Source organism: Semicossyphus pulcher, unplaced genomic scaffold (assembly GCF_022749685.1).
Source record: "Semicossyphus pulcher isolate SPU_LCO1_2020_fin unplaced genomic scaffold, fSemPul1.0.p SCAF_25, whole genome shotgun sequence".
Taxonomy (NCBI): Eukaryota; Metazoa; Chordata; class Actinopteri; order Labriformes; family Labridae; genus Semicossyphus; species Semicossyphus pulcher.
Genome location: NW_027211699.1, coordinates 487,534 through 630,825, shown reverse-complemented (window position 1 = coordinate 630,825; position 143,292 = coordinate 487,534). Strand labels below are relative to the sequence as shown.

Sequence of the window (143,292 nt, the reverse complement as noted above, 5' to 3'; positions counted from 1 at the left end):
TTCATATTTAAACAACAGAATACTAATGTTTTAACTTAGGAAGAGTTCACAAAAGTATTTGGTGGAATAATTCTGTTTTTTAAATGACAGCTTTCGTGCATCTTGGCATGCTGTCCAACACTCTTTCACATGGCTGCTGGGTGACGTTTGGCCACTCCTAGAGCAACAATTCAAGCAGCTCGGCTTTGTTCGATGGCTTGTGACCGTACATCTTCCTCTTGATCATATTCAGGAGGTTTTCACTGGGGTTGGATTGGGCTGGCCGTGACATGTAGAGAGAGATGCTGATTTAAGGAACATTTGGAGTTGTCTCTTTTTACCAGAGCTGTGTATTTAATATTCGGCATAAAGTACTTTTAATTTTGGTACACTTTGCCCCTAATACTTTTTAGTAAGTGCTTTTACTTAAAACATGACTTTTAATCGAGAAAAAAAACATCTATTATGTTGTATTGCTACATTTACTTAAAACATCTGAGTGCTTCTTCTTCCCCTGGTAATGTGACCCCAGCACTGTTCATTTGTGTGGTTAACTGACTTTACCAAGAGCAGAGTCACAAGCTAACACACCCTGGCACTGCACCAGGTATTTGTTCATGTTCAGCCGCAGCAGCAGTGAATGCCTCAGTCATGCTGGCAGGCAGGGAAACCCACCCAGGGAACTGTGGCTCTGTGTGTTTTCTCCCAGTCAACTCCCTCCACTGAGTGCAACAGAACCCGCTGCAGCGCCAGCTTTGATCAGCCCACTTCAAACAGCCACACTGACTGGTTCTGCTGCTCCAAAAGCCAGCGCTCGGTCCCTGCGGCCCCTCCACCTCAAGGGGAGCAAAACCCTCTCAGCATCCGTCTGCAGCCCATCCGAGCGTAAGGGGATACAGCGAGAGAGGCCGTCTTTCACCTCCATCCATCACCCCCCACCTGCACCTCACTCACACACACTCGACAGATCCCATCATTTATGGATGACTTTATTTATAAACAAGATCCAATGCGCTCTCTTTCTAGCTGCTGCTGCTTTTGTGGAAGCGAAATTGCTCTTGAAGTGGTGCCATGTCTCGGCAGTGGCCTCCCTGGGGGGTTGCAGAGTGGCTTCAGAGATGGATAGCGCAGAGATAGGGGCTGTGTTTGGATGGTTTCACACGGAGGAAGTGGAGTCGATGGAGCAGAGGATGTCCTTTTCCACTCACAAGTTTTTCTTTCATATGCCTGTGTAGCTGAATATTCTCACTTCGTCTTTCATATCAGACAGACAGCTCTGGATGGAGGAGCTGCTGTCGGTGTTATTACAAGTTTTAATGAAAATCCTCGAGCGGGAGTACAAGTTTCCAAAGGAGAGTATGAGATTGAAAGATGTGTAGGAGTGGAGATAAAGGATGTGATCTGTGCTGTTTTACAGGGAAAAAAGGAATACAAAGACATGGATGTGAATACTGTGTGAGCGCTCGTGTGGTGATGGTAGTCTTTGAGGAGAGCGGGGAGCTTTTCAGAGAGGGCTTCATTGTGGCGTGACAATCATATCCTTGGTCAAAGAATTAGAGTGGATTTCCAACACTGGCAGGAAACATTTGGGCTGTTGGAAATGGGACCATAAAACAAAAACTATTCGAAGCAGCTTGAGGGTTTTCTTTTAATTATTAGCATCCTTGCCAAATGGAGGCGCTGTTAATAAGCTGCAGGCTCAGAGAACGAATGTCTTTACAGTTTTCAACAAACATTTTCACACCATTAGTTTTAAAATCAGTTTAACTGTGTGCAGGAAACTTTTCCACTTTATTTCTTTCCACTGCTTGCTAAGAATGGCATGCTGGCAATGTCGACCAGGTTAACTTAAGCTGTTTTCCCGCTGGTCAAAAAAAACGCCAACACCCGCTAACAACTGGCTTTTTTTCTTAAAGGGAAATGTTACAATCGGCATTCAGACCCGGGTCAAATGACTCTGCACTAGACACAGGTAATTATTGCCTCGGCTCCGATCGGCATTGATGGGAGCACTAATCTCCTACCCCTCTTTGGCGCGATGCTATGCTCTGTCGGTAACTTCTGCGACTCCTCGTCATCTCAGCTACAAATTCAACCCGTCTCCGTCCGAGCAGCACTCAGACATATTTCCAAATTTGTCTGCGCCGAGTTTGATAAACAGACTGAATGAGCAATGGACCTAACCACCATAACATCTTCACTGTTTACTAACCCTGTTTCGGGCGCATTTGAGATGTCAGATTGTGACGCAGCAGAAAAGAGACTGAAAGCAGGATACTCCACTGGCAATGGGAAAAGAGACAACCGGCATCTTTATCTTCCCGGGTCTGATAGACCCACGTCAACGCGCTATTTTTGGTGGGAATTGGTGTGTGTCAGATATGTGTACTTGCCATTGTTAACCAGTCAAGCTAGCAGTATTTTTGGACAGATGGCTCAATCAAAGCAAACATGGTGCTTCTTTTGTAGCCGCCATTTTTCATTTAAATTTATTAGGGCTATACTGTCAAAAATGGTGGCCCAGACTTCCTCCTGACTCTCGGACTGACAGACCCTGGAGAGGCCAATCTGATCAGCTTTTAAGGAATGAAGCTGGTTAGTCTAATTGGGCCCATTCCTTCAAAAACACCACGCTGAAATCTGCTTTTACGTGTTCAAGTTGAGCAACCAGACGATGGCAAACAACTGAGGCAGAGAAACTCGCAGCTGGAGTCCAACACTGATTGGTTTGAGCCATGAGAGAGGTTATGCAAAGGACAAATGATCTTCAACAACTCATGAACAAGAACTTTTTTTAACTGTTTAGTTTTGTAGATCTTGTCCAAACAATCTGAGACTCACTGGTTCTGGTGTGAGAGATGCAGAAACACATAAAAAGGGGTTCTGCACAGCCAGCAGTCGTCTGCAGCTATGTGACTTCCTCACACAAACAAACGTCGGGAAGTGTTTGTGTCGTAACATCTAAACACACCAACATCTCTTTGGAGTCGAGAGTGTCACTGAGGGCTGCAGACTTGCCTCCCCAAATCTAAAGTTGTGTCTCAAACAGTTCGAGGGGAAACACCAAAGTCGAGACATGATTGGTGTTTTTTTTTAAACACGACAGGGAATAAATAGATCAACAGAGGAAAGGAGCGACAAAAGGAGCGTTGTGATGTTTAAAGGCAAAGCGCAGCGTGAACCAGAGCCGTAGACAGACACAGAGATCACACAACAGGAGATGAAATGCGTCGCTGTTGCTCTGGTGGAATTCCAGTCTGTGTGTGTGATTATAAAAGAGAAGCTGGGGGTGAGGAGGCTCTGAAAGCGGACACACTGCATCTCCATCCCCCTGGGGCGGGCATGAGACAGACAGTAATGCTGCTCTGTACACTGCCTGTGCTGTCAGCACCGCGGCTGGCCCCGGCTTTTTACCCTGTGATTGGGCGACAGACACAGGCATTAACTCCTCGGCAGTGAAGCTCAGAGCAGATCACTGGAAGGTGCTCAACGCCCTTCAAAGGCTGCACTTCCTCCAGAGGGAGAGCGCAGGGGGCTTTGATCAATATCCCCCGTGTGAACGCTGCAGACATGGAAGGTTAATGGGCATTTAACCCAGTGTCACCTCCGCTGTCCCAGCTGTGTGCTAATGCCTTTGAAAACTTGACACAGCCATCTCTATGGCAGATCAACAGCTTTGTCTGTGTGTGCATGTATGTGTGTGCTAGAAACACTTGTATAGCCTATAGGTTAAAGTGCGTGGACAAACAATGAAGTACAAGGTTCCTTCATCAAAGGCTTTTTAAATGATTTTTCCCACACATTGATTCCCTGCCTTATGTCAGGCTGTGGAAGGTGGCCTGTTGAGTATATCAAAGCTGTAAATGCTCTGTGTCAGTTGCTTTTATATATTGCACAAAATCTGGCCAACATTTCAGGTGAGGGTCATGTGATTTCCTCCAATATGTCAGCATAGTGGGAGCTTAGGTCTATGACGTTACATTACAAAGTAAATACCAACAAGTTATCCACGGCATGCTGTTAAGTAGAACCCTTCACATTGGCAGGGGCGGATCCAGAGGGGTGGCCAGGGCCCCCCTTGAAATCTGATTGGCCACCCCAGGTGCTACCCCAAAATCCTAAAAAAGAATTGGCTATTTACCTTGTCAGAGGCCAGAATTATGTTAAAATCAACTATTTGGACTTCTAGTAGCTTTCTTTGCATTTCAATCCTTAAAGTCCTTGAAGAATTAAGCTTACATCATTTATATGTTGTCACTCTATTGTGTTAAACCCTGCACCCACCCCTGCATAAGTCAGTGCCCCAGTTGGGCCACCCCAGTCAAAAAACTCTGGATCGGACCCTGCACATTGGAAGCGTTATAATTCCCTCGGAGAAATAATAAATAAATAAAAAACATTTGGATCCAAACAAGTGATAGGTTGACATTTTGAAGAATGTGAAATGGAAGTAAAATCTAATGCATTTGACATTGCTGTTCGACCACATTTGTTACTTTGCAAACCAGCAACCAGAGGAGGTTACTGCACCCAGCAAAGAAATAGCCTGGCTAATAACCCACCCACAACCATCCTGATTAAACAATGTGTGGTACAAAAACTTTAAAGGTGCTGGTGAGTAGCTTTAGTAACATTTGGACAAAGCCAAGCTAGCTGTTTCCCGCTGTATCCCATCTTTGTGTAAGCTAAGCTAACTGTACACTAGCTCTTATTCTAGACAAGAAGCCAATATGCTTATATCCCCAAATACTAATGCTATAATAATGCTAACCTTTACTGCGATGGGTATTAGAATTTAAGGCCTTAAAGGCCTGCTACCTGATTATCATAAAATAGATACATTAGGAACAAATCTCTGCCTGGACAGGTGTTAAGATCATATCTGAAACTCTAAAACTGTTACTAGTCAGTAAAGATGTTAAGTCAGAGCAAGACCTCATAACCAACTGGTGTCATAACTCTTGAAGCGCCATTTTAAAAGTGAAAGTAGTTTTATTCCAGGTAGATTTTTTCCATCTGCAGTGTGAGTTCAAAATGCCCGTCATGAGACTCGGGTCAGTGGGTCCATATGCATTAGACTGCATTGGATTCGGTATGCGGGCCTGTAGAACAAAGCCTTTTATCAAGTGTATATACACATAATAAAACACACGCTGTCTCGTACAGCAGAGAGGTACACTGGGTCATAGTAATGCCAGCCCCTTTCAAAGGGAGTCTTGGTCGCAGTCTGTTTATGTTTGAGTAAGAACCCTGATTTAGGAGAAACCATAAGTTCACAACACAGACCTGACCATCTATAATGAAAAGTCTCCTCAACCTCTTAAAGGATGGAGCGTCAGCCCTCTTCTTCTCCTGTGTTAGTCACCTCTCACCATCAATGCAACAGAGTCATTAGCCTCCACGATCCCCTCGCTCTCCTGCTCTCTTCCTCCTTGCTTCCTTTCAGGGCCTCACAATGAGACCATTTGCATCCCTCCAGGTTGCTACGATACTCGGCCACCCCGACTTGAAATGTTTTGCCTTTGCTTTGAAGGTGGATTTGAAGAGGAAAACAGCTGCATGAGGAGAAAAGACGCAGTGTATTCAATGCTGAATGTGTTGTAATTCTAAGGTTGCGGCTAACTCCGTCACACTAACTGTTTTTGTTTATTTGGAGACATTTTAGAGTGTGTATGCTTCCTTGTATCCTTCCCTTGTTTGTGTGCTTGGCTGTTTTCAGATTGTCTATATGGCCTAACGAGGCTGTTAGTCGCTGTCGACTCCTTGCCATATGTGCATGTACACATCAGAGAGCCTCGAGGCACTATTCTCTCACTCATAATGGTTTGCTTTTCAGCTACGTCTCAAATGAGCATGTAACAAACAGAGAGAGACAATTCCTGCTGTGATAGTACAGATTAATGCGCTGAAGACTGGAAGGCTTTGTTAGAGGCGGATGCATAATCAAAGCTCACAGGTTCCTGAGGAATCTTCTGGGTCACAATTTGTCTTAGTTAATATCACTCACCATATTCAAATGGCGGCCATTTTCCTCTTAAGTCACGCTCAGGATGGGAAGATCAAATGCTGTTATAATGTTGTACTCATTATAAAAGGAACACACTCGGAGGGACAACATTGAATAGCCCATTGGCTACTAACAGGCAACAGCTACTAGCTACTAACAGGCAAAGATGTGTTGATATATCAGAATTAATTTATACGTTTTCTCTTGTGTCATTAAACACTATCGACCAATAATGGTTAGCTAGGAAGTGGTTGTATGCTAACGTTAGCTGTTGACTAAAAGTAGCTAAATATGTCGTTTTACTTTGAAATATGGCCACATGTCCCTTCAGATTTTCACCACCCATTGTCCTTTCAGTTGCCTATCAATTGGGAAGCAGTGAACTGAAAACTATTCCCTACATTTATGTAACTTGCAGCAGTACACAGTAGTGCAACATTATAACCAGATTTGAGCTTTCCTTCTGGGAGCGCAGTCAGAGGAAAAAGGCTGCTTTGTGAATAAATTAAATTGTTTGTTCTCATTAAACTCTTACAGAAGAGGGTTTGAAAGAGCAGATACAGAGCTGTCATATTTCAGACAGATTACCCCTACGGAGAAGTCGAAATGTCAGGGGACAGAAGGCATAAATGAAGTCATACCACAAACCCTCAAGTCTTATTACTGTACATTAGCGCTTGACTAACTTCCTGTCCGCCTTAACATCCTCTGGGATATTTCTGGCTTTTGATGCAGCTTGACTGACGGCTGTTGAGGACCACTTTCCTCCTACTTCTGTCACCTCTGTTCGCCTGAGCCTCCTGCGCGACGCTGCAGAGTGGCTTAGCGCTAATTAGCCCTGTGGTAATAAAGAAAGAAATCCACTTTTCAACGTGAGAGATAGCCGGTGCTAAATCAGGCTAATGCTAATGCTCGACGAGGAGGTTTTGAGTGGGGTGTTTTATGTTATCCCTGCTTTGGCACGGTGTGGCGGGGTGCTGTTCCTTGCCAGACGTGATGGTTTTTCGAGGTTCCTGCCAGGCTGTGCTCCCATCCATCTCGTACTGCCTCTGTCTGAAATTCAATTGACCTTTTGTTCCACCTCACAGTGAATGGGCATAGGCCACCTCCACCGATGGCCAACTCAGAGCTCTCATACCTCTTTATTTGATCTGTCCTGCCGAGTCCAGTGCTTTCATTACCTACCCAAACACCCACTGCCCACCCTCCTCTCTCTACTCCACAGCTACAGCCTCTTTTATCTCTGCTCATGTCGCTTTGCTGGAAGGGAGGGCCGGTGCGTTTTAAGGGGTGGAGGTGATATATTTTACAATCAGGAGAAAACCTTCTTTCTTGCTTCTCCCCCTCCTCATGCTCACGGTCGTTACTGTGATTGGTTTTTATTTGTGCCTGCTCTGCTTGTTTTAAATGTAGCACGTTTTCTCTTCTCCCTCAGAGGACTTTTGCTTTCTGACTTTGCAGAAGTGCTGAGGTAGCATCCCTGTCGCTCGGGGCAGGAGAGCTCAGAATTGCTGCTCTGTGACAAGGCCCGTTGTGACCATGACCTGCCAATCATTTTGATCTTTGGGATAGACAAATTGATCCCAGCGGCCTCATCCCAGCCTCTAATTACATCTTAAGTCAAACAAGCAGCATTGTCACCTTTCCTCCACCCAACATCTCCTCTCCTTCATCTGGATTCTGCTTTAATTCCCTAGTTGCCTCTCTCCATATCACATGCCTCTGCACCTTGCCCTTACCCCTGCGTCAAAGTCATTAAATCTTTTCTGTCCCCTCTCCTCCCCTACATGCTCTCTCTCTCTCTCTCTTCTTCAGCTCTAACTTCAGTACAGGTCTGCTGCGCTGTGATACATACTAAAGACCAACTTCAGCAGCTACAGCACCTCATGTGTGACCACTACCAATCAGAGCTCGCTGTCGTACAAAGTGTGCTTTGCTGACTGCTGGACTTGGCATCCGTGTGATTGGTCTTTTTAGGAGTGTGTTTGTGTGTTAGTCCTGCTTTCTCTGCAGTACAAACACAGTAGCAATCTCAAATGAAGAGGGGACTATAGAATCCTGTAAGGTGTAGACTAAGATACATACAGTATATATATTACACTGAAATATGATTACAGTGTAGTTTTTTAAATGATTTAAAGATTTTGCAAATGTCCCCAAGGCTTTTGCGGTGTTTAATGGCACCACCTTGTAAAATGTCCAACCACCAGAGGTGCAGGAAGCTTTGTTTTGTTGATGCTCATGCACAAAGCGCTCAGAAACAGTGCCAAACTATGCAGCAATTTTGCAATGGTTATTCTGGTTGAAACTGCAACTCATGTGTTTATACACAGAAGCCCAGAATCACTTTTTCCCATAACCAAACATCAGAAAAAAATGTCTGCTGTTGATAGAATGAAGAAAGAGTTTGTATGATCAACGGTGGCAGTAAGAAAATCATCAATCTTTAACGTGCACCTCGTGATGCTGTGACCGGCAGCCTGTCGCATTGCTCTCAGTGGGGAGGGGGCAGGTCACCATAGGACAACCAGCTGAATGACGGGGGCTTCAGGCCGCGTGCAGCTATTGTCATAGTCTCATTCCATCACTAACAAAGAGAACATAGTGATGCTAAAACAGGTTGTAGTGCCTTTGTGCACACTCCATTTAACTCACCAGACAAAGGCGTGCAGAGTTTTAACAGGCTGACCACCTATTGTGTCGGAGCTGTTTTAAAGCACGATAACAGCAACCATTAGGATAATCCATAATTTATCATATTCAGTTTGTGTGACCTTAAGGGATTATATACAAATGTGTGTAATATCCATCTACTATTACTGATTCAGATTTATGCACAATTCTCACAATGGTAAATGGAAATTGTGGTGGTTATTCACCAGAACAGTGAGTTTTCTTAACACCAAATTTATGCAGCCAGAGTGCTGTTGATATCAAATGAAGGCGTTCAGGTCTGTACCAGCTCCTAGGGGTGGCAGGAGGGCGGGTGCCCACAGCCGCAACCACATTTCCGAGAAAACCCAGATATTTTTTACAAGCTCTCCTAATGAGAGCTGTGAGAGAGCAGGACCCGTGTAACGGAGCGACTTGCGAAAGTACGGAGGCACCACTCTGACTTCAAATTTGATCAAGGTACGGAAATTAAACGGCGGAGGAGAAGCATGCAAGTGCATGTGAGACTCATACAGTAAGAAAAAAACAGAAGATTTTAAAAGAGGGACCATTTACCAGAGAGACAGGAAGAGGGATGAGTCGAGAGAATTAAGGGGTTCAACCTTTAGTTTGGCCTTTGTGCTGGCATTCGCCGTTGTTTCAAGATGATAATGGATAGTGTGCACAAGTCGTCCGGTCCTCAACCCACTATAATTCACCTCTGAGTGTATGTGTGTGTGTGTCTCCGAGTAACCCCTCGACATTCCTCGTGAAGCACTCTGATAAAGGGAGGCCACAGCTGCGTGGAAGCCCAAGGGACAAAGACACTCAAATATGCGCACACAACTGTTAGCATCAACACTCATTTGCATTTGCAGGGTGTATTTAAGCAGGAGCATGTCCAAGTTCATGTCACAGCCCCTGCTTTAATGGGAGACCCATGTATTATTGACCTTTAGATCACCTTCCAGGGATGTGCAGCATGTTTCTAACTGACAGATAAGCCATATGGTTGGGATGAGGAGCCTCGTGGGGTTAAAAGCAAGTACACGGAGGAATTCCTCAGAAGACAGTGTGACCTTACGCCATATGTTATTGTGTGTCCACAGGTTCCTCTTATTACGACAACGTGAGGCCGCTGGCGTATCCTGACTCAGATGCGGTGCTCATCTGTTTCGACATCAGCCGCCCGGAGACCTTGGATAGTGTCATAAAGAAGGTCAGTGTTTCTTATTTCATCTCCTCCTCTCCACACTTTGGATCAGCAGTTAAAATCTGCTGTGACACCGGAGAACTAACCGGAAAGAATTCAGTTTTTCCCGATCAGCATCCACTTAGATTTCTGTGCCAGCAGCTTGCATTTCCAAGGCTCAACAATAGAGCAAATCAGCACAGAGGTTAGAGCCCCCAGTTCCTTTATCTCATCAAAATGTCCACGGATACTTGACCCAGGTCCCTCTGAGGAATGGAAGGTCAGAGTGAAGAATGAAAGGAGAGGCTTTGCAGCCGCGTGGGTGCAAGAGGAATATCAGATACGCAAATTAGCCTCAGCAGCCGTATCAAAGAGGGGCTGCTGCAGAGCCTGTTCAGAGTGCTAGAACTGCCTTTCTGTAGGAATTTAAATTGGAAATCTAAGTTTTATGCAGAACAGTTGGTCAGATGGTGGCACTTAAGGTTGCCTGTGGTTCAGATGTTGTAACCCTTGAGATAGGGGTGGCGGTTAAAGTATACTTCTCCAGGCGGGGTTGTGTTCAGGGACGTGTTTTTGTAGCTGGTGGCGAAACCTATTGTATATGCAGACACACCCGACTTAAAGGGTTTGTTTGCGTGTGTGTGTGTCATGTAAAACAGGCCAGTGCCATTTAGTGGTGTCTCATCTTGAAGCCATGTGTGAGTGTTTGTCTTTGATGTGCGCTCCTTGTGGGCTGTACACAGTTCCCACGGCCAGCCTGTTGACGTGTTTAGTGGTCTGAGGGGAGCCGCTAAAACGCTCCTGCAGACTTTGTAGATCTAACCCGAGACACCTTTTTTTAACCCACAAATATCCCACAAGCCCCAGCGCTCTCTGTCAACAGGGGCAGCAGAGCTGCCGTCAAGCCTTTGGTTTTCCCATGAATCCCTTGGCAGGGGGTTGCCATGACCTCTGACCCTGAGCTGTCGCCCGAGTAATCTCCAAAACTCAGGGGGCACATGGAAAACCTGTTGCACAATCACCATCCCAAATTAGACTCTTGACCTCTGGAAACAAGCAGGTCACCGATGTTTGTGGGTGACAGCTGGGGGAGGAGAGAGGGTTAAACAATCAAAGCTTTTGATTGGATGTTATTGGAAGAATAGGGACGGGTTTGAAAGGTCAAAGGTCGATTTCAGCACCTTGACATTCTGCACACGGCATGTGGAATATTTCAGCGCCGTCGGCTGCTGTTGTGTATTTGTGTCGCGGGGAGGAGAGACTGTTGGTTCAGCTGACTTTCAGAAGTGACATTTAATCTCAGGGTGATTTTGGAAGGAAGACTGCGCAACCTTTTCTGTGCAGAACCCGAAATAGATTTGTCAGGGGGGGTTGGGAGATGAAAGTATAACACACATCCGCCGCACAAACCTGAACCAAGCTGGTAGGAATAAAGTTGTCATATTTTCACATGGATTGAATAAATCTTTTATTTAACTCTAAAGCAATAAACAGTGCATGAGATCAGGATTAAAGAACGTGCCTTTGTTAACACGGCTTTGATGTAGAGCTAAAACGATTAGCTGATGAAATAATTGGTCTGCAACTATTTTTATTCAAGTCATTTTTCAAGTAAAAACACAAAATACTGTCTTGTACCAGTGTGTAAATTGTGAGGATTAACATAATTGGTTTTCTTTGACTTACTGTTCGTGGGTTTTGTGGTGTTTGTCAGACAAAACAAGAAACAGGAAGCAATGGCACCATTATGATACATAATTATGTGCATATTTCCAACTAGGTTTGACCAGAAAATTATCTTAAAACTGATTAATAATATGCAAGACGTTTGAATTTCTCTTGGATGTATTTGATCTAGAGCATCATCTTCCCTCACGCTCATATATCCAGTGTCAGAGAAGCCAAAGGTCGTCAGTGTTTCTCAGCAGCTCAGCAGCTCAGCAGTCAGAACAGGAAGCTCCGCTCTCATGTCTAACACAATCAGTGATGTATTCCTGTCCGATCATGTCTCAACAGTGGCAAGGTGAGACGCAGGAGTTCTGTCCCAACGCCAAAGTGGTTCTGGTCGGCTGTAAGCTGGACATGAGGACGGACGTCAACACCCTGAGGGAACTGTCCAAGCAGCGCCTCATTCCTGTCACCCACGAGCAGGTGAGAACAAGCACATGATGGATGTGTGAGGAGAACAAATAATAAGAGAATGTATCCAGGGAAGGAAACAACAACTGACGTGAGAAAGAAATTTGAAAGCCAGCGATTGTACGACATTTTTCCATCTTGGATCAGCAGTGGCATTGCCTCTCTTGGAAGTCCCACAGGAAGTGAGTGTGAGAGGAAGCTCATGCAACCCAATCAAGCACAGCAGAATAAGAGCTGTGTGAATGCCCCCGGGGACATGTTGCTGGGGTTGGCATTTTGACCGAAATTTGCTGACATGCGATGTAAGGTTTCTTATGACGAGAGTTAGTGGACTTAATGTCTAGGGACACATTTTTTCCCCTGGAATGAAATATTCATGCAGATTTAGGGATTTTCAAAATGCGGGGTGTATAGAAAAACGGACATTGATAAATGAGCGAGCCCTTTTATCGCATTCTGCCATGACCTCCAAGCCGCGGGGAGGGGGGAGAAGAGGGAGGGGGATAATAAACCGTTCTGTAAATCTGTGAATTTTAATCAGCTTTCAGCGTGTTCGTTTTGTGCTCTCTCGTGTCGGCCGTACAAAAAGTGGAGGGGCTTTTTCCCCACCACACAAAAGCCCTGAGAACAAAGGAGCCTTTTTTTCCATTGCTGTCTGAGAGCTCGTCAGAGGCTAAAAGCGTGTAGCCCCCAAAACAAGAGCGACTGAAAAAAAAAAGGCAGTTCATGTAAATAAGACACATAAACAAAAGATGGAGTGGGAAAGCACAGAGCTAAAATAGCTGGGGGACCATTTGTGGCCGGGCCTGCATTCAGCTTTTGTTTTGCTCTTTTTCAGCCTCTATTTTCATCTGGGGCAACTTCTGTTTGAGCCGCTAACATGCCCAGAAAATGTAACACAGCCCGAGCTAAGCCGTGCACCACACACATTTAGGTGGTCTAATCGAATAGCCTGTGTTGTTATCCTGTTGCTGATCTTAAATTGAATTCCAGCACAGCTGAGGAGTCGCCGGCGAGAGTGACCACTGGGTGAACTCCAGACGTTTCCGCACTAATCTGCCTGAGATCCGATCGAGCTTTTCTGCTTGTCACTACAATCTCTACCTCGCCCCCCCCCTCCTCCTACTCTCACCTCCACCGCTAACCTCCCAATCTAAATCTGCTGTTCCACCTAATGAGGACTTCATTGCTTCTTATACGTGGCTCAGTGCACAGCCGCGATAGAAATCAAACAACGTCCACTGGGAATGAAAAGCTCTCTGTGTTTGAGAGCATGCGATCAGAGGGTCATGGGAAATGCAGTCCTGTCTCATCCGTTACAACCTTTGCATGCGTCGGTCCTGCACAAATGTGGACCCGATCATGAAACAAGAGCCTGCAGAGCGTTCTGTAGCAAAGAGGGAGGCAGAGGGACTCTAAAATTAAATTTGTCTCTGATTTGATCTGAAGCAAACAATTTACGGTCTTAATTAACCACGTGTATTGTATCATTCCTCGGGGGAAGCTGCAGTGCTGGAGGACTCCTGTTGCAGTTTAGTCTCTCCTCTCTAAACGGCTGCATAGACCGTGTCAACACCGACTCTCTCACCTCGCACTGAGGAGTCAGAGCATCTGCATTATTCATGCCTCAGATGGAGGAGCTTCATTTGTCTCCAGATTTGTTTAGACCACGGAAGCTCGGAATCTGCGGCCTCTTTCTGGGGCATTTAGACGTAAAACTGTTCAGATGTAATGCCTGCTTATGTCCAGGTACATTGAAACATGGCATGCATATTTAAAAGTTCGATTTCCTTTATGAAGCTCTCACAGAGAACCTTGAAATGAAGCAAACTCATGTTTAGCACAACTGCTAAAATCCTGAGGAAACAAGACAGAAGAGATTGTTTTGTTAGAAAAGCAGCACAAACAAAACCATTGAAAATCATTCAGAGGACAAAAATCAGAAATGTTTCTGCAGCTGTCAAAAATGTTGACAAGATCATGTCATAAAATTTCCTTTTTCCACTTCAAGCACATTCTTCTTTCTGCTTTGAAAAACACTGAAAAGTCTGACTGCTTACCGTCTTTTTCTTTCCCCGTTTGCATTGCAGGGCAGCACGATAGCTCGACAGATGGGGGCGGTGGCCTACGTCGAATGCACCTCCAAGGTTTCAGAGAACAGCGTCCGGGACGTGTTCCATGTCACCACGCTGGCGTCGGTGCGGCGGCCGCACAAGCCGCAGCTAAAGCGCAGCAGCTCCCGCAGAGGCCTGAAGCGAGTGTCGCAGCTTCCCCTGCCTCCGCTGCCGGGCCGGACTGAACAAATGGACGAGGCCCCAGCCATGAGGAAGGACCGGGCCAAGAGCTGCGTGCTCATGTAGAGACCCCAGAGACTACAAATATATATATATATATATATATATATATATATATATATATATATATATATATATATATATATATATATATATATATATATATATATATATATATATATATATATATATATATATATATATATATATATATATATATATATGTAAATACATAAACACAGAAATATATAACAGAGGAGGTCTATTTATTGTTTTTTTTTCTTGTATTTTGGTTTTTGCACTGCAGAGGAGTGAGGAAGAAACAAAACACTGCGCTGTGGAAAGAAATGCTTTGGATTTTTTTTCAGTTTTTGTTGCGTGTGCATACTTCCCAAGCTGTTTACATGTTTGTGTTGTTTTGAAAATGATGACAAATTGGACTAACCTTTGGATACGAGGAAGCCTGAGAGTGGAAGTGCCGCCTCGTCCCGGGTATTTAAGAGGAATTAATTTCCCTGAAGAGGAAGGCACCACGACGAGGCGACGGCACGTTGAAGCAGGACATCTGAAGCTTGTTGTTGTCAAAGACAGAGTTGCTCAGCAAACATGATGACTAATTGCCTGGCTGTGCTGTCTAAAGTTGCTTCCTGTTGCCATATGAGAGAGGAAAACCTGTATGTACAGTAATGCTGAAAAGGGATTCTAGTGATTAGATGAATGACGGCTCAAACAAAACATTCAGAGCTGGGACGAGATTTAGAAACACATTGTGAAGGTGCGTTTGAGCATTACTACCACAAGTGCATTTTGTTAGAAGTCACAACATATCTGATTTAGTTTTTCTCATTTAACACTATTTTTATCATCAGCTACAAATTTGTCATTTTGATTCACTGAAGTTTCTGCTGTTGTTGCTATTTTAAAGATGTTTCTTTGTGGAAAATAAAGTGGTACAATGTTAGGGCTTTTTGGTTGTAATTTCACTGGAGTCTGAAATAAAGCAGCAGCTTGACTGTAGAGGGAAGAAGTAGAAGTTTCAATCCATTTTTTTTCATTAAATAGCACCAAAGAAAAACTAAAAACAACTAGAACCTATTTTAACCAAATCAATAATCTCATATTTTCTCTACAACTTCCATCCATCATCTCCGCCAGCGTCTTAAAGTGTAAATAACTTTCCATTTCCTGTTTTGATGTCCTCTCTGTGTTCTCGTGTTGCCCTGCAGACTGAGCAATGAGTCAGTCTGTAAAGGTAATGTGCAAACTGTGCAGACCCTCTGCACTGCAGAGACGTAATGTAGTGTTTTTAAATGACTGACTCCAAACTGCTGCAGGAGCTTCAAGTCTATTCAGTATGACATACGACATGACATGTCCGCTCTTTCATCCGCAGAGAACAATTTGACCGTCTAGTTGATGCTGCAACTCCAGACTTTTCAAAGTATTTTTTTTTCCTGAGCCGTTTCTGTAAAAACGTCTGCCAGTTTCTTTCAGGCAGCAGGACTTTGAGTCTGCAGTGTTTTTTGCAGTTGGCAAGTTGATGAACCCTGACAGTGTTTAGAAGGAGGTGAGAGCGGACAGGCCCATCTACTGTAAGTCCAAACACTCTGACAGCGACTGAAAGCTTTACCTTTTATATCTGTCAGCATTGTCTGCCAACTTAACTGATGTGACATCCCCGCTAGACAATAAAGCATTGACGAGATGAAATCAGATGATGGATGAAATGTCAGAGAATCTGGGATCTAAGAAGAGGGAAACAAGCTACGACAAGTGAGAAAGAAAGGATGCTTCTGAAAGGTTTCCAGCTTATTCCTTTGCTAAGGACAAAATCTGTGGATTGGATTAACAGCTGTTATCATGGATTCACAATGGAGTCATGGCAAAAGGCGGAGTCAAGGTGTAGTACAACTTCTCTAGCTACTCCTGCGGTATAATCTGCTGCTTATAAAGTGTGTATAATCCAAATGTTAGCCTGTGGACGAGGAGACGTCTTTGTCTGTGTCCTCCCTTCAGCAGCTAGATATGACACTGTTGCAGCGGTCCTGATGCGTTTAAGTGACTTAAAAAAGTAGGAACTTTAACAGTCCATGTTTGACCAACGTGTTGCTGACTGCACGCCAAGGCAATTAAAGTCAACACTTGAACGAGAAAAATATCTCAGAATGCAAGAGAGGCAGGTTGCGCAGACTTTTATGTCCTGCGTGAAGCCTGACTGCGTGACAGGAGCCCTTTTTACACTGCCAGTTCAAGGCGGGATTATTGTGCCTCTATCGTTACGTCTTCTGTGTAGAACGCATGGAGGTCGAATGGTGGGGCCCCAACAACCTGCTGTGGAAGGGTCAGTCAATGTTAAGACAGGAAAAACATTAACTACACAGAAGTCAGTTTTTTTTTCCCACAACAAACAAAGTTTGCTTCACCCGACCTCAAACAGTCAAGGTTACTTGCATTCTTGCCAGTCGCTTTGCAAACAGATGACCGGATTCATAGTAATCTGTTACTCGTTCGAAACCTTTGTACAAAGTATCGGTGGAAAAACTCTGATAGCCGACACTTTGCTAGCTTTGGCTAACATTCCACTCCCTGCTAGCACCTCACAACTGTTTGTTTGCTATTGTCACAAAGAAATTAACCAGTAAGAGAAGATTTTTTTGGGTGAATTGGTTTTGGTATCATATTTTTTCATTCACCAATACGCCATTTTAGGCAGTATCGGAGGCCAGTATCTGAACAACTCAAGAGAGGGATTAATATGAGAGACATTTATCATTGCAAACAATTAACCTGCTGTGAAGAGCTGAGACAGCATTTAAGCCAAAAAGGAGATGAGCACTGACAAAAGATTTTCAGCAGCGTATTCCTTAGAGCAGAAAAAAGGAGGTGATGTTTAAATGGACTCAGGAGTCCGATAGGAGCAGTAAGAAGGAGCTGCTCAGGGCAGGAAGTGAGCAGTGGAAATGAGGCCAACACCCACAGCAGGGGCACGAGACCTGCTGTGCCCCTACAGTTCGGGCTGACACTTAAAGAGGATTAGGCTTGTGTTGCCAGTGCGTGTTTGTGTGTTTAACACAGGGGGCATCGGGCAGCATCATTTCCATTGCACTGGCCTGCATTTCCCTGTCAGCCTACATGTCTGTCAAACAAATCGTTCATGTAGACGCTGATACAGACATGTACAACTCGCCAAGATGAAGACAAAATCAGCAGCTGCCTTGTTCGTAAAATTAGACCGACTTCAGAGTTTATCTCACACACAGGCAGGTTTATTACAGCAGGATGTCGAGCCTCGATTTCAGCAATCTGATCAGCCATTTGCCCTTTACCGCTGAGACGCCGGGAGGATTAGAAGTACCTCTGTGGGTTCACGCTCTGATTCGGCATTCTTGAGTTTCCTCCTCCATTCTCTGTTAGTGTCTCTGACAAGCACAGTCATCTTATCCCTGATGTCATCCACACAGGAAGTACAGGATTGCAGACGTTCTTGGCTAATTAGTACAATTTGCAGACAAGCTTGTGTGCTCAGAAACGGCAGAGAAAGAGAGAGACGGAGCGATTGACAGAAACAGAGAGACATCACTTGTGCGTGCCTGCTGACAAAAGCCTACAGAGCAGAGCCACAAATTGCATACAGTCATGAGAGGGTTTGTAATGAGAAGCAGTGTGTGACCGAGCTGAACTCACACACACAGGAAGTGGTTGGCATTCCACATTCATAGAGCAGGAATTGACCATCGGTGGACTGCACAAGCAAATGCCTTCAACAGCATATTAATCTGATGACCTTTCCCCCATTAGCCCCAAAGATTTCCAACTTTATTGTTTCCCGTTTCCCAGCAGATGATCTCCACAAACTAAAGACCAACCTGGGCCCCTCCCCGGGGTGGTTTAGCAGTGAAAACGCAGACTGTGGAGATTAATTATCCCACGCTTTAGTGCTTTCTGTACTAAAGTGCTGCTAATTAAAATCTGTGAGCGTGTGCTTTCATTCTATGTGTGTATGTCTTTATCTGTATCTGTCTGTGTTTACTTTTGGGAAAGCGTCTTATTACAGAGAGGAGATATTTTTATGTCTTTGACCATCAGTCAGAGTTATTGATGTTTCAGAAGGTGGTGTTTCTTCCATCTCGTGTTTTCTGGTGGAAGTAAACACACCATTTCCCTCAGGGATTACAGGCTGTGTGAGAGCTGCCTGTTCGACTGAGCCGTTCGAATGGAGCTCTGCTAAGAAAGATGGAGTGGTTCGGTAACGATACTCCGTATCCAGTGCTTGAGTTTTAAATTGGAGTCCACAGACTGATAAAATCTTGGAGGCTGTCCATGGAATAAAAACAGCTTTATCTATGATTGTGAAGGACATATGGAGAGTTTGCCCAGAGTTACATGGCTGTGGCTGCTTTAGATGAGCTGTTGCTAGCACATGGCTCAAGGGAAAACAAGTTGTCTGGTTGCTCTACTACTTTGACAGACTGAAACATTTCAACAACTAGTTATGGATCACAGTTTGTACAGACATACATGGTAATCAGAAGGAATATAAATGACTAAAGATTATCTGAACCTTCCTCAAGCGCCACTAAAATGTTGACGCTTTTTGAACAAACATTTGTGGTGAAATGTTTCAACAGCTTTAAAAATTCCCTTGAAATTACATACTCAAATCCATTTCCCCGTTAGAATAAACTGTAATCACTGTGGTGATCTTCTCACTTTTCATAAAAAATTAACATCAGGTCAAGATTTCTGTTTGTCCAATACTTTGGTTTATGACCAGATTCAGCCACAGCTGTACTTTTGAATTTCTAATTAGCAAAAGGTACTATGCTAACATGTTCAATAATGAACATGGTACATACAAAGGATTGTAAGGGTTGTCACTGTGGAAAAAATATTAGCTTGCTTATGTTTGTTGTTAGCCTCACAGGGTTGCTAGCACAGCTAAGGACTCTACCTAAACATTACGTAAGATACTATTTTTGCTTCAATAACTGAATCTAGTCCAAGCCAATTTCTAACACTACGCTCCAGACAACTGGGAACTCCAGAACTTCCCAGTAGAGATTTCCGACTACCAAAGGTGAAGTTGGGGTAGATGAATCTGCACTCTCGACTTTGAATGGCGTTCCACAGCAATTTTTCTAGTCGGAGGTCGGAAAAATGCTGGGTTCCAGACTTCATAGTTCGGAAGTCAGAAATTTCTAATGGGAAGTTCTCGGGTTCCCAGTTGTCTTGAACGCAGCATAAGTGTGATGAGATGCGTAATCCCTGCAGTGCGTTCTGGGTCTACCCTGGGGTCCATCTGTACGAAACATCAACCATCCAGTTTCTTTCAAACATATAGCGATTTCAGAAGGTTCCACATGAGCTACAGCCTTGGTTGTTAAATAATCAAACCCATATTGAAAAAGTTGCGACACCAATCTGCCTAACAGAAGGAGGGTCAGAGGTATCTCCTAAAGCAAAGGAAACATGAGCTCCCCCTTGTTCCAGGGCAGAGTCTGATGGATTGCCTGTTTCAGTCCATATGATGGAGACGGCGCACCAACCAGCTGTTGCAGCTAATTCTGTGGTGAATAACTGCAGCGGTAAGTTGCAGTTGAAATACTCTGTCACCTTGCAGACAGATGTTCTATATTGTGGGACAATCCGGCAGATTGTATTGTCACTCAAATTTGAGGACCATAGAGTTCATCAATCTGCTACACCGTCTGCTGCATAACATCCTGATGGGAACAGATCAGCTTTTATGACTGCTGTGTTTATCATGCGCTTTATCTTCTGACAATTACAAATGAATACATAAATGCTCTATAATTTTAATAATATTCGGTAGGTATAGATGTTCTGACCATAATCACTCACAATTAGATTCATGGTTTATTTTAGTAGGTCAGTAAATCCCAACATCACCCACACGAGCCTCTCAGCCTCTTTGGGTGGAATTCTCATATTTGCTGCAGGGCGTCTCCCATTTACATAGTCGCACATTAGGGAGATACCCTTTTAGTTGTTCTCTGTTTAGCTGCAGCCTTTGGGGGGCTTTAGTGCTTTAATAAAGGTCACGTCACTGTCAACCGCAGACAGACGAGAGAGCATTATCTATTCACTGCTGACAATGCGGTCGGACAATTTTACCTCTTCCTGTTAGAGTTTGACCCGATGGAGGAACCTCTTTTAAAATAAGTGTTAGAATTCATATCTTAAAATATGTCAGGGAGCTGAAGGTGAATGTCACTTGGGTTAAAAAAAGTTCATTTTTAGTAGAAATCTCACAGGATGTCCTTTGAGACAAAAAGATTTAAGTGTAATACATGCATTTGTTGTAGTCTCCTGTGTGGTAAATACAGCCAGAGCATTAAAGTTGAGTTGATAGCTGCAGTGATGCTTGCTTTCATTTCCATAGTATCAGTAGAATAAGCGAGAGCTGGATCTTTACTGCAGAGAGAGGAGTAGACAGGTGTGTAGCAGTGTGACTGTATTGACTTTAAAATAATCACCCAAATCGTCTGTTTGAATCTGTTGCACTGCAGAGCTTTGTTGTGGTTCATTCTTTCTCTTCCTTTCCTGGTAACTAGTTCAGATCAATAACAGTTTTGTCATCTCTGCCACAAAGCTGGCCAATAAAATGCCAGGGAAGCTTAAATACATTGTATATAGTCAAGCTACAACAAAGATGGAAGAGCATCCATACCTTTGTTTCTAATGTCTAAATGTCTTGAAGTGATCCAGGTGAATCACACGCACTGCAGACTTGAACCTACAATACATGAGAAACAATAAAAACCATGAAACAACCTAAAAAACATGTCCGCTACTTTCTACAAGCTCTCTTAGCTTCTTTAGTCTAATAAAAAAACAAATCCAATTACCACTAAAATACAATCTCATTATTTGGGACACGTTAGCTCATTAGCAAGCTAAAGAATTAGCCAGAGGCACAGACTGTACAGCTTTGGTATCATAGCGTTTGCCAACCCCCTTGTTCCTCTCCAGCTCCGCCCTCTCGTCCAAATATGGTCACTTCTGACTCCACAAAAACAACATGCTGACGGCCAAGATGCCGACGGCCAAGATGCCAACGGCGGCTTCAAAAAGAAAGTCAACATACCAATGGGTGACATCACGGGTGAGATCTGCGTCTGTTGTTCTTATACATTAAATTAACATGGTAAGACGTAGACTTTGTAATGCAATGATAAACTTACTTCCTCTGGTGTGAGCAGGTTTTATTGGTACTGACTAGGGATGCAGTGATTAACAAGTTTCAGTATTAGCCACGCTTTAAAACGTCACGCTTATGTAACTGTAAAGGCTCCGCTACACCAGGTGTTTTTGCCGCTTTCCCACTGGTCACTGTAACATCTTCACTGGTTACTAACCCTGTTTCAGGCGCATTTGTGACGTCAGACGGTGACGCAGCAGAAAAGAGACAGACAGGAGTATACTTGACTGGCAACGGGCATCTATTAGCAGGTCTGTCCGGGTCTGAAAAACCTGCGTCAATGCGCTAATTTCGGTGGGAAAGGGGTAAAAGTGACACCTGTGGTGCAACAGCTTAAACGTGCTTATCAAGAGGCTACACTACATCAGCTTCACTATGGCAGAGGGGCTTTGTATCCACCAATTGAGTGAAGTCGGTTTCAGGTACACCAAGAAGGACCTGGGAGTTATTCAAGATGACAGATTTCTGTCTGCAACCTGATGCAGCGCTTAACGTCCAACATGATAAGTTAGTGATATTACGTTACGTGTTACAATGAAACATGGAGTTGGTAGGGAATTAAATATAAACGTGTTACAATCAATGGCGTAGCGGTGAAAGTTGGGTTTACAGTGCAATGTAAACAAACATACCTACTGCATTATAAGGCTGACCTAAAAGCAGTACCAACCACTACAAGAGACAAACATAACACTCAGCAATGCAGGTAAAATAAAATTACCATATTTTTCTCAAAACAGTTTCAGATTTCAGGCTCAAGAAACTGTAATTGCCATAATTGGAGCCTTTAAACAAAGCTAACTGTGTTGCTTTGTATAATGCGCTCGCTCAGCTTGGTATTGAATATGTGTAATTGCTGGCATGTAATACCATGTACCGTGTTCATGAGGGCAGCACTTGAGATAATTATAATCTTGCACCACCTTTGGATATGAGAATAAGCAACCCCGAGTGCTCGAACATAATGTCAGCAAGGAAACAAGCTCATCATCCAGAGTCTCTGGGGAGACAGAGTCTCAGCCTCTCGAAAGGCTCAGTCGAGGTGATTATAGCGTAATAAACCCAGAGTCCACTGGTGTGTCGTACAACATGATTGTCAGGCTGAAATCCTCCTCCTGCACACACAATTTCTGATCTTGGACGATTACGCACGTTGAAGAAGCGGTCAGGTGCTGTGTTGGATATTTTTAAGACTATTTATCATCTAACTATTGCTATTTTGAGAACAGAAAACAGAAAAGAAATACACACATTATGAAGCGTGTTTTTTAACCCGACAGGATGAATTGTAACGTGATCGTAGCAGAATGTGATCTGACCCTGATCCCCGGACGAGTTTCCACAGAGACACTGACGTCAACGGCTCACCGTGGAGGTGATGCATCAGAATGTTAATGAGCTTGCTGATGTCCGAGACATGCTGCCAGTTACCTGGCGGAGGTGAGTCACTCAGAAGGACTCGGAGAACAAACACGGCTGCAAAACAGAAAGTACAGCGTGTTTGGAGGAAAAAGCAGACGAGGGAGACAGAGAACCGGAGGGAGTGAGGGAGGGAGACATGGGTGGTTTATTGGTACGGAAAAAGCCACCGAGCCGTTCTTAATCAGACCTGTGTAGCCCTGAGCACACACACAACATAACGCACGGGGAGGGAGTGTGTTAAGCTTGCTGCCCACCTCTTCTCCCCTTGTCCGTCTTTATCTGGCCCTGTGTTATGAAAGGTCGCTCATGTTGTCCTGACCTGCAACTCAGGACACATGTGCTGCTACCAAAACTCCTCAGACTTGGGTAAACTTTTAAGCCGCGATGCATCGAGGCTCTGAGAGCGGCTTTAGATATGCCCACAGTACACAAAAACTTGCTTCTGAATATTCTACTGAACTTTGCATTGGCTCTGCAAGCACAGCTGTGTATTATTCTGTGTAGTTCATAAGAAGGGGGGTTGGCTTGGCTGGCGTCCAGCTCCCAGCGAAGCCATCATTGCCAGTTTTGTATGGCATATCACCAAGTTGGCAGCGAGCGTGTTCAGACTCAGAGCAAGAAACTGCTGCTTGCATGTTGCCTCTGCAGGGAAATGCAGACGAGCAAAGCGAGGGAGAGATTGACACCTCAACACCATGACCACAAATTCATGCATGTTATTTATGCATGTTATCGTTCTACCGGCACGCACAAAGACAAACCTGCAATTTTAGCTTCTGCTCCGCTTTGTTATGAACAATAATTGCGTCTATTAGTCTGTTTGTTTCTGATAAGACCTCATTAATATAAAAAAAACATATTGTTTGGAAATAATGAGCTAATTAATAAAGCTAATTAGCATGTTTCCTTCCAGCGCATAAGTTTACCGCTGATTTTAATAAACCTGGAGGACATTTCACTGTGTTTATATATGCTTATGGAGCGATATAGTCAGTTTGTTTTGCACTGCGTGCGTATGTGTGCGTCTACGCCTTCGCTTGTGTGTGTTTATTTTCGCTCTGTGGCAATGCATACATTTCTTTCTGGGCAAAGAGGAGCAGATGAACAAACAGCGAGTGAAGGAGGGTTCGGCCTGCAGGCTTTTGTGCGTCTGTGTGTTTGTGTGTGTGAGTGAGACAAAAGCTTACTTACGCCCCGCGTTGGTCCACCTTCTGAGTTGTGTTTTTTGGGTGGACATAACTCCCGTTGATGGCTGAGTCGTGTCAGCAAGATGTGTAGCCTCGCTCCTGCGCGACACACAAATCACCGCCTCTCCCAGTGTGTGACTTCACACCACACACACACACACGTCACTCTGAAACAGCACAGACAGCAGCAAAGAAACGTCTTACAAAGTATTTCCTCATCCAAACTTTTGCACACTTCTTCTGTAGCGAAGAAAATAAATATTCACAGACGTACACAACTTCCTGTAGGTTCTTTTCTAACTCTCTGGGGGAGTGCTGCCGCTCTCCGAGGACAAATAACGGCCCTTTACTCCTTATTAGGTACTTTCAATCATATATTCATAATGCATTCCCCACTCTTATAGACAGATGTATTTTTAGCTCAGTGCTTTGATATTCCCTCCAACCACAGAGGCTATACACTCCTTTCTCCAATTATGTCCCTGTAACATGAAAGCTTCATCTCGTGGCTTTTCTGATGAAATTTTCAGACCTGTTAGGAACCAACCGAGCTGGTAACGCAGAGGCATCCAACACCAGAGTGTCATCCTGGCTTACAAATGAGTCCTAGACCCTCGGGGCAGGCCTGCAGCCTGGGTCAGGCTCTGGCACGCTGGAGGAAAGTTAGCACCCGGCAGAGTCAGAGGACGACGATGGATGCTCCGAGCTGCGGCCACGCAAGCGTGAGCGCGTTTCACACTGGGGGGAGATTTCCTGCGGCAAAAACAAGCACGCGTTTAGGTCCGTTTGCTGACGCTGGCAGCCGTGAGGATGTGTTAGCTTGTTAGTTGTGCAGGTACACAGCTCACAAGCGGCTGGCGAAACGAAATACTCATGATTTTTTAAATTGGTGGTTTATTTCCCATGCTGCACTGCTCTTCTTCTGTGTTCACCTTTCTTGTACAGGCTGAGGCTTGTTTAAACTTATTAAAAATTAACGGCAAACTCGTCTTCACGTTGTTTTCACTGTAATCTTTACAACTACATATGTTTCCTTGATGCACGCTGCTTCACTAGGACACAACAGTAATGTCTTCAGCGCCTCCAGCTCTCCTCAGTGTCTCCCTGTTCGAGAGCGCTCTCTTACATCGACACAGAAAGTCCCCGCCAAGGAAAACGGCACTATTTAAAAAAGGATCCCCTGTTTAAACAGCATGTAAAATTAAGCAGATCAGAACTGTATACATCCTGCGCTTGCATTCACAAAGGCCCTCTCTCTTCTCCTCCATCAGCCTCCCATCCTTTCTCTCCTTTCTTATTCTATTCTCCTGTAATTCAGTCTTTATCTCCCGCCTGCTGATTACTTCTCCTGCTAAGACAATGACACAGGCGCCTCTCTGAAAGGCCAGCTATGAGGCGAGATGTGTTAACCGTGCCATCGCCAAGGAAATTAGCCTGTTTGTGATTTAATTTCAGATTTTCAGACTTAATTACCGCTGGGCGTGTGTGCTGCGGGGAGTAGATGTTTGTGTGTGGCCAAGCACTTGTGCACATATGTGGAAAACAAGAACATGAGGTAGAATGTAAAGCACACGCGTAGGCAAAGCGATAACGATGGCACTTTAAGATGAAGGCAGTTATTTGAGACAGCTTGACTTCAGTTTGTCTCCTGGAAACAAGGAATGGTTTGGTTTGTGGTATAAACATGTTGTTTACAAAGTGACGCTTTGAAATATGAAGCTTAGAGGAAGTGAAAAATTAAAAGAAAGAAAGAAAGCAGAGATTCAACGTTGGGGTTTACCAACTCATTTTGGGTGCCCAGTTAAGTACAAGCTTAAAGCTGCGTGACGTCAAAAGTTGTAAATCCATCCTTCCTGTAATTAAGCTTTGGCTTCTGCAACACCCAGAATAGTGTGAAACCTTTTCTTGCTCTCTACAATCTACACGTTACCCAGTATTGTGTACGTCCTGATCCGTCGAGGCATGGACTCCACCAGACCTCTGAAGGTGTGCTGAGGTATCTGACACCAAGACGTGAGCAGCAGATCCTTTAAGTCCTCCATGGCCTCCGTGGATCGGACTTGTTTGTCCAGCACATCCCACAGATGCTCGATTGGATTGAGATTTTGGGAATTTGGAGGCCAAGTCAACACCTTGAACTTGTTGTCTTCTGCACTGAGGCAGGGCGCATTATCCTGCTGAAAAAGGCCACTAGTATTAGGGAACACAGCTTCCATGAAGGGATGTACTTGGTCTGTAACAATGTTTAGGTAGGTGGTACGAGGTACAAGGTTTTCCAGGATCCTCAGGTAAGCGACACACTTGCACCCGGCCATCCACATGATGTAAAAGAAAACGTGATTCATCAGACCAGACCACCTTCTTCCATTGCTCTGTTGTCCACTTCTGATGCTCATGTGCCCATTGTAGGTGCTTTCGGCTTTCCTTCCTTGGACCACAGACCGGGAACACCCCTCAAGAGCTGCAGGTTTGGAGATGCTCTGACCCAGTAGCCATCACAATTTACATCCTAACACTTGCGCATTTTCCTGCTCACATCAACACATCAAGTTTGAGGACAAAATGTCCACTTAAAATCTTCCTCCAGGGGTCAGTGGTGCTTCAACCTTTGTAAAATGGCTTTTCAGCCTGCTTGTAAGTTGCTCAGGGAAAACCTAAAAGGATAGACTATGGTCACGATATGGAAGACAATTAAAACGTTAGTTAAGGTTAATAGTTGTAACAAGTTTAGAAAATGGCAAACGTTAACTGCAGGTTTGACACTGGATGCAAAACCTAATTTCCTGCATAAAACTGCCCCGACCTCAGCACCTTGCACCTCCACCTCGCTGCATGAGGGGCACATTACTTCTTGCTGACACGTAATTCCTAGAGATACTGACCTGATCATTTGAGGCCAAACAACATCTTCAAGAGCTGGTGTTCTCTGATTGGTTCTGAAAGTCTATTGCTTCGAACTGGATTTGAAACATAAATCTTAGTATACAATTTAAGTTTTCAGCGTCTCCTAAGAGATGAACACATCTTTTAACACAAACGCTGTGCCTCTCTGTTATTCACAGCGTCTACGCTAATTATTTACAGAGGTGAGGGATGGACATGGCGCTGAGCGCAGGGGTGTCCTTCTGCCATCTGCTCAAGGGCTCAATAGCGCACACACACACACAGACACACACACAAACATGAATGAGGACTGGGTCACTGAATTTCACAGAGGAGGTCACGGCAGCAGCAGAGGACTCAGAGGATCTCAGTGACACTGACGATTGTTTTGAGTGACAGTGAGTGTTTTGCAGCACACTGCATCAGGCCGATGTCGTTCTGTTGCCAGACAAAGTAATACTTTGTATTACTCATCCATCTATCTCCTGTGTAAGAAGGGCTAAATCCTGTAAACTAAATTACTGACATTTTTCCCAAACAATCTTCTGATGTTGGTCTTAAAGAAAGAAAGAGCCACACACATCACACACAAACCTTCAAATTCACTTTTCATAGAGAGAAAGATGACAAAGCAGCAACGATACAAGTGAGCGCACAGCTCAACATCAATATCTGCTATTGATTTTCCTTTTGTCTCGTCACAAAACACGAGCAATTTCACAACAATAGACCGTCCTATTCAGTCCTCCGTTCGCTCTCCTGTTCTTATCTCTGCTCATTCTCCTATTCAGGCTTTTATCGCCCAGGCTGAACGTAATGACATAATAGCTGTAGCTGTATTTTTGCAGGCTGCAGATGAGGGTCAGCTGCAGTCAGAGGTGGGGAAGGGAGGGGGGGAGTTATGTCATCTTGGTAATTTCATCTTCCTGGGTCACAGCTCTCCAGAGTCAGGGGTCATTCAGGGTCAAGGAGGAAAGGCCAATGAAGAGAACTAAGAGAAGACAGAGAGAGCATGGAGGGAATCATGCATCCCTGTTCATGTAGTTCTCTCTCTAAACACATGCAGTGTCTGCATTAAAGAACATCATGCATATATATATATATATATATGAGTGGCCTCAATGTGCATGTGCCAGTTTCTAAAGAAACATGTGGTATCTTGCAGGAGCGTTGGGGTTTAACAGACTTTTTAAAAGGTCCAGACTAACTTGACTTTTAAATTTACATTTGCACTTGAGCTGTGCATTCCTCTTCACAAATGAGGCCAGCTTTGGTGTTTAGACAACACTATCATAAAGGTAACATTATGTATATGGGCTGCAGCAGTCGTACTATGGGTCCAGAAGCCTCTGCAGGACTTCCAAGTGTACACTTGAAAGACACAAGATGAGGACGCTCTTGGCTCGGGGTGTGACGAGTGTTTGGTCGGCACTGGTGGGTGTTTGATTGGTATTCTAATAGCAGAGCGGCTGAACAGCGGACGGCCACCCTTGGAGACACGAGAGGTGTGAGAATAAAATCAAATTAGCTGAAAAACAAAGAAGCATCCGCTGAAAAGCAGCCACGTCTCTGGTGGCCGGCAAACACACAAAGCACCTCCCACCGGCTCTCCTGAGGGGTCGGCCTCGCCCCCCTTTACAAACAAGCCAGAAGCGAGGACTTCAAAGCAGCCACACACAAACACCACACACAGGGTCCGTCTGATACATCTCCGGTCATGTGACTCAGGGCCAGGTGCACTCAGACTGGGGTCCTTGGCAAAGCGACGGGGTTGCTGCTCCTGTCAGTTTTGATCGGCAGCCAATCAGGGGCCGGCCCTCCTTTGAGATGGCCGTTTTGGAGGATCAGACCACCTCCAAGATTGGCTGAGCACCTGCTGCTCTCCAATATGCCCACCCGCTCCCCACAGCGTCACAACAGGCCTCTCATTCACACTCCCCCAAGCCCCCCACCCTCCCTCTCTATCTCCCCCTGCCAGGTGGGACCGAACACATGCCCGCTGTCTCATAAACACGGAGACGTGCCAGCGTTGCCCGGTTAGCTGTGTGGAGCCCTGAGAGACATCCAGCTATCACACAGGCTCATGGAGGAGCCAAACAGTTCAGGGAGGAACCAGACAGGCAATAACAGAACAAATCTCACAAACACAGACGCACAAAAGCAGCACACACACATTCAGAACAAATCAGACAACAGAAAGAACAAAGCGACAAAAAAGAAGCAAGAAAGAGAAATGGCAGCCAGTCGTCTATAAAGGAAAGGTCTAATAAAAGATTTTCAGCATGAATAAACACAATATAGCGAATCTTCACACTGTATTTATAGAAGGGAAGATGGAAAGGGAGGCCAAATACGAAATTGCCTTTTCCCTCTGTTCGTTTATTTCCTGCAAAGAGGCAATGATGACCAATATGGCTGACCATCAAACCACAGCGCCTTCCTGCAAATAGCCGTGTAATGTAGGCAGGAGCGGCATTAGGAGCTGCAGCCGAGCTCCGGGCCGGCTGACGGAGCCACAGCGGCTCCCAGATGATGACAGACACACGGGGGAAATCAAGCCAATCACTCTTCACCCTCACACATCCTAATGCTTCCTCTCTTCCCTTTACATCGAACTCCTGCTATTTTCTTTTCTCTTCCCGCCCGTGTCGCTCTCTCAGCCTCCTCCGCCATTGATCTATTAACCCGTCCCTCTCAGCAGAGGAACCGGGGCAATCTCCGTCTGGCAAAACCAATTCAGCAGACAGTGTAATGCTCTCCACTTGAGCTAAGCTCCAACTGGAGCTCTTCAACTGGAAATCACATTTTCACAGCTTGCTAACACTGAATTAATGCCAATTATAACGGCTGTTTGAGATGAAGACGCAGTAAAAACAGACGCTATATCTTAAGCCAAAAGAGCATTTCTCTGATATGTTGGTGTCTCTTCTTCTCTTTACCACTCTCACCTTTTTCTGTCTGTCCTCTCATCCAATAGAAGTGGTGCTTATAATAAAGGAAATCAAGGCAACATGCAGCATCCTGTGAAGAATGGGAGTTTAAACAGCAGGAGAACGGTGAGGGAGACCGAGGAAAGGAGAGACAAAGTGCTCTTGTCTCTAGAAGAGAAAGAGGGAGAATAACTCGAGAGAAAGTGATAGCTCTTGGGAGGGAAGTTAATAGAGATAAAGTACTCTGCTGGAAGAAAGTCCCCTCAAATCTATACAGCTGAAGCTGCTCAGCTGCCACCAAGAGACGGGAATCTGAACTGTTATTTTGCCAGAGTTGACAGACTTGAAGAGTTTTTGAAAACGCCACATGGCGAGTGTTTGGAGACACGAACACACTGACTCACACAGACAAACAAAGAATGTTTAAGACAATAAAACCATCAAATAAAAATCTGAGAGTTTTTGAAACTATTAAAAACTTTGCAGAAAGTATAAACGTCCTCACTCTATGGAGCATCTGTGCAGAACGCTAAACAAAGCACTGAAACTGCTTGATAGCCTGCGATACATCCATGCTATCAGATAAAGAAGTACGGAAGTCCAAAGCTGCCAATTAGATAATATTTAAGTTTCTTTTTTAAGTGTGCAGATAATGTTGGATGAAAACTGGTATTGGGATTAATTTTTGCATCGTAACTGATTTGCATTGAAAATTAAATGCAATGAATTTAATTATAATTTCCAACCGGCACTTATCAGACAAAGTCATTCACACAGAGGGCGCGGCTGTCAATGTTGTTTTTTCTGTGCAAATTTTAAGCTACTTCTCGCTCAGTTCAAAATGTCAAATTTGCCAATTTGCCATTGAGTTTGCAGCAACTCAGACATTATAATATTATACATGTTTTTTTTTTACATTACAAAGGAAACTGAACAACACTGTGCCCTTTAATAGGGATGGGTCATGATTTTCAATTATTTGAATAGTTGAAGAGTTCATGTGAATATTATCTCATATTAAAAATAGATTTTCTCCATTGTCTTTACCTGCGTCTGGTTGTAAAGCGGTACTACCGCCAGACAGTGGCTGTGGCCACCATTAAATAACAAGAGAAGAAGAAAGCATTAGCGCCAGGTGCCGGTAAAACGTGTGCAGCTGTCAAAGAGTTCTGTGTAAAAGAAACGAAAACGAGGACAAGTGCAAACTTTGCCAGGTAAAACTAACATACGATAAGTCTAAACAACTATGCACAGTATGACAGGCTGACTCTCACCGTAAGACACATGATCCATGTCTGTGTATTATATAGGGAAGATGCACAGTTTAACGCGTGTTTAATAGGGGTTGTTGCGGTACACACTTGGACATAAACATAAAACCAACAGAGTTGTGAAAAAGTAAATCAGTCCGCTCTCTCTCCTTACGTCGACACGGTTTGCGTGCGGGGGTGGGGGGATCACCGAGTAATAGTCGAATAGTTCCCAGTGAATATCGAATTGTATTTTTGCTTGAAATGCCCATCCCTACAGTGAAAGAGGAGGGGAAAAAAACGAAAAAGCAAAAATTCAATTAGATTTACGCCAAACCAATTATGTTTCCTGGTGCCACTTATCCGCCGTATCACAATACATTTCCTAACTAGGAGTTTAAGTTTGTCAAATAAGTTGAAGTCAGATATACTCAGGGACAAAGTTTTGGAAGGTAAACTGAGTATGAAAAGTCCTGGATCTTTGGAAAACTTTCATCGACATTACATGGTTTAAATTCAATATTCAAATTATTTTCTGTATAAAGCTTAAAGCAATGACTACCAGATTAGAATCGGAATCTATTTTTACTAAATCAAATTCGTAAACCCTGAAATTTCGATTAAACAAGCCAGTTTGATATTTTAGAAACACACTTTTTAAAGGTTTAAATCGTATCATTTTCAGGCTGTCTAGACTAAAAAAAGTTGTCTGTCAGCTCGGTTATATCTCTCCTGTCCTTTCAAAAGCCATTCATGTTCAAGGCCCTCTTCTTGCGGGGTGATGAGTATCTGAAATTAGAGCTGAAATATCACACATTGTGCAGTCGGAGTATCACAAGAGGAGCGTAATTCCCCGTGATGATCACACCTGTCATCAACACCATCTGGAGCTCCGACATCCTGCTCTGAAATCCCGCACTTTCTTTAATCCCTCTCCCTGCTAGCATCTCCGTGTGTCCACAACCCTTACCTCCACCGCTTGTGTGTGCTTTTGATAAATCATTTATCAGCCGAGTCAAGCAGGTCATGCATCATAGCCCTCTCTGATGATGGAGACGGTGCATATTTCGCCTGCAAAATATCCAGCAGTGTGCTCGCTGAATGGCAATTGGGCCGATGTGGAGTTGCTATGGTTGCTATTAATGAAATGCTTGGTTAAAAAAAGCGATGTGCTAATAGTGCGCGACAGAGTTACATTAATTGTTCTGCCCCAAAGACAGACATTAAAAAAAAGCAGTTTTGTTTGCACACATTAGCAGAGCATTAGAGAATGCAGGCCGCGGTGTGTGATGGCTCATCTCTGGAGGCCGTGCTGCGGATGTACACAGCTCATTAAAATGTGCAGCGATAATGGGAACAAGCTTGATTATCTAGGTAATGACATGTTGTCTCATAAAGGGAGCTACAGAACAGGGATTATCTCGTGTAGAACACTGAGTAGCCAAAATATTTCAGTTTCACTGTCAGATCAGAAGTGCTGCACTGCGGGCAGATGAGCAGTAATAAGTAGCTATGTAAACAAAGCCAGCGATAGAGTGGGGTTAAAGTGTCAGTTCACATAAATGGCTACAAAAATATGTAACAAAAGTATGTCTCAGATTCCAGTGTCTGAGATTTCTGTTATTAATCCAAAATAATGGAGACGAATGGAATTCTATTTAGGATGCTCAAAACATGACAAGTCTAGAGCCATTATATCCTCTCTGGCTGTGACGCTAACATTAGCATGCTACATGTTTCGCAGGTAAAATGATTATATTTGTAACCATCTTAGTTCATGTTAGCATGCTAATCATTGCTTATTAGAACTAAACTATTACACTGTTTCTGTTTCTCTCCTACTTCTTGGCAGGTAGCTGCATACCAGGGGAAGGTAAACACAGTTGTGTCAGTGCACTTGCATAGCTAGCTAATTCAGCTAGCTAGATGGCAGAAAGGAGAGCGTTTACTTATTTTTAATTTTGGGACGAAAGGGACAAGAACAACATGACGGTGAAATGTAAGTTGTGCCAGGAGGATAAGTGCTCAAAGCATCTGAAGCTAAACACAGCTTCGCAACACTGGTGACTAAGAGCCTGTGTTGTATTGTTCATTCATTGAAACAGTTGTGCCTAATACTGTATGCCAGCTCGCTGTCAGATTGTTAGCAGAATAAAGAGCTGTAAAGGTAAGATTGCGTCTGTCATTACAGTTGCGCTAGCATGCTAACCGCCGGTCACCTTTGCGCTAGCATTCTAACCGCCGGTTTTTAGGCTGCAGAGTTACAGATAATGGGCCGTAAACGAGGCCATGCAACGACGGAAGAGTAAAAAGTAGACAAACAGTAGGCGCACCGCCCTGACAGTATAACCGACATGCGTAACGAGTTGCAAAGGGGGTTTTAATTTTTGTAAAGGGGAAGTACTCTAACAAGTTACTTTTCTCAGTAGGTAATGCAGTAACAAGTTACTTTATAATGGCAGCAACCGTAATGAGTTTTAAAAGAGACATTAACCAACACAGATCAGCAAAGTTACAACAATTTATCGTACACTAAATTTCATGTTATCCATTCACAACTTGCAATGAATGGACCATGAATTATATTACAATCAATCAGACAGGTGCTGGGACATCTTGGCTAAAAACAGCCCTCCAAAAACACTTCCCAGAGTTACTCTTAATAATCCTTGTACCAGAGAAAAAGTCCCAGCTAAAATTGCTGACTCTGAATTGTATTATTTTTGTGATTTGGGTGTGCTCCATAAAAACAGAATCATTGTGTTGTATCTCACACAACCCTCGGCTAATTGTTAAGTCTTGCTCTGGCCTGCCCACGCATGGCGCAGTAACAGGTTTCTGCAGCCGGTTCCTGTTGGATGAAGCACAATGCACATCTATTGACTGAGGGGCTGCAGCGGGCCAGTGGCTGTCTGCCCAGGAGCAGAGGGGTGTGTGTGTGTGTGTGTGTGTGTGTGTGTGTGTGTGTGCACCCATTTGCTCTCTCCCTCACACAGAACCTCTATTGTGATGTTTCCGGCAATCTGCAGCAACATTTGACTGGGGGCTTCTGCCAGCTCCCCGTCTGGCTCTCTCTCAGGGCTTTAAGAAGAAAGACAGGTGAAAAATCGCATCCTGAATAATTATTTTTCCTATAAAGAGTTTGAATCAAAAGAGGTTTTTCTAAGGAGGGCAGGATGTTAAAATGTAATGATTATTCTTTCCCTGTTTGCTCTGCTTACAAGCCGTCTACTTTTAAGACTTTAATAACTGGTCATTTCCGATGTGATTATAGATGCCACCTTATCTGACAGTCACCAAATGTCTTTTAAATGTCAGATTATTCTGGTATCTTTTAAGGTGTTGCATCTGAAGCAGAAGTATAAGGTCTGATCATCATCATCACATCGGCAGTGAGATAGAGCTGTTGACATTTGGGATGTTTCAGCCGTCAGACAGTTTTTGTTTGGAGAGCACGGAGCTGTGCGATCGAGTGTCACCCTCCCCTGTCCTCACAGTGGGTCACCCAACTCCTGCTCTACATGGAGCTCTCCTCACCTGTCAGTCATCCGCCTCCCGGCTGAGTGACAGCTCTGTCAGCGAGTGGGGAGAAGAGGGGAGACTGAGCGAGTCCAGTCACATCTGTTGTTTTACAGGCAGCCTGCGTTCAGCCCCAGGGATCTCATTATAACCCGGCCTGTCGAGAGGATCGCTCATGAAGCACTCAGCCACACAATACGTACACACAAACAAGAGAAAAACATATGTTGCTCATGTTCGCTCAATACAGGCACGTGAGTTTAATCAACCTGCAGGCACATATAGATCTAAAGAGGATGATAATGCAAAGAAAAAACAGTCACTTCAGTGCAGCACACGCCATACACCACAATGAGTGACACCTCTCAGTATTCACCCCTTGTATTCTGCCGTGCAGCTGTCGATCTGGGATTAAACTTTGCCTGCAAACAGACACCAAAGGTGAGCAAATGCAGCCTTCAAAGTCAAAGGCAGCAGCCACGATGATGCGAGGTGCTGCACGATTCAGACTGCCCGCTGGCTCGGCGTCAGCTCTTGATGAGACAAAGTCGGCTGATTTGCGTCACATTGCTGATTCTCGCTGGCATGACGGGCACAGCTCTACATGCAAATCACCGGTGTCTGTTTCCCTGTGTGTGAGGGATGGGGGAGAATGAGCAAAGAGTGGGGAGAGCAGGAAGGGGGGGGAAGGAGTGTGAGGGATAGCATGGATAAAAAACAGCGTGCATGCTGGGATTTGTATGTTGATGCAAGCCATTGTGTCACTCTGGCTCTCTACGAAGGCAGGTTGCCCATTTACTCCCCACTGTTAATTACATCCTTGTTCTCACAGACGCACAAACATAAACACATGCGCACATATTGCATGCAAATACACTGCCCTATCAGCAGCTGAGCCCTTCATTTCTTCGTTCTTTTCCATTTAACAGAATAAGACACAATTATGGGACATTTCTGGATTACAATTTTGGTAGATTTTTGCTTTGTTTTTAGATTTTCTCTCACAACTAAACCTGCGTGATTGTGCTCCTGTCTTACTTTACTGAGATCCCAGATCTTGGCAATCAGTTTGGTGACTTCATCCTTACTGTTACTTTGAAGAAGAAGGGAACGGTGAACCTTGTAAGCTACCACTAAATTGCTGTTATGTTGAAACCTAGAAAATAATCTCTATTATTTATCTTATGTAGCGAGCAAACTCCCTGCACATACAATCCCTCTGTCCTTTGACTTAAGACTCATCTTTACCCTGCCCCTCCCTCTCAATGTCCATTAAATAATTGAACGCACTCGTCGCTTTTAGTGAACACCACTGACCCATGCTCCCATGTGTCTGTTTTATCGAGACACCGTGCTCACGCTGGGAAAGTATGTCAGGGTTTTTTAAAGCGTATGAGATTTTCCAGTCTAGCCGGTGGGTCAAGATCAGGAGTGGACATTAAAATTCATAAAGGAGCGCTTTAAAATCCAAAGTCACGTCAGTAAGCCGAGAGAGGAGATGAGATGATAAACACGAGAGCCTCGGGTCGACATGCACAGAAAACAAGCCGCAGGCAAAAGCAAGGCCACTGTCTGCTCGGTCAGCTCACCTGGGCTCGCCGGGGGCGTCTGTGTCCACACAGACGAGTCGACCTGAGCTGCAGAGAGACTTTACAAATATGCTTTCACAGGGATTTGTTTGAATACTTTGTTCTGTGCTAGTGGAGCTGCATCCTCCCTCACTGAAACACACAGCTTTATATGTTTCTAATGGCGTCTGTGCTCCAGCTACAGAAGATTAACCTGCTCGTCCAAGTGGAGAGCAGAAGAAACTTCCAACTGACTCAAATCCGACTTTAAAAGAATTTTAATCTTAATAGCGTACAGGCTGGAGCTGTCCTTGATCTGATGCATGGCTGCGAGGCGAGCTCCAACACAGTTTCCTATTTATAAAATAATCTCTCGCCAAAGGCTACACACCAGCGCAGACAATCCTTTTTAACCAGCATCTCATCCGGCCTCTTGTCCACCCTGCGACAGACACTTGAAACTCTCCCTCCTTACTCCTCCTCTTCTGTGGTTGATCACTTGCCTGTAGGGACCGTGTTACTTCCATTTAGAGAGACAGAGATGGACAGTATGTGCATGCAGAGTGCCAGGCTCCTGTCAGAACAAATAAATGAATTAAGATGACACTTAACTGATGTCTGTCACAAAGTAGAGCTGCTGGAGCACAAGAATATTTAAGCCGAAACGCCGTGGGGATTTGTGAATATGCTGTTTATAAATGTTTAAAAACACAAAAAGAATGGACTATAGACAAAAAAAAATCAATATACGAGCTAGAAAGAAAAACTGACTTGTTCCAGACACCAATCAAATGCATCACATCAAAAACAGGCTCGTCAGATTTAAGTGTCATGCATCGTGCCGGCTGATTTTCAGTCCGAAGCGAAGAAAGAGAGCTAGGCTGCAACTACCCGTGCCCGACGCATAACGTTAGTGAACCATTAATGTGACAGAAGAGAGTTCAGAGGAAACACCACCTTTGACACAGAGAGGAGGAAGTCTTTTGTTTAACTGGAAACGGACGTTAGATCGCTCTCTTCAAAGCCACCAGACTCCATAAACAAAACAGTAATTTTAGCTCGCAGAACACAGGACTTACTGGTCTACCGTTGCCTCGTTCCACGTCATAACCATAGACTGTATAAAAAGATATATTTTGTTATCTATATACACAGTCATTGGTCATAACACACGTTAGTTCAGAACCGAACTAACCCTTTCAAACACCACACAATAACACTAACAAACTAACTTATCGCGGCAGCGATAGACCATCAGCAACTCCCGTGTTCTGCGAGGTAAAATTACTGTTTTTGTCAATGGAGTCTGGTGGCTATGAAGAGAGCTGCGTCTATAACAGCTGTTTCTGGTTAAACAAAGGATATTACTCTTTGACAAAAGGTCCATCTCTCAACATTTTGACACCAAAACATGTAAACATAGGGCCCAGGTTTAAAATTTCATTTTATTTCATTTGCATAGGATGCGTGTGTAAACTTTGTTTATTATAAAGATCAGCGGGATGGGAAAGTAACGAAGTAAGCTTTACTTTAAGTAATGTAAAATTCGGTGTGTTTTTTCATCTAAAAAGTGGGCTGTGTCCTATATACTGGTGCGACCAATATACCAGTATAAAATGCAGAGAGGTATGTTATTTTGTTATGGTATTTTACCCAGACGATGGCGCTATAATCTCACTAAAGTTGTTGGTTGTTAAGTGGTGACGTCACACATCCGCATTAAACTATTTCCGGGTCCAAGCAGCTACAGCGTCTCCTATTTACAATATGCCGCAGTGCTGTTTTGTGTTTTCCTCGCTGTTTCAAGCTAACTTGTTTGTTGCTAACGCTTGGACATGCACTGTCATGATCGCCATTGCAGCCGCCACCCTCACAACAATCAATGTTACCGCAGGCTGCCAGCTACCTGGTGACCTCTTGATCGACATGGTGAAAACAGATGGTAGGCTGTAATCTGTGTGTTTTTAATGTGTTTTAAATCAAAATAAGTTGAAAGTGTTGAAATAACTTATACATGTATTTATTAAAAAATAGCTACAGAAAACTTTTTTTCCCACGAGTACAATTTCAGTCAAATAACAGCACTTTTTCAGTACTCTTTACACCTCTGTTGAGATCTAATATATATGACTTTTTATTTTTTATATTTGAATAAGAGCGATGCTGCTATCCACTTTATAAAAATCCCAGATGGAGGAGGCAGATTTACATAGAATGTGACAGCATGTGCATCGATGTGTGCTGTCGTTATCTCAGTGGCAATCAACTGTGCAAGAAGAAGACAGCGTGTGGTATACAAAGTAAACCCTATACACAGTAATAAAGTGTGTATATATGCACTGATTAATGAGTGAAATACAAAGTGCAGGCACAGATAACACGCATGGAAATGTCATCCAACAGTCTGATGCTTAAAATAGGATCCTTGTGTACAGAAACAGTGAATATTAGATGTGCAGCAGCTAAGATGACTGTGAGATGCATGATCAGTTCGATTTAAATTCACCTTCATATTCTAACATTTTTCAAAAAAAGAGGGCGCATAAAAATGCTCCATCCACCGCTCAAAATGAGCCATTCAAGTTGAAAATTTCTGCTTCATTTTAAATACCCAAATAAAACCTTCACCTTTCTCTTTCACAATCTTCTTTTGAAAGCTTTAATGGCTCATGAATCGATCCCTCCTGCGTTTTTGGAACAAATTGAACAGCCGGGGAGGATAAAATAAGAGGAGGAATGAGCCTGCTACTTTTGGCGTCACATGAGGCGGGAGCATTGGAAAAAATTACCTTTATTAAGTCTACAACGACCCCATTGATTTTCTGTTGTGTGTCTGCCATAATAATGAAGACGGCGGATGTCAGCGCGGCCGCAGTGTAATCAGTGTTTTCTTTGACAGCCTCTCTCCTGGGGAGGAAGAGGAGGAAGGCCAAACTGTGACAGCAAGGGTGGCAAGCGGGCCGGCGCGCAACATTACTACTGATGTGAGTGAAACAAATGAGTGTTTAATGTGGAAATATGGATCAGGATGTCGTCTGTCTTTTGAGTGCACACAAACAAATACACAGCAGCTGAGTTTAGTGTTGTTTAAGGCCCAGTAAATCTGAGCTACATGAATAAAGAACCACATATTGTGCATTTGGAAGCGAATCAAGGCTGTAAATAAAGCTTGTTTCACTTTTATGTTCCTCCGATGTGTTGATGTAACCTTTCACAGCATTGAAAAAATGAAAAAACTACTAGATTAAGTTTTAGTCTTATATTAACCTATTAATCAAAGACCCAAAAAAACCCTTTAAGGCCAAAACTATGAGAATAACATGTCCATCCATCCATTATCTATACCGCTTATCCTGTTCAGGGTCGCAGCGGGGTGCTGGAGCCTATCCGAGCTGTCATTGGACTGATCGCCTGTCAGTCACAGGGCTGACACATACAGACAGACAGCTGGCAATTTTACAGTCATCACTGAACCTAACGAGCATGTCTTTGGACTGTGGGAGGAAGCCGGAATACCTGGAGGGAACCCACGCATGCACGGGGAGAAGATGCAAACAAGACCCACTTTGTCAAAACTAGGATTCGAACCAGGAACCTTCTAGCTGTGAGGCGACAGCGCTAACCACTGCACCCCCGTGCAGCCCAAAATAAGATGTAATAAACAATAAAATTCATTTTAAAAGGAGCAAGTAGAAAAAGCAACTACCAGTCAAAGCTGGTGTTCTCTGTAATCAGTAGAAGCAATAATATTTGAAATTGGCGCCATAGCTGCGGAGAAAGTTGTACAAACAGTTTGTGGTTTCACCCATTCAACATTTCTACAACACCCAGCATGCATTGCGCCCCTCCCTCTGAAAGGGAGAGACGCTGGAGTAAAATACTAACATTTTCGCTGCAGGCAATGGCTCAGAGCGGAACAGAATCCGAAATACGCCAAGAATATACTTCTGGATCATCTAAAAGGTCTTCAGGTCTGCAGTCTACATTTCAAACCTGACGAATCTGAACAAGACATGACATCGGAGGCAGGCGTCCTAGATTGAGGAAGTGTAGTTCAGTAAGCTCCCTGGCCCAGACTACGTAAAACGCGTCATCTGGCAGAGGTTTTCCAGGGCCCACTGGAGAAGCGGATAGCGTCCTTTCAAAGGCACAGAGCGAAATTACATTTGTTTCCTATCATAATGGCATTAGCTCCCCGAACTGGGCCTTTAAGGGTTGAAGTCCTGGAGACATGGTGGCTAAGATTGAACCATTAAACTGTAGCATCTCAGGTTCATACCAGGGAACTCTGATTCAAGTTACATCACTCTTGTTCTCATCTTTTTCCCACGATGCCTTGAGTGAGTTATGTACGGTTATTCTCTTCTCACACAAGGCGTCTGCGAGAGCGACGCTGCAGGTGTTTTCTTATACATTTAAAAAATAATTTATCTGAGAACAAGACACTTAAAAAAGATACTAATCATACTTCTGCCTGTGTACAGCTGCAATGATATGGAAGGGAAGTAGCATATTTAGCTACGTTATTGATTCCATTCCTACAGATGGTGAAGTGAGGTGACAATCTAAAAAGTCATTAGGCTTAGTGTAGAGCCAAGTCAGAGCCTTTAAATCCTCCGTAACCACATTACCGAGCTAACACTAAGCTTAAGTCCCACCTTGCCACATCACTAAGCTAACGCTAAGCTAAATTAGCTTGTTACTACTTTCTGCGGCTCCTTCTGTCCTCTCATCCTTCACTTGCAGACGGTGGAGGTATGATCACATTACTGGTCTCAGGGGAGTACGAATAACGTGAATAATCCCTGTCTGTAACTTTACTGTCACACTATCCAATATTCTTTAAAAAATCTCCTTTTTGCACCCACACGTACACTTCACACACACAATCAATACGTCCTCCCCTCAGTGTAAGGCACACACAGATTCATGCCCACACAATCCCAAATATTAGACTGATTTTATTCCTCACACATTCATATCTGGAGCCATTTCTATGTAAATTCGCAGCTCTTCTGCATCCCCTGACATTGTCATTCACTGCTCCAGCAAAACTAGCCACAGGACAAATTTTAAAGCAGCCAACGAGACTTTGATCCCGCTGAATACAAATGATGACACGGCTCGACAAAGAGGCCTTTCACACGTCCTGCTCTGTCACGCCACGGCGCTGCCTTCGAGGCACGCGGTGGTCAGATTAGCTGCACTTGAACCTGCTATGGCGCTAAGAGATGCTCGGCCATGCAAAGACACAAAGAGCATGGACAAAGACAGTACTATTCTTCAGATACAAGAGATTAAAATGATCAATCGATACATCAATTAACTGAATAAAACAACCTTAATTGACAAGAAAATGATAATCAAGTGATGATTTTACTTATTTATCGAGCAAAAGAGTCAAACATTTGCAGGTATAGTCTCCATCACAGTACAGATCTGCTGCTTTCCTCTATTTTGGACTATTTTAAGTTACGACTTGCAGCCCCACTTTTAACAAATGTAAGAGAGCTAACACTTGACACTTAAGAGAGATAAAACAGTGACCTGTTCTCAGAGGAGAAAGTCCTCATACATCACGTTTAAACTCAATAGACAGAGCACTCAGACAGCTCCGTGAAGATAAGGGATGAGAAGAGGACGAGCAGACACACAGAGGCCTGTCGGACTCAGCATGCGAGGGTTCAGAGAGGGGTGATAAAAGTTGGCTCCGTGTGACGTATTGCACCTCTAACTGCATTCTCTGTGGTGAGAAATCTTCATGTTTCCTACCTTGATGTGCAGAGTGCTGGCCCTCTGCGAGATGATGGACAGTCAGTGTGTGAACTACAGGCAGGCCTCTCTGTTCTGTCTCAGCTTCATTATTTGGCTCACTGGCATCTGCAAGAGGAAAGAAGATTGCCTTAGGATAAAATGCAACAACCCCGTCCTGGATTAAACAGAGCATGCAGGATGTTTTGGGGATTCCTCCACATGTGTGCTACAGCTGAGCATCCAGAAAGATTAGATTAGTTTGCTTCGATTCATTTTCTTTGTGGAGCAACTTCATTGAACACCAACTAAATATCACTTTTTACGTTTAATATCAAAAATATAACAAACATTTGCCAATTTGCACTTGATATTAGTAATTTTTCTGTCCACCCTCTTAATGTAATTGCAATATTCAAACTTCTTTTAGCTTGGTTTTGGGGTCCACCATTCCTGTGGGTCATATTTGACACTTTTTTCTCTAGCTAGTCTCTAAATGTTTCTGTCCACCATTCAGTGCACGCCAGGAAGCATGTGATCACTTTTAGAGCTGTTTCAAAGAAAACAGTCACAAATGGTGAAGGTGTGACCGGCAGACCAAAACAATACACTGGTAGTTGTTAAAACAGCTACGGAGACCTAATTAGGTAATATTTTACTGTGAAGTGAAGTCACGTTCAAAAAAGTGGTTTTGAGATTGAATGTAAAATGAGGCGACGCCTGCAAGCTACAGTAGTTCAGGCCGGCAACTCGAGCTGCACTGATTTCACACTTGATACTTGACCTGACAAACACTTCCTCCCAGTTTGCCGGTTTATTTAAAGGAGAAGTTCACCCCTGGAAAAAGCCACTGTCAGTCAAAGCTGGTGTTCTCTGTAATCGATAGAAGCAAGAATATTTGAAATTGGCGCCATAGCTGTGGAGAAAGTTGTACAAACAGCTTGTGGTTTCGCCCATTCTACATTCCTACAACACCCAGCGTGCATTGCTCCCCTCCCTCTGAAAGGAACGGGCCAGCGAGAGACGCTGGAGTAAAACGCTACCATTTTTGCTGCAGGCAGCGTCTCAGAGCGGAACAGAATCCGAAATACGACGAGAATATACCGGTGGATCGTCTGAACAATCTTCAGGTCTGCAGTCTACATTTCAAACCTGATGATTTTGAACAAGACATGACTCAGTTATAAATGTGGAATGTCTGGGAGGGAAAGCAGGAGAGCAGGCAGCGTTCCATGAACAAATGATTACATTTTACAGTATGTGTGTTTTTCAACTTAACACTGCAGACATCAGAGGCGGGCGTCCTAGATTGAGGAAGTGCAGTTCAGCGAGCTCCCTGGCCTCTGCCAGATGACACGTTTTATGTGGTCTGGCGGAGGTTTTCCAGGGCGCATTGGAGAAACGGATAGCGTCCTCCAAAGGCACAGAGCCAAATAGCATCATAATGGCATTAGCTCCCCACGTCAGCATGATAGGACTGAGGTTGAAAATCGACAACTGGCCCTTTAAGGTGCAAGATTTCAGGGCTCTCCCTCTGCTCTGTCAATGCCACCGCTGCCCTGCAACAGCACTGCGTTCTTACTTTCAGCCACTATATTGATTGATTGAAATATTGATAAGTTAATCTTTATGTCAGGTAGTCTCTGATTATTAATCTGTCTGTTTTCGGTGGATTTTATCTGATCCTATGTCAAGAAATAACCTAGTCAATCAAATGGAAATTAAAAAGTTTTGATCATTTAGCATTGCTAATTACACATTTGCATGTTTAGCTTAATAAATATAAATATGTGCCCTCTTTCCATTGCTCCGTGTATATTAGATGACACCCATTGTGCTTTGGCATCAGTAAGAATCTTTTCCCTAAAAGGAATATTTAATTAAGAAATAAAAACGAAGAAGGTCAGTTATTGTTATCCACAATGAAATCATTTGTGAAAGATGATTTGAAAAGGGTTCTATTATATATATATATATATATATATATATATATATATTCTATGTACAGAGGCAGCCTGCTCCATTATGTAATGCTAAACCCTGTAGCATGTGAGCTTCACTCAGATACTGAATCAAGACACAGTTCACCTCATGAAAGAACATAATCTGCTGTCAGATCGTAACTTGATATCTTTGTACCTCTGTTAATAACCTGATTCACTTCCAACAACACCACCGATATCCCTCATTTCTCCACCTCCTCCCACTCACTCTCCACTCCACTTCATGGCTCGGCCCGCTCCTCGATCTCAGAAGGAGAAAGTCATTATAGTTAAGGATTAGATCGATCAGTTTGGGGGTGGGTGGGTGGGGTTGTATTGCCCGTTGAAAAGGCAGGATGTCTGGGCCAAGCAATTTATGCCGACAATGGAGCTCATCTGTGCATATACTGAGCGGCTCATGGTGGAAAACACACACAGAAAGACACAATCATAGGTGAACTCAGTAGCAGAAATGTGCAGCTTGTTAAAGAGATGTGACGTATTTGTTTCCTGCTACAAGGCTGTTTAATAACGAGAAAAAGGTTCTTGTTGGACAGCATGCGTCTTTTTTTAAATGTAGCTAATTTAAAAACACATCCTGAGCCATTCAAAGAAACCTGCTGCACAATGAGGGGGAAAAAAGCTCCCAGTAATAAAACATTCTCCTCCAACAACACTTCATTTTCAAGGCTGACATGTCCTCCTCTAAATGGGTTTGCTTCTACAGGAAATGCAGTCTCCTGTTACGTCCTGAAATCCAGTGCGAGTAAACAAAGGTGGTACTGGGTCGTCTTCATCTTTATTTCCCAGGGGGGTAATATTGCTTTTTGTACCTGGTTCCCATGACTCAGGAATCTCCCAGGTGTGTGTGCACATGCATGTCCATGTGTGTATGGCTAACGTTACGGGGGTTAATAACGGATTAAGCATCAAAGCAGCGAGCATAGCAGCCAAGCTTTCCATAAATTAACTTCACCTTTTGTCTCCATTTCTTCCTTATTTGTGTCTCCTCATTACTTTTATTGTGGGTTGGAATCCATGCAAATGAAGAGGAGTCTAATCCCGTCCCTGGTTAGGGGTGATAATTGTACCTATTGTTGTTCGCGGTCGCAAATTCTCATCAGACAGGTGGAGGAGTGGGCAGCTTAGGAAATGATCCTGTCACTGCTGTTTCACTGCTCTCCATTCTGCGGTTTTGGCGGCAGCACGAAATGCTCCTGTTGAAGACCCCAAACATCAGCAATTTTTGTCTGCTGGCATGATCTTAAAATGTTTGGATTCTGTGAGACACTTTTTCTGGCTAAATCGCAGCTCCCTTATCGGTTCATCATGTATACACAAATGGACTTGCTTTTCAATGAGTGCAAACTGTGCAGGCCCTAATTAGACCCATTAAGGAAGCTAATTACACACCTGAAAAATGGCCAACAAACAAGGCAACAAAGTGCACATCCCGGCTTCCCCCAAAGGCAGAGACTGGGAACAGTGTGCCCATAATCCCTTTCACCACACAGATGCTGTCCTTGGCCTGAGAGAGAGCAGCATCCCGCAGGCAAAGACATGTTCTCATCTGCACAGAGGAGATAACCGCACCACACCCAGCCTCCAGTCCTCCCCACCACCAACCTGCCTCTGCGCCATCCATCCTCCTGGCCCTCCAAGTTCTGTCTCAAGGCTGTCCGTAGCAGCACACACACGCACACACCGAAACACAATGCCCCTGCAAACTCACTGGAAAAATGAGGAGGGAGAAGAAAGACAGGAGTTAAAATGAGTTTGGACAGCAAAGTGAGAGCAAAGCTTTTTTCCCCCCCGTCTTCCTGCTCTGGTGTTGGCACTCTGTGTGTATCTCTGCTGATCCAGTCACTTTGAAGTTTGCAGCCTTTGATTTAGACAAAGATTGTGGAATTTGATCCCCATTTAAAAGGAGCTGGTGTGCAGGGGTTGTTTTCACGGGCATGATAAAAATTATTTTGACTACAAATCAATGGCCGATCCAGCTGGGAGTGAAGTGCATCTTGGGGTTTGTCAGTATGCCCACAAAGTGTTTATCAGGTGACCCACTGGCCAGGGACCTTATTATATTGACTCCACGCTCACAGTTCAGAGAGGTTTGGCAATGACAAGCATCTTGGAGCGACAACAGGTGGATCGAGAGCTGTCACACTGCATGATGACAGACCAGAAGCAATCACAGCCAACAGCTCTTAGCCCTGCAGATAACAGGGACATCATCGTCTCTGTGGTGCTTCGATGTGAAATGAAGAAAGTGCAGTGCAAGTACCCAGCAACCTTAAGAGCGTAATATTAGAGCTGCTATCGTTTTAGAGGAGCTATTGATGAAATTGATTAAAGGTTCATGTTCAACCGTCCAATCAGAGCAACAAAACATGTGACAGAGGGTTGGTCTGCTACAATAGGTAGCTAGTTCTAACATCCATTTTCATACAGCTTCTAGCTCAACACAATATACAGATGTTTGTTCTCTGGATGGGCATTTCAAGACTAAGTACTATTCGACACTCACTGGGAACTATTCGAAGACTATTCGATGACTCCTCCCCCTGTGCGAGCAAAAACAACATACAGACAGAGAGAGACTTATTTCGCTCTCAAATGACCCTAACTATGTGCATAGTGTTTGTAGACTTATGATATGTTAGTTTTACCTTGCAAAGTTTTCAGCTGACCTCATTTTCGTTTTTTCGAAGTAGTTCGAGCTGCAGAAGTTTCAGCGTGTTTCTCCGGTTCGAATCTAACCGCGACACAGCCCATTTACCGGCACCTGGCGCTAACGTTTTCTTCTTCTCATGTTACCTAATGGTGGTTAGCAAACTGCTTTCAGATGCGCTACAGCCACCATCTGGCGGTAGTACCACATTACAAAAATGAAAAAAATTACATTTTTAAGATTAAATAATGTCGCATGAACTTTTCGATTATTTTTTATAAATTAATGACTATTCGATTATTCAATCATGACCCATCCCTATTTTGGTCATTTGGACATGGTTTCGTAGCCTACACGGAAGCCCTAAGCGGACATGCATCCCTACATGTTATGTACTCCCTTTTCCCATGTTATTTCTGGTCGTTTTCTCAAGATCTCGACTTATTTTTCTCGTTTTCCCAAAAGATTAATTTATCTCATTATCTCGAAACAACAAAGCTTGTTTTCTTGTAATAACGGGATCATTTTCTGACAAGCTAGAAAGCAAAACAACAGGCTGATCGCTGTGATATTACAGACTACGACATACCATGCTGCCATTGGCCACAGGTAAGTTAAGCCTTTTTCTATGTTCATTTTGTGCTGTTACAACTCTGGGGGAGTTATATTCATCTGACGCTGTGTCGCGTCATTATCTTGTGACAACGTGAAGTCAAAAGAAATAACTTTTTATCACGGGAAAACGGAGCAGATATAATTTATGCATGCATGTCCACTAAGGGCTTCCATAGACGATACTTACAATTTAGTGGTCTGCTTGATTAGTGCTGATGCAGTTCAGTCAGTAATCATATCAAACTGTCCCCATATTATAGATAAACAGATGCGACTATTCCGACCTGAACTAGTTTTGACATGTCTCTCCCAGAGACTGTAGCCTAAAGTGTTTTATGGACTATTTGTTTGCTAGAAAGCGATTCCTATGAAATGTTTTCACTTCAAAGGACCAGGACTTTGTTTGCAGAAGCTATTTGTAGATAAGCTGCATAGTCAGTCCCATAAATGCCATTTTGGACCAGAAGCTTTAAAAGTGATTGATTGTATAAGCCAACAGCAATTCTGAGAGCAGAGCAAGTTTTTATTAGACAGCTTCTTTTCAAAAGAGCTCATTCAACTGCTGGTGTTCAGAGGAACGAGTGCACGATCCCCTTCATTTCAAAACCATCCCTGCCTTTTTCTGAAGTCACTTTTTTCCTCTCCTACCATTCTCTCTCTCTTTCTCTCTCCCTCTCCCTCTCTGTCTCGCTCTCTCCTCCATTGCCAGTCCAACAGCTGCTTCTCCTTTGGCTGGCCTCCAAATGGATGACTGAGGAGAGTGAATGGGTTTTTAATTTCACTTGTTAACGCTGCTTTCTCTCTGGTTCCCCTCTCTCAACCTGCAGAGGTAACACTGCCAGATAGGAAGACAACTTAGAGTGGGAGGAGGGGGGGGTAAAAGACAAGAGCAGGATCTAAACATCAAACTTTCAAATTAAGAGGACATTGATCCAACATGAACTGAGCTTCTCAGCTCTTTGTTAGTTAATTAATCATGGAGGGTTTTACTCGAGTGTCTCAGAGGAGGCTCAGAAGAGTGACGCAGTGATATTGTTCTGTTGCTCCCCGAGCAGAGACCTCAGTGTCTTTTAACTCCAAAACCCTGACAGGTGCATTCAAGACGCCTCAGGCAAGATGGCTGCTGCTTTAACTATGGCTGCTGCCATGTGCGGGGGAGAAGCCCACAGGCCACCATGAAATCCTCCTCATAATTTGACACTTTTCCCCTCACCGTGACACTTCTATATTACGCACGTGACCAGTCAGAGAGGCTCCGCTGCAGAATCAAAAGACAGAAAAGCATTGGAAAGGCGTTGGAAAGCATTGCAGCTGCTGCTAGTATCGAATGGTAATGAACTTGAGTCATTAAAATGAAACGTATGAGGTAGAACGAAACATCTCAGGTGGTGCAACAAAACTGCAGCGCGCGCACACACACACACAGCAGAAACTTTATGTGCTACAAAGAAATTGTTTAGCTGTTGGCAGTGAAACATTTGAATTAAATGAGTTTCTCCACCGTTGTGGGATTTGGAAGTGTGTCTGAAATATTTATGCACATAGCAACTTTGTGATAAATATTGAGGGCAACAAAATACTATCACATCATCCTAAGTGAGATGGATTACAGAGAGCCAGTTTGATTTGAATAACAAGCAATGTATCAGTTCATGTGTGAGGTCGGAGGTGCAGGTCTCTGGCGGAGGAGTACGGTGGCCAACAAGGTCAAACGCACTGAATGGAAGTGGATTTCAATGATTTGGCCTACCCTGACATCTGACAGAACATCCTCTCTCGTCTCAGCTGTGTCTTTGTCAACCCGGAGTCAGAGTCCTGGTCGGAGCAGCTATTATAACCTGGTCACTGTAACTCTAATGTTACTCCCTGTTGACAAACTCCGCAAGGATTGCCCGCTGAAACCCTTTGCCCATTGCATCGAGTCTGAATTGTGCAGCCTATTTCTCCTTATGAAAATCTGTTGGTCCATTGCAGCACGTCTGCCTTTGACGGCCGTCGTAGACGAGGCCTCAAACTCCTCTTACACGAGTTGTTGGGTTTATACATGTCCTTGTCTGATGCTCGTCTATCTATTCAAACATAGTCCAGGCGGGGGGTTGAGGGGGTGAAATATGGCTTTTAGCTGATTCTCTAACTCTTTACAACACCAGCAGCATCTTATCAAAATCACACGTTTAATAATAGACTTAATGGCCAGCACATAAAAAAGAGGGCAAAACTGAATCAAATGGCAACATAAGCAGGAGGAGGAAGTACAGCATACAGAAAGCAAGGAGTGCCCTCTAGTGGAAAGACATGAACATTGCAGTCCATGGCTCTGACTTGATAAGGCAATACATGGTCATAACTGGCTGAATTCTCAACAGATTTTAGGCTGTTTTGTTTATTATTAAAGTCAGACATATATTGATTACACTTGATTCAAAAGCGGGAAAATGAAAAGCAATTCGCATGACAATTATGTTATTTAAATATATCATATTCAAAATTAAAGCTGAGTTCGAAAACTTAAAGTTAAAGTGCACTGGCAGAGGCCGCACAGGTAAGTCAGTTAAGCAGGTAAGCTTCCCAGTCCTCTATTATTACAGTTTCTATTCTCTGTTCTTTCACCCTTCCTTTACCTCTAGAATAGATGATTGCAGGTTGTGGGAAAAAAAGTAAAGAAACACAATTGACAAAGTTAAGGTCGGAAAGGGGTTTAGTGATAAACAAAAATGTTGCGGAGAAAAAAAAAAGGAGAAAAGAAAAAGAGTTGGATGAGTGACTAAGCAATGACAATGCTTGCTGGGAGTTTTGATTGATGGTTGCTTCCTGTGTACTGTGTATTGTGTGTCTTTGTCTGCATGTGTACCAGCAGTTGTATTGCATGCTCTGAAAGGTATAGGGTCTGATCTTCCTGATGCCGTACAGGGCTAATCAACATGACCGAACAATCGAGGCCACATGCACGTTAAAGGTTAGCTGGTTGTCAATTATGACGCCCCGGTTTCCGGGCAGACTTAGTGGACATGAGTTCAGTTTGTCCAAGCTGGATATTGATCAGTGGTTGCATAGAGGACTGGCTGGGATGACAAGGAGCTCATTCTTGGCCAGGTTGAGCTGAAGGTGGCGTTCTTTCATCCATTTAGAGATACTGACATATATGAGAAAGACCAGCTCTATTTCATTTCCTGTCTACGTCCCTCACCAGGAAAAGTTACTTCTTTATTTATTTGTACTTTTTACATTTCATTTTAAATTGCCTTTTTACCTTGCGATATACTGTTGTAAGTCTCGCTCTGAGCTGCCATCTGCAGTACTGTCTGCCTCTCAGAAGTCAAACTCTGCCCCCTGCTGGCTACATTGAAAACTGCTCAAATAAAGTGGGTGTAATAATTGATTCCTGAATTTTTTGGGGGGAACACACAATAAATCATACATTAATAGCCACTTATGTCACATATTACCTTTGTTCTAAATGTGCATGCATATGTTCCTTTATACAAACTGCAGCCAGACAAAACAGACACTGCAGTCTCAGGCCGGTTCCTTTGCAGGCTGCACTGCATAGGCTGAATTAGTATATTATTAAATCCTTTATTTTGTCATTGGGGTTTATTGTTTGTTTATATGTCGTGTTATTTTTTTACTTGATAGTACTTGTTTTTCTTGTGAGTTTATGGTTCATTCCCTGTGGGTGACTCCGACTCTATACCGCTGCTACTTCCACTCATTGAAACCTTTTGATCTTTTATATTGTGTATATATTTTTATTTTTCATTTGAGTAATTTCAGTTAAAGCTGTAGTAGGTAACATTAATAAAACTAAAACACAACAACCAATCAGAGCCGAGCAGTCCCTCAGGCTGCTGTCAATCACACGCTGCGCAGCACCACTATTCCGCTTAAAAACAACCACCAGGAGTGAAAAAACTGCAAATCCCTCAATTGGAACTAGGCTTATACAACAAAGACTGTTACACCGAAGAAGAGAAATGAGGAAAAGCAAGCGAAAAAGGAAGAGTTGGACCGAGACAGAAATGAAACGAGAGTAAACATTGGAGCGGCATTTCTGAAGTGGAGAGAGCAACGGGACCTGAAAGGATTAAAAAGCGATGCTGAGTTAGACAGTTCTGCTCGACAGGTAATTACCACAGCTTAATTTCTGCTGTATTTGTAATCTGTGTTAAAAGGAACCTGGGGAAAACCTTTTGTGATATTCTGAATATGATACTTCTCAGTTTTATCGCAGACCATCAAGTTTCAAATAAATACCAAATTTGATTCCTACCAAATCATCGACCCACAGACCCCATCTTTACCCTCCACCCTGATCGAACAGGAGTTAGACCAGAAGAAAGGAAAGGCCTATGCATGCTTCATTGATTGAAAGAAAGCCTTTGACTCTGAGTGGCATTATTTCTTAACTGTTTATTTACATATTTCAGCCCATAATGTGCCCATGGTTAATAACTTGTTGCTGTTAAAATAATGTGAGTAGTATGAAAGGGATACCCATTTCAATGCAAGGCTAAAGCTTCTGTCTAATTTAGGAATGACCACTGTAAGATGTATTGATCATGAGTAATTCACACGAGAGAAAAAAGTGTGACAACCAATCCCGGTTTCCCCTACCTGTCTTTGATAAGACTAATGACCTATTAGTGTTTGTGAGTGTGAGTTCGCTCTGAAGCATGTGTCTCAACAAGCTGCAATAATTGTGTGAATTAGCGTTGTTAAGCTAAAAGTAAGCCACAGCTGGCAGACAGCTGCTAAATAGCAGGAGTTGTGTATTCTTGTTTCCATAGTAACCGAAGACTAGGCTGCTTTACCATATCCAATTCAAGCAGTGCTACAATCATGTATGTAATGCATCTTGCATTCAGTAGTGTGCATACTCTGTAATAATATTATTGTTTTTTAGGTCAAATGCGTTAGCTATAAATAATCAAAAGCATCAAAATTTGGATTCACAACAAGTCAAATTTTCCATTTTGCAGAATGACTCGTTGCAGAATAATATGTATTATATTGCATGATAAAGATTGTTCACTAATGTGTTCATCACGTTAATGTTACAGCTGATAAAGATGGGGCCAACTTTATTTAAAACAGCTGGGTAGCTTGTGAATTTTCCCACATGGGCCAATGCATTCTCATCCTAATGAAATATAATTTATCTGTTTTCAGATTTTGTATCATTAATATGAAAAATTATCAGATTAATGAAGTTGAGTAAAAATTGCATCATGTCCCTCTGACATGTAGTGGAGCAGACATATAAACTGGCAGAAATTGGAAATACTTAAGTTAATAGTTTTTGTCTCAAAATTGTATTTCAGTCCCTCAGTCAGATGTTTGATGTTTTATCTTTTCTGCCCATTTTGTGCTCTTTTTAACACTTTTCCATTCATGTCTTATTTTTACAGAACCCATTATAAGTGTTTGGTTCATATTACACCATTTTTATTACTAGTCCATCACTTTTATTCAGTTGTTAGAAATCATATATTTCTTTCTCAAAATTTTGTAACTCATTTTAGATTTTTTACAACTTACAGAGATAGGACATGACACATATAAAGATGGTTACCACTGACTTGCACATGTTGTTAATAACTTTAATGTAAAACAACTTCAACCACGAAATACACCTATACATGAAGAAATGTTACATTTTACATTTTACTTTTTTTTTTGATTCTTAATTTTATTGACAAATTAGAGTAGCCGATTAACCTATGCTGCATGTCTTTGGATTTTTGGGAGGAAACCGGAGCATCCCGGGGAAAAACCCATGAAGGCATGGGGAGAACATACAAACTCCACACAGAAAGTTACCCACTGGGCGGCAGGTCACTTCCTGTGAGGTCACAGTGCTAACCACTGCAACCGCCATGCCCGCGTTATGAAATAAACCCTTTTCACAGCAGACATGTTGACTTGAAACTACAGCAAGTCAACATGTCTGCTGTGTAGAAGGTCTATTGGTTGGTGGTTTAGGGGGAGGGGGGTTAGGAAGGGAGGGGGGGAGGAGGAGGGGAGGGGGGTTAGGAAAGGTGGGGGGGGAGGAGGAGGGGAGGGGGGTTAGGAAAGGAGGGGGGGAGGAGGAGGGGAGGGGGGTTAGGAAAGGTGGGGGGGGGGGGGGGGAGGGGGAGAGGGGAAGACTACTTTTTCTTCCAACTCTCAGGCTTCCTCAAACCAAGGAAGTGTCTGGCTTGCTTCCACAAAGAAGGCTGCTTCGGCGTCCCTTCTTGTGGCTGCTCGGCAGACACTCTGGCCTCCTCTTCAACAGGCTGCGGTTGTGTTCCTGAAGTTGCAGCAGATGCACAGGAGCTGGTCTCCATGCATTGCTGGTCTTCCTCAGGCTCCTCACACCTCGACCTCTTTCGTTTTGGCGGCTGGTTGTCCTCCCTGTTCGCCTGCAGTTCGTTCTGAAGCTGCATATTGCGTGCGAGCTGGATGCTAAGAGCAGTTTTCAGCTCCTCCAGCTCTCCACAATAATTGGTCTCCTTCACGACAATGTTCTGCTGCAGGGTGTTGATCTCCTCCGCCATCTGTTGCTGAATGACGCCCTTTTCAGCCTCCAAGTTCCAGATGAGAACCTGGTCGTCCGCCTCCTTGTTCATGAGAGACTTGATTTGGGTCTCAAGCTCTCGCTGATGGCTCTCAGCCTGCTGTCTCACAGCGAGCACATCAGTTTGGTATCGCTGACTGAGCTGCTGCTTTGACACTCTCAAGCTCTCCAGTTGTTCCTGGAGAAGCTTGGTGTTGTTCTTCTCCTCCTGCAGCTCAGCTGAGAACCTCTCTTGACAGATTTTATGTGCCGACTGCAGCTCCTCATAATCTTTCTCGATGAGCTTATGAACACAGAGCTGAGTTCTTAACTCCTCCAGCTCGGTCCAGAACTGTTTCTCTTTCTCGAAGGATGTCTGCTGCAGGTTGTGGATCTCCTCGGCCATTGTCTGCCGGAGGGCGTCCTGCTCAGCTCGCAAGGTCTTTATGACATGCTGGTCCTGTGAAACTCTTTCAGCGTGAGCTTCAACTTGCTGCTGAAGCTCAAACTTAAGAGTCTCGACCAGCTGTCTGGAACTAAGGACGTCGGTTTCGTACCTGAGGCTGAGCTCATGGTTAGAAACCTCCGTCTTCTCCAGTTCTTTTTGGAGGACCTCGATTTGCTCCCTCTCCCCCTGGAGTTCTGCAGTAAACCTCTCCGTGCTTACCAAGTGTGCCACTTGCAGCTCCTCGTAGTCGGCATGAAGATGTTTCTTCTTTTTTTGCCGAGTGGTGTCCCTCACCATTGTGGCAATCTTTGTTACACTAAGAGTTTCCTCCTTGCTGTACTTTTCCAGCCTTTCCAGGTCTCTCTTAGTGTCCTTTCCCCTGTTGATGTACATCTCTTTCAGGGTTTTCTGTTTCACCAACTGCTGCTTGACATCCTCCAGCTCATTGCTGATGAGGAGTCTCTGGTCCTTCTCGCGGCGACAATGAGCCCTCTCTCTTTCCAGCAGTTCAGTGAGCTGCCGCACATCTCGACGGAGGGTTTCAAGCTCCCCCGGGATATGCTGCTGTGCTCCACCTGCAGCCTGCTGTCTGAAGAGCCTCCTGTTCCTTTTTTGGTTTCTTGGTTGCTGCATCTTTTGGCTGTTTTAGTCAGTCTCAAATGAATGCTGCCTAAATCTGCTGAATGTCTCTGATAAGATAGTGATCTATATCTGAGGTCTATATCAATTCTCTTTCTCACAGTGGTGACACTTATTGAAAGGTGCGAATGATATGACTGCCTGCACAACTCCACTCCTACTTATAAACTTTATGTAGACTTTATGATGTCATCCATTATGTCAGCATAAAATGCCTTTCTTCCTTTGATGTTCATGCATTTGATGTTGCTTTGAAGAGTTCCAAAGTCCCAATTCAATTCAAAACAATTCCATAAACTTTACATTAAGTCAGATGTTTGATGTTTTATCTTTTCTGCCCATTTTGTGCTCTTTTTAACACTTTTCCATTCATGTCTTATTTTTACAGAACCCATTATAAGTGTTTGGTTCATATTACACCATTTTTATTACTAGTCCATCACTTTTATTCTGTTGTTAGAAATCATACATTTCTTTCTTTCATTTTCTTTCTTTTTCAAAATTTTGTAACTCATTTTAGATTTTTTACAACTTACAGAGACAGGACATGACACATATAAAGATGGTTACCACTGACTTGCACATGTTGTTAATAACTTTAATGTAAAACAACTTCAACCACGAAATACACCTATATATGAAGAAATGTTACATTTTACTTTTTTTTTTTTTTTTTGATTCTTAATTTTATTGACAAATTAGAGTAGCCGATTAACCTATGCTGCATGTCTTTGGATTTTTGGGAGGAAACCGGAGCATCCCGGGGAAAAACCCATGAAGGCATGGGGAGAACATACAAACTCCACACAGAAAGTTACCCACTGGGCGGCAGGTCACTTCCTGTGAGGTCACAGTGCTAACCACTGCAACCGCCATGCCCGCGTTATGAAATAAACCCTTTTCACAGCAGACATGTTGACTTGAAACTACAGCAAGTCAACATGACTGCTGTGTAGAAGGTCTATTGGTTGGTGGTTTAGGGGGAGGGGGGTTAGGAAGGGAGGGGGGGAGGAGGAGGGGAGGGGGGTTAGGAAAGGTGGGGGGGGAGGAGGAGGGGAGGGGGGTTAGGAAAGGAGGGGGGGAGGAGGAGGGGAGGGGGGTTAGGAAAGGTGGGGGGGGGGAGGAGGGGGAGAGGGGAAGACTACTTTTTCTTCCAACTCTCAGGCTTCCTCAAACCAAGGAAGTGTCTGGCTTGCTTCCACAAAGAAGGCTGCTTCGGCGTCCCTTCTTGTGGCTGCTCGGCAGACACTCTGGCCTCCTCTTCAACAGGCTGCGGTTGTGTTCCTGAAGTTGCAGCAGATGCACAGGAGCTGGTCTCCATGCATTGCTGGTCTTCCTCAGGCTCCTCACACCTCGACCTCTTTCGTTTTGGCGGCTGGTTGTCCTCCCTGTTCGCCTGCAGTTCGTTCTGAAGCTGCATATTGCGTGCGAGCTGGATGCTAAGAGCAGTTTTCAGCTCCTCCAGCTCTCCACAATAATTGGTCTCCTTCACGACAATGTTCTGCTGCAGGGTGTTGATCTCCTCCGCCATCTGTTGCTGAATGACGCCCTTTTCAGCCTCCAAGTTCCAGATGAGAACCTGGTCGTCCGCCTCCTTGTTCATGAGAGACTTGATTTGGGTCTCAAGCTCTCGCTGATGGCTCTCAGCCTGCTGTCTCACAGCGAGCACATCAGTTTGGTATCGCTGACTGAGCTGCTGCTTTGACACTCTCAAGCTCTCCAGTTGTTCCTGGAGAAGCTTGGTGTTGTTCTTCTCCTCCTGCAGCTCAGCTGAGAACCTCTCTTGGCAGATTTTATGTGCCGACTGCAGCTCCTCATAATCTTTCTCGATGAGCTTATGAACACAGAGCTGAGTTCTTAACTCCTCCAGCTCGGTCCAGAACTGTTTCTCTTTCTCGAAGGATGTCTGCTGCAGGTTGTGGATCTCCTCGGCCATTGTCTGCCGGAGGGCGTCCTGCTCAGCTCGCAAGGTCTTTATGACATGCTGGTCCTGTGAAACTCTTTCAGCGTGAGCTTCAACTTGCTGCTGAAGCTCAAACTTAAGAGTCTCGACCAGCTGTCTGGAACTAAGGACGTCGGTTTCGTACCTGAGGCTGAGCTCATGGTTAGAAACCTCCGTCTTCTCCAGTTCTTTTTGGAGGACCTCGATTTGCTCCCTCTCCCCCTGGAGTTCTGCAGTAAACCTCTCCGTGCTTACCAAGTGTGCCACTTGCAGCTCCTCGTAGTCGGCATGAAGATGTTTCTTCTTTTTTTGCCGAGTGGTGTCCCTCACCATTGTGGCAATCTTTGTTACACTAAGAGTTTCCTCCTTGCTGTACTTTTCCAGCCTTTCCAGGTCTCTCTTAGTGTCCTTTCCCCTGTTGATGTACATCTCTTTCAGGGTTTTCTGTTTCACCAACTGCTGCTTGACATCCTCCAACTCATTGCTGATGAGGAGTCTCTGGTCCTTCTCGCGGCGACAATGAGCCCTCTCTCTTTCCAGCAGTTCAGTGAGCTGCCGCACATCTCGACGGAGGGTTTCAAGCTCCCCCGGGATATGCTGCTGTGCTCCACCTGCAGCCTGCTGTCTGAAGAGCCTCCTGTTCCTTTTTTGGTTTCTTGGTTGCTGCATCTTTTGGCTGGTTTTAGTCAGTCTCAAATGAATGCTGCCTAAATCTGCTGAATGTCTCTGATAAGATAGTGATCTATATCTGAGGTCTATATCAATTCTCTTTCTCACAGTGGTGACACTTATTGAAAGGTACGAATGATATGACTGCCTGCACAGCTCCACTCCTACTTATAAACTTTATGTAGACTTTATGATGTCATCCATTATGTCAGCATAAAATGCCTTTCTTCCTTTGATGTTCATGCATTTGATGTTGCTTTGAAGAGTTCCAAAGTCCCAATTCAATTCAAAACAATTCCATAAACTTTACATTAAGTCAGATGTTTGATGTTTTATCTTTTCTGCCCATTTTGTGCTCTTTTTAACACTTTTCCATTCATGTCTTATTTTTACAGAACCCATTATAAGTGTTTGGTTCATATTACACCATTTTTATTACTAGTCCATCACTTTTATTCTGTTGTTAGAAATCATATATTTCTTTCTTTCATTTTCTTTCTTTTTCAAAATTTTGTAACTCATTTTAGATTTTTTACAACTTACAGAGACAGGACATGACACATATAAAGATGGTTACCACTGACTTGCACATGTTGTTAATAACTTTAATGTAAAACAACTTCAACCACGAAATACACCTATATATGAAGAAATGTTACATTTTACTTTTTTTTTTTTTTTTTGATTCTTAATTTTATTGACAAATTAGAGTAGCCGATTAACCTATGCTGCATGTCTTTGGATTTTTGGGAGGAAACCGGAGCATCCCGGGGAAAAACCCATGAAGGCATGGGGAGAACATACAAACTCCACACAGAAAGTTACCCACTGGGCGGCAGGTCACTTCCTGTGAGGTCACAGTGCTAACCACTGCAACCGCCATGCCCGCGTTATGAAATAAACCCTTTTCACAGCAGACATGTTGACTTGAAACTACAGCAAGTCAACATGACTGCTGTGTAGAAGGTCTTTTGGTTGGTGGTTTAGGGGGAGGGGGGTTAGGAAGGGAGGGGGGGAGGAGGAGGGGAGGGGGGTTAGGAAAGGAGGGGGGGAGGAGGAGGGGAGGGGGGTTAGGAAAGGTGGGGGGGGGGAGGAGGGGGAGAGGGGAAGACTACTTTTTCTTCCAACTCTCAGGCTTCCTCAAACCAAGGAAGTGTCTGGCTTGCTTCCACAAAGAAGGCTGCTTCGGCGTCCCTTCTTGTGGCTGCTCGGCAGACACTCTGGCCTCCTCTTCAACAGGCTGCGGTTGTGTTCCTGAAGTTGCAGCAGATGCACAGGAGCTGGTCTCCATGCATTGCTGGTCTTCCTCAGGCTCCTCACACCTCGACCTCTTTCGTTTTGGCGGCTGGTTGTCCTCCCTGTTCGCCTGCAGTTCGTTCTGAAGCTGCATATTGCGTGCGAGCTGGATGCTAAGAGCAGTTTTCAGCTCCTCCAGCTCTCCACAATAATTGGTCTCCTTCACGACAATGTTCTGCTGCAGGGTGTTGATCTCCTCCGCCATCTGTTGCTGAATGACGCCCTTTTCAGCCTCCAAGTTCCAGATGAGAACCTGGTCGTCCGCCTCCTTGTTCATGAGAGACTTGATTTGGGTCTCAAGCTCTCGCTGATGGCTCTCAGCCTGCTGTCTCACAGCGAGCACATCAGTTTGGTATCGCTGACTGAGCTGCTGCTTTGACACTCTCAAGCTCTCCAGTTGTTCCTGGAGAAGCTTGGTGTTGTTCTTCTCCTCCTGCAGCTCAGCTGAGAACCTCTCTTGGCAGATTTTATGTGCCGACTGCAGCTCCTCATAATCTTTCTCGATGAGCTTATGAACACAGAGCTGAGTTCTTAACTCCTCCAGCTCGGTCCAGAACTGTTTCTCTTTCTCGAAGGATGTCTGCTGCAGGTTGTGGATCTCCTCGGCCATTGTCTGCCGGAGGGCGTCCTGCTCAGCTCGCAAGGTCTTTATGACATGCTGGTCCTGTGAAACTCTTTCAGCGTGAGCTTCAACTTGCTGCTGAAGCTCAAACTTAAGAGTCTCGACCAGCTGTCTGGAACTAAGGACGTCGGTTTCGTACCTGAGGCTGAGCTCATGGTTAGAAACCTCCGTCTTCTCCAGTTCTTTTTGGAGGACCTCGATTTGCTCCCTCTCCCCCTGGAGTTCTGCAGTAAACCTCTCCGTGCTTACCAAGTGTGCCACTTGCAGCTCCTCGTAGTCGGCATGAAGATGTTTCTTCTTTTTTTGCCGAGTGGTGTCCCTCACCATTGTGGCAATCTTTGTTACACTAAGAGTTTCCTCCTTGCTGTACTTTTCCAGCCTTTCCAGGTCTCTCTTAGTGTCCTTTCCCCTGTTGATGTACATCTCTTTCAGGGTTTTCTGTTTCACCAACTGCTGCTTGACATCCTCCAGCTCATTGCTGATGAGGAGTCTCTGGTCCTTCTCGCGGCGACAATGAGCCCTCTCTCTTTCCAGCAGTTCAGTGAGCTGCCGCACATCTCGACGGAGGGTTTCAAGCTCCCCCGGGATATGCTGCTGTGCTCCACCTGCAGCCTGCTGTCTGAAGAGCCTCCTGTTCCTTTTTTGGTTTCTTGGTTGCTGCATCTTTTGGCTGGTTTTAGTCAGTCTCAAATGAATGCTGCCTAAATCTGCTGAATGTCTCTGATAAGATAGTGATCTATATCTGAGGTCTATATCAATTCTCTTTCTCACAGTGGTGACACTTATTGAAAGGTACGAATGATATGACTGCCTGCACAGCTCCACTCCTACTTATAAACTTTATGTAGACTTTATGATGTCATCCATTATGTCAGCATAAAATGCCTTTCTTCCTTTGATGTTCATGCATTTGATGTTGCTTTGAAGAGTTCCAAAGTCCCAATTCAATTCAAAACAATTCCATAAACTTTACATTAATGCAACACACAATATTGCCAAAGACAGAAATCAAAAGAAAACAATTAAATAACCAAACATACAAATGGGAAAAGGTGTAATTTATTGATCTATGTGTGTGTTTATGAAAGATTTGAATGTTTCACAGTGTGTATGTGTGTGTATATGTGTGTGTACACAGTCAGGACTTTTCTTAATGTACAGCTAGATGGATGTTCTCTCAGTACTATAAATAAAACATAAATATTCAAGTCATTTTTGTCTCCACTTTTATAAATGGCTGGAATTAAACCTTTATTCCAGAGGTCAGGAAAAAATGCAAACATCTAGAATAATTATGTTGTCGACACCACGTCTTTTTATTTTGGCCAGGATGGGGACTGCAGTCCAGATGTATTTTTCCCTGAGCGTTTCCATTCAAAATTACATTCTGTCATTCAAATGTTCAGCCACACTAACAGTGTTCAAATTATGTTTAAAGCCTCCTAATCATCCTGATAACTTGAAATAAATCCTAAAATGCATCTTTAATATATTGTGTCTTTAAATCCAACTATTTATTTCAATCCTAAACAAAGAAAATTGAAAAGTATCATTAGAATATTTAAATATCTGCTAACTCCTTTGTGTCTTTGTTGAGTGTTTGAGTTTCCCTCTCTTGTTTAAGATTATACTGTGTGCTCCAAATGCCAGACATACAATCTGTAAGTGGCACTGGATACTACTATCAAAGTAAAAGGCAAACTTTCATGACAAAATACCTAATTGAGATAGCAAAAGTATGTTTTTTCTTATATCATATTGAAGATTAAAGCTCAGCTATAGATAACAAATAAAAATCAACAGTTGGCTAGACTTTAATTCTTGCTTGACTTGGAACCTCTGTGACGGCTTATAAAAATAAGTTAGAAACTGAGATGGAACCTCAAAACCAAAATATGCAATACTCACAAAACAGAAGTTGAAGAAATCACTTCTCCCACATCGTGCTCCAGGAACAATCCACTGGGAAACATAGGTAAGCAGTTCTGAAGGCTGTAGCATCATTGATTTACTGGAGGGGAAAAATAGTAAACGTAAGGATGAAAGGTTGTTACATCACATTTTTCCAAAGCAGATTCAAATTAAAAGGTTGATATACATTCTTGTCGTATTGCACCTAAACAGTAAATACTAAAATAAATGGCTCATGCATTAAGTAGCTAGTTTTTAAGTAGCTAGCTCTCATGTCAAAGGCATGGCTTCACTTATAGCTACCTTGGCTGCTATAAGTTAACATTAACCTGTGAGGAGTTTTTGTTAAGGCCTACAGAAAAATAGCTAGTCACAACTGTGTTGTGTAAATACGGAAATCAAAGCTGGAAAATATATATAATGAGTGTTGTTAAATAACTTACCCAGAGTCTCAGAAACTGTCCTGCTTTTACAAAGTTTCTAGTCAACACAACTTCTGGAAACTTCTCCTACTCTACAGGGTGTGTGCACTGCTGAGACCGGGCTTCAATCAAATAATGCAAAGTTTGTTTACTCAGGTGAACTTACGTTTTATACCTTTGTTAGGTGATGTGTATGGAAGCCCTTAGCAGACATGCATCCATACATTTTATTTACTCCGTTTTCCTGGGATAATTTAGGGTTATTTTTGGTAATTTTCTCGAGATCTTGACTTATTTATCACATTATCACAAGATAGCGACATGGCACCACTATAACATTAGTTGTATCCCCAGAGTTACAAAAGCACAAAAAACCCCCAATAAAAACAGGCTTAACTTACCTCATTAGTGTGGGCAATGGCAGCATGGCATGTCCTGGTCTATTATTGTGACCAGCCTGTTATTTTGTTTTGTGGATCGGCGGAAAATGATCCCGTGATCACAAGAAAATAAGCTTTGTTATCTCGAGATAACCAGATAAATGAATCCATTATAATTGGGAACCAGCTTTGTTTTCCCGAGATAACAAGAAAAATAAGTCGAGATCTCAAGAAAACAACCAGAAATAACGCGTTATCATTGGAAAATTGAGTAAATAAAATGTATTGATGCATGTCTGCTAAGGGCTTCCGTAGACGTGAGTACATTACTCACTCAAGATAAGTTTACTTGAGAGAATAATGAGATAGAGGACAAAATTTTGGAGTTTTGAGAGATTTGAGTTACATGCAAACGAAAGTAGGAGGAGAATTTGTAATTTCTTTGTAATTTGTGATATGCAAAACAATGACTAATAAATCATAAACAACTGTGAGCAGAAGCGTTGAGAACATAGACTTTATTCATTTCATATAAAAATGACACAAAAACAGTTCAAAAGAAGTTGAACAGTTGCTTCAGGTAATCTTCACAGGGACGAGAGCCAGCCTGCATCATGAATAGGATGTCACTGATGGACACACAGAGGGGGCGTCCAACCTTCACAATCAGTCTACATCTACCGCACATAAGACAAAGCTGTACAGTAAACCACCAGCAGAGGCCAGGGTAAGCCTTGGACAATCTACTTCACTCTCCTCCTTCCCCTCTTCCTACATCCTCGACTCCTCCTCACGTTCTTCCTTTCCCCCCCCTTTTTTTCAATCCTCCTTCTGACCCCTCATGTCCCTCAGCCCTCCTTCTCTGATTGGTTCCAGACGTGCCACTGAGCTCTTCTTGCCGACTCAACATTCCACAGCTGGAGACTGCACACACACACACACACACACACACACACACACACACACACACACAATCACACACACTCCCTCTCCTCCTACCTTCCCCCTCTTTCTTCGTCTAACTCATGTAGCAAAAAAAAAGCTGGATTTTTTTCACAGCAGCTCAGTGAAACCCCAAAAGCCTCAGACTGACATGGCTCCAAAGCATTCCTCCGTGCAGGAAGACAGAAATGCGTTTAGAGGCGAAAGCTGAGGGGAAAAGGAAAATGTTTGAGGAGACAAATGAAAACGGACTAAAAAATGTGTTCAAATCTGAAGAATGAGGTTTTTCTCTTTTAAAACAGTCTTTGGCTCTTCTATATACAACGCTGTCATTCACATGAGGGATGTTTTCCTTTGTGGGGCAATGAGAGGTTCAAGTGTTTTGGCAATTATCCCATCAAGTTGGGAAAGTTTCTAAATGTCTTTTAAAGTCGTATTTAGCGATAAAACATTCAGAGAAGTGAACTGTGGTCCGTAAAAATGATGAATCAGACAAATATCGTACTGCAAAGCCTTTTTCAAGGTGCACGCAAAGAGAAACATTGTCCTAAAAAGTTGCTGAATCAGCCCAGATGGTGGCGTTTACAGCCAACACAAACAAAAGTTTGGAATCACACAGAAGTAACTGTACCTTAAGTATAATGACTAAAAGAAAGTGAATGACTAATATTGACTAAGCTGTAAATAATAGTTGAAAGTGCATACGGAAGCTGAAAGTACCAAACAAACAGTCTATTAGAAGACCAGTACTAAAAGGACTTAGTATTGTGCACAGTTGTAGCGTACTGCCTCAGCCGGTTTGAGGTCACCAGTAATAATGGTCCCTGTTACCTTCCACACATTCATATTTGGACTTCCTCCTCCTCTGCTCATCTGACAGCTGGTGCTGACGTGTCAGAGGAGAGAGGAGGAGCGACGCAGGATCACAAAAACCACACATGCATCATCGGTAACAGTTCTCTGCAGCTGCACGGACGATGGCAAATCATCGAGAAAAGAATGAAACAACCAAAAAAACAAGTCATGGTCAGGTAAATACTGTCATGGCAAAAATAAAAGATTAAAAAATGAATTTGGTCCTGAAGGAGACTGTGATTGTGTATGTTGAGGACAGAGACGCATAGGTAAGAGTCGATCTGTGGCTGTAAGTTTGACTCATTAAAGATTTTAAAAACAAAATATACAACGAGCAAAATATCACTTTGGCACCGAGGAACATAATGAGGAGTCATTTCATTAATCCGATTCTATATTCAACTTTTCCAGCTGCAATAAACTAAACTCTCAGCAGATTTACGGCCTTCATGAACATATTTGGGAGAGGATGTGCACATGGAGGGATCTGATACGTCTGGAGAGGAATTGCAAGAATTGTCAAGTCTTTAAGGAATGAGAGGGAGGGGAGTCAATTTAAAAACTACACATCTGCTGCGCTCTACACAGCTCTTCAGCACTTTAAAAATATTTTTTTGGTTTCGAAAGAGACAAAAACATAAATGCCACAAAGTGTATCAGAGTCAGCGCTCTGAAATCAGCCTCTCCTGTGGTCCAGTCCGGGTTTGGTCGCTCCTCTGCTACTCTGGCTGCTCGTTCAGCTCCATGTCCGACACCAGGATGTTCTTCTCCGTCTGCTCAGTCAGGCTGGAGTTGGTCCGGCTGTAGCGGGCCCCTTCGTAGGACCCCCGGGACCCGATAGCTCGCCGACGGTACAGGTAGATCACACCGACAATGAGCACCACCAGCACCAGGCCCGTCACCATGACAACAATGAGAGTGGGCAGGTGGTCTGCATCCACTAGGTAGAGAAAGAAGATGTCAGGGGTAGTTTAAATAATTTCAGATGTTACAAAACAGATGTCACACACTGTATCAGACTTACATGCTTCAGCTGAGTTTTCAGCACCTAAAAACAGAAGAGGGGACAGTTAGAGTTAAATGTAAAGTTACATTTAAAGTACTTCCTCTCTGAAGTGGTCTGCTGTGTGCTTACTGCGAGGCTGTTTGCAGATGACTCCGTGCGTGCGATTCCTGCAGGAGCCTGGCTTCCACAGGCCGTTGTTGCTCTGGATCCAGAAGCAGGAGTTTGGAGACAAAACAGAAGAGGCGAAATCGTGCGCCTCCCAGTTGGTGTAAGTCATCTCCGTGTCCTCGCTCCACACTAGACCTCTACCTGCAGCAGGAACACACACACGGACTCAGAGGAGCTTCAAACACAGCTTATTTTTTATCTTCAGGAGAGCTAATTTGTCTTTTTCTGCCTGACATTTCTGATCAGACACAGAGGTTTACAATACTGGATTCAGAGATAATAATTCACTTTAAATAAATTAACTTTCTAGAGATAATGCACGTTGCTTTATCACATTTACTTTACATGAGAGGAAAAGTCTTAATCAGGTTTCTCTACTTAATTAATTGCTTCATTATTTTTTATAAAAGAAATCATGATCAATCAGGCAGAACTTATTCAATTAGGAAAATTATCAGTAAGCAGGGTGAGATAAGGTGTCTAACAGCAGCTGACAATTTATACGCTTGGATGGATTTGGAACTGTGAAGGTTATTAAGAGTGGTGCTGTGAAAAAAAGATGAAGGTGACTCTCTGAGGCAATGTTTCCTGACCTCTCACGCTGATGCCCAGCCAAGCTCCATGTGCCTGTTCTGCATAGCTCTGGATGTGTTCCCAAACAAATCCATTTTCTGTCTCGTCCAGGATGGAGAGAAGTTCTGCTCCCACTGGAGGCGGGAGAAAAAGAGAAAGAGAAAAAAAAAGCAGAAATTGGAATTGAAATGAAGATTTAATAAAGACGCAGCCAGCTCATTAATAACACAGTTTGTCAGTTATGTTTGCAGTGGTGAGGAGCAGAGGAGCTGCCCTTAAATGGGCCATATCTTTTAAATGGATATTGGGTTTCACATTTTTGGGTATTCTGTGTTTTTCCAGAATTACATTATTAAAAAGGGTAGCCTCTGAAATGGGCCGTCCAGAACAGCTGCAGGTGTCTACGTAGAACCTAGAATTACCTAGAATCGTCCAATTCACCATCATTCACCTCAGGCTGCCTTCTTGCACCAGCTTGTAGTTAAGTCGTTGTCAAGATTTCAGCTTACCATTCCGATACCTCCTGGCGATTCTGGCTCGTACATATAAGGCCGAAAAAACCTAGAGCAGCCATGTTTTCTCCAACTTTGAAGTGAGTGCAGTGTAGCTGTTCCCCACTGTGGGGACTGCACACGGGGGGTAGGGGCTAAGCGGTCACTTCAAATACTTTCAGCCAATCGTGGCTAAGGTCTAACCTTTCAATGGCAAAACGGCTTGTTAGTTTCAGGAGGAAGGAGAGGCTCCGAAAAATAATTAAATTAAAATACACCATTTTTAAAATGAAACAAACTTTAACAATGTTCTTCAAAAACACATCAGAATAATAGAAAATTGACTGCACTTCTGAAACTCTTTCCTACCTTTTTGACAGGACTTGCGTGCATCCTGCTGCAGTTTAAGATTTTGTAGGTTGAAGGCATAACAGTGGTTTCTGAAAGGCACCCACGCCCACTCTCCCAGAGAGTGAGGACATTGGCCGGGGTAGGTCCACTGGTGAACCACAGGGTCATCTGACAGGGACAAAAAAACACAGATTAATACAGTAAGGGAATTCTGACATGTATCAGGAAGATTAGGTGATTTAAGTTTTAATAAAACATTACAAACACAAACCACTTATTTGACAGATTGCAGCATCCAGTTTGCCATCACAGGGAGTCTTAGTCCACTGCCCAGTAGTGGTCATGTGACCACATCCAGCCATGTGATTTGGCTCCCCATCTTTCCAGTTTGAGTATGACACTTCTTCATCACCCAGCCAGGTGAAGCTCCGTCCCTGAGAACATAAAGTTTCCCTCAGCGTGGAAAGACTTTTGTACTTTTGTGGATCTTATAATGAATTTAAATAAGATGAACTGTAAGTGGAAGTAGGCTCACTCCATAGTTGTAGAGAGCGATCCACGCAGGCCGCCGCAGGCTGTTGATCAGCAGTGTGAGGTAAGCCTGCTGGAGAGGATCCCTCACTGTGGCCAGGGTCCCATTCAGTGATTCACAGAGGTGCAGAGCGCCTGTCCAGTCCAGACGCTTCTCCACAACTCTGTAGGTCACTCCGCCCAGCTCGACAGGCTTTGACAGAGAGGCAGGGATGAGAGCCGGCGCTGGAGGGAGACCTGAGTCTGAAGAAAGTAACAGAGGATGCTTAAGTCAACACATTTCTTTTTAATGTGCAAATGTTCTGTTAGAGCAGGCACTGTTGTGGTTATTATTCACTATCACACCTTGTTGCCTTTGACAGATGAAGCCATTACTTTCCATCTCACAGGCTCGGGAAGCCCACATGCCAGTGTTCTTCTGTGGATTCCCGTGAATCATCACCACACAGTTTCCCTGAGAGGAGACAGTAAAACCTTAAGAACAGGAACAAACAGGATAAAAACATGACCTGTGGTGATGATAGGTGAGTGCTGTGTGTACCCGGGTCTTGTTGTGGTGTGGTCCACTGTTGTCGAGTGGCTCTCCGGGAGCCCAGTCGGTGTAGCTGAGCAGGCCTGGCTGGGCCCACTGGAAATGACCTTTGGAGTCTGAGGTCAGGCCCACCCAAAGGTCAGAGGTGGTATTGAAGAGCAGGGTGGTGACAAAGGCTGCAAAGAAGAATGTGTCATATGAAAGGGAATCTTATGAGACTCTTATAAACAATGATAAACATGACAATGGGTAACTACAAGCAAAGATATCAATTCCTTCAAAATAAAAGCACAAGCTTACCATAATGAACTGCAACACACGGCATCAATTTAATGATGCTCTCACTGACAGATTATCCACATTTACCTTGCAAAAATAATTATCCCTAAATAAGAATTTAAATCTACATTTGGTGAGAGGTAAGTTCGTTTTAATTCGGTCCACCTCCTCCCTGCTCTCTGGCGGCTGCATTCTGCTGTAATTACCTTCCTCCAAATGATTGGACACCACTGCCAGCACTCCTCCCTGCATTTCACATTTCAGCTTGGCTGCAGACCATGTGACCCGGTTAGACTGATCAAACACTCTGTAACACTGCGGAAACGCCAGATGTCATTGCACACATAATGATGCATTCTGCACATTGTCCATCCAACTTAATATAATACTGAATTATACTGGTGTGTTACCTTATGCTGAAAGGAAGACCATCCGTCTGGACAGCCTGACGGTGGGTGTGGGGATGATGGAGTTGGTGGAATGGTGCCCGTGACATTTACTCTCTTACAGATGTACGGCAGGTCAGAGTGGCACTTCTGATCGGACCAATCGGCTGTTTGGAAGTGCAAAATAAAGGTCATTGAAAAGCACGGCATTTAATTTAATCTCGCGAGGTCTTACTCTCACCTTTGCTGACGGACAAGCGCACACATTTGCGATCACGGCTGAGTGCGTGTGGCCTCCCGAGGGCCCAGGACACATAGTTGAGCACAGAGTGGTCGGACCAGCGGAAGCGGCCATCATTTTCGTAGGTGTGAAGCCCCAGCCACCAGTTGTCACCCTCCACCTTCACCATCTGAGGGCGAGAGAGAAACATTGAAAGGCATGTAGAGGCCTCAGACACAGACACGCGGAGGTTGGGTTGCCATGCAGAATAAGGCAGTGTAATTACACAGGTTTGTACTTGTTAGGTATTTCTGAGAGTTTTTTGGATTTAATCAGCCCATGAAAACAATGATGAACTGTTTGATAAAGTGTGCAGTGCCTTGCGTAAAGTGTTGGCCAGGAAAGCTTCCTCCTCAGCTGAGTGGACGGAGGCCAGTGAGGAGTCAAACCAGGAGCAAATCCTCTGGGCCTGGTCCCAAGTGGTGCGGTGGTCAAAAAATTTATATTCAGCCTCCTGGAAGCCAACCCACTCTGGTGAACTAGTGCCTGACAGACGAGGGATGAGAGAAGAAGAGACAGTCATGAGAGAGAACAGGAAGGTTTTAAAATAAGCCCTTAGGAAATCACTTAAGTATGCAGAGAGGAGTTCAAAGCTAAGAAAGGAAGGCGGACTGACCTTCAGAGACTTCTGGTTCCTTCTCAACACTACCTAAAAACACACAGGAGAGAGGAGAGTGGTGAGAAAAAGCAATGAATAAAAAAGTCTGGATTGATTCAAATGATGTTGAAGGTGTTGAAATGTTCAACAAGATGAAAAGTGAATAGAAAATGTTCAACAAGAATACAAACTGTCCCGTGCTCTTGTACCTCTGGGGATCTTGCAGATCCAGTCTAACTCAGAGTCACAGTGCATAGCCAGCCAGGTCGTTGTGCCCAGATCTGTTGCAGCACACTGCCGGATGTTGTAGTAGTAGCGGCCAAAGTTCTGGTATGTGAACTGAGAGACAAAGAATAAACAGATTGTATTTGAAGCGATGTTTTTGCACAGCATCTGTTATATATTTTCATTACTCACAGCCAGTCCATCACTCCACGTCCAGCTGCCGTTGTCCATGGGGTTTCTACGGTTCAGCCCGATCCAGAACCAGTGCTGCTCATGCTCCTCGGACTCCCTGTGGCCCACATCATCATCATCATCATAAACAGTATCGTCATATTAAACATGCCACCTGGTCTGAAATGCACACCCACCCAAACTCCTCATGGAGGACCTGCACGACAAAGTGCTCCTCCTCAGGGCTGCTGACGCTCAGAAGGTCGGCTCCGTGTTTCCGGCAGTGCAGGTGGGCCTGCAGCCAGCTCAGCTTCTGCTCCATGTGGGACGAGTGAAACACCTGCACACAGGAGAGAAAGGTGTAAATACAGTCTAATTTAAAATGCAGTTTTGGTGTAAAGTAAGTAGCTTTTTTTACATGACCATTCTTAATTTTACTGGTAAGATTCCCCCCTGCAGCTTGGTATCAAAATGAAAGCTGTTATTTAATACTGATATTTTGTTGCTGTTATAAAACGTCACCAATTTAAATTATAATTTGTCAATTTTCCACTATGTTTCGTTTGAAGTTTGTGCTTTGCTGTTCAGTTTCTAACAACATTAATGGCTGATGCTGTTTGAACATATGGCTTTTCTGTTAGAGTTATTGTTGTTTAGTCCACAAAATAATTCAGTACTAAATAACTGTTTTTGCATTGGTAATGCATATTCAAATACTGTAACATAATAGATCTGTATCTGTAGAGTCAATGCTATACAGTGTATACATCCTTCCATTCATCCATCCATTATTTGTACCACTTGTTCTGTTCAGGGTCGTGGGGGAGTTGGAGCCTATCTCATCTGTCATTGGGCAGGTAACAGGTCGCCAGTAAATCACAGGGCTGACACATAGAGTAACCTGCCTCTCGCCCAATGACAGCTGAGATAGGCTCCAGCTCCCCCATAACACCTTTCACGACAACTTTCACGCTCACAGTCACACCTACAGGCAATTTTAGAGTCACCAATGAACCTAACGAGCATGTCTTTGGACTGTGGGAGGAAGCAGGAGTACCCAGAGAGAACCCACGCATGCAAGGGGAGAACATGCAAACTCCATATAGAAAGGCCCACTTCATCCGAACTGGGATTCAAACCAGGAACCTTCTAGCTGTGAGGCAACAGCGCTAACCACTGCACCACTGCATCGTGCAGCCCACAGTGCATACATTTAAATATAATTTTATTTAAATACAAAATGTTACAAAAATCCTGTTTCCTCTGGACAAATACACACGTAATAAATGTACTATATTTCAGTTATGATTGATCCAAATTTGTGAAATCAAAATTAAATGTAATTAAAAGAAGCTGTAAAAGCATGCAGCTATATCATTTTTACTCTGTGTAATTTAAACAGGTTTCTTAGTTACCTTGAAAACAACAGTGACCCTACTACTAGTGATCATATCCACATCTATAACATCATAATCATAAGATCAGTTTAGTTGCCTCTGCAATGAAATAAAGAAATGTAAGTGTTTCCCATTTTTAGTCCTAGGCTGAATGAATCAGTTAATGAAAACCAAAGTGTGACTTCCAGCAGAGTGGGACGGTGTGAAGCTTGGGATGAACCTTGTAACAGTAGCGCAGGTTGCTGTTGCTCTTCCAGCCGGTGGGACAGGAGCCGCTGAGGCTCGGGGTGGGCTGAGGGGCGGGGGGCTCGGGGCTCAGAGCCGTGTCCTGGTTCTGACGACAGATGAATTTCGCCTTCGATGACGCACACTCCCTCACCTCCCACAGACCTGTTGCGAAGCCCGTCGCCATGGAAACACAGCCACCATCGACGTTGACTGTAGAGATACAGGGAGAAATGTAGGTGAGTGGGGAGAAAGAAAATAGAGCCAACCTGATGAAACGTGAAGAAATAATGGAAAGATGTGGAAACAAAGTGTTTGATCCTACATTCAACTTTTCTCAAAACAAGGGCAACACTTCCTGTAAATGCTGTCTTCTAGGACTGTCTGACTGTGGCTGTTAATTGCCTTCAATAGGCAATTTATCAGCTGTTATAAGATGCTTTGTAGCTCACTCAGAATCTGGATGTGCTGTATTTCTGAATCTGTAATTTAAAATACAAAGAAAACATCTGGGAACAATCTAGTTTCTTCTTTGTTCATTAAATCTAAAGTTGGCTCTGAGTCAGAACGGACCTCATGTTTTTCCAGCTGAAAATCCAGCTATGGATTAGATGGAGTTTGATGACCCCCTCCCCCAATAAAAAACACCAAATCGGGTATAAAACAGTAGAGCTGAAACTATATGTTAAATAACAAGTAAATAAAAGGATATATATATATGAGCTACCTGGTTCATCTCGGTTCCAGTTGGTGTAGGAAACTTCGTCCCCGCTGAGCCAGTGGAACGAGCCGGGGCTGCCCTGGTCGAGGAGGCCGATCCAGAAGAAATCCCCAGAGCGACCGAACACCAGGCTGTTGGCGAAGGCCTGCTCAAACCTGCACAGATTTAAAGGGGCTGTTAGAAAGGCAGCACTAACAGGGAGTCTGGGTGTGTCAGGGTGTGTGTGTGCACCTGTTGGTAATGGTAACAAGGGTGGCTCCCTGGTCCTCACAGGATTTCCTGGCCTCTTCAAAGGTATGAAGGTCTTCTCCCACCCAGTAACACGCTGGGCTGTGCCACTTCCAGCCCTGAGAGGAGAGAAGGTGGATGTAGAGAATAAAATATAAATAATATACAGCATTTAATTCTTTAAGTTTGCTGATATGGATCTAAAATGTGGATCTAGTTATGTCAAAATAAATATGGAAACAGATATTCCTGATGATGTGCAGATGGTTCCTTAATTTTAGCAAAGTTGTCGTTTTGTAGGATAGTGAACAAGACCCCAAACAAATAGGAGGTAGAAAATAATTATAGTGCCTCTAAGAAAATAATTAAAATCCTATTTCTTAAGTCAAGTGAGTCCACTTCTACCAGTGAGCTGTGTCCTTAACGCAGAATAAAAAGAACAAGTCTAGGCATGCAGAAGTAACTTTTCCCTGGCCTCAATCCCTCCTGCCAGCTCACAACTGCACTTGTGGACGTGTACTGACGCAGAGCGCAGCCAGCACGCAGGAGGTCAGAGGAGTTGAGATTTAGAACGAGAATGATTGCGAGAGACAGTTCGTATACAGCTTTGTGTGAATAAACCCGACCACGGGCTTTTTTTTTGTGCACAACCACGTTTGGCATGTAGACACAAACCTCAGAGATTATAGCTGCTGGAGACGCTTGATGTGTTGAAAAACACGTCTTCTAAACACTCTTTGCTGTCTTACCTTTCCCCAATCTTACAGGCAGATGACTTAAAGCATGTAAAGCGTGACAGTATTGAGATGTATTCAGGTTGAATCATTTTGTGTGCAGTAAAATACTTTGCCTGAATTCACCCATAAGTCATCTATTCACATAAGAACTATCTTTAAAATTCATGATTCTGTTGTCGTGCCTCCAAAATAATCACATTTTCATTTCTCGTAAGGGCCGCCTGGTGATTGAGGGGCACAAAGCAGCTGCTTACCCCAGGACGCGTCTGACTTAAGACACCAGTGTTGTCTTTTCTCTCTCTTTACTCAAACATAAACTCACCGTCTTTGGAAACATAGAGCTGTTATGCTAGTGTAACAAAGGAGTATATGTTTCAGAGTAATGATCCCAGCCCTCGATGAGTAGTCTGGTTTGGAGTTCTTGTGGTGTTATGTTTCTAAAGAAGTCAGCAGGCTCCCTCTCATTGTTGTTGCACATGTTGCACACAGTGAGCTCATCTACTTGCGATGAACCGCAGTGCGTGCCATGCCAAATGACCCCCGCCATATTACCACCCATGATGCCTTGCTCCCCAGGGAAAGGGGTAAGGTTTCATTACACCAAAAACAAATGGTGCGTCCATTGAGAGATCTTTGTTGAATGTAACAGCTGAGAAACAGCACGACTCTCAACCTCATGATTCTGTGTTTAGCAACAATGTTAAAATGCTAAGGGGAAGGAAGAAAACACACACACTTTGATGTCTTTTCTCACTTTGATCCCAAATTAACAAAATAAAAGCACCAAGCTATCCACTCGCAGAACGGGTCAGGTAGAGACAAGTCAGGTATGAGAGGCTTGAAGTCTCATCTGGAGAGAATTATGGACTGTGAAATCACACACAGATGTAGATGGATCCTCCAGATGGGACTTCATTCAGCATGTGGGCACAAGTAGTGTGCCTGCTCTGTTTTATCTACTGTATATGCTTGTTGCAAAAAACAAACAACATGTCCTATTTTGAATGCCTCAAAAAAAATCATCTATTTACTCTCATGTTTTGTATTTTAGGCCATGGAAAACTACAGTAAGCATTGAGCCAACAGAGAGAGAGAGAGCGTGTGTGTGTGTGTGTGTGTGTGTCCAGGGTTCAATGTGGTAACCTCTCTAGTCTTAAGGGAGTGATTTAGATTACATTAACAGACCGAAGGCTGGGTAGTGGACCAGTGGAGGGCAGAGAGTTGAGGGGAGCTTTGGGAGGAAGGGTTAAAGGTGAAGAGATAGCTGAAATATTTAGAATAATAATTGTGCTCCCAGCGACACCGCAGACGGCCAGCAACTGGAATACAGTAACAGCAGGACGTCTGAATAAAGTCTTTATGGAGTAAAAGTGGGAGATTCTTAGGAAGACGGATAACTAAAACTGTATATAGATGTAAGAAATCGAAAGCATAAACAGTAAGGGGGGTAATTAAGTAGTACAGTCATACTTTTTTGCAGTCTTGATGCTGCGGCTTCCCGTCACTCTTTGTTCCCAGTTTCTTACAGATGGATGGCAGAGTCAGATTACAGGGGCTGTCATCCCAGCGGCCATCCTGCACATGTAAGCAGCACACAAACAGAGAGAAAGAACACAGCTGGTAAATATATACAAGAGGAGGAGATTTGCAGCAGTGAGAGTCCATCACTGAGGTGATTTAGCCCCCAAACATTTGGGGTCAGTGTGAGGCTGCACTCACAGCTCCCCAGACGGAGACACAATCCTCCTGGGTGTTGCGGAAGTTGTTGGGTTCAAATGGGTGCCAGTAGGTGAAGATGACGGGCGTGTGATCGGTCCATTGGAAGTCCATTTGCATGTCGGTGTCGTGGAGCCCGATCCAGAGCTGGTCGACTTCTAATTAAGCGCAGAGAGACAGTCAGGTTAGGGAGACACAGGACTAGAGTTAAAATATGATTCCAGCTATGAGCTTAATATGAATCTGTCCAACTTTTCCATGAGTTTAATAACTACATTGGAGCAATTCCATGACCTAAAAACTTTTTTTTTTCATCCTTTCATGTGCTGTTTTTCAGCTCAGGGAAAGGGACGCATTGCCTAGTTTCCACTACGTTGGAGCTGGAGATGTGGAGGCTTACAATGAAGCACAACAGCTGGAAAATACCATCGAATAGAGTTCATAGTTTAGCTCTATTATTTATATTTTTGCCAGAGTGCACTCTGCAGAGAGCACAGCTGAAACATCAGTGCATTTTGCTCCCCGGTGCTTAAAATAGTAACAGGCGAGTAGAATTTAAACAGTGTTGGGATAGATTTAAGCGTGTGAACTCTTTGTGAACCCTCCTTACACACACTCTTGTTCTTTGACAACCTTAGAGAAAATATCAAAACTGCTGATTCACCCTGTCAAGACTACAGTATATCAATTCTTTTATTATATATTTTAGCAGTTATTGATACCCAGTGGTACTGACAGAAACCTCCATTAGCATGCAGCTCAGAGGAAAAGTACAGTATAATAAAGGAAGGACAAATGACCTCTCTTCAGGTTGTGCAGGATGAACTCCAGCTCAGGCAGGGTGTGGATGCTGACCAGGTTCGCCTCCATCTTCTGGCAGGTTTTCTGAGCTGTGTCCCAGTCCAGCTTCTCTGAAGTCAGCTTGTAGCAGCCGGCCTGGAAGGCCTGCCAGCCCACATCACAATCATACTTCTCATCATCTGCCCACGAGTCTGTGGGAGCAGCAAGATAAAAGCCATCAAAATGTGGACTTTGACATTTTGCAGGACTCTAACTGCTGTATTTCACTTTAATGGACTCATTCATTTCCATATGCACTCACCGGTAGTGAAGGGGTCCAGGGTGGCGTTGGGCCTCTTCTTACAGACGTACGGCAGAGCGACAGTACAATCGCGGTTCTGCCAACGGCCCGATGACTCAGTTCTGATCACAGCGCAGTTCTCCTCCTCGGCGTGGTTCGGCTGGTCTGCAGGATGAGAGGGAGAACATCACTGACGCCAAGGTGCCCTTGTTCATGGCTCTAAACCTGTGGTTGCACTGCGAGGCCACAGAGTGTGTATTTAAACTCAGACCAGCGTGTTGCTAAAAATAAGCGAGCGTGCTCGTTCAGCCTTCTGTGGGAAGCTTAAAAATCACAGACACTTCGAGCTCACACAAAGACAGAAAGGGATGAGTTGTTTTTACAGTCTCACCTTGCTCCCAGTTGAGATATTTGAGTGGTGATGCGTCGGCCCACTGCCAGCCTCCATGGATGTCCAGGTCATTGAGGCCGATCCACAGAGCAGCACTGTAGCCTGTCAGTAAACCTAAACACCAGGAAAACACCTGTTTTAAGACTTATAAAATATGATAGGAGCAAAAAAAACCTCGGTGTAATTTTGTAAAGGAAGACAAAATAAAAGTCTGCTTTCACTCGATGATTTTATCGGCCTACACTGTATTGCGTAGATGACAGAATTGTTATATAAGAATAGCATGAGTGTGGCCTAATATTGGTAGCAGGGTCAGGACATCCCAGAAATCAATACTTCCTGTTTAGAGAGCGAACGTACACAGCAAATATGAGTCAATTATGCTGCACGGCAAATTTTCTATTTATATCTGAGATGTTTTTATGCTCCTAAAAGGAAAACTAAGACACAGAAGCATGGTTTGAAGACATGATGACACAGCCTGCTTGTTAAGGGTAATATGGAGATATTTTGACATTTATTTAAAATATATATATATATTATAGTGTCTACTGACAATTTGACCAGGGTGCAAAAGGTGAAATTGCACACCTACGTGTCAATAAATATCAGAATATCTTAATTATTTTGTATGCAAGGATGTAAGTTATGTCATCTACTGGTCCATACATATAGCCAGTTATTTCATGAAATGGGTTCAGGCCTTTGGGTGTAAGTTCTGTCAGGAGACAGGAAGTCATCTATCAATCCATATTCCATACAAGTAGCAACAGCGTGACTTTACCGTTGATGTATGTCTGCTCGTGCAGCTTAGTGATGCTAAGCAGGTCTGCCCCCTGCTGCTGGCAGCTGATCCGAGCCTCGCTCCACGACAGCGTCGCCTGGAAGTTAAACTGGTAGCAGCTGTCTGTCAGTGGATCAGTATCCCAGAAGGTCTCACAGCCACTGCCTGACAATGAGGGAAGGACACAGGAAGGTGGTGAGACCAAGGAGGAAAGCAAGAAGGAATAACAGCAAAGTGGACAGAGATTTCAGAATGCTGTCCTCAACGCGCAAAGTTGTGACTCACTCTTGACAGGACAGAAGCCCCAGCGCTCGTCCTTGCCGTAGTCGAAGGTGGTGGCACACCAGAGGTGACCGTCCTCACGCCCGATACTAGTGCAGCTGTGGAACCACTGGCCGTCATACAGGAAGGGCAGGTAGCACGGGCGGCCGTGAGAGTTACCCTGGATTGTATAGATCTCTGTGGAGAGGAGAGACTTTAAATCCTCGCTTTCAGCAGGATTTGTGTTATCCAAAGTTGTAGCTGTGAACTGTGCTGACCTGAAATACCTTATCTGTTTTCTCAGAGACATGTGCAATTAAACACAGGCTGAAAACAAAGGATGATGTTACAGTAAAAACAGTGAAGTCACACAGAGGTCAGCAGAAGGAGGAGAAAATGAAAGAATAGGCTGGTTATTAAGAAAACTATGAATCTTTTATCATTAACTTTATGTGGAGAAAAAGCTAAGATTAAAGAAAAAAGATCTGATCTTAATATTTCTCCTCCAGAGTGGGATTTCTTTAAAAGACTACATGCTATTTTTAGGTCAGTTTAACTTATAATCTATATCAGGTTTCAGCTGTTTCACTAAATACCCTGAGGTTGACGTTTGAGTCTCGACATTCCACCAGTAAAGTTTGGTGTGAAGAAAAGGGCAGCAGAGAGAGAGGAAGAGAGGCTGGGTCTGTGGCATTACCAAAACAAGTTAGGCCCATGGAAAGTAGGGCAGACATGTTAAACGAGGGAGGAAAGATTTCTGACGCTCCCTCCCTGACGTCCCTCTCTGCTCCACCACTGGCTGGCTGCAGTGGAGCTGCTGCTCGCTGACTAATGTCAGAGGTATTCCTCTGGAGCAGTCAGTTGACTTTACAAAGAAACTTGTGAAGTTCAGCACTCCAAAGTTAAATGTCTAAGCACCCAAATCCCTTGCCACAAAAAAAGAAAGAAGCTAAAGAGAGGAAGAATAATGAAGAGAGTTAAAGGTTCTTTTATGTTAAACTTTTACCGCAGATGTGGTTTTAATTGCAGTTGAGCAGAGCCTCTTAACTGTACACTTTTATGGCTGACTTAGCCTCGCATTATAGTGTGTCAATAAAAACTGTAACATTTGATATTGTTCAATCTGACAGCACTGACAGCGGAAATGAGGCTTAGACGTGAACCACCCTGTTAGATTTAATCTGCCCTGAAAACTTGGTATAAATAGAAATCTACTGCGGGGCAAGGACATCTAAGTGTTTACTGGAGTTTACAAACACCAGCAGTGTTTTGCTTGGCTTTCTGACTGGCGAAAAGCCACCTTTCCTCAAAGATTCCCTAAAAGCAATATTGTGCTGTATGCGTTTGATCAGATGCAGCTGTGACTTTCACAACAATAAGTCTCAGGGCCACTCTGAGGCAGCGCGACCTCCTTCTACAGCTGGACCAATAAAGGCCTTTAGGGCAATTAATGGCGAATAAGCTGCAGAGAGGGTGCAATATTTGGGATCTGAGGTCGGATTTTTGGCTTTTTAACATGGATTTGGTTAGTTGTTTTAAATTTATGTGTTACTGTTGTTACATATTTTTTATTAATTATGGTATTTTAATGGCTCTTCTTCTGATTAATTAATTTGTAATCTTTATTCCATCCCTAAAATCCATGTCCCTACAGATCTGTAGGGACACAGATTTTAGGGATGGGTTAGTGTTCTGGTTTCTGTTTGTACTACGCTTGTAGTCCGAGTACTATTGACCAATCCCGTATCAGCAGGCTGCGACGTATGCAGGAAAAACAGTCCGTGTGGAGAGTGAAAGCAGGCGGAACGTAATGCGCCATAATGCAATCCTAGCTTCCATCGGCATGGTCTGATGATGATTTAGCTTCTTATTAATCTCTATAAACAGACATCTGCATGCTAACAGCTTACGATCTGTTCTAGATCTAATTCCCTTGACGCTGTGTCGCGAAAGCTCAGATTTACCGACTTCCTCGAATGCACCAGAAGTGATCGATCCGACCTCCGTTCAACAAACGAGCATTTGAAAAGTAGTTTTCTCCTCTTGAGGACAGCCCTGACAAAGCTTAATTTTTACTTTCTACAAATCTGCATCGTGATGTTGAAATCTCAGCAAAGGTAAGACCCGTTAATGAAAGTAAATCACAAGAAAAACTGTTTTTTTTTGTAAACAATCCAGCACGTGGAAAAGGATGTCTTGACTGGAAGTCGTTTATCGCTAACCGCTGGCTACACGCCTGGCATGTTTGCCGTTGTCCCCAGAGGCTACAACTTTAGCCGATGGAATCTGAGATTGATTTATTTGTAAACACATCCATGAAAAGTAAAAGTTTAACAAAAGTTTACAGACTTAGCCATGTAGGTGTAATGTGTTTGTTGTGTTGTATCTTTTGTCTAATGTACGGTCAATGTAACATTTTAGGTTGCTCGAGATAAATTGATGCTTTTTAAAGGAAATCCAAAGGTGTATTTATAAAATAAATAATGGGTAAATAATGACCATCAATCTGAAGAATCTTTGAATGACAAGTGTGCTTACCCCGATATGTTTTGGAGCACAGGTCCTCCACACCTCCACGTAGTGTCCACTTGGACTTTGAAGCAGAGGAGGATGCGGAGGTGTTCCCAAATGAGGGTATTGGAAGATAGTTATTGAGGGTTTCCAACACCAGGCCACAGTTCCAGGTCCAGCGCACTCTGGGGGGCTCGCGGTCACAGGTGTACACCCCTAGAGGAGACTTGTCCTTCCTGGAGGTGATGTTCCCTGTGGTCATGCCCAGGCACAGCGACGAGCCCAGGTTGAACAGGCGACCCCGCGTCACCCACTTCCAGCGCTGGCTGCTTTCCTCGCAGGACGTCGACGGGACGAGGGAGTGATCCCGCACCCCCAGGCACCCCTGGACGCCCTCATGGAAGAAAGCAAAGTCGTCAGAGTCCAGCGGCGCTGTGCAGAGAGAGGGGAACAAACGGCATCGGTCAATAAATCTGATGAAAACAGGATTCCATGTTAGCAGCTCATGTGGCAAGAGAACAGGTCAGGGGCTGGATCAATATCTCTATTAATGGATGCAGAGCTGTTAGAACTAGTTTGCGTTGTGGCTTCTGATGTGCCTGCGCAACACAGTTATTAAATGTTGCTGTTATAATCCAAAATTCCTGCATATACATCATATTACAGAGCGCACATGCGGAATAGTTGTGCAATAAGCTCTGTAAAGTGGCAACACATGTTTTTAATAGACGGTTAGTTGAAGAATTTCAACATGCACCAAGTTTAGAGAGTTCACACTATTCCCGGAGTTTGACCTGGAATAACCTTCTTCCCTACATTTGGTGGAGCAGCAGTCCCCCAAGCAGTGGTTTGGGGGATAAATATTTAAGGAGTATTATCACGAGAATCTGCAGGTTGAGTGGTACTTTTGGACTCAAATAACCGAATGTTTTTACAGGTCTGAATCTGATTTATCTGATGAAGCTGCAGTGATCCTCGGGGGTCAGATGGATAATCTTTTCCAGTGTGCAGCCGTCTCACTGCTGTACACTGGTGCCTTTATTAGCATTACCTCAGTATGGTTCTCTGAGGAGCTATAGCTGCATGTAAGGTGTTTCCCACAGAGCTTCTAAGTAGTCTCATGGAATTCACCTTAAACGCTTGTTGAAATTAGTTCAATAACAAAGAAAAAGAGAAGAGTTACTGTGTAAAAATGTGGAACTTAACACATTCGGAGCAGTGGCTGCATGCCAGCGGCTGTGACAGGAATTTCAGGGGAAAAACCCAACATCATTTCTCAAGAAAATGCGGTTTCCTTTCTTTCATATCTATTTATTGTTTAAAGATTTAGGTAATCTAGACGCCACTGTTGTGAGTGGTGCGTGGTTGTGAGTCTGTATGAGGGAAGGGGAAAGAAAGACAAAGAAACACGAGCGTAGGCGTGACTCTAAATTAAGGTCCTGCTAAAATTATGTAAAAAGAAACCCACATGAACGCCTTCGGTCAGAATTCAGATTCAGAGGAGAGAAAGTGAGACCCTCAGCATTCCTACTCGGCGGGCTCCTGTGAGAGGCCAGGAAGTGGGGTAGGTGGGAAAAGATCAGTGGGCATTTGAAAAAAGACACACAGCCCTCCTATGTGGCTACTTGAGTCTGCTCCGTCTGCGGCAATCCCTCGTTTCCTACCTCTCAGCTGAAACACTTCAAAACCTCCACAGACAATAGAGTCTCATCCAGAGCTCCATAAAAAAAACCCCCTGTAATCTGGAGAAGACGGCCGACACGCCCCTCTTCTTGCACTCAGGCTCTGTGGTTGAGTTTCTCAGAAGCTGTGTTCGCGCTTTGGTTGGTAGCAAACACAGAAACAGAGTCCAGAGGCCGAGCGCCTCAGCTAGAGTCTGACAGTGCTCTTTACAGTGTAATGAGATATAATCAGCTCCCTGCATCCAGCTCTCAATAACACCCAGGCTTGTTTACTGCCAGCTCATTGTTTTAGGCATAAAAAACACGACTCTGAATGGGGACAAATTCTAACTTAAACCTTCTCGGGGAGTTATAAACTTACACTGCTCCAAATAATACAAAAAAATCTGTTGTTTTTGGGACAAGACACTTCTTTCCATGGGGCTGTTTTTCTAGTCATGCTTATTAAAGCAAAACGATCCAGCATCGAATCAAATGTTAAAAAGACATTGCACAGAGATGTTTCTTTGGTAGGTCACTGTCTGCTGTATCAATTGAGGCTATTATTGAAAGGAAAAAATCATCTAAAGTTTATAATTTTCTTAACGTATTGACTCATCCTTTTGAGTATGAAGTAAAAAGTAATTAATGGTCATTATCATAATTACTAAAAGCTCAAATTTATTAATTTAAATGGCTTATTAAGTTTCCTATATAGGACACAAAGAAAACCAGCAAATATTCACAATTGTGAAGATAAAACAGGTGACCGGATTGACTTAAATGATGGTCAATTGTCAATATAGTTTGATTGATTTGAAGTCAACAAACTAATCATCACCACATTGATTGAGTTTACAGCCAGAGAAAAGCAATATAACAAGCATTGTAATGCATCCTGGTACATGTAGTCACAACAAGCTCAGCTATCAGGAGGCATCGGCTGTCTCGGTCATTGAAGCACGCACAGAGGAATTTATTGCTTCAATTCAATCAATCAATCAAATTTTATTTGTATAGCGCCAAATCATAACAAATAGTTATCTCAAGACTCTTTACAGAAAGAGCAGGTCTAGACCGTACTCTTTATCTTTATTATTTAGAGACAGACCCAACATGAATCACCATGAGCAGCACTTAGCAACATTTGGCACAGTGGCAAGAAAAACTTCCTTTTAACAGGCAGGAACCTCGAGCAGAACCAGGCTCAAGTTGAACATCATCACGTCATCTGCCTCGACTGGTTGGGCCGATGCAAGCTTATCTATCAGGAGAACTCCGCTTTCTCATCCAATGTAGCACTGTCAGCAGAGAGGAATTTCTTGCTTCAATTGACTACATTCACCATCAACACTGATTGGACATCCACGTAAAATGTGTGAAAACATTTACGCCCTCATGATAGTTCATATAAACCCTCCATGACAGACATGTCCTCAGTTCTGTGTTGTAATTCATCTTACTCTACAATTACAGAGTGATGTCTGCCACGACAGCCCATAAAATCTTCACACACTATAATCTCAGCTCAGGATTTAGCTACACCTCTCACTGCAACGAAATCCTTAAGGATACTTGAATGGCTTTACTGACACAAAACTGAGTAGTTAACGGAGCGAGGCAGACATGCCCATGAATCAGTCTGATGCCATTTTGTCATTTACACAATGGGCATTAAAGCCATTTTTAAAAATAGACCACAGACTCAGCTCTAACAGTGCCTGTGGGCAGATTTTCACACCAGAGCCGGCCCGATAGAAATAAGCATTACACTGTGGGCTGCATGCACTTCAGTATGTGATATATAAGCTCAGTATAAACATGGTGGCAATATGAGACTTTTAAGGCAAAGCCTTTTGAACCAGCAGGCAACCTGAAGCTGAAGTCCCAGACAGCAAGAAGCAAATTCAAAAAGAAATTTTAATTCCAGTCTGGAGGGCGACACAACTGGATGTTTGATGTGAGAAAACTCGCGGGCAATCAGAGAGAGTGCAGAATTCCAGATTAACTTTAAGCCATTGAGCCCTGTGAAAGCTAAGCCACAACAGCTCTCCTGCTGTGATCTCATCCTCTTCTTTGCCCTGTCACCCCCTTTTTTCTACACTGAAGACAGTTTCCAGCTGAAGAGAGAGGCTGAAACCCACGGCCAAGAACAACCAGCAAAACCCGCCAAGAGGGGCCGATATTCCCAGAACCTCCACCTCCTCAGTACGGTCATCTGTTGGAGCATGTTTGAGGACAATACTCAAACGCTTGTGATGATCTGAAAGGAGTTCGTGCAGATTTTACCAGTTAACAAACTTGTTGATATCACACTGGATTGTGACTCATTGCTAAAGCCAGATAATCAAAACTAAGTGGGCCTCTTTTTTCCATTCCTTTTTATTTTCCAAACTTTTATCTTCTCTAAAGATCTAGAGTGAGGTTAGAGCTAAACCACCCCTGTAAACTCTCTGTATTTTGACAGATGTCTGGGATTACAAAAACAAGACTTTAACTGGTCAGTGTGATACAAAGGCGACAGGACAAATAGGCAGGACATTCCAGCACGCTGTGTTTGTTTCTTTGGTGTTTTATGGTGGTCTGGCCTCTGGACCAACCAAAACTGTGGATAGGTTTTACCTCATCTGAGGAGCATGGGAGAACAGAGAGGGGGGCTATTACACGAGGGGAGCATGTTTGCATTTTGCAGCCACACTCAGAAACAGAAATCAGATTTAGAAACCAAAGAAGAGCACACTTGAAACTTTCCATCAGTCCCACAGTTCTGCACGGTGTAATGGGGATACAGGTTTATCAGGGACAAAATATAGTTATTTCCTATATATAATTTATAAAACAAATGCACAATGCTTATTTCCCCCTCAGACCCCTCTGCAGATTATCCATTTGGTCCAAAAGTGATTGAAAGGCAGTCTTTACTTTGGCAGCAGGGGAATTTGATGGCAGATGGGTGCGAGTCAATTTAATATTAAGAAACTAAGCCAGAGAGTCTATAGTGTGTGTATTTAGCTGTGTACTCTGAGGGATAATAGAGCAAAGAGTGGGACTGTAAAGCCACATAATCTTACTATGTTAGCTTCAATATCAAACCACTTTATGTTGTGTTGGCCAGAGATGACAGCCAAGCTTACCAAGAGTTTTAAGGTATCATGGCATCCCATAACATGTAATGGCCTGGTAGCTGTTCAGCACAGAACTGAATGTGTTAATTGCAGCCTGTAACAGGATGTAAAGGTCACATCTGCCCGCAGGGTGCCAAATGAAGCGTCACTCTGCGTCGGGTTTACAATCTAGCCCAACAAAACCCATCCGGTCCAAATATAGAGCAAAAAAAAACAACAACATGCACAGCTTTGCAGCTTTGATTTAACTTAATACGTTTACAGAAATGACAAAAAGAGAAACTAAGCCAGCAGCCCCGTCCCTCCTCCCCCCTTTTTCTCCACATCTGGTTCCACTCACTCCTCGGACTTTTGGTTCGTGGGATACCGAGCCTCCGAATCCAGAAAACTCTGAAAATCTCCTCCTGTAGCTGCTTTCTACTGCTTTTTCTGACTGGAAGTCGTTACCAAAACATGCGCATGCACAGCACGTTTAATGTCTGCCCGGTATTTTTACTTTAACTTGAATTATATGAAGTTGATGTTTTTCTCACCCGTAACGCTGCTCTTCAGTTCCAGACTAAAGACGAATAAATATAAAGTGCATTTGTAAAATATAAGTTGCCGATTTGTCCATGTTCTTTTTAATTCCTTGTTTCGATGACGGCCGTTGCCTTGCATGCTCACAACTACAACACAAGCTCACACACACGTTGCACAAAAAAAAAAACCAAAGGAGAGAAAAAAAAGTGAAGCCGGAGCAGCAACTGCCCCAGTGGTTTACTTTGAGGACGGATGATGCAGATTTGGGGAGTTTGGCCGCTAGAGCTCCGTCTGCCTCGCAGTCAGATGAGACTCCAATGAATGGAGCCGCGTCAACAATGTGTGTGTGTGCGTACGTGTGTTTGTGTGGTTCCCAACATGAGGTCCGGGGACCTCCAGGCGCCTCTAACAGGACCCACAATTAAAACCAAGTATAAAGAGGACTCCGGACACTAAAAACTATGTTATCAGAGTATTATTCATAATATTGGTTAGCCTATTAACTATTTATAAAATATTATACATAAGTGAGGATTAGAAATTAGCTTTTTTACTTTTTTTAATCCTGTTTTTATTGTTTTTGTATTGATTACATGCATTTCTTTTATCAATATAGTAACATTCAGTAAGAATTAGTTAGCCCCTTTGCTATTATAAGGCATAAGTAATGTTCTTAAAGTAATTAACTCAAAGATTTCCATTGAAATAAATGTCTGTTAAGTCACTATCTATCGCAGAATGAACAATGGTGATTGAGCCTATATGGCCCACTGATGAAAACCTTTGTATTTACAGTATATTGAATTATTATGGACTAGGTGTCTGTGGCGACTTTTGCGGTAAAAAATCACAAGCTGTGCTCCAGCAATTACCGTTTATTCGCCATAGGTCCAGCAAAAGAGAACTGAAATCTTCGAGGGTTAGCGCTTTAAGTTTGCCTCATGCGTCACTGATATCCAAACCACAACACTTCATCTCCTGCGAGTTTCTTGGCATAACGTGCTTTTTTATAACTTTAAATCCCATATTCTCCCTATTTCTAATAGCCCACTTTAGTCTTGTGGGGATTAATACCTGCACATTAATCTTTATACCATTATACATTCTCAATGGTTTAGTTATATATGTGGAGGTTTGAAACAGGGCGGTAATATAGCCTGGTTTTCCCTTAACTGTATTTTAAAGCTTTCTCAATAAACATCCCAAAGATACATTTAATAAAACATCACGTACCTGAAATTACACTTTACTTACCCCAGGCACCACAGATGAGGGAGATTGTCCTCGGGCAGAAGAATTGCTGAATCCGATTTGGGATAATGTCGAGTAGTGGAAGGCGCACACCTGCAAGATGTATGCAAGGGTGCTTTAAAGTAGGTTCTGAAGGATTGTCCAACCACAGATACAGCAGGAGCAATGTGGATCTCCTGGTTTTTGGAACAGGGTCACCAGAGTGGACATGAGTTTGCTAATCAAGGCTAGATGTGTTGGATAGACTTTTGAGATGTCTTAGGTCTATGTCTCCAGTGGGAGTGGTAGTGGCTACTGGGCCCATTCCTACTGTGACAGCCATCTTGGCTTCCTGTGTGGGGCTGTCTTTTCCTTTGTTAGGAGAGAACCAGGAAGTGCAATCAGCTAATCATTGCACCTGTGTCTGCTGCTCCTCAGCTATATAAGCTGCAGGATTCAGCCAGTCTCGCTCTCTCTTCCTGGGCATATGGTTTGTTGTTTGGGTTATTGTTTCCTGATTTAATTTCCTTGGTTTCTCACATTACATTCACACTCATTCAACACACTGGACATTACTGATATTACTGATAAACACGTTTAACATTGGTAGTGTTCAACTTATCTTTGGTTAAATAAATCTTTGAGTTAAAAGTAATGTGTGGTCCTCTCCTTCTTGTCCCTCCCCTGAGCCGGGCTGTGACAAGTGGGGGCTCGTCAAAAAGGTTTTTTGGTATTTTGGTTAAATTGTTAAGTTAAATGCCGTTTTTTGTTTGTCTTGGTTAACTCGTGTAAGATACTTTATTTTGGGAGAGCATCACACGTGCTGGTTTATGGAGAGCTTTAGTCTAGTCCCTTAGTCTTACCACTGGTGTTTTTGAGGTTAATAATTTGCTTTGAAAGGTGACACCCAATTGTTTGGCTTTGTTTAAACTGGGGTCTCCCCTGGTAGGTTTTGCAACAAGTTCTACTAGGGAGCTTGTTGCAGGTTGTTGGTTTAAAGTGGCGGTGAAAGTGGGCAGGGCAAAAATGCTCGGGGTAACGTCTGTGGGGTCCTGGTGGTGGCTGCATAGCAGGTGCTGTCCAGTCCCGCTGGTTTCCTGTGAATAACAACCACTCGCCAGTAACTGCACGAAGACTAGGGTTGAGTTTACTTAGTCAGTTAGATAGGTCATTTAGATAATTTAGGGAGGGGAGACTCCAGTGTGTTTGGCCTTCTTTGATTGGTTAGTTTTGGGTCTGCAGTTGTCACACCCTCTGCTCCTCGATTTGACATTGCTGGTAATTTGAAGCTACCTAAATTTAATGATAAAGATCCAGCTTAATTTTTTTTGTATGTTTGAAAGGCTGGCAGATTTTAGAAACTGGCCTGATCAGGACCGCACCTTAATGTTACAGTGTGTTTTCACTGGAAAAGCCCAAGAGACATATGCAGCTCTATCAAATGAAGATTGTAAAGATTATGCTAAGGTTAAAGCAGCAGTTCTAAAGGCCTATGAGTTGGTTCCAGAGGCTTACAGGCAACGCTTTAGACACTGGAGAAAGTCTGACAAGCAAACACGTGGAATTTTCAAGAGACTTGATTTTGCAGTTTGGTTGGTGGTGTCCAATGTTGGTACATTTGAGGAACTATGCGATCTAGTTGTTCTTGCAATTCTGACAAGCAAACACGTGGAATTTTCAAGAGACTTGATTTTGCAGTTTGGTTGGTGGTGTCCAATGTTGGTACATTTGAGGAACTATGCGATCTAGTTGTTCTTGCAATCAGTGCCTAACTATATTGCAACATACATTAATGAACGCAAAGCAAATACTCCAAATGATGCTGCTGTCCTTGCAGATGAATATGTATTGACCCATAAACGTATTTTTGGTGATCAGAAACCGAGTGACGTTGGTCCAAAGGATTCGGTTGACAGGTTTAAGTCAGGTTTGAATCCAGTCTGCTCCAGGCAAGATCCTTATTTGAAAAATGATGTTTGCAGTTACTGTCAACAAAAAGGACACTGGAAAAAGGAATGTCCGTCTTTGAAGACAAAGCGAGAATGACCTTTCCATTACTGCGTCTGTTGGGGAAGTGAAAGCTGATCTAAATAAAGATGTTAAATTTGTTATGTCCTTACCCGATGAACTCTTGACTGTCATATTTAGAGTTAGTGGAGGCGCAAAAAATTGATTCTTCTTTGAAGCAACTGTTCGATTCAGTAGTGCCATTGTCTGAGGTAGAGTCAGGGTCTCCAGTATATTTTCTACAGGAGGGTCTGTTGATTAGGAGATGGGTACCTTATGGGGAAAAGTTGGCTCGTGGGTTTGTGGAGCAGGTGGTTTTGCCTGTTAAGTATAGACAGTCAGTAATTAAGACTGCACACGATAGTAAAGCTGGTCATATAGGAGTTAGGAAAACCTATGATCGTATTCTGAGGCATTTCTTTTGGCCACACTTAAAAAAAGGATATTTCCACCTACATTAAGACCTGTCATATTCGCCAAGTCACAGGAAAACCAAATCAAGGGAGAGGCCGCTTTAGAGGAGGAGGAAGTTGTAATGTGTAATGGCGTGTTGCAACCTCACCTTAAAAACTCTTCTTTGAGTAATATGCATGTGTTGTTGGGTCATTTGGGTGAGTCTCAACGTGAGCAGTTGAGTAACATAATTGAAAGCTATCCGTCCCTGTATTCCGATACTCCATCTCGCACGTGCCTGATTGAGCATGATATTGATATTGGTGAGACCTCACCTATTAAACAACGTTTTTTTATCAGTTGTCACCTGAAAAACTAGAAGTACTAGAATCTGAGGTTTCATATATGCTCGATAATGGACTGGCCAAGCCATCTTCCTCTGCTTGGGCTTCACCATGTTTGCTGGTTAAAAAGTCAGATGAGTCTTATAGGCCATGCACAGATTTCCGTAAGCTTAATGCAGTTACCAAACCAGACTCTTATCCACTTCCTAGAATGGAGGATTGTGTAGATCAAGTTGGGGCGGCAAAATATGTGAGTAAGTTTGATCTCTTAAAAGGGGTATCGGCAAGTTCCCCTTTCCAAAAAGGCACAAGAGATTTGCTGATTCCTAACTCCATCTGGTTTGTACAGTTACACTGTTATGCCATTCGGGTTGCGGAATGCACCTGCAATGTTCCAGAGACTCATGAACAAGGTTGTTTCTGGGTAACAGGGTTGTGCAGTTTATTTAGATGATGTGGTCATCTATAGTGACACACGGGAAGAGCACCTCAGTAGGATAAAAGCGCCGTTTGAGAGGCTTGTTTGGGCATGTTTAACCATCAATGTAGCTAAATGGGAGTTTGCTAGAGCCACCGTTGCATATCTGGGAAAAGTTGTGGGACAAGGTGAGGTGCGGCCCGTAGATGCAAAGGTTGAAGCCATTAAAACTTATCCAAACCCCTCTTTAAAAAAATAATTGATGCGCTTCCTCGGCATGGCTGGTTATTATCGCAGTTTTTGTGCTAACTTTTCTTCTGTTGTTGCTCCACTGACAAACCTGCTTAAGGCTGAGGTGAAATTCATTTGGTCTCCGGAGTGTCAAAACGCATTTGAAAAGGTTAAGACATTGTTGTGTTCTGCACCAGTCCTCGCTGCTCCTCGTTTAGGGGAACCCTTTCAGCTTCAAGTGGATGCCAGTAATGTCGGTGCTGGTGCAGTTTTGATGCAAGCTGATAAAAAGGGTGAACTTAAAGCTGTTAGCTATTTCTCTAGAAAGTTTAAGTCTTATCAGTCACACTATTCTGTGATAGAGAAAGAGGCACATTTTGATGTGTATGTTGACTCAGGAGCCCCCCTTGTTTATACGGATCACAATCCCTTGACATTTCTGCGATCACTACAAAACCCTAAATCAGCGGTTGATGCGGTGGGCCTTGTTTTTGCAGCCTTATCATTTGGAAATACATCACATCAAAGGCAACACTAACTTTGTTGCTGATGCCCTATCTCGTGCCACTGTGACACTACAGACAATCACGTAGGGAGTGAGAGCTGGTTCCATTTTCTTGACAGGTAGAGAAAAAATGTTTTGGTCTAATGGATAGTATCTCAGCTCAGGGAATGTGGAGGTCAGGTTAGGAATAAGTTACTGCCCCAGGTTAAGGAGTACAGCATCTTGGGGTCTTGTTCAAAACGGCGTGTAAAATGGAGCCAGTGCATAACCATTGTAATGAAGAAGGAAGTTTGAAGGCAAAGCTTTTGATTTACCAGTGGATCTACTTTCAAACCCTCATCTGTGCTCATAAAGTTAGGGTAGTGACCAAACATGAGATCGTAGATACAGACAACCGATATGAGTTTTCTTCATAGGGGGCCTGGGCTCACCCTCAGAGACCGGGCGAGGAGATTAGACATCAATAAGGAGTAGAGCTTCTGCTCACTCCTGTCAAAAGGGCCAAGGTTTGGGTTTTGGTTTACTGATGCCACCGATGACCTGATACTAGACCAGCTGCAGTCAAAGGATGTGTTGATCTGGCTGCAAAAAGCTGATACATTCCATAAACATAAATAAATGTGCAAGTAAGAGATAAATTCTATCCATTTAGAAAAAGAATCCATGTTCAAGGTTGGTTCCCAGAGTACGTAGGAAATTAAATGTTTTGCCTATTATGGAGTTTAGCATGAATGCCAGTTTTTGTGCTAGAGTGCTTATTTGTGACTAATACATTCACACACACAACACACCACCACAGAAACAGGAGAAATAAGAACCTACTCAACACTGTGTTTAAACAGGATTGATTGATGGGTTGATTGTCTGGAAAGCTCTGAAAAGTGAAAAACAAAACCTGACGACAGACATCAGGCTCGTGAATAAACCGCCAGCCGTGCTGTAAACAGAAGAAATTCCTTGAAAGAAAGCAGTGATGGAAAACAGTCAGACAGAAGCCCAGAACAAACAAACACATTTTAACCAATAGTATTTAATGGTTTATGCAACTCTCTGCTAAGGCCCAATCTCCCCCCAACAGTACTATTAGGTAGACCAGTCCCTTGCATTTCATTGGCCAAAATAAATTCAAACATACCTAAATAAATATGTGTTTATGGTAGGGGGTCAATCAAACGAGAACAGTTCTAATTAAAAGGCAACTTGAAAAACAACAGTTTTCTCAATAAAACTGGTTAAATTGAAACGTTTTTTAAAAAAATGTAAAAGGGGTCATTTCCCATCATCTTCCACTTCATATCAAGTAACACGATTCTAAAACCATTCATTATAAAAACTGAGGTGGAACACTGCCACCAGCTGGAAGTTATAAGCTTTGGTCACAGGAGTTTGACGAGGAGAAAGAAGGGGCTAAGGGGGGTGGTAGCTTTTGTCCCTCCTCGTCACAAACTATCTGGGTCTGGAATTTAAGCAGGGCAGGGGATCCCAGAACAGCGGGTTGGGATGACATAGTGCCATAGATATTTAGGGTTCAATACAATAACAGGCCAGACCAGTTCTCTCAGAAAAGTTTGGGAGATGAGTACAAACAAAATGTTTGCTCTTAGGGAGGTCGGACTACCTCGGACCAGAATGTCTCATGCATGGGTGTATGTGCGAGTGTGTATGGGTATGAGGCCTTCCGCAGTCCTTCCCAAGCTGAAGCAGTTCTATACTTCTTTTTATTTTCTTTTTGATGCAGGAAAAGAAAAATCCCAAACACCGAACCCCACTTCTCACCAACACAGTGCCAAAGCTCGCCCCTCGCTGGGTTGAGTCGTCCAGGGCTTTGAACCCCCAGAACAATGCCACCCTTCTGAGAAAGGACAGGTAGGCTGGGGTGGGTGGACATATGAGGGACGAAGGGTGACGAGGCCTCTCCATGGACTTCTCACCCACCCCTTGCCGTTGTCTGACCAGTTTCTCTTGGGCTCTTCATGGCAAGGTGGGATGCTGTTGGATGGGGAGGACACAGTGCGGCGTCGCCACCACCCCGCTCTTTCAAACAGATCAGTCAGTCAGTTAAGTGTTGTGTGCTCAGTTTGAGGCGCTGCTGTTTGAGGAGCTGGATGTGGAGGCCACAGCCATGCCTGAGGTGCCCGAGGAGGCCACCGACTTGCGGATGTGGGGCATGAGGAAGGGGTCACTGGCCAGCTGATGCACATCGATGCGGTCCTCCTTACGGTAGACTAAACAGCGCCTTATAAAGGCCTGAAGGGAGACACAATGAGATACTGAGTGAAAAAAACTTACACGCAGATATATATACAATAAACAGTTACAGTAAAAAAAGTAAATACAACATTAAACTGGCAAAACAATAGCAATGAGGTGGGAGAGACCAGTACCTTAGCTTCAGGTGTGACTACTGGTTTGGGGGGGAACTGCACATCTGTTGCCTTCAGTATGGTGTTCTCCTGTAGGATGTCCTGCTGGGACTGGTTGTGGCCAAAGGGCTGGAGAGCACACAGGAGGAAAGGAAGTGTTGATGACAAAAACACAAATCAAATAAGGTCCTGTGTCCACTTAATGCGTTTTTTTGTGCTGGCAGCACCCACAACCTCAATTTCAGAGCGCTTCTAACCGGCACTTACTGTTACTAGGTTACGAAAGTTGTCTGGCGGCACTTCAGCTTCCCCTGGTAGTAACCGTTAAGTCTGATTTAAATTGCTCTGTATGCTTTATATTTGCTTTTATTCAAGGACATTTTACAAAGAAAACATAAAAACAATGGAAAGGAATTGTGTCCTGGCATTAGCAGCAGCTCTAGACCTGGAAATTGTACCCTCAAAAAACCCCCCCTGAAAGAATAGATATCGTAAGTCCCGCCCCTTCTTGGTCTTAATTGGTCGGTGAGGGAGACGTTTCATTGACGAGCACGGTGGTGTTCCAAAAGTTGAGCTATTTTCAACTGAGTGCTGTGAGCGCGACAAAAAACAGCTGACTCTGAGGGCGTATTTGCGCTGAGGACGCTGAGCTCTGAAAAAGCTGGATCCAGGCCCTACATTTTATTGTAGGAATTCAAGTCTGAGTACATCCATCATAATTTTTCTCTAAATAATGAAATTAAACATATTTTTAATAACAGGTCTAAATATATAGAAGGTGTTTTTCACTTATATAAAGACAAACTAAATTGAAAGTTGAAAGGGTTATTAGTGTTAAATACTTTAAATTGAATTTTGGGGAAATTATTACAATAGAATTTCTTTTAAATCTTCTGCAAAACAAATATAACTTTAAAACTCAGTTATGGTGCACATAGTAGAACATATTTTATTCAGTGTCTCCCCTACCTTGCGGCCATACAAGCACTGGTAGAATATGACTCCCACAGACCACACATCCACCTTGTTGGAGATTTTGGGCGGTTCCTTCCCGACCACAAAGCACTCGGGGGGCAGGTACCTAAAGCAGAAAAGAGGAGCCATGTTATTATTAATCAGCATCGAATTATGAAAATCAGATCAGTTTCAAGGTTTGTTTTGTGTTAATGACATGTAGAAATTAAAAAAACATTTTTTTGTTTGGTTGGGCAAATCATCAAGCAATCATGACACAAATATCTTGGTTAGAAATGCAATTTGGTCTTTAGCCACAAAAGCATCTACATTAACATCAAAAAGTGACCCAAAAAACTTTGGGTCAGAGAGAAAATTATCCGTAATTATGGTTGGATTTAACATTTTTATCGTCTGATGGTACTGAAAAGTAGTAACACACATACATTTTGTGTTATACCTTTCTCTGCTAGTAAGTCAAGTGAGCAATTTGCAGCTATTAAATGTCTTCTCAAATGTCATTAATGTCACTCTCTGTCATCATGCTATGAAATCCCTTGCATGTAAGCTCAGAAACTGTTAATCATGTAGTGCTGCTTCTGGCAATCTAGAGACAACACAGTATGCTGTCAAACACAGTAACCATATATGACAGTGCTCTGTGTGCCAAGAGTAAATCTCAGCGCTGCAGCGTTTTCCAAGTGACTAGAAGGGATTTTGTTTACTTTCCTGTGCAGATATAAGAAAGTCATGTCATAGATTAAATGTTAGCGTGGCAGTGTTCAATAAGAAAGAATTAAAACCCTATAAAAATGTAATTCAACGCAATACGTGATTTTCTGCATAGTAAGCATCGCTGTATTGCTTTCTTTTCTCACAGTTCTATATTGCCTCCAATTATGTTTCATTGTTCACAGTCATAATTCTTTTCATGATGCTTCTACAAAGGATCTTAAGTCTCATACTCAAGACATCAGATTCTGCTGTATTTTTCTCTCTCTATAGCATAAAAAACAGCAGAATGATGCCTGTTCCTTCCTAATTCACTGTGGGGTGGGAAAAGCACAGGTCTGGAGATATATTTCAGGAATGACTGGTATAAATTTGACCCCTGAGGACCAAGGCTCGGTGTTAAAAATAAACAACACAATCTAGTATATCACACATGATGACAGCCCTGCAGCACTGTGTAATCTTCCGACGTTATCTTACCAGTATGTCCCTGCTCCCTGTGACGTCAGCTCCATCCCGTCCACTGAGTTATAGCTGTCATCATCCATGATCTTCGATAGGCCGAAGTCTGTGATCTTGATCTCCCCGCAGGCTGTGCCGTTCACCAGGAGGATGTTACCTGAGCAGGAAGAGGACAGGATTTACAGGCATGAGAGAAAATACCTGCATAGTTGGGGAGTGTCTTTACTTTTGAGTCAGGGTGACAATTGTGCTATTATTCACAATCATCATTTTCCATCATAGCAATTAAACATGTTCAAATCAGCCTTAATGGAATAATTGGCAGAAGTTGGATTAGAGGCCAAACCATCTTAAGCCTTAAACAAAGGATGATTCCTCCTTTTAACGGTAAAAGGTATAATAAGTAGGATTTTCCTTAAAAAAATAAAATATAGACTTTTACAAATATAATATAATATAAATCATCACTTATGGGCCTCTATACGTGTGTTGATGAGTGGGTGTGCAGACCCTTGTGAGACCCTTCCCTTTGCATCTATTCTGTTGTTTTGCTTTGCACGGGCCGTTTTCAGGAGGGGCGCTGTTGCGGTTCCCTGAGCCAATCACAGCGTATAGGTGAGTGTGGGAGTGGTTCAAATTAGCAACTGGGCCCCATTCAGACTGGCGAACATGGCGACAGAGGGATGCAGAGTTGGCCTTGTTTCTGTTGGACAGGTAGGTGCCTCAAACCGGGTAGGACAAACCGGCAGTTAGCATGCTAGTACAAAGGTAACCATGATGCTGTCGGTGTTACCTCGGCAGGGTGGGCGTGTTTTTGCACGAGAGAGTGAGAGTGAGCTTCTGGTGACGAAGAGCCCAGGAGGAGGGGCCCAGTTTGAATGTGTTGTTGACAAAATGCAAGGAAAAATCCTACTTACTATACCTTTAACAGCAAATTGTTGAGATATTAATAAACTTGGTTCAACTTGATCCAATTAGTCATGATGACCAAATCATAACAAAATACTGAGCATCTGCCCATTAAGCTGCTTGAAATTACACCTTGCAGTGATACCAACACATTAACAGTCACCACTACGCAGGATGCTCTGACCAGACACCTATCCTCACCTAAACCAAACAGGCTATTTCTAGTAGCTAAGATTGCGTCATACATCCACAATCTCTGGCTGTGTGCTTCATGTGTGAAAGGGCGTGTCTGATGCATGCATGAAAATAGGTTTTGTGGTGTGAAGACCCACCAGGTTTGAGGTCATAGTGGATAATAGGCGGTCTGATCTCATTGAGGTACTTGAGGGCATTGACAATCTGCATGATGATGGAGCGGCCCTCTTTCTCTGACATGAGCTTGTGCTGCTTCAGGTAGAAGTCCAAGTCGTTGCCCTCACAGTACTCCAGGACTGTGCAGAACCTGTTCCAAGACAAGGGGGGGAAAATTTAACCAAATCAGCAAGATGTTGTACATTGAATAAAAGTAAATATTCTACTTATTGAAATATGTGCGTTCTGTCTTTTAATTTACATAATCTAACATGTATGTAATGGTGGGCACAAATCTGTTTGGAAGGAATTGACTTACGAGTCAGTGTCAAGCGAAAAGTAGTCGTATAGTTTAACTATTCGTGGGTGGTCCAGCTCTTTGTGAATTCTATACTCTCTGCATGCATGCCTGAAAAGAAAGAGCATTTTAAATGCAGATATTACACACAGTGAATTTATAGCCACAGTAAATATACTGTAGAATTGCTATAAAAATTTTACAACACTTACTTGTGATAATTTTCCTTCTTCTCATCCCTCCAGTTCTTGTTTAACTGGTGGATTTTAACCGCAACATACCTCTGCTCCGTTAAGTCAAAGGCCTGGGAAAGAAATGTCTCTTTTCAGTATAGACATGCCTTTGGAATTACTTTTTTTCAGCTGCAGTGAGATTCTTGCTTCATGTTTAATGCGGCTGTATTCTCTCATCTTTTTTACAGTGAAGACAGCAAATTCCTGGAACATCCCCTCACTTTCTGGCACAATCATTTACTAAGAAATATTGATGATGTCAGCTTAGTGTGACGTAATGAAACAAGCATCCTAAAGTTTTCAAAGTATGCACAGCACAGAAACTCAAGCACTTTAGGAATATAAGTTCGTTTTCACCAGTGTAAGATCACAATCACCTCACACAAAACTTACCACATATTTAAATCTGTAAAAGTAAGATAATACTGATGTTTGTAGAAGAAGCTATTAGTTAAAAGAAGTGGTTCTGCCATATCAGAGAAAGATTAAGTTTGTCTCACCTTGTAAACTTCACTGAAACCTCCCCTTCCAAGTAAATGGAGTAGCAGGTATCTGTCATTTAGCGTGGGGTGATCTTTGAATCTGCGCAGGGTAAGAAACAGTTCAAGTTGAGTAAGTAAACAGAGTCCAGGTACACGTGATTACAGACTAAGTAGATAAGTTAATAAAAATGTCGTACTGAGAATTATCCTCGTTGTGGATCCTTTTCAGCTCGCGAATGTGCAGGTTTCGCACTCGCTCCAACCTCTCCAGCTCTGCCTGGATCTCTGCCTCCTCCTGCAGAAGGACAACAGAATAATACTGAATCCTGTGCAATTGACAAGAACTAAACTAAAACTTATACAAAATACATAAAGCAATACCTTCTTAAGATGGCCTAGTCTTAGCTTAAAGATTTCTTCTTGCTCGTGGTACTCTGCCTGTGATAACCTGCAAGCACAAAGAACAAACCTCAGTGAGAATGTGAATTTGCAAACAGGCGAGAAACTGTTTCCGAAAAAAAAAAAAAAACGAGGAAAAGCATCGTACGCTTCACTTTCTGTTCCATTGGTCTTGCTTTTGCGTTTATTTTGCTCCAGACTTGGGGGTGGAGTCTGGGCCATGGACGGTGGCTTGCGTTTGGCCAGCAGCTTCCTCTGTCGTTCGATGTCCTCTCGCTGGGAATTGATCCTTTCTTGTTGTCTGTAAACAGACGAGACATTGTAATGAAATACAAGACAGAGCTATATTTATGTTTGTGTATGATCTACAGTTAGTTTTGAGATGCTACCTTTACCTCTTCTTTGGAGGGTGAACTTATGTAAGAACATAAAATCGAGTGTGAAAGAAGAAGTAGCAAGTACTCACTTGATAAGGTTTTGGAAGGCATATCCATCCGTCCACTGCTCAGTGAAAGAAGCTCCGTGTCTAACAGTGGTGAAGTGACCTAGTCGCAGCCTGTCCTGCATGCTTTTGTCCCGGCACGCCATCTTCTCCTGTTTCGACTTAAGGAAGGTCAGAGAAATACAAGCATTAAACCAGCTCCGTTTCTTTCATTTGGCTTAAGTCAGGGCTTTTACAACTAATAGCTGAAAATACGTCAGAATGCTATTTAAACAAACATACTTTTTCAATCAGCAGCTTCTTGGACATGGTCACACACTTATTTAAGCGTTCCTTGTATCGTTCTAGCATCCTCTGCTGTTCATCAATCTGTCTCCTCAGATCACAGTTTGCCTGGAGCACAAAATACAAACAAGTAGGTCAAAGGTCAGGTCAAAAAGAATTAACATAACACACTTGTTTCTACGTAAGCAAACAGGAATGTGTCCTGTCTAACATGCTTTTAGTGAAAAACAGTAACGGAGAACATGATATTGGCGAGCAGTAATGAGATTAGTACCCGCAGCAAATCGTCTATTCGGCCCTCCTTCTTCTCCAGGTCAGAGTTCTTGTTGTTCTCCATTGCTGTTAATTTCTCTATGGTAAGGTCGGACTACAGGGTACAGTGAGCACAAAAACAGTGTTAATGGTTGTACAACGAGTTTCAGCAAACAAAGTCTTCCAGTTTTATATGCAAATTCTTTAATCAATTCTAATAAGATCCAAAACAGACGAACAGGCAGCAAGCTCTTTTATCATGTAAGGTACCTGTGTGGCTTTGTGGAGCAGCAGAAGAGAAGCAGGCTTCAGTGAACACGACGAGTGCTCTGTGTTGACCGAGCTCACGGATGACGGGCTTCCCTGCTGCACCTAGGAGGCACAAACATCCACCCAATGAAAACCTTACACATATAGACTTTGTCTTAATGTGCGAACTTCATCACATTAAAGAATATTTAAAGAACTGTTATAGCTGCTATAATAAAACACGAGACCAATCTAGCGATAGAAATTTGCATGAAAAAAACATGTTCCTTTTTATTGCGACTTTCCATGGTTTAAGTATTTTTCTATTATTGATTTTGGATGGATTCAAACACCCTTTATGATCTAGCATCACTTTCACACACATGTAAACAAACCTGACCTGTTGTTGTTAATAACAAGCATTGAAGAGAGAATGACAGGAAAGCGTGTTAGGAGATCAAAAAGCACGAGACCGTCCACAGAGAGAACATGCTCACCGTGACAGGGGGGTTGGAGAGGGAGTGTTGTGGGGAAGAGCGGACCACTGGTGGAATTCCCCTGGCAGGGCTGGTACCAGGACCGCTACCTCCCGCAAACTGACAGACAAGTAAAGAGAGAAAAAGAGGAAAGCGGTTAAACAGAAAGAACGAGATGAAAAAATATATAAAAAGGCGTCAGAAAGTAAGTACGAAAAATGGAGCTCTGCAGGATACACACTCAGAACAAAGGATGAGAACAATTTACAGCCACTCACCTCGAAATAATCACTAATTTTATGTCCCCTTGCTCCTGCTTTGCCTAAGGGAGAGAGGCAGGAAGTTAAGAGAGAGGCTGAAATGTGGGATACATGATGAGAGGATCACAGCAGTGGGTCCGTCCTACCTTGGCTGCTGTCAAAATGGTCTGCTTTCCGTTTCCTCACTCTCTGGTCATTTGCTTTTTTCTCAGGAGTCTGTTAGGAAAAGGGGTTTATAATCAGGCAACACAGAAAGATGGTTAGCATATAGAATCCTTGTTAATAAGTGACCGAAACAAACCTCTAGCTCTTTGTCACTGAGCGAGCCCACGCTGCATAGACTCTGATTGGATGACTCATTTTGGTTCTGACCTGAGCCCTGTTAAAACACATAAAAAATAAAGCACAAGGAGCAATTAAAGATGCATACAAGATCAGACCCCAAGATATGGGTGGTAAATTGGCCATCAAAATGTGTGCACACATACTTGTTAGAAAAGAGTTAGAAAACAGAGTAAAATGGGTGGGCAAGTAAGAGCAAGGATGCAGAGGTTCCAGTAAAATATAGTCACCATTAACTTCCCCCTAAATTTCGACCTGCATCAGTCCTAATTCTGGTTCCCTAGGTGATGCTTGTCTGTCAAATGAATCACATCAGAATTCAGCAGGCACTGCCCAATCAGGGAGAGATACTTAGTCATTCAGAGCACACCGGAGCTCCCTCACTGAACCCTCCTAAAATGGCTGAACATTAGGCATGCTGCTGAGGATGTATTCCTCCCTCTGTCTGTCACCTTTAGATAATGTCATCCATTTTTCTCCTGTTCACCGTGGTCCTAACTATCATTTTTTTCCTCGCCAGAGAAAGCCAATGAAAGATGCTTTGCTTGATCCAAGAATGACAGCTTGTTTTCTCACACACACACACACACACACACACACCCCCTGCCCTCCTCAAGATATTTTGCTCGTTTGATCAGACTTGTTCAAAAGAAAATGCACTTTCAAACATTTTCTCTGTTCCATTAGCAAAAGGTGTCCCTGCTCTTTTTCCAAAAGGATAATAATTTTTCTTTCTTTTGTGTCACCTAAGTGATGGCAGAGAGAGCAGCAGTGCCACAGGGATGTTCAAGGTCAAGAAAAAAAACTAAGCTGCTCTGTGGCATTGCCTTGAAGGGCTTTTAGACCACCAGCCCATATTTTTACAGCAAATTGTTGACACACATCTCTCCCATTCCTCCCCTTTATACATTACATCTCTTGTCATACTAGGTTGTTGTGGAATAATGCCTTAGCGAGTGCCGCCATTTTCTCTGCGGCAGCAGCCATGCCATGCTCTGGGCTCAGCTCTGCCTATGGCTGGCACAGGGCCCACTCCTGGCGCTGACTCTCGCTCCCTAACTGTTCCAAGATCACCTTCCACAAAGACAGACCCATCCATGTTGCAAGCAAGAAGCTGGAGGGCTAAATGCTGCTTCCACTCACACCTGGTCAAGAACTGTTTCTGCATTCCTCCTCTGCCTTCACTCTATCCCCCCTACCACCCCTGTCCTGTCTGTGGCCTTTTTGGCAGGCACTGCCACTTGCATATACAGGCACTTCAGCATGAGCCAGGGAGAGATGCCATATCACACCAGCCAAAAAACACAGACACAGCTCAACCTTCTCCAGAGACAGACAAAGAAAAGGAGTGGGGCCAAGCCTGTTCAGGCCAAACAACAGAATGATACTGAGGCAGAGTGAGACAAAGAAAGGAAGAGATTCACAAAAATGTGTAATCAAGAAAATCGTGGATTATAGGCACTTTGACGGGAGAGGTATCATGCTCCACCTTAGCGAGATCTGCTGTAACACAAACCTTAGCCACGCCGACCCCAGTGAAGCGAGCCTCCAACAGCTCTTGCCGTCGGGGGTCCAGGCTATGCAGTTCTTCCATCATGGCTGCAGACACAAGAGAACAGATTAAGAAAGATGTTGTGGGGTCTGGTATATTCAAGTGGGAGTGACGGATCACTGTTTCAAAAGCATTGGTTGTGATGAGTCATGGCTGTTTTTAGCTATATGGATGTGGAAAATTCCTGTTCTGAGTCATCAATAAGCCTGACAATAATGTTTTCCACTATCATGTGTGTTCAGCTTAAGCACTCAGTGAAATACTCACAGCCCCAACATGCACAACCTGGCCAGACATACAGTTAATAAGGTATATTGAATATGCATTAAAGATGTCGACCAGATGTGTGGAGTCATTGTCTTGAAAATTATAGCATCATGTGATAACTCCCTGGCATTATAGGCCTAAGCTGAATGGCGGTGGAGTTATGAAAGGTCACTAATGGAGTAACTGCCAAGTATACTCACACCAAAGAAAAGGCCACTAAAGACAATAACTGCCCAGCTTGCTAGCCTGTTCAAAGGTTACCGCTTATGTTACACGCCCAACACTGAATACTGTGTCTGTCTGTTATCTATGGCTTACATACATTAAATGCACAGTGTAACCTGCATCATTCATGTCTATTAAGGGATACACAGTAGTCCTTATTCTTGTGTTATTCTGCTAGTTCAAATAACGATATAATTAACAGGATAATGATTTAAAACATCACCAGTGAATGGTCAGCCATGTAGCTCGCTAACATTGGAAAATGAGCAAACAAACCTATCAATGTTGGCATAAGTTAGCATTGCAAACTAAGAGCTAACAGTTATTAGCTAGAAACGTTAGATGTGATTTTGTCAAGTAACGTGCACAAATCAGGCAACATGTTATTACTATAGTTCCAATCAGACATGTCTGATTAGATTTAAGAAATAAACATCACCACTGCTGCCCGGAAGAGTAAATTGTTTTACAAACACACCTAGTATAGCTAGCTTCAGGTAGCCAACAGGCTAACGTTAACGTCTGTCAAAAAGAAGCATCTTCTAGATTCTGTGTTGTCAGGCGCTTGTGCCACGACGCCTGGAGTGAGCGTTACAGGAGTCCTGTCCAGATATATTCTCATGTTCGACAACCTAACGGATACTTACTGCAATTCAACGTTTTCTCGGTCCTCCAGAGGGCCTGTTGTTAACCCTAAAACAGTCCCCGTTGTTTCCCCGGTGCTCGGCAGACCCTCCCAGGCTAGGCCGCATCAACAGCCGCGTCCCTCGCGTGCTGATTGTTAACGATCGAGACAAGGGAGCGCGCGGTGCAGCTCAAGGTAGACGACGGAGGACTCCCTCGGAGGCCTCGACAACTCCGGGTATCCCAAACCCGCCTGGCTGTACTCCTTAGGCGGGGATCCCCATCACATCCTTCTCTCAAATGACCACACCGTGTACCATGTAGGGTAATGTTATCTCATTCCACACAATAGCGACCCGCGTGAATCTGCGTCTTTCACCAGTTGCAAATTAAATCTTCACGGTAGCGTTAGTTACCCCTATCTTTTTCTCCCCCGGTGGCGAGATGAATTTCGGGTCGTGGCTTTCAGCTCGATCAAAACGAAGTTCGGCTCCGGTCTCCTTCCTCGCCGCAGGAGAGAAACCAATCTGTTTCGGAAGTTGAGCTGTTGAAAGCGTTTCAGTTGAATCCGGATCGATTCGGTTCGGATCTCATGTTTTTTCAATGTAAACAATAATCAGTAAAATCTCATATTTTCTCGTGAGATTGTTCAAGTATTTTCACCTTCGTTCAGTCCACGCCTGCCCCAATGGCAAATCCCTCTGTACACAATACAATTTAACTGAGCCCACCCACACAACCACCAAAATGATCACTTGTCAGAAAGTTGCCATTATCATGATGTTCACACCCACACATAATACTTATATAATTTAAAATGATTACAAAATGATGATTTTTTTCAGTTGCCATTCAAGCATCAATAGGGGGTTCACCAATCAAGAGACGGAAAGCAAGTAATATAAGGGCCAATATTATGCAGTGAGTGATTCCTTTCTTTTGACAAGAAACTTTTGAACACAGCTAACAACAATAATAGATTCACAGTTTACATTAAAAATGGTCATAAACTTATTTTATGAATCATGCAATTTATTTCAAAACATCAGCTCATTAAAAACAGCATCTGGCATAATAGAAAAATTTACAAACGGGTAACCAGCCCTTTTTCTGATTACTGAAATTATTTGTCCAAAATGAGGAACTGTATTTCTTGCAGAATTGAAGCACCTTTAGAGACACTATTCATAAAACGAATCCATCAACATAATGACAGCTGAGATAGTACAAGGCTTTTATGGCATATAACTATCCAGTTGCATCCCCTTTGTCAAAATCACAATAGAGCTTCTCATTTCCATACATCCCCAGAAAAAAAGCCAGCATCAAGTTTGAGCTCCAGATTTCAGTTGAGGGATGAGCCTGGTGGGGTGTCTCCTGTGTCTCCGTCCTGCGTCTCAGGTGGCTGGACTGAAACCTTGCGGTACTTGCACTGTATCCAAACCCTATACATGGTGAGCTGTTTCCCTCTGTTCACCTGTAGCCGTCTGTCCACCAAGTTCTGCACTTTCTCAAGTCCTGCCTCAGTGAACATCTCATGGAGCTCATCTGAAATAAAAGAACAGAAGTATTATGATAAATATACCTGCAAAATCAAAATAAATATTTGCTAATATGTCTATTTTTTTTTACCTTGGGTAAAGAAATATACTCTTGTTCCATCACCTCGGACATAAAAGTTTTCAGAAAGACACCTTCCTAAAAGTAAAAGAAGAAAGCACACCTATTATTCCATGCATATGGACCCAAAGTTTTACAGGTCTAGTGCAGCAGGTCCTACATTTAAATGCTCAGGCTCTTGAACAGCCCAGATGCTTTGGTGTGACCTAATGATGCATAGAATTCTAAAGCAGTGCTACCCAAAAAATAGACCTAATTTAACAAGTATCAATAGTAATAGATAGACTTTCTGAACAGCCATTTCTCACTTGACTTCTGCCTGACAGACCTTTTTTGAAGCGTAGCTGTGCCATATCATAGCGTCCATAGTCCCTGAGCAGCATCACTCCCCTAGGCTTCAGCAACCGCGCTAATCTACTGATTGAAGCCTGCATCCTGAGACAGAGTAAAACTTTAAGACACCATGGCAATGTTCAATGACTTGCGCTCAGTGAGAACCAAAGAGAAGAGAAGCTCTTACTTGCTGGGATGCAATGCTGACAACACAAAGATTAGCACTATAACATCAAGGGTTCCATCGGGGACAGGGTAATTAGCTTCCACATCACTCAAGTCATGAACAAAAGCGAAGCAGCGCCCAGGGTCGTACTCTGGATTAGTCTGATGACAAGAAGGCAATGTTAAATCATCAGTTAGCCAACAGATGGATACTTCAATCAAACGCATCATGCTTTCATCATGCCCATTATCTCACCTTGACCAACTCCACAGCGGTGTTGGAGAAATCACAGCAGTAAACAAAGAGTCCTGGGTCACTGATAGAAGCAACGCTGCAGTTAAACCTTTAAGCCTCATAATAAAACAGCAGCAGAAAGCAGTGTATGTATATAAACACATAATATATAAAGGTGGCATTTAAAGATGTAAATGCCTTGACTGCACTTACTTGTTGGTCTTCAGAATTGGAAAAACTGTGTTTCCTACACCGCAGCCAACCTGTCCAATAAACATGAATTCATATAGCATTTATTTTGTTTACTTCATGTTACTCTCAGTGTCAAAAAATAATATGTATTATTACATAATATGTATGTAATATATAGACAATCATATGATGTGTTTTCAAGTATAGTGATTCATTGGAAATGTTGCTATTTAAAGCAATTCTTAAGAAATTCTTTATAAAATTTGAACAATTTTTTAAATAAAAAGAGTAACTTTTGATGACAGAACTTATTGGCAGAGGTAAATATTACAGAAGGGATTTTGCTTTGTCATTAACTCTGTAGACAGAGTCAAGATAACCATCTTTCAAATAATCCCTCACCTCCAGAATGCGATATGTGGCAGAGGAGCCGGGGATGTCACCATCAGTGTGTGACAAAGCTGCGAGTTCCCTTCTTTCTTCTTGGTCGAGACAATCCTGCTGACCGTCCCCTGTGCTGCAGCCCTCTGGATGGGACTCGTGGTTAAGGCTACACTGAGGGGCCAACTCTGGGAACTCTGTGAAGAGCCAGTGCCGGTCTTTGAAGAAACGATTCTCGTGGATCGTGTAAAAATCATTCCAGAACTCGTTGGCCCGGCAGTCGTATTCCTCTGCAAAATAAGGTAGGACAGTTAGTCCAGATTTCAGATGACAATGTGATCTATCTTACTTGAATTACAAATAGACACAAAACTGCTCAATACAGCTTAATAAGACATAAGTGCATACAATTGATTATGGTCAGGCATGTCCATTTTAATTGTAGTGCTTTGCCGGAATCAGTTACAGCCACAAGTTTATGAGCCAACACCATAGATCAAACACTCTTCAACAATGAAAAGGTCAATTTCTGTTTTACATTTTTCCCACACTAATCAATTAAAACCCAAATGAAAACATGAAACATCGGGGAAGGCTTTCCTCCTGATCAGAAGCACTTGTAGTTCTGTTTTGAGACTAGATGGCATTCATACAGTAATGTTCATGTGTATGAACCATTACTCTACAATACAACCTTGTTTCTCTGAAGGTAGGGGCTGACTGTTCTCTAAAACTTTCTTCTTAGCAGATGCTTCTTGCTCCTCAGTCCACTCCACATTATCCCTGTTGACAACAGAACACTATTATCCGGTCTGGGAGAGGAAATGTTATAAATGACAGCACAGAAACACTCGACAATCCTAAGATATGTTAAGTTAAATATTTACTTTTGATATCCAAACAGGGCTGGGAAATAGAGACAAAATCAAACTCAGGATGGCGTCACATGATCACATCTTAATATGTGCACACTAAGAAACTGTTTAGTTGATGTACTGACTGAAGAGATGCAGTCTTCGAAGAGTAGTGTGAAAACATTAACATCTCATAAACTGATAAATTGATAAAGATACACAAACAATAATAAGTCACTGTATATCCCTGTATAACACGCCTAGAATATCTAATGGGATATCTATAATTTTCTACAGGAAACAAAACACCCAGTATATGTATAGGGAGAAATGCTGACAAACAATCAAAACAATACAAAACAAAAGGCAGACCCAAAATAGTGAATGAGAAATATGATAAACATTCATTAAATGACAGTATGACGCAATGACTAATTGTATTATCAGATGATATTATATGACCTGACAATTTTCCTTTGGGAAACCCACTATTTAAACAACAAACACACAAAAATCAATCATTCAAGTCAACGTATAGCAACTAAATAATGGCTTTTGATTAGGCTTATTGTTAGCTACAGCTAGTTCATAAAAAGACAACACATCCAATAATGTACTAGTAATGTCAGTGATGATAATGTCACAGCCGGGGGACCCTGCCTCTCACTGACATGCACACCAACACCTTTAATGCCCTTTTGGGTTTCTTTTACCGACCATGCGTTGTGCTGGAAGACCTGCCGCGGGTCTGTGAGGAAACGAGTCCCGAACTGAGGTCTCTTCTCATCTCCGGTGGCCGAATCTGACAGAATTAGCTCTGTTTCACTGCTGCCTCCATCCACTCCGACCGCGGCATGGGGCGCCGCCATGTTCGAACTGACGTAACGGAAGCTGGGCAGGCCATCTAATCGTGCTGCGTTCACGGATTATAGGGCATGTTGCAATTCAGAGCGATAATTGAAATACGAGAAGTATGATCGGTATTTCCATATTTTTGCAACACAGTTAGTATGGACAGGATGGATATTTTACTATGTTTTCTTTTGGCGGTTAAAAATACATGTTTCAAGCGTGTAACACTGGTCTCAGACACTCATTTTCACGTTACTTTTTCTTAAGCATTTTTGTTCAGCAAATACGTACTGCTTCGTCGCCAAAGTAGAAAACACATAACTGGTCCTTCTATTTAGTGGCCACAGTACAGACTGCATCACATAGCCTACTAGTAGGCCTATTGAAAAATAATAGGTTTAATCCAATATTTAATTGATGTTATTCATAGCAAGTGGACGAGACACGCTTCTTTTCCAGTTCGATGGATGCAAGTGTTAGCATAAAACTGCACTCTTAACTCACAGCTGGACTAGATCTTTTTAACTCTATATAATGCACTCAAGCCTGTATAACAACAAAATCATCTGTACAAAACTTTTATGCTGCATCGACATGTGTTGCAGCAATCGATGAGTACAGTGTTTATACACTAGAGGGAGACACATGCCAAGTTTGTCTTGTCTGTGATCCACTGATGTTAGTCTGACCCACATGTATGCAATGGTCAGTACGTGGGGACTGAAGTTGCACTAGTCATCAACGAACTCATACACTTCATACACTGTATGTTTCTACCATTTCTAACAAGAAAACCAACAGTCAAATGTTTCTCGCTTGTAACTTGTACAAAGATGTTATATATTAAATTCAAACTGACATTTAAAGTGGACATTATGTATTTGCGGTTTTATTTCTGTGACCTCCTACATCAGTTGTCTGATTTCCAACATAGTAGAATAGCATTTTCCTAGCACTGTGAAAGCATTTGTACATGTATAGCCTACAGCAACTACTAACGTCTTTATATCTTTAACCCAGTTAGAGATTTACTGATTGATACTCTGACAGAGACTAGCTGTTTAAACGCTAAGAATGAACTTTGAAATGCACAGCATTAAAGGCCACTGTGTCATATTATCTTATCTTTATCTATGCATTTTCCTAGCACTGTGAAAGCATTTGTACATGTATAGCCTATAGCAACTACTAACGTCTTTATATCTTTAACCCAGTTAGAGATTTACTGATTGATACTCTGACAGAGACTAGCTGTTTAAACGCTAAGAATGAACTTTGAAATGCACAGCATTAAAGGCCACTGTGTCATATTTATCTTAGTGAAGGAAATACGACTTTACTACTCCTTAATGCACATCTCAAATCGCCATGTTTGCATGCACCAAACTACTATTACATTTGCAGTCATGTGCTGCAAAAAGATACACTTGGTTGTTCTGCAGAAGACAGCAGAGATACCACTGATCACAATTACGTGGTAATATTCTTGACGTACAATTAACCAGATGAGCTGTACAATAACATATGCTATGTAGTTGTTATAGCTTCACTTGTTGTAACTAAATAGGGGCTAATATAAAAATGTATATAGACAGCTGCTAAGAATGTATCTTTTTATTTCCAACTTTAACTTAAGTACCAACACAGCATATAAACACACTGACACAGCACACAGTCTGGTTTCAACAGGATGTGGTGACAGAAATGTATTGAGGTGCAGTTTGTGACAGTAATTTGGGTCAGAGTGGACACCAGACGAGGGCAGAAAAACAAGTTTTATTAAAAGAGTTAAAAAAACACCTACATCATATTGACTTCTTTAAACTGAGAGTAAGAACTAATCCAACCAATCTTGTTTCGTTAATTTGTGAATGAAAAGACATTGTTTTTGTGCAGTGTTTTGTGACAGTGTGATTTGCTCAGCTGCTGCATTAGAATGTATTTGGAGAATATTTCTCTGTTGTTTGTAAGTCCTACTCAAAGCTTGTTGTCTTCATGAAGCTACAAGTCAGAGTGAAACTTTCAGCATCTCTCTGAAATCACACAGGGCTTGGTGATAGTTATCATATTGTTGAGTCAAAAAGGTAATGCCATAAACGTCACACAGAGTGAATACAGAAAAAGTGAGTAACGGTACTCTAGGCTTTTTGAGGTCTGATCTTATCATGGGTAAAAGCAGACACATGTCAAAGCTGCTGATGTTGAGCATAACACGGTGAAGTAACTTCTGAATGAATCCACAAGCATTACGTGTGTCTTACATACTAAAGTGAAACCCCAGGCATCTTTAAAAACAAAAAACATATGTTATGAGTTGCAAGTCATAACCTTATACACATATATATCCAATACCTTTTTATGTGCAATAAAGTTTCTCATTCACACAAGTCGTTTCAGTGTAACACAGTGTGCAACAGTAGAAAATGTTTAAAAATCAAGCATCTTACAATTAAGAAATGGCAGGACAGATCACTGTTTTGTCAAACAACTTAATTTCAAATCAAATGAGTAATAAAAAAGCCAAACAAACACAAAAACAGGTGATGATGCAGACAGAAAGAAACAAGTACATTTGCAACAGATAATAGACCACAATCATCACTGTAAACCAAGTCAGCCTAGAGGCTTTGGTGAAGTGGTTCTACTCCTTTTTTAAAGCCGACTTCATCCCCAGTGAATGCTGCATTTTTCAAAAAGATGACTACAAACAAGTTTGCATTAGAAAAAAGGAAATTGGTATGTACCTGAAAACCCTACAAGAATCATTAAAACTCTTTTTGTTCTTTTGGAATTACAGTTATGTGAAAAGACGGCATCTGCACTCGGAAAGAGCAAGCTATTTACACCTAAGCCTTTAACTTTTGAAGACGATGGAAGACACTAAAGAGAGCCTTGAGTGTCCATTCCTCAATGTATTTTCTATACCGACATATTACTATAAGGTGTCGGTGATAGCTATTATATTCAACTTAAATCCTTAAAATCAAATATTGTGATGGTTGAAGAGCCACCTAAAGACTAGTAGCTACACTTCCCTTCACTGTACACTGACAGTCTACAGTAGTTGGTTATATTAATGACTTTATTTGACCACATGTGCCGCACTTAAAGAACTCGAGAGACATGACAAATTGAAAACAGGAAACCTCAAAGCAGGCAGCTGGCACTTAGATTAAGAGTCTTAGTTATTTTTACAAAATGTACAATTATTACATCATGTTGTTGACAGCGATAACTACTTATCAGCTACAGCAGCCGGACACATGACAGTGTAAAGGATCTTCCTCTCATCCATTTCTCTGCTGCTACATTCCATCTTTGTCGCTGACCCCTGAGTGTTCTTTTTTTTTTCATTGCATGAAGTTGTTAGGTGCCTCTGTATGCTACGTTGGTGAAGGTGGAGGTAGCTCCTTTATACAAAGGATTGTTAGCCTGGAAAGTGAAAACACAAGTGATTCTGTTTATTTCTGTTCTTTTTGAAGTACAGTTTAGACAATCCCTATTAGAGGGCAGCCATTCTGTTGCTGAATTTACTGTATTTAACTCTAATTAATTCTTACCGTATCCCATTTGGCCTTGGCTCTCTCCTCCTCGAACCTGGCAAACTCTCTGCGGTCGTGGATGGTGACCAGCAGCTTCCATATGAGCAGACCAACAAGGCCCAGTAACAGAATGGCTCCGGCCACCGCCAAGAGCACCACCAAGATGTCTGGACCCTCAGGACACTCTGAGAGACGAAGCAGAGGAGGGGGAGGGGTAGAGAGAGAGAAAAGGAGCTGTTTTCCAGTGTTGGTTTTGTTTAAGTTTGTAAAGTAGTGAGACACACTCCACTGCGGTCCTGTGCCAGAATCTCCATTTCACAAAAACTGTGCATCATTGCTACATATCTCGGTTTCAGTGGCATGGCAGTGTAGCTGTGGTTTACTGACTGAGTGTAACATGACTTAATGCACACAGTGTTCCTCCTCTTGCTGTGGCATGCACGATACAGAGTGACCTAATAATGTACCTTAATAATAATGCTTAACTCTCATACACACACACAAATTCTTGCAGTACCTGGGTCTTTCACCACATTCAGGATGGATTTGCCAGTTTCCTCTTCAAAATACTGGAAGTGCTCCACACAGTCATTTTCATCTTTGTAGGAGCAATTCACCGCGTTTTTTTTATAGCCTTCGGGATAAAAATGATAGGGAGAAGTAGAAGAAGAAAATTATTTGAAGATACTATGTTATGTTTTAAAACATGTTAATCAGTGTATAATATTTTTGGATTACAATGCATGTATAACGGCTTCAGCTGTTTTCAAAAACATAATGCTTCCATGATTAGCAGCAGGAAAACAACAGTAGATCATATATGTAGTAAGGAGACTAAAGATGGAGTTCTCACCTAGTTTTTCCACTAGAACAATTTCATCTTTGCAGATTCTATCGCAGCTTTTGTCTTCCATGTACTGTCCTCTCTTGAAGTGCTGACACTCGACACACTTCCTGCAAGCAGAGTCCCAATGTTTATGCTTAGTATTGAGCAGTAGCAGTACAGAAAAGAAACATGTAAGAGTATAGCTACATCAAGATGTATTTAAAGTGTTGATATCTGCTGACTTCTGTGGCTATGAGAGAAATTTGACCTTTCTGTGCAGTACACAAACCCAAAATATGTGTGGGAGCAGTTGTTATCATCATGGAATGTGGGAACATTATGATGTAGAGAGCCAACTTCAACTTCTTTGCTGCAGATTTTTTCCAACTAGCACGAGGCTAGCATAGTCGGTGGTTCACCTCAGTATGGTCAACTGATGAGTTAATTGGTCGACCAGTGCAAAACTGTAGTCCTGAACAAGATAACTCAGCAGCTACTGGCCAAATGCCATGATGTTCCATGTCGATATAAATGGTCCTCAGAGGATGATTAAGCTACAGTCAGATCAAAACAATTTCTTGACCACCATCAGAAGGTACAGTTCCTTTAAAACCTGATGTTAAATCTGTTGATAGGCCTTTTTTGTGACTCTGACTCCAGTCCTTTTAGTGCCACTACAGGTGGAATCTTTAGCTGTTACAGCATACGAAGTATTAAAATCTAAAATTAAAAGTACTCTGCATATTAATTGTCACCAAAGGATGAGCCATTTTCATTTTGGGCACTCCATGAGCTTTCCTCGTACTCCACCCTCAGGCCAAAATGTGACGTATGGATGCAAGATGGCTCATAATGGCTCATAATGATAATTCGCTGAACACGTTTTTTTCTCCAAGGGGATTCAAACCTCATGGGCTTTCCTCTAGTGGCAACCTCAGCACAATCATAATTATTTTATCCCCACGACTGCTGATTTGTGTAGTTTTGGTTTAGTTCCTTCAAAAGCATTTTATTTAGTTTTTTCAGTTCAAACACTAAGTTAGGAAACATACTCTTTTATCGTGCAGGAATCGGGACAGGTGGGGCATTTATCACACGTCGCTCCGTAGGCACCAGGCTGAGTGCACTGACAAACCCCACACTGGCAGCTACCCCGACCACTGCACAGCAGGCCAATGCTGGACATGCAGGTGTCTGTGCGCGTGCTGCAGTTACAGTTTTCTCCTTTCCAGCCAGCATCACACTGGCAGAACCCACAGTTACACTTCCCATGACCTGAAAGATGAACAGAAGATGAGGATGTTAATAAGATCAGAGTCCTTCAAAATAAATATATATTTAAAATTCACAGGCAAACTGTAAAGTTCAAACGCTACATCTTCCTTCCTGTTTTCAAATATGTTTTAAGTCCATAATCACACATGTTGGGCAAAAATATTATGAAATACAAATTACGCAATTGTGAAACGCATCACAGAGTGTGCATGTGTGTGTGTGTGTGTGTGTGTGTGTGTGTGCGCATGTGTCTGGGTCTTATGTTGTAATTGTGGCCTTTTAACCTTTGTTGGTTTAAACATGTTGCATGCTTGGGTAAGCGTCTGCGGATGCATTGATAGATTCTGCAACCATGTAATTAGTAGCATTAGGTGTAACCTGTGACTTATGCATAATTATTATCTCCTTTTTGTATTTGTATGCTGCCTTTTTTTTGTCATTAGTTGGTTAACTTGACTTGATTTATCAACATCTGATTGTGGCACCAAATTGGTGGTATAATAGTGGATAATGCAAAAGTATTTGCGTGTCTTACTTTAAATAATGAGACATAACAGCTTTGTGTACAGCGCTGTTTGTCTTTACTTAACACAATGGTAAGTTATACAATAACTCGGTTGGTGGTAAGACAATAGTTTTCTTGACCTACAGTAAATGCCTCAGCAAGGGACATTACACATATCTCTGAATCATCTCCACTCTGAGAAAGGCAGGAAATGTTCTATTGTGAAAGTCCACGCTAATGATCCCATAAATCCTTACTAACAGACACACAAACTCTTCCTCAGAAGTTTTACTGAAGTGTAGAAAGGAAATAATGTCAGGTCATTGTAAGAACAGTGTTCCAGTGACGCAGCTATTTGCTGACAGAAGTAGGCGAGCTTTTCTTTCTGGATTAAAGAGAGACACCCCACATCAGCACATCAAGCTACTTTAGAAACAAAGGCAGAGCCCCAGAGACGGCAGCGATCTTAGTGGTAAAGCAAACAGGATTTGGCTCTGGATGACTAAGCGCAAACGGGTGAGTCACAGCCCAGCTGGTGGAGTGACTGGTCATGAAATATCACAGAGGGTCCAAGGGTCTTTAATTCCTGAGCGCTAAACAGATCTTCTGCTGTTGTAAACTGAAGGAAACAATTCCCCGGTCTCCACCTGACAACGGCGGCTTCTTTTCTAGGTGTGTTTATGGTTGGATGGATCAGAGGTCACTGTTTAATCGCCCGTCTCGCATACTGTATGCTGGGTGGAGCAATCATTTAGCAATATTTGTGACTAAAACAGCAGAGAACAGTCACTGATGGGTGTTTTTGGCAGCACAGAACACTTGAACTCAGCAAGAGTGAGTAGTTGTCCTGTTCTTGGTTAGAGAAATGTTGGTTAACACACGTAAAAAGGGATGTTTTTTGGTTCATATCATCCTTTTCTCTTTGCATGAGGCTGCACAGTAATCCTGCCCATTAATCACATGCCTGAGCTTCAGAGAAGGTTAGCGTGTTGGCTCTGATAAAAGGACAAAACAGGGATAAAGACAGAGCAGTAAAACAGAACGTAACACTGTTGGAAGATGAGAGGCAGGGAACACAAACTTGTGCAGTCGGGGTTAGGACACATACTGGAGAGAAAAGACATTTGGCAAATTGCCAGCAGAGGAATGCAAACTTTCCTGTTCCCTCTTCCCTCATATTATAGGCCCTGGGGCTGTGCTTGCTGACTCCTGCTCCTTTGCCCTGCACCAGTCCCGCACTCCCTCAGCAGAGGAAGAAATACTCAGCCACAGGGAATATCAAAGAGATGGAGGTCTTTAGAGCCCTGGGTCGCGGTAGCTCCGATTGAGCTGGGGCCGAGGGACGCTTGTTCTTTGAAGACAATAACGTCACGATTCTACCGAGGCACAGCAGCTTAGTGGTCTCAAATTGAGCTCTGCGGACTGCCTTACACCAGTTATGGCTTTATGTGTGTAGGTGTGTGGGTGGGCCTGTGGGATGACCAAGCCCCGGCTGTCATCACTGATTGCTTTAATACCCATTTCGCAGATAAAGAACCTCCCTTGAGAAAGACTCTCGCGTCTCCTTGTTGATATAAATATGTTAGGAAATTTCCTGCTTGCCGACAAAGGCATGGCCCTCCAACCTCTCGTTGGTGCACACACCAGGGGCCCAGGGAAGGTTGTGTTTAGTTTTTAATGTACAAACTTGAACTTGTAGGACTATGAGTCTGTGTGTGGAACTCTACGGAACATTTATCTCTTTTTGAACTTTTTGAGGATCCATTAAGTGCAGCTTCCCATGCATCCCATAATCTAAATAAATAGCACTTTTTAAACAGATGCTTCACTTGATAAACGTGCATTTTTCAAGGTCATTGTGCCTCGTTTGTCAAACCCTGTGACACCATTGCATTTAGATTGCTTAGACTTGGTAAAGCTCCCCCAGAACCACAGAAAACATACATCCATGTTCACAGGCTGAGTGGTAGCGGAGTTCCCCTTTAAGAAGAAGGACTTTTATTTCCAATTGAATCATCATGTCATTTGCATACCTAATGTTTGCCCCACTTAATGTTCATAAAGATGAAGGAGCAGGTACGTATTCTGTTACTGCTCAGCTGCCCTCCGTACGACCACAGCCCAAACTGCTGTTACATTAAATTACCCAATGATGAAGCCTATTAAAGTTTTATCACCTTGATTGAGTAACTGTGCACTGAGCTGTGCAGACTTGTATTAGGGAGTGATAGCGCAATACTGTGAGTAGTAGAACACCAGTCAAACACAGGCCTGACAGAGGATTGGTCAGTAGGCACTGCTGTTAATGTTCGCCAATAAAATTATTTACTTGTCCTTTACGAGGAAGGAAGTGCTGTAATAATAATTGTACACTGGTTTCAAATAGACTGTGGAATTTTGATTCTTAGTATCAGAATCACAATGTTAACAAGTATGCTTTGTTTACAGGCTTAGAGTGAATGGGTTCTCAGAGCCGGGAAAAGGAAGGGATGGGCAACTTTATCTTTCCTGCGAACACTGACATAAAGGAAAAGGATAGCTTCACCAAAATTTACAAGAGAATACAAATAAATAAAAAGTAGAGGTTTTCTCTATTTAAAAAAATATCTAGAGATGCAGAAAAGTTTGGTTTTATCTGCCCACGTTTGAAAGTTCTGCCAAAACCTGATGCAATTGATGTAAATGGTGTTTGTAAGTGGTGCGCACTTTCCCTTAATGTAATGATTTGTGTTTTACAGTCAATAGTTTCAATACCGTGCAACATGTGCACCCATTTTGCGACTTATCTGTGTCAGATCTAGTCGGCACTTCCTCATTCGTTTTTGTTTTTTTAGCATAATCTCACATTGGTGTTGACAAAACCACAGAAAACCCTGATCATGACATCAATAGTGTATCTACTTACCGGAACACAGCTCCCCTTTGAAGCGCAAGCAGTTGAAGTCGTCACATTCGCAGTATTTGCCCCACACCTGACCGAACTCGTTCGAGTGGCAAGAGCACTGTCCGCACAAACAGTCGCCCCTCCCGCTGCAGATTGGGCTCTCTGGCTTCGGGATGCAGTTGACGTCATCAGACGGACTGTAGTCTTCCACTGAGCACTCACACCGCGGGCCCAGGCGACCGGAGTGACACTGACACACGCCGCACTCGTACGTGCCGTTGCCGTTGCTACAAAGGGAGCTGTTGGTTTCGGCCTTCGCCTCACAGCTGCAGCCACATGCAAAATCCACCGTGACCTCCAGGGAATCCTTAAAGCCTTGAGGTTTGATGGTGAACGTGCGGCTCTTCTCTTTGGGGCAGCCTCGCAACTGAGCCTCCACGCTGAACGACACCTGAAGAGGAGAAAGCGTCTGTGTGACAATCTGTGTATGCAGATACAAGATGCATGTCAACTGATACTTACTGTGTCACCAATCTTGAGGCCAGAGCAGGACTTCAGTCCGTGGATGACCTCTCCTTTCAGACAAGTGGCATTAAAGGAGAGATTTAACTCTTCTGGGACGTCCACGAGCTCCAGCTCCACTTTTGAGCGAATTTTCTGATAAACATACATTCATTTATCAGAAGTTAAACTGTGTCACAAACTTTTAAGGATGAAATTGATAAGTCAGTTTGCATGTTCCATTTATTCTCCTAAGTTTAGGATATTCTTACCGCATACGCCTGCACAATCAGCTGAATAACATTCCCAGAGTCTTGCGACAATGTTCCCACGATAGTGCCAGGAATGAGCTTGCTGTACTCCTGGGAAGACAGACATGACAACAAGATGACCACCCAGTTATTTTTTTTTAAACAAAAGTTAAACAAATCCATCTTGTTGCACAAGCAGAGCAGAGCAGTTTGTTTACCTCATAAATTGGCATCACATAGTTCGTCACGGCAAAAATTAAATTGATGTTGTTTTCAGACATTTTTTCTGTAATGAGGCCAAAGGAGGGATAGTCCTGGAACACACAGGAAGGAAGTGGTTTTCATTCTGTCCCACATCTCCAAACACCATTTAAAATGACAGTGAATTACTAATGTGCTTTAATGTCTGCCTTTACCAGCACAGTAGATTTGTTGTAAACGTTGTCATCATCAAGGTAACATTGTCCATCATTGGGCTGAACAAGTCCGGCTATACGTCCGTCCAGAGCGATGTGAGTTTTGGCATCAGTGGTGAACACCAGAAGATGTGAGGCACCCGGACGCCAGCCAATCTTGTCCTGATGGTGATGTACGCAGAAATAAATATGACGAAGTAAGGAAAGACTAACATGAATGTATGAGCATGTGTTAATGTATCTGGATGTGATAAGATGTGAATACCTTGCACACCATGGCCTGCATGATAGCATCAAATCCACCCTCTGGAGCATCTCTATTTCTAGACACCTGCTGTTTTCCCACCTCAGTATTGAAGCTCGATACCTCTTCCGTCAGTGACAACACATGCTTGAAACCGAATTGAGCCTTGCATGTAGTTCTAATTCTGTATATATTGAAAGAGTCAATTGAGGATAGGACATTAGTGGAGGAATAAACATTGTTAAACATAGCTGGACAGATTTCAACCTTAGCTCCTTCTCCTAAAATGTAATACCAACAGTAACCTACCCAATGCAAGGGTTGTCCACTGCCTTTTGAGGATATGTGTACATGTAAGGAGACACGGTTTTGTCCACAAATGCTCCAAACCCCATGCGTAGGTTGCTTGTAGTCTGGCCCATGGTTTCAGCGAGTTTATTGCCCAAGGTGCGAAGGAGAGCCAAGTCGTCCTTCATTGAATATGAGAGATCCATCAGATAGTAGAGGTCCACTGGGTAATCTTCTACCTGTTTCACTGACACGGTGAACTGCTTGGCATCACCTGGAAGTGAAACATTGAGTGTATTAGGCTACTTGCACAACAGTAGTAATTGTCCCTGGTGTCTGGTCTTGTTGCATTGTTAGCATCTGGTCTTACATTTTTATTGGTGATGTGTGTTGGGTGTAAAATTACCTGGTCTTAGTGTCATTTGGATTTTTTGAGGCTTGATCTGCGTGACATCATCAGCAGGCCCAGAGGCCTTGTCGCTTAGCGGTTTGTCCTGCCTTATAGTCAGCGTGCTGGACGGAAACTCCAGAGCGTCCTTATTGCAGCCTCCATCCAGCAGTTTCTGCTTCAGGTCGCAGCGGGACACGCTTGTTCCCCCCTTCCCAAACTCCTGAAACAACCAAATCTGATATGTGAAGCCCTCCAGCAAGTGATGATAAAATTACTATTACACAAAAATATAGGTTTTCATTACTTGGATGATGGCTGGAAGAAGTCTCAGTTATTTCACACATACAAGAGCTCTAATACAAACACCCATTCTCCTCTTGAATGTAATCTCATTAGTTCAGATGCTGCAGTGTTTAAGTGCATTAAAGAAGATCACATGCGGGTGACAACAGGAAGAATGTGGTTGGGAAATGAGGTTTGTGTTCAAACTTGCTGCATTGAGTAATAAATAGGAGGAGCGACTAGTGTGTGCGCGTCTGGTGTTTTTACCTCCTGAGAGCACCATGCGCATCTCGGATCAACGGCCAAACACTGTTGACAAGTGGTGACTCCTCGTGACGTGCAGATGTTGGAGCCTGAGAAACACAAAATACATTTCCATGCTCTTATTATTGAAATGTAGTGACGTGTAGGAAATACCGCTGACCACTTAAAAAAAAATGAATCAGCAGACATGCAGCTCAGTACAACTGCCACAAACATACCTCAGCCATGAGATTTAGTCATTCACAGGAGCTTTTAAGTGCATTGACATGGTCTAAGAACAGTTTACCCGTGACATTAATGATGCTAATCTTCAGTATGTTGTCATTTTGTTAGCGAACTGTACCAAACATTTCACAAGTCAGCCAGCTAATGAACCTTTTCCAAACCCTTGTATATTTGTTATCTAGCATGACCTCTGGGTGTGGCTGGCTAGAGTTAACACAGACACTGTCAATTGATAAAAGTGTTACATTTGAGTAAAAAACTACAACAATCAGACAGACTCTATAAAATGAAAGAGCCTCAATTTGACCCTTGAATAATTGCCCCCAAATCAACTTGCATAGTCAAGGGGCCCCTAATGTAAATAACACATACATAGAAACACATAAATACACCAAATACATTATTATCAAACTGTTGGATTAGAATGAGTTGAAAGCACAACACAGTAGGCTATATGGATTTTTACTGACAGAACTTGAGCTTTTTCATATAAGTCTGAGGTTGTGGACATCATAGAAAAGTCTGTCATTGTGTGTTAGTTATATTTTTTATTAAGTTAGTAAGTTTTTGAGTTAAATGGGGACAAGTCAAGAGAGAGACGCCCGTCTGTATGCTCCTTTCCTAAAATAACACATGAATAATTCGCTGATAATGAAACAGTATTTCATGTTGATACTTGAGAGTCTGTGGAGGACCCAGGTCGCCTTAGGAAACACATCCCGACTATTTTTACTCCCTTATAAGGAAAGGAGGCGAAAGCTGCAGCGGAGCATCGCAATTACAGGCAACAGTATCGCTTCTCAAGTCAACTAAAAGTGAATTATTCTGTGTTCCTTTTGAGAACGGTGTGTTAAATAGACAATAGTGACCATCGCATAGGCTGGGCTTCTGTGAATTTAACAGCATGTGATAGTACCTTCAAAGATATCTACAAGGCGGACGGAAACACGCCCAGGTCGCCTAAGCAGGTGAAACTTTTAAAAGTAACTTAAGCAATGTAAAACTTACCGAAAACGTTTGACGTAGATGACAAAAAGAGAAAGAGTAGTAGGAAAGTTCCCATGTCTGGAGAGTAACGGAGCCGACCTGACATGAGTCGTCTGTGTTCCCTGTGGGCTTGTTCACTTCCACTTAGTTACTTGGGCGCCTTTCCTCATTCTTGACTTCACTAAACACATGTTGGGTCACAGAGCTGTGCCTCATACATCACACGCTCCCACCAGTTAATGTGTAACGTGAAAGGGTAACTACCCACAATGCCTGCTCCGAGTTTTTGAGACAATTCTAAGGAATAGACAAAATATTTTTATGTTTTCTCAAGAAACACCTGCAAAGAAAGACTTTATGTTTTTCAAAATCTCTAATTCGTGGGAGCTGAAAATCAAATAGGGATCGTGTAAGGTGGGGGGAAATTAGCATATTTTTCGTAATAAATCACTCAGAATCTTAACACAAGACAACTATGGAGGACAAACAATGACAGAAGCATAAATAAATAAATGAATACATAAATAAATGTTCGAATAAATACATAAGAAAATATTTTAAAAAACATTTTGGTAATGAAAAGGGCCATTTATATATTTTTGTATTTATTTATTTATGCTTATATCATTATGTCATCAAGTATGTTTTACCAGTAACATTAATGAACAGCATGTGTAAAACTTGGCAGTCCACTCTTGGCATTGGTTTATAAGAAATAAATTAAGACCTATTTTTTTGCTTTATTTGCTATTAAAAATGATACAATTTTATATTATATACGGTCTAATTTTGAAGACCATGCTGTGAAGGAAAGGTTTATGTTACCTGTTTGATCATATACTTCTTTAATATTATAAAGTCAATAATCATGGTATAATGAGCTCAGGTTAATTTAATGATGCATGCATATGATTATTTGCTCTCTAGGGTCTTGTGCATGTTTAACTGTTGCTCCTTCTGTCATAGAGAGATATAGTTAGTGGCCTTGTCTGTGGGAAGGGGTAAACTCTAGATAGTCAGACGCCTCAGCTAAAGTTATAACAATAACTCCTTGCTTTGTCTCTGTGAGAAGGAGTTCTTTCTGTAATGAATAACATGCACTGTGAACCTGCGTTCTGTGTAGTACTGGTCCGACCTAGCTCGAGTTGTGAACTGCTCATACTCATCTTCTATTATTCTTCAATTAAAGTCATCAAAAGACATCTTTCTTTCTCAAAGAACTTTATTGATGCCACCATCAGAAATTGCCACCACAAAAGTACCTATTGACGGTATACAAACGAATTAAATGCATTTTTCATTACTAGACACACGACCATTTGCCAGCCATAATGTCCATCAACACTGATATACATTAATATATAATAGGTTTTCATTTATAGGGATCCCGAACTCAAATAATAACAATATAGAACTGTTTACTTATTGGATGCAATACTTAGACTTGAAATAATATAGAATTTCTATTATTGCTGGCGAAGCAGAGTTTTGGATTCCTGTTTATACTGTGCAGAGATGTTTGCAGACACACCTCTGCATTCAGCAACAGATGTTGATTTGCTTAGCGTGTAGTTCATATTACAAATACGCCTACATCTAATTTAAAATGAGTGCCATGGTGTTCCTCTCAACATACAGACATTATCTCACTAAGAATAAAAACATATATGCTATTAAATAAAAATGTTTTGCATATTTGCACGCCCTCTGCTGGATTGAAAACAGTCCAGCTTCTATCAGTCAAGTAAAGACCTCAGGTGTACTCAAGGGCCACTGTGTTCAAGAAGAATATGCTGCCAAAGGCCCTCTCGGATGCCCGATCAGTAATAAGACACGATGAAGTGTCCTCTGAGGTGGTCTGATGTGCAAGAAAATGTGATAAAGTGCCCTCTTGGGTGCCTTCCAGTGGAGAAAATGCAAAGATGTGCCATGCTAATTAGTTGGCTTCCATGTGGCTCTAAATGTTTGAACAGTTCCCCCTGTGTGTTTTATTTTTTTATAGTTTTACTTTCTATCAGAGACACAAAGTTTAACAAAACAAGGTTTATTACTGTTTCACCAGAGATGCAGCTCAACCTTCTAAGATAATAAGATAAGATAATCCTTTATTGATGCCCAGAGGGGAAATTCAGCAACACAAAGACAATAATAAGTACTAAATAAGTAAGTAAATAACACAATTCAAAATAGATAAAATACATTCAATAAGAGGTATATAATAACAGGCATGCACCCTGGTGCTCCACCACATGCACCTGGTGCCCTTTTAAGGTTTTTCTGCCCCGACCTCTGAGACCGACAACGTCTGCCACGGCACAAGCTGCACATATTATTGTGTGAAGTAAAGCACCAGTGGAAAACATCATGAAACCTTTAATATCTATTTAGACCTCTGGGTTCAACTTGACTGTATCACCACATGGAGATACAGTAGCGCACATCAAGTTGTGGTAGAAGGCCCCCTAGTGGGTAAAAAAAAGATGTAAATATATACAGGAGACATCAGTGGGGTGATGTGATCAGCAGGTGTTTCTTGATTTGTTTTACGGACTAAAAGGACGGACTTTGCCAGAAGCTGTTGCTGTGTAATATTCCTTCAACAAAAACAGTCTAAGCTTTTGGCCCTCCTCACTTAATGTATGAATCTGATAAGTGCCTGCCACACAAACCTCTTTCCATCCCACTGAATGACGGAGCAGGCGGAAATTCGCCAGATCTCAAACAACAAAAATAAATAAAAAGGCAGAAAACGGGATAAAAGCTAAGATTGGCCTACTGAAATGGACCATGAAAGGCATGTGATGGTGTGTGTGTGTGTGTGTGTGTGTGTGTGTGTGTGTGTGTGTGTGTGTGTGTGTGTGTGTGTGTGTGTGTGTGTGTGTGTGTGTTGTGGCTTGTAGAAGCAGACAATGCTTCTTATCTCTGCATTTGTCCATTTATTGAATCTTTATCCCTGTGCCCCGCTCTTATTCTCCAGCTGGTTGCTAAGTTACTGCCACCCGTGTCCAAGAAGTGCCGCTAGAAGAAATGACAGAAATAGAGAAAAAAGTAGAAAAGCTATAATAGTCAACTGTTCTGCTGGCATTAAAGTCTCAGTGTGGGTGGATGATGCAGGTAATACACTGCGGGCAATTAAACCCCTTCTCCGCTATTGACTGATTTGGATCTATTGGCGCCGAAGCCTTCTGTGGACACCACCCCCACAGATGAATGGTATTTGGGGAAGAGCACAGCGCCAGTTGTCCTGAATAAAATGCCAGAGACCGGGTCAGATGGCAGCCAATTAAGAGTGAACAGAAAGCGAGGAGGGGGGGGCTAACGGAGGAAAGGGGGATGGAAGGGTCCTGACCTGTGTTACACATCTAACTGGAGCCCTTTAAGCTTTTCACTGAGTCTGTGAACGCCTCACACAGAGCCAATATCAAAACACAATCAGACAAAATCAGTGTTTGGTTAACCACAACCGGCTTACCCTCTCCTGCTCTGCTGGGTTCGCTGGCGGGTGGGAGGGTCAAGTGAGGGGATTTGAGTTTTTGTCAGGTGAAGGCTCGGCCGTCTGAAACTGATGAGGGACAATGTGTTTTTTTGTTGTGATGCTTTGTTACCACCTCCTCCTCCTCCTCCTCCTCCTCCTCCGGATCTGCAGCGCACATTTCCATCTCAGGGGAGAACAGCTTATGTTGAGAAAGTAAAAATAGATCAATACACAGCTGAGGACAAATGAGGGGTGGAGAAAAGGAAACAATGCATGAGGAAATAACTGATCTTATGTTTCTGTATCCAGATTTCAGAGCTGTGGGGAGTCTAATGTAGCATGCTGTTAAATATATAATAGAGAGAGCTTAAAAGAAACAAGGGACAAAGCAGACAAACTGGCTGAATGTGGCAAAGAAAGGGACTAAAAAGACAGACTGGCTGTGGTAGCCCGTGTTATTGAGATGTGGAGATGTATCTAAATGGAAATGAGGTTAATGGGTAGCGGCTGGTGCAGTGCATGAGATGTCTCCGCTGGTGAGATGGAGCAAGAATTTCTTCAATTAGCTTCATGAAATCTGCACTCTGTCTCTCAAACAAGGCAGTGATTCAAACTGACACACACGCGCGCACACACACTAGGGTCTGATATCCCACTGCAAATCAAAGCAATGAAGTCATTATCTCCTTAAAATAACTTCAATGACTGATGTTTGCTTGGTGTGGGGTTGGTGTGGGGTTGATGCGGCGCTGCGGACCTGCAATCTGTATCAGCGTGTAATTAATGGCTGTATTTACCTCGGCATGATGAAGAGTCTCCAAGGTCTGCAAGCCGCTCAGCATCAAAACACGGCCTCCAACACTTTCTCTGCATCATGTGATACTTAGTCTAGCCATACTTAATAACCCAAACGCCTCTTTGTAATGCACCCTTTACTCACCCTGGTGTTCCTGGCACTTAATTGCACACACATCATCCAACACACGCAGGGAAACAGCGGCCCTCATGCCATCCTGTGGGTGCCATGATCAGCGCATAAAGCAGGAGGAATCTGCTAATTGAAAAAGGGGAAGTTGTGAGGAAAGTGTGTATCCTCCAGAGAGGCCCGAGAGGGTGTGTCCATTTTGAGCCCTAAGTCACGGCACCGCCACACACAAAAAACGATGTAGGGGTAAGGAGCAGAAGGGAGATGGGTGGGGTCAAACCCCCTCCTCCTAGTTGCTATGGATGTCTTCACTTAGTTTGTGTTGCTAGGCTGCCAATTCCCTCATGTTAAGCGGAAACATTCCCCCCCCTCTCCTCCGTCCAGGCACCTTGTCGCTGCCTCCCTCATCTTCCCCTCCAAACCAAAATAACTTCACCAACCATCTGTCACTGGGCTCACAGGTCCACTGTTGCTTAGGAACAAGTCAGACACTCACGCTCATGTCTATATGCATCCTCATGTGAATATTTCTTCATATATATTTACACTAACAATAAGCACTAGTTAGGCTCCTGCCTCTGCCTGTGACCAAAAGATCGACGTAATGTGCTGCATTCACAGCAAACCCCTCAGCCCGATGCTCCGAAGAGTTTAAAGTTAGAAATCAGCAACAGGTTCTCCTGTTATTGACGCTTTTAAAGATAAAATACTTTAAATAGTGACAAAATGTTTTGAGATTCATTGACGTTTCCTTTCTCCTTGGTCTGCACCCATTTCCTCCTAATTTCTAACTTCTGTTAAATTTGTGTTTGACAGCCTCGAAGAGGAATTGTTTTAACTGTAGCAGAGGATTTACATGTTGACGGAGAGATGAAGTGTTAATACAAGCTACTTTTCATAATCACACCACAATGAATAAAAGAACAGACTCACATTGCCCAGCATTCATTTACATACTGCCAATTAATTTGCAGCAACTTAATCCGGAGGCTAATGAGATTATTTGATGTTATTACACATGAAAAAAAATAGTCCCTGTTCTTCTGTTAACAGCCATTAATAAGTTATCTGTAAGTAAACCACCTGCAGGCTTATGAAAGGTATTTGTGCTTGGAACTAATCATTGTTTGTACACTTGCTTGTCAGTCGCTGGCTGAAAGCTGCTTACCAAAGACATCAGGAGCGTCCCAAATTGGATTTCAGGGCCTTTGTTTTTAGACAAACAGCAGATTAATTTGACAGGAGCTGCTGAACAGCTTCAGGGAGACGTTTTAAAATGTGTGGCAGCTTTTCATCAATCTGTTGACGTTTATCACTGGAAATGTTTAATTTCACTCAAAGTAAGGTACTGTAATAACATAAAAAAGTCAGTTTCTCAGCTGCATCTTTTAAAGTTTGTTTATACACAATATAGTTGCATTATATTTGCAGTTTGTGGCGTTATAGCAGCTGTAATCATTTCATGATGTTAGCCGTTAATAAATATTGAATTGGTTCCCAGTTAGCCGAGATGGTTTGATGGTTTCTAGTTCAGTTAAAGTGTTGATGCCCATTAGATATCCAGTTATAGTCATCAGAAAATAGGAGTGTCGTGCAGACACGACCGTCCGAGCTTTCAAACGACTTTCACATATGGATGGACATCAGTATAAATATTTATGAGTTATCTAATAATAAACTGAGTGCAGTTATTTTATATAACTGGTAGAAGAGTTGTATGACTTATTAACTGCTCACGAGAAGAGAGCAAAAGTTGTTGCTGGTAAATTAAAGCTCCTGTGACAAACTTTCGGTTTGTGTTGATTTTGGCGCCCCCCTGTGGACAAAGCCAGACAAAAAAAATCTCATCCTGCTTTCTTTAACAGTCATATGTATCACTCACAGCGTGCAGTTAATCGCTTCCTCTGACACCTACCCCCCGCCAGCAGTTTAAGGTATAAAAATAACTATATAGAAATAATCAAGCTTGTTGCTGATGGTCTGGTTTGCTTTTGTAGGTCATATAGAGGCATCAGAATTAATTTCAGTCTGTTTCATAACCAGCAAAAAAATCCTCACAGGAGCTTTAATGTCTCATAATTTATTGGTTAATGGTTAAAAGTATGCCGTTATAACATTGGGTGATGTTAATAATAAGTTTCAAAAGGGTAATTAAAAAGTAAAAACCACATTATAGCACCCTTTTTCCCCACAAAAGAAGCCTGTCAATACTAACCTCATGAAAGGAAAGCTCACATGGATGCAGAAGCAGGCGAGTGGTGGAGGCGGAATAACATTAGCTCCACTATATTCGATTATTGTAAAAAGGATCAATACTGATTTAAAACTTCACTTCTCGCTGACTTCATCAAACAGCCCATTTGCACTTAAAACAAGCACATTCCCAGGGCTCAGATCAGGTTGCTGGAGTTTCACCTGCACCTAAGTAGAAGCTGCCGTCCCAGGCATCTGCAGTGGTTCTACACCACGCCTGAAACACAAAGTGATATTTGAATAACACATTCCAATAAAAGCAAAGAACCGCTTGCCGTTCAGGGGTTTCATTTCAGGCTCACACAGGCAGCACAGTGAAAGCCAATATTGCTGATAAATATTTGCCGTGGCTCAATCATAGTTTATTAATTCATGTCTTCATTTCTAAGTTATAGCTTGCTGTGCCTATATTGGTCTCTTTCTCAGGGCTCCTTAGTTACGGTGACAGTTCCCTCAGCAACAGGTTTTAAACTCTATAAATACCCAATAAATTAGGGGTGACAATTCAACTCTTTATGATTTAACTGAATGCAGGTTTAAAATTATTTTGAACACTATCATGAGAAGCCGACAAATTTATGCATGTCTTAATCAATATTAGTGATGCTTTCAGGCCTTATTGGTTTCAATATGTGTCCAAAGCTGGATTCAGAGTAGAAGACTTCAAAAGATGCACGTTTATGAGTCATTTAGCCTTATTAATTGTTGGATTTTCCTCTTTATAAAGAGAGCAATAGGAAATCCCTCCTAACACTGATATAAAGATACATCAAAAGGGAGAATTACAACTCTGCTAACGAAATCTGAGTAAAATCAATAATGCAATCTTATTTGCGTAAGAAATTGATCCAATTTTCCCCACTGGCAGTCATTTACAAGAACATAATAGGAAATCGTAATTAAGGAAACTGAATGTTTTATTAGGACTTGTTGTTCTGATGTTCAAAATAGAGGGATAAATTAATAAATATATCTCAATATGAACATCACGTTATCTGAGGCCATCTGACTTCCTCCCCTGGTGAGGAGTGGTGGTGTGGTCCACGGGGAACTCATCATCACTTTAAAACGCACCAGAGACTTGGCACAAAAGAAGCGCTCGCAGGTGAGCACAGGCGCAAAAGGGCTGGCTCTTATTTCACCGCAGGGAAACACTTTTTGCACCTCGCGCGCTGTAGAAGAAGACTCACTTCAAGTCAGAAAAACGTGGACTTTGAGGTGAAGAAACTTACTAGTACCTACTTTTGGCTGCTTCTGATGCGACGCTGTTTTTCTCCAGCAGCAGACCGGTGATGTGGATGTGGTCACTGCGCACAGAGGCTGTGAGTTCAATGTTTCTCTGTAGACTGGAACTTTAGAAAGCTTTTTATTCTTTGTTTTCTTACTCTTACTTTTGTCTAACAGTCACATGACGCAAACTGTTGCTTGGAGTCCAGATTTTGTGGTGCGCCTGTGTGCCTGCCAAGTGGAGTCGCGTGTCTATTTGCTGAAAACCCACAAGGAAACATGAACGTCTCTTTCTTCGACGTGACCCAGGGCGCACTGTTTAACGGGAGTCAGACCCTCGCTGGGACTCTGGCAACATACAATGGCACAGACAACCTGGTGACCGGCGACGGCGGAGGGTCCCTGGTGCTGGCACAAGACGAGCGCAAACTCTTCGTAATGCGTGTGGTGCAGATCGCAGTGCTGTGCGTGCTTTCGCTCACCGTTATGTTCGGGATATTTTTCCTCGGGTGCAACTTAATGATCAAATCGGAGAGCATGATTAATTTCCTGGTGAAGGAGCGGAGACCCTCCAAAGACGTGGAGACGGTCATGATCGGGCTCAGCTAGAGCATGGAGAGCAGGTACTGTGGAGAAGTGAAGCGGGGATCCAGTGTGAGGATCTGGTGTGCGTTTCCTCCGGCAGATCAAGATCTGCACCTGCATGTACTTCTCGGGGACACTCACTCTGTGTCCTCATGAGACATGATATGCAAAAACTTCACATTTCCTTCCGAAAAACGACTACAGGAAAGTAGTCCAGCGACAAATGTTTGTGCGTAAAGTTTGTGCGTAAAACACGGGCAACGTTTACACGTGGACGATCTGTTGAATCTTTTGAGTGAATTCCTTGTTGCCAACTTGAACAAAGTGAGGAAAATGTTTACAAGCTGTTACCTCATCTATTGTTGTTTCTTTTTCTTAATTTTTTGTACATTTGAAAAGATTATTGGTGAATGTTTTTAAAACCGTTAAAAAGCATGATTGTGAATTCTTATCGGTCCAAGTCTGCCAGTATTGTGAGGTGGATGTTTGGTTATTCTCTATACAAACTATTTTTCTTGGTCTCGTTTGTTAAACACAGTCTAACTACTGAACTCTTTCACGTTTTACAAAGAATACCGTCACAGCTCTATGGGGTGATTCTGGTTCTGTTTGGCATGCTCGCTAATTAATCTGTAAAGTGATTTTTGGACCCGTTTTGCACTTTTGAAATCACTGATGCTGCATGAGATCCTTTGTACAAAAAAGCAACTTGAAATTGCAGCATGCAATTAAAAACATTGAAATGGCCACATTTAGCTTTGTCATCTGTGATCATTTCAACTCTCAACAAGGATATTTTGTTTTTCACATCTATTGAGCTTTAGGCTCTAAACTGAGAAACATGGGGTATTTTACATTTTAAATTTTTATCTCAAATCGTACATCAGTGTGGTGAAATGTTCTCTGATCATCCCTCCCTTAACATTTGATCAGATTTTATCTTCACTTGTGCACAAGTTGAAAGCCTTTAGGGAATATATTATCACAGTACAGTAGGTGCTCTGTTGGATTTAGAATACTTTTTAATAAATGATACTGAACATAATTGTATCATAAAATCATGATTAAAAAATTGGAAGCAGTTACATCACAAGGCACAGTCACGCTTCACAGTTAAGCAATCCGTACAAGCAGCGAGTCTTTTACTGCAGCTTTATATGGAGAGGCAATGAGAGGCCTGGCTGAGTTATCCGTCTTGTAGACAACAGGCTGAGCTCATATCGGCTTCAGAGCATTTAATCTGATCTCTCGGAAGAGTGACCAGCTGTAATCACGAAACATTCAGACTCGCCCTAATTACTTTACTTCCCAGCAGCCCCCAATTGCACCTTACACGTTTAAGAATGACATCCAGAGACATTCTTATGTGCCATGAGAAAGTGTGTAATAGAGAGCATAGATAGAGTAAGCGGGGATAGAACCTGATACCTCAATGCAGCTTTAGGAGGACATATAGGGACATCCATTTCTCTTCTTGTCTTTAGTGTCTGCTCGTGTCACACACTCCTTTTCCTTTCTCAAGAAAAGGACAAACATTTCTATTTCAGACACACAGAATAGTTTCATTCTAGGTGTCTGGTATTACGTTTCCATTGAATCCAGCTCAGCATTTTGGTTCAATTTCACTCTAATCTTCTCCGTTTCTATCCGCATCCCCTTCTCCTCCTCTCCTCTGTGTCCCACTCAGAAGCAACCACTGTTCTCATTATTATTTCAGTACTTGTTAGGAGAGCTGGGGTGGATGAATCCTTACAAACACAACCATGCATCCACACATGCGCCCATTCACCATGCACACATTGGACACTGATGTGCAACAGACCAGGAAAATTCTGACCTCAACCAAAAGTATCTCACAAAACAACATCAATAAATAACGCTTATTAGATCATCTTAAACAACTGAGAGCAACTCTACAAACTTTCTGAAACCGATCGATTCATATAAAAAATGTGATGATTTGAACATGTTGACATGGCATCTACTAGCCTGTAACATTTATCTTATATATTACGTTTTTTGCTTGAACTTTTAAGAAGCAAAGTTAGTCGGGCTTTGCATTTAATGTAACTCAGTGCTTTTAAAAACACTGAGTCGAGAAAGTAGTGGTGTAGTTATGGGGGTCTTAATCATTTGGAGGGTCCTCCGACAGAGGCCCTGGAACATGGCAGGAGTTATTTACGCACATGTTTTAGCTGTTGTCAAGGGACCCAAAGTTACTATTTTTATGCTATTCAAATGGTGTCATTGAGACATGTTTCCCTGCTTGTGAAAACAGCTCAGAAGATGAGAATTGAGAGTTGATCTCTGTGTGATAGAAGGAGAAAAATAGCGGCGAAAACAAAAAAATGCCAAGACAAACCTGGACAAAATCAACGCAGCCTCAAGGGTTGTTGTAAGTGGACTGAAATATATCTCAAAGTGTCTTTTTAAAGTAACGGATGTTAACTGCTAGTAGCAGCTGTTACTGCTGATCACATCTGTATCAACACAAAAATAACATTTTTCCCCTTCCTAGCTCCTTAAAAGAAAGTGTTCCTTTTAAGTCAGTGTTTGTCTGCAGTAGCCAAAGTGCAACATGTTGTTACTATAGACTGTAATATATGACCTATGTTTGTGACCCATTTATCCACATATCGTGTAAAGCAGTGGTTCTCAACTGGTCTAGCCTCAGGACCCACCACCACCTCCTTAATGACGAATTGCAACCCAACTCTTTTAACCAGTCAGTGCAGTTTGGACCTGAGATGGAACATCACAGTACGTCAACGTCACTAAACACAACAGCATAATAGTTAGCCAAAATGACAAGCAGGCGGCACATCAAGTTTCAAGAATGTAAATATAACTGTAGCTGGGATACATGGAGTGCGAATAACACTATTACTGCATGCACATCAAAGGAAACCCATGTCCTTCAAAATAAAAGCGCAGCATAGACTTTTGGCGACAACTTTTTTTTTTCTTCAAGCACGCATCTCCGACCCACTTTTGGAGCCCCAACCCACCAGTTGAGAACCAGGGATTTAAAATATATAATCAAGCGTCGGCCTTTACACGGACAGCAGCCGACTTGCTGTGAAAACAACCAACTTGTTTTTCTTAATATAAGGCAGAAACCGAGGCTGCTGAAGCCAAATGATGATGTGCAAAACCATCACACAAGATTTATACTGCACCAGACAAGTATCAAACAACCGTTATAGGCACTGGCACTGAACATTACAATCGAACAAACCGCTCTAATGCAGAATCACTAAGTGCATTCAGGAGAGAGCAGGACACTTAAAATGAAATATCAACCTGCTGCTGATAAGGCCCCGCTTCTTTATGGGCTGATTGAAGGAGGGGTTGTGCTGAGCTGTTTAAAATATTCTCAGTTTAAGTCTCTTGTGTTGACTTGGCTGAAAGTGAATTAAAATGACTCACCAGCTGGCCACAGATCCTCTTAAAGTTCTTGTTTTCTCACATTGGAGGCGCAACAAGTCGCCCACTAACACTGAGCATATGCTAAAACGTTAGCATGAAGCAGCACCGATTCATGATCTGCATTAATTATTTGGAGAGAAAGAACATGTACTATTCCGGGCCTACAAGTTGGACGGCTTGAGAAGGAGCCATTGTTACGAGGAGATTGCACCAGCCAAGGCTGAGATGTACCTAATTATAAAAAGTGCAAGAAGAGGATATTAATGAGCTAATGTTGCAGAGGGAGTGCAGGAACAACACGTTAGCATGTTAACCCTTCACCCCAATCTACATGTGTGCAGCAGTGCAGCTGTGGTGTGTTTCAGGCTCTGTCTCCTCGGAGCTACTGTACATTTGCTTGTCAGGAAGCGTCATCGCTGACCTTTTACAACAGAGACCTCATAGAAAATAATGAACTGTGTGTGCCAGCCATGAAATCATGACGGAAATAATGGTGATTAAACCAAGAGTGGCATTCAGCACTATAGTTGATATAAAGATAGCCTCCCGAGAAGCTTGGCTGTGTGTGAAATGTGACCGTGTCTTGTAATCCTTCACTTCTTACCTGAAAAGTTTGACACAATATAGATTTTTATTGTTGGAAACACTGTAGAGAAAGCCAGTTTAATCCCCTCCGTATGATTAGAGGGCAAGAGGCACAAAAGATCTGTTTTCTATGCTGACGCAGGTCCCACAACGATGCAGTGGCCTTTCTCAGCGCCTTTCAATCTGTTTCTAATGGGATGTGTTGTATTCAAAAGGTGGAAGCAATAACAATGCATGCAGTGAAGTTGAAGAGTGTAAACCATATCTAATATCTCACACAGGTGAGTCGATGTAAACACTCTTTTCATTCTCTCCCTTTGGTCAGCACACACTCAAACACAAACACAGACGATGGAAAGTGGTATGTTCACACCTGGCTTCTGTATTCAAATGATAGCATATATTTGGCTCTCATTTCACGTGGACACAGCCTTTGAAACTTGTTTCATTTATGTTGAAACTAAAACACAATGTTCGCGCTAATTAATTTTTTTCTGAAAGGGAATTTTTGCCGCGTTTTGTGTGGATCAAGTGAAGCAATTAGTCATAGCATGCTGCATTGTCCAAGAAAGTTTTGTTATTTGCCACGGCAAATATCTGGTTTAAAATTCAAGTGAACCGGAGAGAAAAAGCGATAGAAAGACATGTTCAACATTTGTTTTTAATAATAGTAATTATCTCAGAGATTTTCATTTAAATAAATGTCTGTTAAGTCACTATCTATCGCCGAATGAGGTAACACATGAGATGATTGAGCTTCTGGCCCACTGATGAAAGCCTTTGCATTTGCAGTATTATGGACTGGGTGTATGGTGCGACTTTCATGGAAAAAGTCACAAGCGGCGCCCAGTTGGTGACGCGTTTTCCATCACCCAGCAGTGGTTGGTCTGCCAGAGAGGGTAGGTGGAGCTAAAGGTAACACACACACACACACACACTTGTGTGTAAAGGGGCTGCTTTTCCGATCTCTGCAAGTGTTGCGAGTAAACAGTAATCTACTATGGCTGAACAAATCGATGACTACAGATACAACTTCAAAAATAAGTGAAAATCCAAAGAAAAAGAAACAAATTTGACGCTCAGATGAAGCAAACAGTCTGAAAAGGAAAGCGACCGTCAGCGAGGAAAATCAAGAGTTACAACCAGAGCCAACCGTGGACGTCTGGTTAAATTGGGAAGTGTGCTCCCGCAATTACCGTTTTTCGCCATTAGGTGCCACTAAACTGAAATCTTCAAGATTTAATCTTTAAGTGTGTAAAACTTATATCAACACTTTATGAGCCTGGTCGTCAAGGACATAGAACAGCATCGTGGTCATCATACTATTTCATTTCTTGTTCTCCAGTGCCATCCCTGGTATCCTGCAAAATATCTGCAGCTCTGTTCTGCCCTCTGAGTATCTCAGAATCATCCATGTGTAATTGAATTTTCAAGGTGACTATTTTTATTTACGTCACATTTCGAGGTTGGGATCAAAGTTGTGCTCGTCAACAACAACATGGAGGAAGCACATGGCTGTGATTACCATCCCTACCCTCCAAAGAAAAAGAAACAAATTCGACGCTCAGATGAAGGCAAACAGTCCAAAAAGGAAAGAGACCGTCAGCGAGGAAAATCAAGAGTTACAACCGGAGCCGACCGTGGACGTCACACATGCGACACTGTCTGGATATCTGGGAAGTGTGCTCCCGCAATTACCATTTATCGCCATAGGTGCCGCCAAAGAGAATGAAACTGAGATCTTCGAGATTATCACTTTAATTATGTTAATGCTGCTTTAAAGACTATATGTTGTATGACCCCTTACTGGCTTGAGCCAATTGAAACAGATGGAAAAGCACCGTAAACACACAGGCATCCTTGACGTATGCACACACACAGACAAAAACACACACCCCTTTCCTCCACATCACCTCTGCAGATTGTGCCATCTCCGCTTCAGAACGGAACAGACAGCTCTTGCATTCAAACTCATGAAATTTTAAAGAAATCTATTATGTGCAGGCAAATGAACAACAAACAACAGAATTGCCTCATTCCTTCCATTACCCACAACACCATCAGCTATAAAGTTGATGATTACGCAAACACACGCACATACAAACAAATGCACATAAGCACTTAACTCAATTAAAGCATTTAAGAACATCCACACAATGATACACCTACATCATTTCACACTCACGAATGTGCTTCTGTGCTGCACATATTCTCAGCATCAGTGTGAGCATCTGGGACTGATGTTTATTCCATACAACGTGCATTGTACAACCTCGAGGCATACTTTAGTTTTTGGGTGGTTTGATGTGTCACTGTTGTTTTTTACCTGCCCTGCCCTGAACTCTGACTGAGACTATGTCAGCGTGTCCTCGCTCCTGCAGCTCCGTCCCTTACTCTCCTGAGGCTTTCTATCTGTGTGCGATCTCAAAAGTCTCTCTTTGAAAGAAACTACGGTCCAGCGATGCGAGCTGAATTCATACAAACACATGCTCTAATGTCATAATGAATACAATAAAGAGGTTATAAAGAGAAACAACAAGGTTACAGTGATTAAACCCAAACACTTGCTTTACGAATAAATTAAGTGGAAATGTTGCTGCAGAACATGAAAGGAATTTGAGCATGAAAATGGGAAACAAAAGCTTTATAGTTAAAAGAAATTAATTATCCGCCTTCTTATTCTCTTCTTAATGTATGAGGACACTTAATGCACTTGTATGCCTTTTAAAAGCACAATTTAATTACAACCATAATCTCAACGAGATAGTTTTAGTGCACTGAAAGGTGCAACTCTTAAATCCATTTTGAATGAGTCATTACAGACAATATGCAAATGGATGTTTAGTATTCACAGGTTTAGCTCTTGCATGTGTTATTTTGTGTAAAGAGCTTAATCATATTCAGGAGGAACAGATGTCTGCAAACCAGTGCAGTGTGATCTTTAGCAGCACAGGTGGCCACACAATCCGATTCTGCTCTGCGAGAGAAGGCAGTGCAGGTACGGCAGTGAGTGCCTCGCTGCTATTGAGAGTGACATGCTCTTCCCCCCGTGCCCACCCGATCATTGAGGAAATCATAAACTTTTCGAAATTAAATTACCTAATGAGCCTCCAACCCCAAGGAAAGTTGGAGACTGAGAATAATACAGCAAAGGCTCATTGTCAGTGGAGGCCTTCGGCGGTGGGGGGAAATCTAATTGTCATGAGGGATGGCGAGGCAGACGTTCCACTAAACTATCTTTCATCTCTGTTTTTTTGTATTTAACCGAGGATCACGTCCAGGTCAATCCAGTATGTGGATACACACGCACACATCCAGTTAGAGCGGGAGGACAGCTCGGCACTGGGGATGTCAAATCAAACTTAAAGAGGGGAGCTTGCACTGGTTGTGTCTGATTAAGTCAGCATTCAGAGCGGAGCACCGGGGAGAGGGAGGTGAGGCACACTGACACCAGCTTGGCTGTCTTAGATGGAGACGATCACCATGGGACTAATCAAGCCCACAATAAACAAAAAGCAAGCCACCAACACAATAGGAGCGTATTCTGTCTAATGCAAATGGCATTAATATGCTTCCCTCTAATGACTGCGTCCTCTCACGGGGACAGTGGGCGTCTCATAACATTGATTTCCACTGAAAATCACTTGTATTGACCACAAACTGGAACACTGTTGTGCAGCATCATTATAAACTCTTCCCCTCGCCTACAACACACCTCCTCTTTCCACTTAATTTTAAATGGCTGCATGCAGGATAATTGGTGTCCGTGGCTAACTAGTTTATATTAATAAACTTAGAGTGCGCACGGAGACGTGTTAATTGGCCCGAGTTGGTGGTAGGCACCAAACAAAGCTTGCCCACAGCCGGGGGAGGAAGTAGTGTTGGTGGGGAGCATCTGTCAGTCAGTCCTCCTCCTTGGGGAGATGAGAAAAAGAAGTAAGCGAGAGGAGATGTATTCAAAGCCTTATCTCACATTGCTTTTCTGGCTCTCTGTCTACCTCATCCCCCACATGCCAGACAGCGCGCTGCCAAGGAGAGAATAACTTCCACCCTCTCTGCCCCGTCCTTCACTCCACTTTGGCTGTGTCATGTCGCTCTTGTGCTCGCGTCATCTTCAGATATCATCTCTTTTCATCCTAGCTCTATTTTTCATTCAGCATTATAGAAGATTGCCACGGCAAAGGGTCCAATCTTGTGCTTTCCTGAAGGGGTCGAGGTGACATTATGAAGGCCCCCTGATGGGAAAGCGCTGAGCAATCCTGACTGTCGTGTTGCTCTAATCATTTACTAATCATGTGCCGCAGGGGTCAATCACAATTACAACACAGCTGGAAACTTATGACAAACACTGGACAGCAACATGTGAGCACTTTTTCCCCCAAACTTCGACTATCTATTGTTGAAGTGTGTCTAGGAGTGCACATTATCAGTGACACACAGCGTGAGGAGGAGGAACACATTAAACCCCCCCCAAAAAATAGATCGCTTTCTTCGCTGACATTATCTAAACAAACCTCATCTCATCATGCACACACACCCACACGTGATTGTGAACACACACATACACACTGCTATCAACACATAAGGGCTGCAGGGTGGTGTTGCCATAGGAACGGGGAAGGGTAATGGCCATGTTCATGAGCTTATGCTGCGAGGAGTGAGGGGCAAAAGAGGGGTGTGTGAGGGGTTCAGGTGGTCGGGGGGGTGGGGGTGATAGTGAGTCATGAACGAATGATAAGTGGTTTAATTTCAAACAGCGGACAGGTTAACATCCGAAGATGTACAACAAGTTCCAGGCAACAGTGATGCTATTCGCGTTCAGCACTAATGTGGCTAATGCTGTTAGCTGGGATGCAGTGGGAACTGCTGGGCGTCTCCATGCGTGGCCTTCCCTCTGCACCCCTGAGGTATAAATAAATGATCCCTAATGCGATGAGCTAACCCTTTAACCAACACTGATGACCACGTCTGTATCTGTGCGTGTGCGTGTGCATGAGAGTGATTAAATATTACTGAGAAGTGCAAATAATTAAATCCTGCCTCAGCAGCCGAGTTCCTATAGAGAGCTGTTTAAGAGTCAGAAAGCTGCAGGGAGTCATTCATATTTGACATATAACATACATGCATAATGAATGGCTGCTGAAATGTTCTAATAATAACCTGTAGACACTCAGTGAGTTTCTCTCATGACCTTGTGTGACCTCACTGTACTTCAAAGCTGGGAAACATGGCTTCAACCAGTTACATAAATCCTGTGTCGTTATGTCACAGTAGGAGTTGTGGTAGGCCTATAAACACTGTCAGGGGTTACTTAAAGTGGAGGTGAAATGAAAAATGTCATTTTAATCCTTTTAGATCACATCCCCGGTAAAATTGTGCATCTATTTGACAATATAGGCCAAAAAAAATACAGAAAATCCATTTCTTAATATTCTTATATCAAAATCCCATCATTTTTTCTTCCGGTAAAAGTAAATTCCACGCATGCTTACGTAAGTTAGCACCAAACAATTTCAATACTCTCAAATTGCCGTTTCAGCTCGACTTTAAAAGAACTGTTTTGAGGCACTTACAATTTACTTGAGTATCTTCCACTTTTTTTACTCCTAATTTAATCCATTAGTGTTATCGGAACATTACATTTATTTGGTAATTATAGTCAGTAAATCTATTCAGATTAGGCGCCAGTTTTGCTCAGCTGTTAAAATCGGCAGCCCACGTACAGAGGCTACAGTCCTCCGTGTGGCGGCTCTGGGTTAGACTCCCACCCCCGGCCCTTTGCCCCATGTCAATCCCCCATCATGTCCCTCTCTCTGTCCCTCTGTCCAACACTATTCACTGTTCTCTCTATAAATAAAGGCATAAAAAATGCTCAAATCTAATCTTTAAAAAAACAGTATTATAAAATAAACATAAATTAATATTTTTTCCACCACTTCAATATGGCACTTGTATGCAGAATCACATATACAATTAATTAATTGGTGTTGAAATAAATTCAGTTTACATGTGTTACAGATGTATGTTTTCCTGTCCCCTGTTCTTTGTCACGCCCCACCCTGAGGCGGTTACTGAAAACTATTCACAATCCGACCCAAAAATAACCATGTGAAACACCTTAAAACACTCAAATAGGATTTGTTCTCCCTGCCCTCTTGTTTTCTCGTGCTCTCCCCGTGTGTGTGTGTCTGTCTGTGTTTGTGGGCGTGGCCTCTCCTGCTCCTGAGCTCTGGAAGCTGGCACAGCTGAACCTGATCACCTTATCAACTCCTGGCTTTCCATCCTTTCTCCGTCACATCGTTCCGTCTACTTCCGTGGTAGATATGCGTCTCGGCTCCTGAGCTTTTGAAGCTTCAGTGTTTTTGCTATGTAGTAATTTTTGCTGTCATCTTTTGTGCTCAGAATTCTGCCTGCCTGCCTGCTCGCTCTCAACCTGCTAGTTCAGCCACTGGATCATCTCAAAGAAATCTCATCCCCTGCCTTTCTGCCACAAATGCATCCTGAAACTGAAGTTACAATAAACGTTTTACATCTAATTTCAGAGTCTGTGTCCTGCGTTCTGGGTTCATTTAAGACTGAACATAAGAATGCTAACAAAATCAACAAAACACATAATCCCTGCTGAGAGGCAGAACCACAGCAGTCCCCACTCAGAAGCCTGTCCTCTGATGTCAGTGATGGTGTCTTAAATGCTGTCCCAAATATTTCATACACTTTTATATATTTATGTGACACACAACTCTTGAAGTGTGACTGCAATTTCCAGAAATCTTCAAAATAAAAGCATGATATTAACCCCGTAAAATTAGATTTTATTTTGTTAAAATTGATTTTATTTGAATATTTCTTAAATGCATTTCTCTTATATATTTATATTTAAGAACTTTCCTCTGTGTCTGTTTAAAGAACAATCTGTTGTTTCGCAGGAGAGGGCGTGGAGTGTGTGGGCTGCACTGGATCACAGGATGAGAATAAGCTTCAGGCCTCTCTGCCAATTAAACACAGTTTGTTAGTTTCCTTCATCTCTCGCAAAGTTGGTCATCACCTGCTGCCGTGGTCGCTTCTTTCTCTCCTCTTCCTCCTCCTACCTTCCTTTGTGTCACTTTAACCACACGATGACAGGGGGGGCTTTTAAAAATAGAGACGATCCACCCAGATTACAGCATTTTAATTACAGAGCTGCAGATACCACGGGGGTGTAGAGGCCCCTTCCTCTGACAGGGAGAGGAGAGGCAGGAGGAGAGTTGGAAGGCAGTGAGAGAGTACAGTGAATGTAAACTGTGTGCTAATTAGCGTCGTCTGCCATATAGTGAAGCTCAAGCTGTAAGCATCTATTCTACATGCATTGTTGGCTGTGTCGCATTGTGAGCACTCCATAAACGCACACCTGTGGCCACATCAGTTATTTTAAATATTAATACCTGAAAATCAGCTGCAGGGCGACTGGGGGCGATTCAGACCTGTATCACACTCCAGGTCCTGCAACCGGGAGAAACTACGAGGGAAAGTTCCACATCAGTTACTTGGATGATAGCTTGGGCTGGTTTGGGCCTCTTCCTCCTAAAATCTACAACCATCATCATTAGACTTTGTGATGTTAAGTTGTACTCCTCCTCATACCCTCCCTTTACACATTCCACAACTGCTGAATCATCCAAGAATTCCTGGAGGAAGCAGCTCCCCGATCTGTATTGGAAATCAGATGTGTATAGAGTAAACAGGAATGGAGACAAAACAGTTCCTTGTGATGCACCTGCTGAGGACTCTTGCAGTGACACAGCTCTGTAGGCGCACACACTGAGGTCTACAGGAAAGTCCTTGACCTAACCTGCATCCTCCTGGATTGTAGTGAAGATGCTTGAAAAGTCAAAGAACATGATCCTTACAGTTGCATCAGAGGTTTCCAGAGGGCATCATCCACACTGCTGTTAGACGTACAAATTAAAGAGGATCAACGTATGAAGTCACCACGGGCCTCATGTAGCTGAGGAAAAGCCTCTCCAGGGACTATATTATATAAGAGGTAAGGGCTACAGGTGTCTTTGTGGAAACACAGATCAGATATTAACCATCCTATAACTGTAATTATTTCTTAAAAGTTCTACTAACTGCTGTTCTACTGCTAATAAGAGGGTAGAAGTGATACATTATTAAGATAGGAAGATTTTTTGTCTTATCCAACCACATCAGTACAACATTTGGGTTGTTGATTATGGATACGGTCCGTGTTATCACCTGTTGTAATATTCATTCCACTGGGGAGCATACATGTTTTATAATGTAACTGAGCTGGACGCCATAATGTGAGAAGCACCCGCTCTGTTCACATAGACAGAAAATGTCTTAGATTTGTTTTTAATGTTTAAGTTCATACTAAATTAAAGCACAACATTTGCCAAGTGTCACACTAAATTGCCTCCAATAACCAGAATGAAAAACCCACTATAGAGTACGAAGCATGAAGATGATTCACTTTATTCCACCTGTCTTGCGTCTTAAAATGAAAAAGATAAATAACTGTCTTTTTTAATTTGTTTTGAATAATGCATTTGAGTGAAATGAATCTCCAACAATTACATTCTGTTTATTCACTTGGTGAAACACAAGTTCCCCTTCAGAACCTGTCCAGGCAGATCTATCTACCAACAACCTGCTCAGCCAAAAGTTAATGAGAAATCCTAAATGCACTAATCAACCTAACCAAAACCCTTCAGACACATCTGAGACTGAGACAAATCTTAACACTGGCATTTGCCCAGTAACTCTATTTCACTCATTACACAATGATCGGAAAACACCAGCAACAGGTCTTTACAATATGTATCATTTGAGGGGAATGTGTCAAGTTTGAAATTTAATAAAAAGGGAGAGCACCTATAGACTATGCAGATATTTATTTAAACTAAAAGTCAAACTCAGAAGGCAGACCAAACAAAAAGTCTTACGGTGGGATCCAGGAGTTGACGAAGATGAACTGGCACAGCAGGGAAGGAACACAGAGACTACATACACACAGACACAGGTGAGACTAACGAGGCACAGGTGAAAACAATCAGGGCGGGGCACACAATTAGAAAAGCGGGAAAACACAAAGACAGCAAGCAAAGCAACACAAGGGTAGGAAACTACAAAATAAAACAGAAAATGACATGAACAACAAAATACAAATGAAACACATGACTAAACAAGACTCACTCATTTTTAGTGCCTGTGTTTTATGCGTTACTAAGTACAAATGCTGCATAAATATTTATGTATATTTGCAATTTTTACATTATTCCAAGTGCACAAAAAAGAAAAAAAAAAGTAATTCCAGTCAGTCACTGCAAAACTATATTTTTTCCCTAAAAATACTATTCCACATCACACCTTATGTCCTCTCTTTTACATCATGGGAAGAATCATACCGGGCAATGTTCACCGGGTATATTACCCATAATGCAGCTTTCATTACGTCAAAGGGGTAAAAAAAAAAACAACAACATCCACCCCCATGAGGTAAAGAATCCCTGTGTGGGTTTGGGAAACAGACAGTCCAAAAAAAAATCTACATAAGATACATATATATATATATATATAAAATGTGAGCTTTGATGGTGGATGAGTTTGAGTTGTGAGAGATGTGATCCCTGACTTCTGCTGTGCTAATATCTACAACGCCTACCTAGAAGTGATCTAATTAAAACTGTAGGTGTTTTTTACTTTGACATTTAAGAGACTCCTTTTTCATCTGTCATAAATATCTAATTACATGGACTGTGATTCACTGTTGTTAGACAGTAAAGATAAAAAAGTTCAGAGGGGGCGGATTCTTTTATAGGCGATGTATTATAGTTTCAGATCTAAGACTTTCCAGCTGTTCTGTGTTTGGCTTCCAGTGTGTGTGTGGGTGAGTGTGTGTGTGTTTTGTGCTGTGTGGGTGAGTGTGTGTGTGTGTGTGTGTGTGTGCATATGGGTATGTAAACTGTTGCTTGTTTTTTTACACCTTAGCAACCTGCTACTGTGTGCCTCTGCATTTCAGCGAACAGGTTAGAAATACACACTCCAGCCGTAGCTCTAACTCATAATGTTAAAGGAAGATATTTATCAGCTCTATGATCATAAGAGTTTCAGATCATTTCTGTAAGCGTGCTTTATTTTAACACACTTTTCTGATCCTGAGTTTTACAGATCATTTCTAGTATTAGAAGGAGTGATGTTCTTAATATCGTCTCCATATGGAAAGAATAACCATTCAATTTTTCCCCTTCTCGTTGCGTGAAGTTTCATCTCCTGTACATGTACTGCAGTTTTTTCTAAGCCACTGCGCCTCCAGGCAGAGAGCCTCATTACAGTCCTATCTCTCCTCCCCAGGCTCCTCAGCAGCCCACCGCTATCCTGCAGCAGCTCCCAGCGACCGTGATGCCTCCTGGCTCTGCTCCTTCCATTAGACCTGGTGGTCACGTCAAGGACTGTATGGCAGACTGTCAGTGCACACACGCTAAACCTCAGCATCCCACACTCACTGCTCTGCTTGCCTGTCTGTCACATTACCAGCCTGCTTGCAAGCACTCAGATATATTATTTATGCTCTACTCTTGAGCTTGGACAATGCATAAAATGTGAGTGCATAACTTGGTGTGTGAGCACGTGTCTGAAATTCATGTAAGTGCTGCAGCAGCTTTCAGTGAGCTGTTTTAACAACTTCTGGAGGTATCATTCATTTATTGAAAATAAAGCTTAGTCAGCAACATTTTAGTTGAAAGATTTTGATGTTAAAACAGTCTTCAAGCAGCGTCTTTGTCACGAGACACTATACTAAGCCCGCTAGTGTGTCGCTTTGTGTTTCCTCAGGTCTTAAAACAATCAGGTGCCTTCATTTACACAAAATTAGCCAAACGTCTACACTTTAAGCTAAGAGAGCTGCTTGACAGTTAGCTAAGTTTAAAGAATATCACAATACAATAACATAAGGAGTGTGATTTGTTGCCAGCTTCCATAGGATACATCTCATGACCTCATATGACCACACATGCTAACTTATCAAAGCTAAACAGTCTCTGTATGTGGCTAATGTTAGCCTCAGTGTTTCTCACAGAATGAGATTCTATTTGCTGTAGCCAGAGTTGTTTAGACTAAAAGAGCTAAGACAGCCTGTGGA

At 42.8% G+C, this 143,292-nt stretch overlaps 7 protein-coding genes across 10 annotated transcripts in view; 2 read left to right on the top strand and 5 right to left on the bottom strand.

Annotated features, from left to right (window-relative positions):
* Nucleotides 1-14,382, top strand: part of rnd2 (Rho family GTPase 2) — a 25,537-nt gene extending 11,155 nt beyond the window's left edge. The window contains exons 3-5 of the mRNA XM_069676046.1: nucleotides 9,748-9,857; nucleotides 11,847-11,981; nucleotides 14,060-14,382. Coding sequence (XP_069532147.1) covers nucleotides 9,748-9,857; nucleotides 11,847-11,981; nucleotides 14,060-14,329 — 515 coding nt within the window. The 3' untranslated portion in view covers nucleotides 14,330-14,382. The remainder of the gene's footprint in view (nucleotides 1-9,747; nucleotides 9,858-11,846; nucleotides 11,982-14,059) is intronic.
* Nucleotides 14,383-58,530: 44,148 nt separating this feature from the next.
* On the bottom strand, nucleotides 58,531-60,377 carry LOC138604407 (calponin homology domain-containing protein DDB_G0272472-like). Its single transcript, XM_069676332.1, has one exon. The coding sequence runs from the start codon at nucleotides 60,075-60,077 to the stop codon at nucleotides 58,608-58,610; it is 1,470 nt and encodes a 489-aa protein (XP_069532433.1). The 5' UTR covers nucleotides 60,078-60,377; the 3' UTR covers nucleotides 58,531-58,607.
* A 2,253-nt stretch (nucleotides 60,378-62,630) lies between these two features.
* mrc2 (mannose receptor, C-type 2) lies at nucleotides 62,631-85,146 on the bottom strand. Its single transcript, XM_069675995.1, has 29 exons — nucleotides 84,887-85,146; nucleotides 79,595-79,999; nucleotides 77,081-77,254; nucleotides 76,796-76,960; nucleotides 76,012-76,125; nucleotides 75,642-75,785; nucleotides 75,340-75,531; nucleotides 74,543-74,697; nucleotides 74,294-74,398; nucleotides 72,090-72,205; nucleotides 71,865-72,013; nucleotides 71,133-71,350; nucleotides 69,713-69,855; nucleotides 69,537-69,633; nucleotides 69,329-69,458; nucleotides 69,138-69,170; nucleotides 68,841-69,007; nucleotides 68,483-68,651; nucleotides 68,266-68,408; nucleotides 68,062-68,170; nucleotides 67,586-67,752; nucleotides 67,390-67,498; nucleotides 67,049-67,287; nucleotides 66,785-66,947; nucleotides 66,532-66,681; nucleotides 65,692-65,805; nucleotides 65,060-65,239; nucleotides 64,949-64,972; nucleotides 62,631-64,864 (listed from the first exon to the last, which is right to left on the bottom strand). The coding sequence occupies exons 1-29, from the start codon at nucleotides 85,011-85,013 to the stop codon at nucleotides 64,644-64,646; spliced, it is 4,422 nt and encodes a 1,473-aa protein (XP_069532096.1). The 5' UTR covers nucleotides 85,014-85,146; the 3' UTR covers nucleotides 62,631-64,643.
* Nucleotides 85,147-91,031: 5,885 nt separating this feature from the next.
* On the bottom strand, nucleotides 91,032-102,274 carry tlk2 (tousled-like kinase 2). Of its 4 annotated transcripts, XM_069675827.1 has the most exons (21): nucleotides 102,184-102,274; nucleotides 101,009-101,091; nucleotides 99,452-99,529; nucleotides 99,297-99,366; nucleotides 99,169-99,212; nucleotides 98,912-99,010; nucleotides 98,436-98,537; nucleotides 98,188-98,280; nucleotides 97,911-98,021; nucleotides 97,653-97,789; nucleotides 97,335-97,487; nucleotides 97,169-97,235; nucleotides 96,985-97,082; nucleotides 96,806-96,887; nucleotides 96,285-96,376; nucleotides 96,094-96,183; nucleotides 95,756-95,925; nucleotides 94,533-94,671; nucleotides 93,336-93,447; nucleotides 92,388-92,495; nucleotides 91,032-92,250 (listed from the first exon to the last, which is right to left on the bottom strand). In XM_069675827.1, exons 2-21 carry the CDS (start codon nucleotides 101,087-101,089, stop codon nucleotides 92,077-92,079), a joined length of 2,100 nt encoding a protein of 699 aa, XP_069531928.1. In that variant the 5' UTR covers nucleotides 101,090-101,091; nucleotides 102,184-102,274; the 3' UTR covers nucleotides 91,032-92,076. The 4 variants fall into 4 exon arrangements, with proteins under 4 accessions (XP_069531928.1, XP_069531925.1, XP_069531927.1 ...); XM_069675824.1 differs by having other exon boundaries at nucleotides 97,169-97,487; XM_069675826.1 differs by having other exon boundaries at nucleotides 97,169-97,487; nucleotides 98,436-98,531.
* A 920-nt stretch (nucleotides 102,275-103,194) lies between these two features.
* Nucleotides 103,195-106,809, bottom strand: mettl2a (methyltransferase 2A, methylcytidine). The gene is made up of 9 exons (XM_069675829.1): nucleotides 106,658-106,809; nucleotides 105,781-105,869; nucleotides 105,108-105,376; nucleotides 104,727-104,776; nucleotides 104,535-104,595; nucleotides 104,301-104,440; nucleotides 104,109-104,215; nucleotides 103,793-103,858; nucleotides 103,195-103,708 (listed from the first exon to the last, which is right to left on the bottom strand). Exons 1-9 carry the CDS (start codon nucleotides 106,807-106,809, stop codon nucleotides 103,506-103,508), a joined length of 1,137 nt encoding a protein of 378 aa, XP_069531930.1. The 3' UTR covers nucleotides 103,195-103,505.
* A 1,739-nt stretch (nucleotides 106,810-108,548) lies between these two features.
* Nucleotides 108,549-119,815, bottom strand: LOC138604098 (integrin beta-3-like). Its single transcript, XM_069675943.1, has 15 exons — nucleotides 119,695-119,815; nucleotides 118,465-118,550; nucleotides 117,931-118,135; nucleotides 117,546-117,798; nucleotides 117,258-117,420; nucleotides 116,993-117,154; nucleotides 116,795-116,890; nucleotides 116,598-116,687; nucleotides 116,347-116,481; nucleotides 115,846-116,275; nucleotides 112,213-112,435; nucleotides 111,188-111,288; nucleotides 110,852-110,968; nucleotides 110,353-110,519; nucleotides 108,549-110,224 (listed from the first exon to the last, which is right to left on the bottom strand). Exons 1-15 carry the CDS (start codon nucleotides 119,777-119,779, stop codon nucleotides 110,159-110,161), a joined length of 2,379 nt encoding a protein of 792 aa, XP_069532044.1. The 5' UTR covers nucleotides 119,780-119,815; the 3' UTR covers nucleotides 108,549-110,158.
* Nucleotides 119,816-127,481: 7,666 nt separating this feature from the next.
* On the top strand, nucleotides 127,482-128,882 carry rprml (reprimo-like). Its single transcript, XM_069676272.1, has one exon. It carries the CDS (start codon nucleotides 127,833-127,835, stop codon nucleotides 128,160-128,162), a length of 330 nt encoding a protein of 109 aa, XP_069532373.1. The 5' UTR covers nucleotides 127,482-127,832; the 3' UTR covers nucleotides 128,163-128,882.
* Nucleotides 128,883-143,292: the final 14,410 nt, after the last annotated feature.

Excerpts from the sequence above, each read along its gene's own strand:
- LOC138604407 (XM_069676332.1), bottom strand. The coding sequence starts at position 60,077 with ATGCAGCAACCAAGAAACCAAAAAAGGAACAGGAGGCTCTTCAGACAG.
- mrc2 (XM_069675995.1), bottom strand. The coding sequence starts at position 85,013 with ATGCAAGGCAACGGCCGTCATCGAAACAAGGAATTAAAAAGAACATGG. Across the intron at positions 69,459-69,536 it reads CGTGGAGTGATGGACTGGCT|TTCACATACCAGAACTTTGG; the intron begins GTGAGTAATGAA and ends TTTGTCTCTCAG. Across the intron at positions 65,806-66,531 it reads ACGCAAGTCCTGTCAAAAAG|TGGGAGCAGAACTTCTCTCC; the intron begins GTAGGAAAGAGT and ends TCCCGCCTCCAG.
- tlk2 (XM_069675824.1), bottom strand. The coding sequence starts at position 101,089 with ATGATGGAAGAACTGCATAGCCTGGACCCCCGACGGCAAGAGCTGTTG. Across the intron at positions 98,022-98,187 it reads GAATAGACGATTTGCTGCGG|GCAAACTGTGATCTGAGGAG; the intron begins GTACTAATCTCA and ends TTTGTGCTCCAG. Across the intron at positions 92,251-92,387 it reads TAGTCACACCTGAAGCTAAG|GCCTTTATAAGGCGCTGTTT; the intron begins GTACTGGTCTCT and ends GTCTCCCTTCAG.
- mettl2a (XM_069675829.1), bottom strand. The coding sequence starts at position 106,809 with ATGGCGGCGCCCCATGCCGCGGTCGGAGTGGATGGAGGCAGCAGTGAA. Across the intron at positions 105,870-106,657 it reads GTCTTCCAGCACAACGCATG|GGATAATGTGGAGTGGACTG; the intron begins GTCGGTAAAAGA and ends TGTTGTCAACAG. Across the intron at positions 104,216-104,300 it reads TCAGCATTGCATCCCAGCAA|GATGCAGGCTTCAATCAGTA; the intron begins GTAAGAGCTTCT and ends ACTCTGTCTCAG.
- LOC138604098 (XM_069675943.1), bottom strand. The coding sequence starts at position 119,779 with ATGTCAGGTCGGCTCCGTTACTCTCCAGACATGGGAACTTTCCTACTA. Across the intron at positions 116,891-116,992 it reads ACAACAAATCTACTGTGCTG|GACTATCCCTCCTTTGGCCT; the intron begins GTAAAGGCAGAC and ends TGTGTGTTCCAG. Across the intron at positions 116,688-116,794 it reads ATGTGATGCCAATTTATGAG|GAGTACAGCAAGCTCATTCC; the intron begins GTAAACAAACTG and ends CTGTCTTCCCAG.
- rprml (XM_069676272.1), top strand. The coding sequence starts at position 127,833 with ATGAACGTCTCTTTCTTCGACGTGACCCAGGGCGCACTGTTTAACGGG.